Raw genomic sequence first — 124,945 nt, forward strand, 5'->3', positions numbered from 1 at the left:
CTGTAGTCTGGGCACTATGGAGTTAATGCAATGCTTACGTAGGGGCTGGCGGTGATGGAGTGCGGGGCTGTTGGGTACGTGCTGGTAGAAAGAGTGTGTGTGAGCCAAGGAGGTGCTGACAGAGGGTCAGCCAGAGGCTCCGCCATTAGATATTTGCCAAGATGTAATCGCCTGTTTTATTAACAAGAAGATTAATACAAACTGTGTCGAAGTTATATCAGGCCATTCGTATCGATTGCATGGACTGTGGTAAGATATGGAATTTTACCTAACAAATTAATAACCAGTCGATAACAAGAGATATGCCAATATGTTTATTGCACCTTCAAATATAGAAGACTAACTATCAAATGTCGAGGAGGATCTTTGTTATTATTTGTTCGAGTCATTACGCTTATCGCTAATTGATAGACGGGAAGCTGGCCGCCACACCTTGTATCCAGAGATGCTGCCTCTCCCACTGAGTTACTCCAGCATTTTGTGTCTATCTTCTGAAACATGTTTTCTATTTTCACTGAATAAGAAGCAAGTTATAAAATAAGAACACGTAGGGCTCTCTGCTGCTCTAAAGGAGAGAACTTCATGCATTGATCAAAGTCTTCTCAATCCCTTTGAAGAACGGGTTGTCCAAGTTACCTGTGCCCACTACAACCGGGAGAAACCTTTCTCAACAGCAGCAGATCCAGGCAATCTGATATACCCCAAAAATTGGTCTGATTATCGTTTGCAACTGCACTTCCTGCTTCACTTGGACTTCTTCAAGAAAAATCTTTCAACACCAACACCAAAAGTGTTGGCATTTTCGAAGGATTATTGTTCCCTTGAATGAGGGTATGAAGGCGATAGGCAAGAAACATTGGATGCCCTTGGACATTGGACCATATTGTCAGCACTTGGGAAGCTTTATGGGAATGCTCTGGCCAAGAATATTGCCTGCAATTAAATTTTCAACAAAACCGGTGGAAATGAACCTGAAATTGTTTTTAGCCTTTATCGATAATTTTTCTTTTTCTTTTTCAAATCTTCCTACAAAACCAAACATATAAAATTCTTAAGGGGTTGGAGAGGCTAGATGCGGGAAGATTGTTCCCGATGTTGGAGAAGTCCAGAACCAGGGGTCACAGCTTAAGGATAAGGGGGAAGTCTTTTAGGACCGAGATGAGAAAACATTTCTTCACACAGAGAGTGGTGAGTCTGTGGAATTCTCTGCCACAGAAGGTAGTTGAGGCCAGTTCATTGGCTATATTTAAGAGGGAATTAGATGTGGCCCTTGTGGCTAAAGGGATCAGGGGGTATGGAGAGAAGGCAGGTACAGGTTACTGAGCTGGATGATCAGCCGTGATCATATTGAATGGCGGTGCAGGCTCGAAGGGCCAAATGGCCTACTCCTGCACCTATTTTCTATGTTTCTATGTTTCTGAAAATGGACAATGACAAATGTGCAGATTTTCCATTCCATTCTTTCTTCCCATTCCTTTAATTGCCAAAGGTGCTTTGTGGACTACGCTACGAAATGCCTAAATATATCCCTTTCCTGCTATGATCTCTGTATCAAACATTTAGTGTAAGAAAATAACTGCAGATGCTGGTACAAATCGAAGGTATTTATTCACAAAATGCTGGCGTAACTCAGCAGGTCAGGCAGCATCTCAGGAGAGAAGGAATGGGTGACGTTTTGGGTCGAGACCCTTCTTCAGTGCTCTCCATTAGTGCTCTCCATTGTTACAGAACCCAATGAAATGCCACAAGTGTAAATTCCAGTGACAATATGAATGGTGTGGAGAACAAAGATAGACTGAGGCCCAACGCAAATTGGAGGAACAGCACCTCGTATTTCGCTTGGGCAGTTTACAACCCAGCGATATGAATGTTGACTTCACTAACTTCAAGTAACCCTTGCCTTTCCTCTCTCTCCATCCCTCCCCCATCCGAGTTTTCCGACCAGCCTGATTGTTCCCTGGATTAATTTTTTCTTTGCATGCTTTATTGTCTCCTTCCCCTAGCGAACAATGACCTATTCTACATTTTCCTTGAACTTCGTCTCCTTTGATGTATCGTTTTCACACCTTACCCATCCATATCTATGTGTCTCCCCCTCCACTGACTCTCATTCTGAAGGAAGTTCTCGATCCAAAACGTCACCCATTCCTTCGATCCAGAGATGCTGCCTGTCCCGCTGAGCTACCCCCGCGTTTTGTGTCTACCTACAGTGTAAACCAGCATCTGCAGTTCCTTCCTACATGTACTGAATTTGTATTAACATGGTTTATGCACATTGAATAAATTTGTGGAAAACCGTAAATGAACCGTAAATGAAGCTGCCGCATCTCATTAATGATGTGAGTAGGAATACTACCTACTGTAGTACAGAGCTGTAGCAAGTGCTCCAGGGTTTCAGCCTGCAGTGGCTGCAGTTCACAAGTTCAGAAGTTATAGGAGTAGAATTGGGCCATTCGGCCCATGAAGTCCACTCCGCCATTCAATCGTGGCTGATCTTTGCCTCCTCATCCCATTCTCCTGCCTTCTCCCCATAACCCTTGACACCCGTTCTAATTAAGAATCTGCCTATCTCTGCATTCAAAATATCCACTGACTTGGCCTCCACAGCCCTCTGTGGCAATGAGTTCCACAGATTAACTACCCGCTGACTAAACAAGTTCCTCCTCACCTCCTTACTAAAAGAGCGCCCTTTAATTCTGAGGCTATGACCTCTGGTTCGAGGCTCTCCCAGTCTTTGACAAATTGCTTCCCTCAGCAAGATGCAGCCTTGACTTGCTGAGTGTTTCCAGCAGTGTTTTAAATGTTTCATTTCAGATTTCACTGTCCCAACTTTTAAGGAACAGTTGGACAGGTACATGGATAGGACAGATTTGGAGGGATATGAACCGTACGTGGGCAGGTGGGACTGGTGTAGCCTGAGGGGCCTGCTTCCACATTGTATCGCACTATGACTCTTTTTCCACCAACTGCAATTTGTTTGATTTTGTACAGTAGGCTTGTCGGGTTGAGGGAGGAGGAAAGACAGGAGCTGAGAGTCGACAGTTTAAATGTAGTTTCAATGCTTGAAAGTGAATTCATCGGACACCTGCTGGTGAGACACCTTCGTTAGGAAGAGATTTCCCAATGGATAAGCATAATAAAATAATGGTTGGCAATTGATAGTAATAGACAGAAAGATAAACTGCTCATTAACAGACTTGCACACAAGTGGCTGTGGCAACAGCAACTGAGCGGAATTAATTGAAGCTAAGCAAAAATGCAGATGATTAAAATTTCATTAGCACGATGAAGCAGACATGAGAGCTTTCTACCAGTGCCTGCACTCATTCTAAAATTCAAAGCAGCACATGAATAGACAAAGAGCACGGATTCACAAACTTTGCCGAATACCTTAACAGACAAGGAGTCTTTGAGGGAATCCACCCTTTGTGAAAATGATTTGCATGATTCCTTGTGTTAGTCACATCTGTGGTTGGAACATAAGAAGGAGATAGGGCATGCTGGCTGGTTCAGCTGAAGTGAGAGGGAAAAAATCCAATACACTCGCAGTCTGCGTTTAAATCCACTCTCTTTAAAATCTCCTAAGTAATCAACATTGCTCTGGAGTTGTATTTGATTCAGTATTTGAAGTTTAAGAATTATTTCATATATTTTATTTCATATTCCAGATACAGTGCGGAAACAGGCCTTTTCGGCCCTCCAAGTCCGCATCGCCCAGCGATCCCCGCACACTAACACTATCCTACACCCACTAGGGACATTTTTTTACATTTACCCAGTCAATTAACCTACATACCTGTACGTCTTTGGAGTGTGGGAGGAAACCGAAGATCTCGGAGAAAACCCACGCAGGTCACGGGGAGAACGTACAAACTCCTTACAGTACAGCACCCGTAGTCAGGATCGAACCTGAGTCTCCGGTGCTGCATTCGCTGTAAGGCACATAGTCATACAGCAGGAAACAGGCCCTTTGGTCCAACTATGCAGACCAAGTTGCCCGATCCAGGCTGGTCCACTTCCCTACTCCAGGCCCATACCCCTCTAATTATTTGCTATCCATACATACATTACATAACATGCAAGGACAAGATGAGGAAGAAACTGCAAATGCTGGTTTAGAGCAAAGAGCTGGAGCAACTCGGTGAGTTTCTTCCTCTCAGGTTAGCTCAACCAGCTTGTGGGCACCATCTCCCTCCGCTAATATTCCAACCATGTGAACAACACAGGGAATTACGCAAATTGTTTTTCATTAAGGATGAATTCCCTCAAAGATCGTGAGTCCAGCTGGTCAGGCAGCATCTCTGGAGAAGAGGGATGGGTGACGTTTCGGATCAAAACCATTCTTTAAACTGCTGAAGAAGGGTTTTGATCCAAAATGTCACCTGTTCCTTTTCTCCAGAGATGCTGCCTGACCCGCTGAGTTACTCCTGCATTTTGTGTCTATCTCTCACATGCAAGGACACACGGGCCTAGTGGCAAGAATGAATATGTGAAAGAGTACTGCCGGGGATGGTGGGTGCTCCACACCAGGCATACTCGGCAGTCTATGGAAGACGCATTTCAAGAGCAGAGAAAGTGGATCGGGTTCACTGTAGCCTCTTGGAGCACGGAGCTGGAAGGAAGCAGCGATGGAAGGTGTGGCGTACACTGGTGCAGTCTGCCTTTTGCGGAAGTGCCTGTGTTAGGTTGGTGGGCGTGCATTTACCTTGGGCAGGTGTCTCCTGTGTCTGCTAAGAACAATCCTTGTTCCTTAACCTTTTCCAAAATGGGCAGGCAGTGCATACAACAGTTTGAAAGCACGTACCCCCAAATTCAAGAACAACTTCTTCCCCGCTGCCGTAAGACTCTTGAACGGATCTCTCGAATGTTAAGGATGAATTTCCAATCTTCCAATCTACCTTGTTGTGGCCCTTGCAAACCTTTTTTTTGAAATCTGTTCTTTCTGTGTAGCTGTATCACTATATTCTACATGTTTTGTTTCTCTTTTGGACTACCTGATATTCCAAAGTGGCATGATTGGCTCGGATAGCACGCAAATCAAATGTTTTCATTGTATCTTTGTACACTTTACAATAGTAAACAAATACTAAACTAAACTGACCTTTACAATGGTTTAAGAAAAAATAGAAACTGCAGGAAATGCTCAGCAGGTCGGGCAGCATCTGTGAAGAGGGAAACAAGAGTTACCATTTCATCTCAATGACTTCTCGTCAGCTAATTCGTGGGCTGAAGGTCCTATTCCTCTGCTGTACTGATCAAGAACTGTCACTCCCTCAACCTCTAATGATCCATAGTAACATAGTAACCGCGGGGCCTAACATCGCCCGGTGCGCTTGGCCGCGGGACTTAGCTGCGCACGGCTCGGTCGCGGGGCCTTCCACCGCCCGGTTCGGCCGCGAGACGTCTCAGCGCCCGGTGCGACTCGGCCGCGGGGACTTCCATCCCTTTGCGAGGACTGTGCGGGTCGGTCGGGGACGAGCTGTCTGTCCGTGGGCGTGGGGAAGAGAGTGGAAGTTTTGTTGCCTCCATCACAGTGAGGGGGTGTTTGGAGTCACTGTGATGGACGTTTGTGTTGGGGTCATGTGTCTTGTGTTCTTTTTTGTGTGTGACTGCTATGTAGTTTCGTTCGGTACCTTGGTACCGAATGACAAATAAAGCTCTGTTGAACTGTTGAGAAACATAGAAAATAGGTGAGGAGTCGGCCATTCCAGCACTGCCATTCACTATGACCATGGCTGATCATCCAAAATCAGTACCCCGTCCCTGCTTTTTCCCCATATCCCTTGATTCCGTTAGCCCTAAGAGCTAACTCTAACTCTCTCTTGAAAACATCCAGTGAATTGGCCTCCACTGCCTTCTGTGGCACAGAATTCCACAGATTCAAAACTCTCTGGGTGCCCTGGTTTTGGACTCCCCCAACATCGGGAACATTTTTCCTGCATCTAGCCTGTCCAATCCCTTAAGAATTTTATATGTTTCTGTATATCCCCTCTCATCCGTCTAAATTCCAGTGAATATAACCTGGTGAACCTACGCTGCACTCCCTCAATATCAATAATGTCCTTCTTCAAATTAGGAGACTAAAATTGCACACAATACTCCAGGTGTGGTCTCACCAGGGTCCCTGTACAACTTCAGTAGGACCTCCTTGCTCTTAAACTCAAATCCTCCCACAATGAAGGCCAACTTGCCTTTGACTTTCTTCACTGCCTGCTGTACCTGCATGCTTACTTTCAGTGACTACACTGGGAATAAACCCAGTCTACCCCGTCTCTCCTTATAACTACAGCCCACCATTCCAGGAATCATCCCGGTGAATCTCGACTTCACCCTTTCTAATGTTACCAGTGTGGCAAACTGAGCTGTACACAATGCTCTAAGTGCAGCTTAACTAATGTTTTGTATAGCTGCAACATGACGTCCCCAATTTTATACTCTATGCCTTACCCTGTCAGGGCAATACCTTCTCGTTTACCGATCCACATGTGTTGCTGTTTTTTGGGGGGGTGCGGAACTTACACTCCAAGGACCCTCTGTACATTAATACTCCCAAGGCCCTTGTAAATGTATATGCCCTGTTAATATTTGACATTCAAAGATGCTTTACATCACACTTATCGAGATTACAGTCCATCAGTCATGGCTCCACCCAGCTTTCCAACTGATTTATGTCCTGTTGCTTCCTTGGACAGCTGTCTTTGGTATCTGCCTACTCCAAAAAATTTGTGGTCGTCAGCAAACTTAATAATCAGTCCGCCTACATGCTCATCAAAGTCATTTATATACATGACAAACAGCAAATGTCCCAGCATTGATCACTACAGTACACCGGTGGCTACAGATTTGCTTCATAGAAATATTTTATTGACCGCTACCCTCTGCCTACTTATTGCGAAACCAAATTTTTGGGCTTAGTTCACCAACATGTCCTGCTTCTCAGATGTCGTTACTTTCTGGACCAGCCTACTGTGTGGAGCCAAGTCAGAAACCTCACTGAAGACCATGTAAAAAGCTTCTGTGGTCCAGACTGCATCAATTTTCTTTGTTACCTTCTCAAAAAACAATCAGATTTGTGAAACAGGATTTCTCGTATTGACTCCTCCGAATCAGTGAAGATAGACACAAAGTGATGGAGTAACTCAGTGGGACAGGCAGCATCTCTGGAGAGGAATGAGTGACGTTTCGGTCAAGATCCTTCCTCAGACAACGAAGTGAGTCTGATGAAGGCTCTCAATCCTCTAACACTCAGTGCTATTCATTAACCTTTGCACACATCGGACACACTGGATGGGCATTCCTTCCCAAATAGTTTTCTGCACTTTTAAGCCGGGAGCGAAGAGCTTTTTATCAGCACGTGTTGTATGGCCCTTTGGGAGAAGTGTATCTGGTTGAAAGCTGGGTTGTTTATGACGAAGCCTGTGGACTTGTAGGGGAGGCATGGTCTGGAAAGTGCCGTGCCAAAGCGAGGTGCAGCCACGTCGTAAATCAGTGGTGGTGAGGGTGCAACACTGACAGAGTGATTTATGGCACGGTATTATGTACTCTTTCAAGGTTGAAGACATCATTTGGCAGCTAGTCCTTGGAGCCACAAAGTGTCTGCAGGATTTTTTTTATTAAGAGGGCTTTATATCTAAAGTGACAAGTGCTGCAAGGCAGGTCTGCAACTCTCGGCTCTGCTGTCATCTCACCAAACGCTTAAGTGTAAAAGTAGCTGACCGACCATTAATATGTTGATCGATTGTGTCAAATATAGTGCCAAGTACTGACCTGTCCCTCAGGACAGATATAAGTGGTCCGCCTATTAGTATGGTTCAAAGGGAAATATTAACTGCTGCTGCTAATGTTAGCTGTGAGCTGCAATGTTGTCAATCATGGCAGTGGGTCGTTTGCCTTTAGATGCAAAGTACCATAAACAAAAAGAAAAACTTTCCCTGTCTAAATTTGATCTGTGATCAACATAAATATCATGTGTGTTTATTTTTAACCGCGGGTGATCTGATCTTTTCCACTTGTTTTCCAATGCGATCAATAATTCTGCAACCTACCCAGATACAGGAGAAATCCCCGCAGTCAATTGACCCGAACTGCATTCCTAGCTACCCTCAGACACCATTTAGTTTATGTCTAAAAATAAAAAATTAAATTAAAAACCACACCTAGTGTATCTCGCCCGTCTCCTCACACTTTTATCCAAAGCAGAATCTAACTTCCTGCCATTGTCATTCTACAATATTACCTTCACAGAGTCTCACCGCTGATCAGAAATCTGTCTGGATAAGTCACATAAACCTGAACTCTATATCAAAGACTCCTATACGTTAGATGTGAGTTAATCCTTAAACTGCTGCCTATAATCCACTTTCTCCACTCTTGCCAAATACCTTTGTTTGTTATTAGCCTTTCCCCAATTTAGCACTTTCACCCAAGGATCCGTCTCCATAACTATCTTAAAACTTATGGAATTATGGTCATTGTTCCCAAACTTTGCCCCACTGAAACTTTGATTATCTGGCAGGCTCGTCCCCCAGGGCAATGTGTGGTAAGGCCCCACTTCTAGTGGGACTATCGACATATTGTTTCAAGAGATCCCCCTGCATACACATAATAGTTTTTGCCCCATCTCAGCCCCTGGAACTAAGGAGGACCCAATCAGAAATGGGGAAGTTAACATCATCTACTGTGACAATCGTGTTTTTGCATCTTTTCATGATCTGCCTACATATCTGCCTCTCATTGCCATCAGGAGGCCGATATAAGGATATTAATGTAACCCGATTATAGTGATTTCATCTTTCTTATTCCCGAGTTCTACCAGAATGGCTTTGCTGGATGAGCCTTTCAGGTTGTCCACTCCTAGTGAAGCCAAGACATTCACCTTCAGCAGTTGTGCAACATCCCACCCCTTTCCCACCCCCCACTATCACATCTGAAAGATCTGGGTCCTGGATTGCAACTCTATTTTTACGTATAGTTTCCTTCTTCGGCAGTCCCTTGGAATGGAGGGTGACTTGCATCTACTGTGGTCTGGTAGGTTCTGAGATGACCAATGTGGGACGTGTGGACTACCTCACAGGTGGACTGGAGGAGTCAGATCGGGTGGGTGTTTTGATGTTCTTGGCTTTTTTCCAGGAGTCTTGTGAGGATGTCGTCTATTTTCAAGGTGGCTTTCAGCTTATCTTTGAATCCTCTCTCCTGTCCTCCTGCCAATCTATTCCTGTCATTTTTGCACTTGATACCAGACTTCCAAAGCTGACACTCTCATCTGATCTTTATATACACTGTGCTCCACCAACACCTTGCTCCTCCTTGGGTTTGAACAGTTCTCACCATTCCCTTTCCTGTTTAATGTATCACTGCTGTGTGTTGACAGTTCAGCATCCTGTTGCCTTCTCATGTTATCTTCACAGCATTTACACCGCAGCTTTGTGTGTTTGTGTGTGTGTGGAGTTACGATACGATACGATACGATGGAACTTTATTGATCCCAGGAAGGAAATTGATTTGTCTACAGTCATAAAACACGAGATACATGAAACATGAAATTAAAGTGACGAGTGGAAAGAGTTGGCAAGTGCAAAGATTGGGGTGGGGGGGGGGGGGTGGAGAGGGGGGGAGAAGGGGGGGGAGTCAGTCTACCCCATGACCAGAGGTGGAGTAGACTGAGTGCAGATGATTTTTCTAAAGATAACTTGGTTTTAAATGAAGGAACTGCAGATGCTGGTTCATACAGAAGATAGACACAAAGTGCAGGAGCAACTCAGCAGGTCAGGCAGCATCTCTGGATATAAAGAATGGGTGACGTTTCGGGTCGACATCCTTTTTCTGAAGATGGGTCCTGACCCGAAACGTCAGCCAAACATTCTGTGTTCATGTATTTTGAATAACATTGCGGGTTGGAGCAGGATTATTGATTGACACCTGACTCGATTTTGGCACAGGCATTCTGGGCCGAAGGGCCTGTTCGATATGTGACAGTGTTACTAAAGTTGAGTCATTGATTGTCCAAGGAAGTGATGAAGAAGCTTGTAGAATTACTGCTTTGTCTAAAGATTAGGAATGAGAGTTTGATTGATGAAAACTGTCCTCTTTTCAAACACTAATCATCCCGTGCCCACAAATGCCTGTACACATTTCAGTCTGTTAAACGTCACTCACTGCTTTTGACAGTTGAAGTTGCTGTCAGAAAGATATATCCTGAACTGATAATTAAAGTGATATCACACGTCCACACATATTTCCAGCGCTGCCTGCCCCAGATCACGTTTAAATGGACATTCTTCCATTGGTTCCCTTTAAAGACTCGTAGCGCTGGAAGGAGATACAAAGCTACGTGCGAGTCCTCTTCCCGCCCATCGTACCCAGTCCTGAGTCCCCAGTCAGTTCAGGCACTAGACTGCCAAAACATTGTCTACTCAGAGCTACGTTCACAGGAGGAGGTAAGCAGGCAGGCGGAGGAGAAGAGTGATGTGTTCAACGGTCCCTCGGGACAAAATGCATCATCCTCACTGACTCACACGAATCACTGACCCACAAATGTCCAAAGTGAAGGAGGTGTGAATTGCTGGAGTATCTCAGCAGTTCAGGCAATGCTTGAACGATCTCATACTCTACAAACTGTGCCAGATTTTCTCACTTAATGGAGCCCACCCTCAACGGGTTCTCTCCATCGTTCCAGATTCCCGGAATGGCGGGACTGTCGTGTGTTGAAAGACTGCAGCGGCTAGGCTGGTATACGCCGGAATTTAGAAGGATGAGAGGGGATCTTATCGAAACATATAAGATTATTAAGGGGTTGGACACGTTAGAGGCAGGAAACATGTTCCGAATGCTGGGGCAGTCCAGAACCAGGGGCCACAGTTTAAGAATAAGGGGTAGGCCATTTAGAACGGAGATGAGGAAAAACTTTTTCAGTCAGAGAGTTGTGAATCTGTGGAATTCACTGCCTCAGAAGGCAGTGGAGGCCAAGTCTCTGAATGCATTCAAGAGAGAGCTAGATAGAGCTCTTAAGGATAGCGGAGTCAGGGGGTATGGGGAGAAGGCAGGAACGGGGTACTGATTGAGAATGATCAGCCATGATCACATTGAATGGTGGTGCTGGCTCGAAGGGCCAAATGGCCTACTCCTGCACCTATTGTCTATTGTCCATTGTTGGAGAAACCATTTTGCAGATCGCCCGCCCCTATTGCATCTGCACGGATGAACCTGAGCTTCATGTTGGGAGACATTCTGAATGCTGCTGATGTGGAAAACTAGCTTTTATCCCCACACAGAGCCCGCGCCAGGCAGAACATCATGTCCGTGTCCTTTATTTACCCATTTCTCGGGGTGTAGATTGCATGAGGATGGTCACGGTGCCAAGGCTACAGTACCGGACATAATCCAGAAAACTGATACTAGACAGTTCACCGTGGCAACTGTGGAGTTCATGTCAGAGAATTCCAGATTTTAAAATATATAATTACGGCTGCAAATCCCTCAGATTGCCGCAAAGCCCCATCTGGTTTACTAATGCCCCCCATAGAATCATAGATGGGTTACAGCATTGGAGGTGACCACTCGTTCTCTAATATCTCTGCTGGCTCCCTACCAAAGCAACTCCCCTGTTCCCAACCAGCCCTTTATCTGTAGTCTTACAAACATATCCCCACCATCTACATCCTTTTTCCTCTTCAGGGCCACAGTGAAATCAGCCTCTACCACATCTACAGGCTGTGGGCTCAAAATTATAACCAGACATTGTGTAAAAAGTTTTCCTCATTCTGAATCCTCTCTGCCTATTTGGGCCAGAAGACATTCAATTGTAACCAGTTCTCTGGTCCAGGAACGCTGAGGCCCTGTGCAAGAAGGGACAGAGCCGGCTGTACTTTTTGAAAAGGCTCCGCTCCTTCAACGTCTGCAGTAAAGATGCTGCAGATGAGCTACCAATCGGTGCCATCTTCTTTGCTGTCATTTGCTGGGGCAGCAGGGCGAAGGCCGCGGACGCCACCAGGCTGGCTCCGTTCTGGGGGTGGAGTTGGATTCACGGGAGGTGGTCTTGGAGGGCGGGATGCTCCTCAAACTGCGGAGCATCTTGGACAATACAGCTCACCCCCTCCATGACACACTGGTCAACCTGACGGGTACCTTCAGCAACAGACTGGTTCCACCAAGATGCAGCACAGAACGCCACAGGAGATCCTTCTTCCCTGTGGCTATTAATCTGTGTAACTCCTTCCCCTTCTGTCATGTGGTAGACTGACTTCCCCCCTCCCACCCAATCTTTGCACATCCCCAATCCTTTCCACTCGTCACTTTGATTTCATGTATCTCATGTTTTATGACTGTTGACAGATCAATTTCCCCCCCTGGGATAAATAAAGTTCTATCGTATTGTGATCACAGGGAGATTCTTTGTGCTGCTTTGGAAAATCGTTCCTGGGAAAGAAAATTAAACGGCGTGCAATGACTGGTGATGTTTCTGCCGGGGTCTTCATATTTATCTACATAAAATCCGTTTGAGAACAATAAGCTTTTTCTGTCGCATTTAAGTAAGTACCCTGACAGGGGCAGAATTTGTGGAAATACACGCGAGCTGATTTATTTGGTACAATAAAGCTACCAATCAAGTTAAATTGCAGACATACCTCAATACGCTATTCCCTAATTAAACTGTGTAAAACGACGTCTAAGATTCAATATTAATCACTGTGCAGTAATTTCCAGTGCCACTGAAGTGTGTACATCGACAGCACTGCTGTTACAATGAGTGCATGATGCTCTCCAGAATTGGTTCCACTCCCTGAGACACCAGGGGCAGGAAGAAGAGTGGGTGGTCAGCACAAAGCCCCGAGATTCTGCTTAATACGGGCACTGATGAGAATCGACTCTGGGCTGTAATTAAATGTCACTTTACTCATTCCTTTGTAGCAATGTAATTACAAGAATGTGATTACCACAGAGACTTGTACATACATAAATCTGTTTGCACTCGGCATGACAGGTGTTCTTGTGTCTGTTTCATGCCATCTACAGTTTGCACCGAGAATATAAGAAGAATTCATTTTGCGGAAGGTCAGTTCTTCAAGCGTTGTAAAAGACTTGCACAATTCACCCAGCGGAGTCGGTGTGTTATGTTATTAGAGTGGGAGTTCGGGCATTTAATGGACTGTGATACTGAGCCGAGTGAGTTGACTTGACTTTAGCTTATATAAGAAAATAACTGCAGATGCTGGTACAAATCGAAGGTATTTATTCACAAAATGCTGGAGTAACTCAGCAGGTCAGGCAGCATCTCGGGAGAGAAGGAATGGGTGACGTTTCACCCATTCCTTCTCTCCCGAGATGCTGCCTGACCTGCTGAGTTACTCCAGCATTTTGTGAATAAATGACTTTCGTTTATTGTCGTCACGTGTACTGAGGTACAGTGAAAGCGTTTGATGGGTGTTAACCAGTCAGTGGGATGACCATCCATGATTACAATCGAGCATGCTTGGCATGGAAAGCTATTTACATTTTTCATGTGCAGGGTTTTCAAATCAGACACAATGCGAGGAAATAAGGTTGTGGTTGAAGTACAGCTGTGGTGAATGTGATGTGCTGGGATGGTAAACTAAATGGCACATATCCTGGTGGTCCAGGTAAGTTTCTGGACCGGGAATATCTAATGGCAGAATACCGTCCTTACTGAGTTGACCATATGAGTTGACTTCGGCTTTCCTGACAGCAGTTTACATCCCACACCCATGTGCATGTGAAGCTTCCACTGGATGAGCCATGCATCATAGACTCAGAGCACAGAAATAGGTTCTTTGGTCCAACTCGACCACGCTGGTCCAGGTGCCCCATCTAAGCTAGTCCCATTTGCCCATATTTGGCCTATTTTCCTCTCTCTAAACCTTTTCTATCCATGTATCTATCCAAAGTCTTTTCAATGCCGTCATAGTACCTACCTCAACTATTTTCACTGGCAACTCGTTCCGCGTGCCTATTACTCTGAACGGCTTGTGGACCAAGTATTCATTAAATCTTTTCCCCTCTCATCTTAATCGTGTGTCCTCTGGTTCTTGATGAGGGATGAAAGGTGTCCTCTGGGATGAGAGGTGATCTCATTGAAACCCGTAAACATCTCAGAGCTTGCCAGAGTAGATACAGGGATGATGTTTCTCTTGGCTTGGATTTTGTCTAAAAATGGCTCAACATAAGAGCCATACCATTCAGATCACCGTTGCAGAAAAACCTTGTTAGCCAGATGAGCTTTGAGGCTCAGTTACGAAGCAGATTCAAAGCACAGATTGATAGATTTGTAGAAAAACAGAGTTATAGGTTAGTGGAGCTGAGTGCCTCTGTGGTTAAAGATCAGCTATGATCTTATTAAATAGTTTGGCAGACCCAAGGAGACTAATAAGATTTTGTTACTCTGACTTGCATTTGTATGTCCTTATAAGACACCAGATTTTAGAATTTAAAATAATACAGCTGTTCGAAATGTGAAATAAAACAGAACATGATGGAGCCTGCATCATGTCAGGCAGTGTCTGTGGTCTGAGAGGCTAGGATAGCATTTCAGGTTAAAGACCAGCATGATCTGTAGGCTGGTGTCACGAGGGTCAGAAGCTGCTGTAATCTGAAGCAGCAATCCATCTGCTGGAGGACCTCAACTAAAAAGACGTGGATGGATATAGGTGGGTGATGGGAGGGTGAAAGGTCTAAACAGGGGCCAAAAAGAACCGGTAGCCTTTGTGTCTCTGTATTGTTACCCAGCCCCCCTTTACTCTCCCCTCCTTCCACCTGGATCCATCTGCCTCTACTTTTTTTATCGTCTGCCTCCATCTATCAACCACCTGCAACTCTCACATCTCCACTCCTCTCCCTCCTCCTCCCTACCTGCCTCAAGCTGACAATTATCCTTCACCCCTCTGACCACCCACCACCTTGGACTCCTGTCTCACCCCTCCCTCCTCTCCTCTTTGTACAGGTTACCCCCCCCCCCCCCCTTACACCCCTAGTCCCGTTGCAGGGTTCTGACTGGAATCATCGCGGGTTCCACTCCCACCCCCCCCCCCCACCCCCCCAGAAGCTGCCCGACCCCCTTGTTCCTCCAGCATTATAAAAAAATATGGAGGGGAAAAAAATGAAATAAAAAAATATAACATAATAATATAATAATATATCATTTGTTGCACCATCTGCAGGTTCCCCTCTAGTTCTGAAGAAGGGTCAGTGATCTGAAACATTAACTCTGTCTTCCGCAGACACTGCTTAACCTGCTGAGTGTTTCTAGCATTTACTGTACACATTTCAGATTTTAGTTGTGTCTTATTCAATTGTAAAATCTGCCTTTATCCTCACTGCTGTAAATTGTAGAATGAGCCACTTTATTTTGGTTACAGCAGTTTTGTGGAAAATTCCACTCAGATTTGTTACTGCTTTACATTGTGAAATGAATCACTAATTAATTATTGCTCTATATGGTGGTATATACAATTAGTTTAGTGCCTGTTACATATTGCGGACAGGGCCGCACCAGTTAATTACTGATATGCAAGGGAGTTTATTTCAGTCCACCCTGCGGCCATTTAAAACAGATTGGTGGATTCTGGTAATCACTTCTTGCTCATTTATCGACAAGAGAGCTGCCATGCCTAATGCATCTCAGTTGTCCTACAAGATGAGATGGTACATCGTTCCCTTGCATCCCATGAGGGATCATTATCTCATGCGGCCCACCCTGACTATATTTTCAGCAGGGCATTCCCTGCAACAATGAGAGGATTCTTTTGGGAGAGGGGTGGCACAGCGGTAGAGCTGCTGCCTTACAGCGCCAGAGAGCCGGGTTTGATCCTGACCGTATGGAGCTTGTACATTCTCCCTGTGCTCAAGTGGGTTTTCTCCGGGTGCTCTGGTTCCTCCCATATTCCAAAGACGTGCAAATTTGTAGGTGCATTGGCTTTTGTAATTTTCCCGTGTGTAGGATAGAACTAATGTGTGGGTGATCAGCTGGGCAGCACGGACTCGACGGGCTGAAAGGCCGAGTTCCACACTGTATCTCTAAAACTAAACCCCATTGAGAGCCTCAGTTCTAATAATGTCCTGCATTTGATTCCAAGGTGCCACTTCAGCTTTTTTGCAGATTGGATATTCCGTGTCTTCGAAAATGCCAGTGTGGATTTTTTATTGCTAAGTATATATTAGCACAGTGAACCAATGGAGGTAGTTACTTTGGTGGTAATATGTACAGATTTGCGCCATTTCAGTTTACTTAACACAGGATATTCTAGAGTGTGTCTGTGTGGTTCGGTGACTCTGGTGTAGAATACGTGACTGCTCACCCTCACTCGAGGGTGGTGGGTGTATGGAACAAGCTGCCAGAGGAGGCAGGGACTATCCCAACATTTGAGAAGCAGTTAGACAGGTACATGGACGGGGCAAGTTTGTTTCTGTTTCTGTTTTCTACTGCACAACCGCCAAAAGCTGGGCTATCTCGTGCAGATGGGAGGGATTGGAGGGATGTGGACCAAATGCTGGCAGGTAGGACGAGTGTAGCTGGGACATGTTGGCCAGTGTGGGCAAGTTGGGCCGAAGGGCCTGTTTCCACACTGTATCCCTCTATGACTCTATGCTGTTTAGCTGTTGGTAGGTCATGGAGTCACAGAGTCACATAACATGGAAACAGGCCCTTCAGCCCAACTTGCCCACGCCGACCAAAATGCCCTATGTCCACTAGTCCACGTTTTGGTCCATAGCCCTCAAAACCTTTCCTATTCATGTAGCAGGAATTGAACAATGAGGCATTATATTGCTGTGTATTGTGGAACATCATTGCAGTTTAGCTACCGATTTAGATTACCTCACAGGATATTTAGATATAACCTAAATATGCCACAACAGTTAGCTAGCTTTGTGTTGTAGAATGTCACAGCGTAGATTATGTACAGCAGTATATTGGGAACAAGCTGCTGAAGTATAATTTACGACTGTGTTATAGAATAAGCCTTTATAGTCCAGGTGCAGTTACTTACTGTGGAATGAGCCATTATTTTTTTATACTAAATATCGGTAATTAAGCTACAGAGGCTAATTCGACAATTTATGGCAATAACTAAAGTAGTCCAACTATATGTTGCAGAACAAGACATTGTATTTATTTCTGTATGTTGTGACGACCACTACATTTTAATTACATATATTCTCAAACATGTCCCTGCAATTTGATTACCTCTACAAAATCTAATGTGGTTCCAATGTACTTTAGGTGGAGCCATGGTTTCGTTATTTTTATAAATTGCAGAATGCTCCACTGGCTCTTAGCTATTGGCACAAATTATAGAATGAGTTATTGTGACTTAGCCACTACAATTGTAGATTTCTACATCTCTATATTCCACTGCTAAACCATAAGAAGTTAAGTGTGCAAGATACATCTTCTGGATGCGCTGGGACGCATCCTCAGTGATGTGGCCTGGGGTCATTGGGTGTTTCGGGTCTCACAACATCAGACACCCTCGCCCAGGCGACCCAGCCGGGGTTGATCAGGCCCCGACTTGCGTCCCAGCAGCAACTGCCCACGGATCAGCCCTCTTAATCCAAAGCCACCTAGTGGCATTCTCTGCGGCTTCGCTTGCGGATTGAATGGCCCTCTTCTTTGCCAGCCCCGTAATGCCCAATTGGTTGAGGACTTGGCAGAGTGAGTGACCTGCAAAGCCTCTGCAGCCCACCTCTATGGGTTCATAGCCTGTCTTCCAGCCTCCGTCCTGGCACATCTCCACCAGCTCCTGGTACTTTGCGCGTTTCCTCTCATTTGCTTCTTCATTTCGCTCTTCCCAGGGCACTGTCAGCTCCAGAATGATCAGCTATTTTGTCACGTCGGAGGTGATGATCACGTCTGGCCAGAGTGATGTTGCTGTGATGTGCTGTGGAAATTTCAGCTGTAATTTTAAGCAATAAAAGCAAACGGGACAAGTGGCCCTTTGGGCTTGCCCTGCCCTTCATAAAGATCATGTCTGACCTTCCACCTCAGCACCATTTTCCAATACCATCCCCTTGTCCATTGATTTCCTTAATGTCCAGAAATTGGTCAATCTCTGTTTTGAATGAACACAATGATTGAGTCTCCACAGCCTCCAGAATAGACAATTCCAAAAGTTCACTACCCACCGAGTGAAGACATTTTCCTACCTCTGGTCTAAATGGCATATCAGTTTAGTTTAGAAATACAGCACGTAAACAGGCCCTTTGGCCCACCGAGCCCATGCTGACTGGCAATCCCGATACACTAATACTATCCTGCACACACTGGGGACAATTAACAATGATACCAAACCAATGAACCAATATACCAGTACGTTTTTGGAGAGTGGGAGAAAACCGGAGCTCCCGGAGAAAACTCACGCAGGTCACTGGGAGAACGTACAAACTTCGCACAGACAGCACCCGTGGTCAGGATCGAACCTGGGTCTGTGGCATTGTAAGGCAGCAACTCTATCGCTGCGTCGCCGTGCCACCACTGTTTGAAGATTCTTCAGCCAGGGCAAGCCACTCCCCTTGAAGAATTTTGTAAATGTTGATGAGATATTTTTCATTCGTCTAAACTTCAAAATATAGTCCCTGCTAACTCAATCACTTTTCTTTTGTTAAACCTGGCATCCCAGGAATCTTACTGATGGTAAATTAGAGGCAAATGGAAGAGGTGTGACATCTGTGAAAGGGAGGAGACCAGGAGACAGTGAATGCGCAAATGGTATTGGTCACAAAAATTGTCTCAATTCATTCCCTTATTCTGTAGTTTAATTTATTTTCTTATTTTCCATCTTTTTGCGGCAGTTTATTGACTCGAAACATCTATATACTAAAACTCTCGTTTGTTTGTTTGTTTGTACCTGAAGTACAGCCTAAATGGTACACGATAGCACAACAATTTTAGGTCCACCTTACTCACCATCATCCCTTTGGTGCTAATGGAAGAAGATTCATTGAAATCGGTGTCATATTTTTAAAGTTATTCACATTTTAAAGTTTAAATCTATCTCCTAGGGAGGGAGGGGGGAGGAGGGAGGATAAGGGGGGTATGAGGGGGATGGAGTGGGGGGGAAGGGGAGGGGAAGGGGAGTGGGGTTGGAGGGAGGGGGAGGGCAGAGTGGGGGAGGAGAGGGGGAGGAGAGGGTGCTGCTCCAATGCAGGAGAGGTTTTGGCCCAATGGGTCCACTTGGTCTAGTTAACTCTATTTCTCTCTTCACTGATGCTGCCTGGCCTATGAAGTATTTCCAGCAATTTTGTTTTTACCTCAGATTTACAGCGCTTACAATGTTTTGAAGTTTCCTTGTGATGTAGCAGAGGCCCACGTTGGCTCATCGCACCCACAATGGTTCTGAACATCCTATTCCTTCACTAATTTGTAACCTAATCTCCCCCCCCCCCCCCCCCCCCCGATTCTCATCAACTCCCCCAAATTCCTCCATACCCGCACATTCTGGGGAGCAAATTACCGTGGACAATTAATCTACTGCCCTCATAGCCTTTAGAGATGTAGAGGAAACGGGAACATCAGGGGATAACCCACGTGGTCCCAGAACGAACGTGCAAACTCCACACAGACAGCATCCGAGATCAAGGTTGAACCTGGATCGCTGGGACTATGAGGATACTGTGCCAATGTGCTGCCCATTTTGCTTTCAGGTGACACTTAGTTCACTGCACCTCTCCTTGGAAGGATATTCTTGCTATTGAGGGCATGCACCGTAGGTTTACTAGGTTAATTCCCGGAATGGTGGGACTGTCGTATGTTGAAAGACTGGATCGACTAGGCTTGTATACACTGGAATTTAGAAGGATGAGAGGAGATTTTATTGAAACGTATAAGATTATTAAGGGGTTGGACACGTTAGAGGCAGGAAACATTTTCCCAATGTTGGGGGAGTCCAGAACAAGGGGTCACAGTTTAAGAATAAGGGGTAGGCCATTTAGAACTGAGATGAGAAAAAACTTTTTCAGTCAGAGAGTTGTAAATCTGTGGAATTCTCTGCCTCAGAAGGCAGTGGAGGCCAATTCTCTGAATGCATTCAAGAGGGAGCTAGATAGAGCTCTTAAGGATAGCGGAGTCAGGGGGTATGGGGAGAAGGCAGGAACGGGATACTGATTGAGAATGATCAGCCATGATCACATTGAATGGCGGTGCTGGCTCAAAGGGCCGAATGGCCTCCTCCTGCACTTATTGTCTATTGTCTATTGTGTATTGACAATGCCTGTCTTAGAGATGCTCTGTTCCAGAGGGTTCTCTCGTTGTCTCTAACCTTGCTCCTCCTCAGCTGCCTCAATATACTTCCAGGATTAAATAAGACATTAATAAGACATTTGGAGCGGCACAGTGGCGCAGCAGTAGAGTTGCTGCCTGACAGCGCCATAGACCCGTGTTCGATCCTGATTATGGGTGCTGCCTGTACAAAGTTTGTACATTCTACCTGTGACCTGCATGGGTTTTCTCCAGGTGCTCTGGTTTTCTCCCACACTCCAAAGATGTACGGGTTTGGAAGTTAATTGGCTTCGGTAAAAATTGTAAAATATCCCTACTGTGCAGGATAGTGCTAGTGTACGGGGATCGCTGGTCGGCGCGGATCCAGTGGGCCGAAGGGCCTGTTGCTGCACTGTATCTCTGAACAAACCAATAAATTAACCAAAACTCACTTCAGAACGGCAACGGCAGCAGCCGTGTATTTAGGGTTCTCTTTGTTTCTCTGTCACATCCTACTAAACCTCCCTGCAGCTTAAACGTGTGTCTTTCACACTTTGCCCAGTTCTGATGGACCACAGACCCGAAATATTAGTTTCTACGTTTCCAGAATCTTCTATTTTATTTCAGATAAAATAGCATCGCTTTTTTTTTGCATTTAGATTGTAATTCTGGCAGATAAATGTTATGAAGCATAATTACATTTAAAATATGTTAAAAAAAAAAATATCTGTGCAGTCAAATTTTTATTTGGCTGGATATAAAAAGTTTATGGATTTGGCTATAATGTACTGGCACGCATCAGGAATATGTTATCAGACGGAAAGCAGAGCACGAGCAAAAATAGGGTGAGGTAGATATTTAATAGGGTTGAAGAAGGGTTTCGACCTGAAATGTCACCTGTCCGTGTTCTTCAGAGATGCTGCCTGATCCGCTGAGTTACTCCAGCACTTTGCGTCTTTCTTTCATAATTAGGCCCTTGGTGGGTTGGCAGGCCGTGACCTGTGAGGTAACACAGGCAGCGATGCTTGGAGCTCTGCGTCATATTTTGACGTTTGGTAATTGTACTAAAGTAGGTGGGATCGTGAGTATGAAGAAGGATGATAAAGCACTTCAAGAGAACGTGAACAAGGTGGACAAATGGGTAACGTCAGAAGGAACGGAAAATGTGAGGCGACTCACTTTGGTAAAAGTAACAGAAAAGCAGAGTATTTGTTAAGTGGCACTGTTGGTATTCAAGGAGAGATGGGCGTGCTGGTACACCAGTCACTGAAGGCCAACTAATAGGTGCAGCCAGTGATTTGGGAGAGTAAGTGCTGTGTAGCCTTTATAACAAGAGGGTTTGACAAAGCCCATAGACGTACAGGTTTGTAGGTTAATTGGCGTGGCATAATTGTAAATTGTCCATAGTGCGTGTAGGATAGCGTTAGTGTGCGGGGATCGCTGGTCGGCGAGAACTCGGTGGTCCGAAGGGCCTGATTCCATGGTGTATCTCTAAACGTAAACCAAACTTAAACTAAGTGGGTAATGGAGTCTTATCACAGTTGTCTCGGGAATCTTTGAGACCATGCGCGGAGCATTGTGTAGGGTTTTGCTCTCCTTATCTAAGAAAGAATGTACTTGAATGAAGAGGGAGTGTGGTAAAGACTCACTGGCCCGGTGTCAGGGAGGCCAGCTGGATGTGTGAGGAGGGAATGTGTAAACTGGGACTGCAACCTTTACAATTGACGAGAACATCTGCTGAAAAGGAGAAGAGCAGATGTGTGGGGAGACTGCAGAGGGCCGTAACAATAATAGGCTAATATTCGTGGGAGATTTCAACTTCCCTGATATTGGCTGGGTGTCTCAGTTTGTAAAGGGCTTGGACAGGGTGGAAGTTTTAAAATATGTCCAAGCAAGCTTCCTTGATCAATATATAGAGGGCCGTACTCGAAAAGATGCAACACTGGACCTCCTCTTAAGGAACACGCTAGGGCAAGTGACTGAACTGTTAGTAGGGGAACACTTTGGGACCAATGGCCATAATGCTATTCGTTTAAAAGTAGTCATGAAGAATGATAGGGCTATTAAGTCCTAAGATAGGGTTTGAAAAATGGCCCCAACCTGAAATGTCACCCACCTTTTTTCTCCCAAGATGCTGCTTGCCCCACTGAGTTACTCCAGTACATTGTGGCTATCTTTGGTTATATACCAGCATCTGCAGTTCTTTTCTACACTGTTATGTCCTAAATTGGGGCAAGACCGATTTTGGAGGCATTAGATTTAGATTTAGATTTAGAGATACAGCGCGGAAACAGGCCCTTCTGCCCGCCGAGTCCGCGCCGCCCAGCGATCCCCGCACATTAACATTATCCTACACACACTAGGGACAATTTTTACATATTACCCAGTCAATTAACCTACATACCTGTACGTCTTTGGAGTGTGGGAGGAAACTGAAGATCTCGGAGAAAACCCACGCAGGTCACGGGGAGAACGTACAAACTCCGTACAGACGGCGCCCGTAGTCAGGATCGAACCAGAGTCTCCGGCGCTGCATTCGCTGTAAGGCAGCAACTCTACCGCTGCGCCACCGTGCGGCCTTAGGCGGGAACATACACAAACCGTTGGGAGAGTCTGTTTGCAGGTTGCAAGGGATGTCTGGCATGTGGGAGACTTTCAGAAGTGAGAAAGTAAGAGTACAGGGGCAGCATGTTCCTGTCAGAGTGAAGAGAAGAGCTGGCAGGATCAGGGAACCCTGGTTGATGCAATTGAGGCTCCAGAGGAAAAAGGAGAAATTGGTCAGATTTAAGCAGTAAGTCTAAGAGTAACACTTAAAAAGACCATCAGGAGGGTAAACAGATGGCAGGAAATGGAGCTGGCAGGTAAGGTAAAGGGAAATCTGAAGAGATTCTACCTCCATATTAGGAGGAAGAGAGTGGCTAGGAGAAGAATAGGTCCACAAGAGATGGAGGGGATATTAAAAGAATACTTCTCAGATGTTTTTACTGAGATCATGGAAGTTAAGGAATTGAGGCATAGGAGTTGTGACGCCTTTGATCAGATACAGATTATTAAAGAGGAGGCATCGGTGGTTTTGAAGTGCATTTAAGTGGATACATCATCAGGGCCTGAAAAAGTACTCTTCTGCGATGCTTGAGAGAAAATTGTGGAGGTGCTTGCGAAGATATTTGAATCATTTTTAGCCAGAAGATTAGACTAATGTTATACCGTAATTTAAGATGGGCAGCATGGACAAGCTAGGGAACTACAGGTCGGTGAGCCTGACGTCGGCGATGTGAATGTTGTTGGAAGGAATTCTAAGGGATAGGATTTACTAGCACTTGGATGGGCATGGACTGATAGATAGGGATAGTCAGCATGACTTTGTGTGTGTCTCACAAATCAGAGAGCTTTTTGAAGAGGCCACCAAGAACCGTTGCTGAGGGAAGGACAGTAGATGTTGTCTATATGGACTTTGACAAGACCTTTGACAACATCCCACATGGTGGACTTGCCTATAAGGGTCAATCACCAATTAGCTAGGAAGAAGGACTCGAAGGGGAGTTGTGGAGGGCTGTTTGTATGATTGGAGGCCTGTGACCAGTAAAATACCAAATGGGGTCAGTGCTGGGTCCACTGCTGTTTGTTACATACATTAATGATAATGGCGGCACGGTGGCGCAGCGGTAGAGTTGCTGCCTTACAGCGAATGCAGCGCCGGAGACTCAGGTTCGATCCTGACTACGGGCGCCGTCAGTACGGAGTTTGTACGTTCTCCCCGTGACCTGCGTGGGTTTTCTCCGAGATCTTCGGTTTCCTCCCACACTCCAAAGACGTGCAGGTTTGTAGGTTAATTGACTGGGTAAATGTAAAAATTGTCCCTGGTGTGTAGGATAGTGTTAATGTGCGGGGATCACTGGGCGGCGCGGAGTTGGTGGGCCGGAAGGGCCTGTTTCCGCGCTGTAGAATCTAAATCTAAAAAATATATAACATTTGGATGACATTATAGTTAACATTGTTAGTAAAGATTGAGATAATGGAAAGGGCTTGAAAGAGAAGATAGACATAACATGCTGGAGTGTCTCAGGGGGTGAGGCAGCATCTCTGGAGAATGGGAATAGGTGACGTTTTGGGTCAGAACCCTTCTTCAGACTGGTCTTTATAGTGATGGACTGGGATGATGGGAAATTTATTTATTCAGTACTGTGGAGATTCTGTCCCCATTGAGTTTATTTGAAACATCAGTGGAATGAATTTTGAACATAAGAAGAGTCTAGAGATAAATATTTTAAACATTCGGTATGCTGCTGTTGGATTCTGCAGTGTGAATGTCTGTTATAAGAGTCCTACAGTGTGGAAACAGGTCCTTCGGTCCAACTTGCCCACACTGACCACCTGCCTGCGTTTGGCCAATATCGCTTTAAAGATATCCTGTTCTAACTGTTCGGTTAGCACAATGACAGCACACTGGCTAGAGAAGGTCAGCATCCAGATGAACTCTTGCACTTGAGAAGGGAAGTACATTCTATAGAGATTGCCCTGCTTGTGTTCAGCTGGAAGCGCCATCTCTTCACCACTGACCACAATGCTCAGGCAGCTGTCTTATCTTTGTGACCTGGGAACTCAACGTGAACACTGGCAGGGACAGTTGACGGCTAATTAACAGTTTCCAAGTGACATTAGCTCAACAGATTTCCTTTTTTGCACAGAAACCTTGATGGATTCTACGACAGCAACAGCGGAGCTGGGGTGGACAGCCTTTCCTACCAGTGGAGTAAGTACCTTCTCTGCACACAATATTTATTTAGCATTGGAGCACAAGAGTATCGAGATAACAAAGGAGAGCCATGGAAAACCTCTCGCGATGTTGTATATTGGATCAATGGGTTAAGTGGAGAGAGACTGTACAATAGTGAAAAACCCAGCAATATTTAGCAGAGTAACTCCAGGCCATGTTTGCAAGGGGCTAATATACCATTCAGTTTCTCGGATTCAATAGATAATAGACAATAGGTGCAGGAGGAGGCCATTCGGCCCTTCGAGCCACCACCGCCATTCAATGTGATCATGGCTGATCATTCTCAAACAGTACCCCGTTCCTGCCTTCTCCCCATACCCCCTGACTCCGCTATCCTTAAGAGCTCTATCTAGCTCTGTCTTGAATGCATTCAGAGAATTGGCGTCCACTGCCTTCAGAGGCAGAGAATTCCACAGATTCACAACTCTCTGACTGAAAAAGTTTTTCCTCATCTCAGTTCTAAATGGCCTACCCCTTATTCTTAAACTGTGGCCCCTTGTTCTGGACTCCCCCAACATTGGGAACATGTTTCCTGCCTCTAACCTGTCCAGCCCCTTAATAATCTTATACGTTTCGATAAGATCTCCTCTTGCTATCATCATTGGCCTTCAAGTTTCTCAGTTGTCTTCATTGTTGATTTGGAGGTGAGGGATGGGGAGAGTCAGGGGACAAGGTAGAAGTGCGAGTGAGGAGGTGATATGATTCAGGGTTTAAGCCTGCAGTTTAGAATGTTCATTCCTATTCGGCAATACTGAAGATGAAAGCCCTCATCCCAGGTTGTATCTCAGATAGGTTTACTGCAGCAATACCAAGATAGACAAAAATACCAAGTGCTTTTATCTTACTTGTAATGTTGTTTTCCCATCTATATGCTAAAACTCTCGTTTATTTGTTTGTTCCTGAACTACAGCCAAAACGGTACATGATAGCGTGACAATTTTAGGCCCACCTTACTCACCATCATCCCTTTGGTGCTAATGGAAGAAGTTTCTTTGAAATCGGTGTTATTCACATTTTAAAGTTTAAATCTATCTCCTAGGGAGAGAGGGGGGAGGGAGGGAGGGGGGTGGAGGGAGGGGAGGAGGGAGGATAAGGGGGATGGAGTGGGGAAGGAGGGGAAGGGAGGAAGGGAGGGGGGAGGATAAAGGGGGTTGAGGGGGATGGAGTGGGGAATGAGGGGAAGGGGGAGGGGAGGGGAGGGGAGGGGAGGGGGGGAGAGTGGAGGGGGAAGGGGGTGTTGGTGTGGGCTGTATAATAACGGGAGCCGTACACCTAGATAATAAACCTTAGACTTTATTAACTACATAGCAGGTATGACCTTATGCCTGCACGTTGCACTTACACTAACCCGAATCACGCAAACAGCAGTCACTCAAAAGCCAAAGGGGCGTAACTACAAAAGCATGACACATAACATGAGTGACACCATTACACTAATCTACATCCCCCCTCTTAAAGAATCAACAACGATACAGACACATAAACTGAGCACGTCATGTATAACAATCGGTGACAAACTGGAGGAAAGTTAAACATAGTCCGGATACTTCACAACCGGCCTGCAAACACGACCAGCACGTGTACGATAGAGACCATCTCCATTCCTCTTATCTGGGGAGAGAGCAGGTGATTCCACAGGCGAGGGAGACTGAATCAATGTCCCTGGAGACGAAGCAGCAAACTGTGGAACAGGCGATGAATATGGAGGCGAAGATGGAACAGGCAAAGGAGCTGTTACAGGCATGGATTGCCGTGCTGGCAAAAACATGCGAGTGCCAGTAGGCGCAAACGGAAGCGAACTTGTACCATCTGGATTATATTGAGGAGGAACTGGCTCGTTCACAGGCAGGATGTGTCTCCTGTTACGTCGGTAGGTACCGCCATCGGCACTAACGATATATGAGCGTGGCTCTGAAGCAATTCCAGAAATGACTCCGATACGGTCATGGCCTCTGTCAGTCTGTAAGCGGACTACCTGCCCTTTGGTCAGCGGTGGCAGTGGCCTACTTGTCTTGTCAAACCATCGTTTCTGAATGTCACGCTTCTGTTGCAACCTGGATTGAACCTCCTCCGGTGGAAACACTTGTGGGACTAAAGCTTGATTGGCTACAGGCACTGTGGCACGGGTTTGCCTTGACAATAAACGTTGAGCCGGTGAACCCAAGATGGGGTCACGGGAGATGTTGCGTAAGTTAAGCAGATCCAGGAATATGTCCGATTTTGCTCTGTACGAACGTTCCATGAGCTGTTTAGCACTTTTAACAGCCCGTTCAGCCAGCCTGTTAGACTGGGGATATTCGGGGCTGCTGGTGATATGGTGAAAATTCCAGTGTCCAGCGAACTCCCTGAATTGTTGGCTGGTGAATTGACTGCCGTTGTCAGTTAGCAGTTTGACCGGGGATCCGTGGACTGAAAAGTGGCGAGATAGCTTTGAAATCACTCCGCTGGAAGTGGGGCTGCTGAGAAAATCAATGTCGAACCATCCTGAATAAGAATCCACGAGCACCAGGTATTGTTTGCCCTGCCAATCAAATATGTCAGCTGCGACTGTAGACCACGGGAGCTCAGGTACCGGATGTGGAAGAAGTGGTTGCTTTTGTTGGTGAGGGGCCAAACTGTTACACACTGCGCAGGATGCCACATTCTCGGTGATGTATTCAGCCATGCCAGGCCAGTGAAACATGCTTTTCGCCCGTGAGACAGTGGCTTCAGCACCCGGGTGTCCCGCATGGACAGCGTTAAAATACCGGTGGTACAGCGAGGCAGGAACCACGGCCTTGTGTCCTTTTAAAATAATGCCATCTTGCAGCACGAGCTCATCTCGGACAGCAAAGAAGGGCCGGACTGGCAGCGGAACATTGTAGTGCTTGTCTGGCCAGCCGCGCTTAATGACGGAGGTTAGGGACCGTAGTGTACTGTCAACAGCAGTGTGGGCAACCAGGTCCTCCATGCAGGACGAAGGGATAAAAGACACACTCATCACCACGAAGTCGTCATCCGGTGAGGGCGGACCCTCGCAGGTCTTCCGGGGTGCACGCGAAAGAGTATCGGCCAGGTGCATATCCTTACCGCGTTTGTGGATCAGCACCATGTCATATTTCTGAAGTTGCAGTAACATCTGTTGTAGGCGCGCTGGAGAGGTGTGGATAGGTTTTTTGACAATGCTGATTAGAGGTTGGTGGTCAGTTTCAATTGTGACAGTGTGGCCAAAGACAAAATCGTTAAATTTCTTGCAGGCAAAAACAACCGCTAACAGCTCTTTTTCAATTTGGGCATATCGTTGTTCTGTGTCAGTCATGGTGCGTGAAGCATAGGCAACAGGCTTATTGCCATTGCCATCATTCTGAAGGCATGCAGCGCCCAGCCCGTGTTGTGAGGCATCACAAGTAAGAGTAATCGGTAGTTTAGGGTCAAAGTAAGCCAGAGTCGGAGCATTAGACATCCGCCTTTTAAGAGTGTCAAATGCTGTCTGTTGTTGCTCGTGCCAAGTCCAAGCAGTGTCTTTGTGTGTAAGCTGGCGTAATGGGGCCGAAATTTCACTGAAGTCCTGAATGAATTTGCTCAAATAGTTGGCCATGCCAAGGAATCTCTGCAAACTGAGCACGTCTGTGGGTGCTGGAAGCTCGTTGATAGCACTAGTTTTCGCTGGATCAGTTTTGAGGCCGTCTTTAGTAAATATATGACCTAAGTATTTTACCTCATTCACTCTGAACTTGCATTTCAGAGGATTTAGCTTGAGATGGATGGCCTGGGCACGCTTCAACACTAGCGACAGATTGGCATCGTGCTCGCTGACCGTTTTTCCAGCAATGAGGATATCGTCCACTACAATGGAGCACGGGTAGCCCGCAAACAATTGCTCCATGGCTTGTTGAAATACTTCACTGGCAGAACATATACCAAAAGGCATCCTAAGAAATTTATAACGTCCGAATGGAGTGCTGAAAGTCGTCAGCTTAGAGGAGTTAAGTTCCAGTGGGATCTGCCAAAATGAGCTCTTGGCATCTAGCACCGTGAATACAGTTGCTTCAGCCATCTGCGCAGCAATCTCATCCACAGTGCGCATGGGATAATGTGGTCGTTTGATCGCTGCGTTTAAGTCCTTGGGGTTGATACAAATCCGTATCTCGTCTTTGTTCTTCTTAGCAGCGACAACCATTGTGGAGACCCAGTCTGAGGGGTCAGATACGGGAGTAAGGGAGGGGGGAGATGAGAGGGTGCTGCACCAATGCAGGAGAGGTTTGGGCCCAATGGGTCCACTTGGTCTAGTTTGTTCTAAAACTTGATTATGGTAAAATTATAATGTAAATAAGTAAAATATGAAGATTTATTTTTCTTTGTGACTTCTGGTTTGTGATAATTCCCCTTCTTGGCTGAAGTTGAAGTTCTTTTCTTCTTTATTCTTTCTTTGGTTTCATTCAAGGCAGAGCAAACCCCATTGCATCCTGGTCACTGGGTTTGCACCAAGTTGTTTTAAACCTTTGGAGTGAAAGGTAGCCTGAACGTTTATGATATTTTGTCACCATTTCCAACACATCACTGCAGTGAGATAGATGTGCCCTCTGAGAGTGGAAGTTAGGTTGGGGAGAGAGGAACAGATTTCTAACCCAAGAGAGGCACAAAATGCTGGGGTAGCTCAGCGGGAGTCCGACAGCATCTCTGGAGAAAAGGAATAGATGATGTTTTGGCCGACACTTATTCAGGCTGAGAGGCAGGGGAGAGGGAAACTAAAGGTATGAAAAGGTACAGAACAAATCGGAGCTGGCACTGATGACCCAGGAGCCCACAATGGTCCATTGTTGGCTGTGGAGGAGATGATAACGAAGGGATATATGAACAGTGAAACTAGCAGGATGATTAGGGTTGGGTTGGGACAGTGAAAGAGAGGATGCAAGGCTTACTTGAAATTAGAGAAATCAATATTCATACCGCTGGGTTTCAAGCTGTCCAAGTGAAATATGAGGCGCTGTTTCTCCAATTTGCCTGTGGCCTCACTGTGACGGTGGAGAAGGCCCAAGCGAAAGGTCAGTGTGGGAATGGGAAGGGGAGGTGAAATGTTTCCCAAGGTGGATGTGCGACTGGGGGTTTGTAAACTCGTCCTCTGCTTTAGCAATGAGGCTTAAGCTATTTTACATCATTGCCTCATTTCATTTGCTCTGTTCATGATCCCCTCTTGAAGGATCCACTGGTGAATCAGGAGTTAACACCTGCCCCTCCAAGGAAGTCGGATCTTTCCCGCTTGGACTACTCCAAGAACTTTGGAAGAGGACTTTGGCTCCTCTTCCTGCACCAATAGGCCAAACAATACTGGAAACGTTCAGCAGTTCAGGCAGCATCAGCGGAAAGAGAAGGAGATTTCGGGTCCTGGACCTTCTGACAGAACTAGGGAAGAGAGAAAACTAACTTGTTTTCAGTAGCAGAAAATCTAGGGGAAAGAATGAAGAGGACAATGGGAATAGCGCTGCTAAATGTGGCAACAAGTGGGTTAATGTAGCAATCTGATTTTGTTCTGCTTTTTATTTTGTTGTGTGCTGCTATTAGCAGGGGAGTGGTACATGCCCAGCACTGTTCTATGCAATTGGATTCAAAATTGGCTTGGAGGAAGTAGTCAACGGGTAGTTGTGGAGGGTTATTTTTCTGACCGGAAGCCATTTGCACATGACACCAAAGATAGTGATATAATGGAGAGTGAGGAATGATATCTAAGTTTACAGCAGCTGGATCTGTCGGGGGTGGAAGGGGGGGTGGGTGGGCCAAGGAACGGCGAAACCAAACGCCGGCTCGGCGATCGTTTCGCTCAACACCTTCGCTCAGTCCCCCTTAACCAACCTGATCTCCCGGTGGCTGAGCATTTCAACTCCCCCTCCCACTCCCTGTCTGACCTTTCTGTAATGGGCCTTCTCCAGTGCCCTTAGTGAGGCCCACCGAAAATTGGAGGAACAGCACCTCATATTTCGCTTGGGCAGCTTGCAGCCCAGTGGTATGAACATTGACTTCGCCAATTTTAGATAGTTCCTCTGTCCCTCTCTTCCCCCCCCCCCCCCCCTTCCCAGTTCTCCCTCTAACTTCCTGTCTCCACCTATATCCGTCCTTTGTCCCGCCCCCCTGACATCGGTCTGAAGAAGGGTCTTGACCCGAAATGTCACCCATTCCTTCTCTGCTGAGATGCTGCCTGACCTGCTGAGTTACTCCAACATTTTGTGAATAAATACCTTTGATTTGTACCAGCATCTGCAGTTATTTTCTTACACTGTTGTTGCACTTTAGTATGCCAAACCAGGGCAGGACTTGCACAGTAAATGGTGGAGCCCCGGAACGTGTTGCGGAACAGAGTTCTGGGAAGACAGATGTGTGGTTCCCTGAAAGTGGCAAGTTAGATGGACAGGATGGTGAAGAAACCTTTTGCAAGCTTGCCTTCTTTGGGAAGGGTATTGGGTACAAAAATTGGGACGTCATGATGCAACTGTACAAGTCGTCGTTGAGACCACATTTGGTGCACTGTGTGCATTTCTGGTCGCCTAGCTATAGGAAATATGTCAATAAGCTGGAAAGGGTGCAGAAGACTTTCACTAGGATGATGTAGAAGAAGTCGGGTAGGCTGAGACTTCTTTCTTTGGAGCATCGGAGGCTGAGGGATGACCTTACCGAGATCATGGGGAGCATGGATAAAGTGAATGCCACATTTTGTTTCCAAGGATAAAAGATTTTAAAAGTAGGAGGCATAGGCTTTAGTAAGAGGGAAGATATTTAAGAGGAACCTCAGGGGCATCTTTTTCTATTGTGGGTAATCTGTATTTGGCATGAGGAGAAGTTGGAGATGCAAATACAATTATGACTTTTAAAAGACATTTGGACAGATATGAATCAGAATGGTTCAGAGAGCTATGGGCCAAATGCAGGCAAATGTGACTAACCCATTACGCCAACTTAGTTCGCATGGACAATGTGGGTGAAGGGCTTGTTTCCATGCTGTGTATCATATCATATCATATCATATACATACAGCCGGAAACAGGCCTTTTCGGCCCTCCAAGTCCGTGCCGCCCAGTGATCCCCGTACATTAACACTATCCTACACCCACTAGGGACAATTTTTACATTTACCCAGCCAATTAGCTCTGTGATTCTGTCCAAATGAAAGTGGTGAAGCAACTGGCTGTCTTATCCATTTGTATTGTATGTGAGATGCAGGAAATGCTGAATGACCAGCCATCTGCATGTAAGAAGTGATTGGTCATGTGTTTTTCACCAGTGGCTGGTTTAGTAGAAAGGCCGATGTCCAAAATCTCGATTCTACCCTCTCTCTCTGAATCTGATTCGCCTGCGAGATGCATCAGTAATTTTCTGTTTCTCTTTTAATTTGTGCTCTTGTGACTAGATTAATCCTTGCTCAGTAAGAGAGCCATAAACCCACCTCCGTCCCCCGCTATTGTTAGAATTTTGCTTTAAACATCTTGCATGCCCGTGAGCACTGATATGTCTCATTTCATTAATGTATGAATGCCGGGCCTCAGGGAGAACAGAAATGCTGACAGCTAGTCCCTCTTTACAAGTCAAATACTGTCTGCAAGAGACTCCTTCGACTCTCCACTCTAAATTTCTTGCCAATTACAGAGCCTTGCTGAATATTTTACATACAGATAATGCTAATCTGCTGTGACATGTACAGTTCTTTAAATGGAACACAGATTAAGAATCGTAAAGCAGGCAATGCATGATTTCCCCAGCAACGCAAATTCAATTCTCACCGTTAATGTTTCAGACCTCAAAGTATAGAATGCCTTTTCATTAATAATTCATGTCTCTGGTTAGTATTAATCCCAGTTTGTTTGCTTGCTCGCTGCTGATCGGAATTTGATCAAAAAAGGCAAAGTGCTTGAGAAACTCAGTGGGTCAGGCAGCATCCGTGGAGGGAGTGGGACGGGCAACATTTAGGATCGGGACCCTTCTTCGGACTGATTGGAGTAGGGAGGGAAAACTAAAAAGGAATTGCGAGGGTGGGACTAAGCTTGGCAAACGATAGGTGTGGACGGCCACAAAATGCTGCAGTAACTCAGCGGGACAGGCAGCATCTCTGGAGAAAAGGAATGGGTGGCGTTTCGGGCCGAGATCCTTCTTCAGACTGAGAGTCGGGGGAGAGGGAGACATAGTGATATGGAAGGGTTAATGGGTATATGGACATATGGGTAGCATTTAAGAGCACGAGGTGGACGATCACTTTGCTGGATTAAACTGTAGGCCTCCCAATAGTCAGCGAGAATTAGAGCAATGGTTCCATGAGCAAATAAGAGCAATAGAGTTATAGCAGTGGGGATTTTTAATACTGAGATTGCCCGAGTGCAAGGGGCTTGAGTGGGACGGAACTTGATAACTGCATCCAAGAGAGTTCTTTGAGGTAATATGTAATGTTGCTGGAACAACACTTTGGGAATAGTCTCCACAGTTCTGTAAGTTTCAAAGTAGTTATGGAATCTGCTAAGGATAATCCTCAAGGTATGGTCCTAAACTGGGGAAGGCCGAATTCACAAGCATAAGAGACTGGAAAAGTAGATTGGGAGCAGATGCTTCAGATTAAAATGACATCCGACAAACGGGAGTCCTTTGAGGATGAGTACAGGGACAGAATGTCCCAATAAGGTGAAAGGAAAAGGTGTCAAGATTGAGGAACCTTGGATGGCAAAGGACATTTTAGGTTTGATTGGGTAATAAAGGGAATAATATAACAGGTATTGGCAACTGGAATCGATTTGAGCCTGTTGACGAATGTAGAGGGTTTGAAGAGGAAGAAATTAGGATGGCAAGAAATGGTCTTGGCGCGTAAGATTAAAGAGATTCCCAAGACATTCTATAAGTATATCAGGAGGAAGAGAGTTATTCACAAAATGCTGGAGTAACTCAGCAGGTCAGGCAGCATCTCGGGAGAGAAGGAATGGGTGACGTTTCGGGTCGAGACCCTTCTTCAGGAGGAAGAGAGTAGTCGGGGACTGAGTGGGTTTCTTCTGTGGCAAAAGAAGTAATCGATAGGTGGAGTAAGGGGATGTGGGCAAGGTCCTAAATGAATATTTCTCGCCTGTATTCACCAAGGAGAAGGATCTGGAAGATCATGAGTTCAGGAAGAGGAATGTGGATAACCTGGAGCAGGTCAGTATTCAGGAGGACGAGGTGTTGGATATTGTGGGATGCATAAGGTTGACGCATTATCCGTAGGGTCAAATGAGATCTATTGCAGAATGCTGTGGGAAACAAGAGAAAAGATTGCTGGGTGCCCGTGGAGATCGCTGGGTGTTCATTAATTATCGGGAGCACTCAGAACACTGGAAGATAGCTGATGGTTTTCCTTTACTTAAGAAGGAGGGCAGGGATAAGCCAGTTAACTGCAGACTGGTGAGCATTATGTCAGTGATAGAATAATTATGAGAAGATTTTGCAGATGACATGTAAATTGGTGGTGGGGGTTGCAAGGAAGGTTGCCTAAGGCTGTAGCAGTATGTATATCAGATGGAAAGTTGGGCGGAATGTCGACAGATGGAATTTAATCCTGACCAGTGCAAGATGATGGCTTTTGGGAGGTCAAATACGGGTGGGGTATGTACAGTGAATGGCACTAAGGAATACTGAGGAACAGAGGAACTTAACGATGGTTCCTTAACTTAAGGCTATCTGAAAGTGGGAATATATAGGTAGAACATCGAAAAGGCATATGACACGCTTGCTTTCATTGGTCAGGGCGTAGTAGAATATAAAATGTAGGACGTTATGCTACAAGTTTGCAAATCACTGGATTGGTCGTTCTTGCAATATTGTGTCCAGTTCAGGTCGTCACACATTAGGAAGATGTGAATGTGCTGGAGAGAGTGCAGAAGAGATTCACCAGGATATTGCCTGGATTGGAGGACTTTAGTTGTAGGGAGATATTGGAGGGCTGGGTTTGCTTCCCCATGGAGCAAAGGAAGCTGAAGTGTGAGCTGATAGAAGCATGGATAGAGTAGATCGTCAGACCCTTCCTAAGTTCGAGGTATCAAAAACAAGCGGGGATAGACCTCAGGTGAGAGGAAGGAGTTTTAAAGGGGATCTAAACATAGAAAAAAGGGTAAGCTTCTTACACAGAGTGGTTGATGTCTGGAACTCGCTGCCAGAGGAGGTGGTGGTGGGTTCCAATCACGGTCCTATCACGACATTTAAGCGACATATAGACTTGTACGAGCAAATTACAAAAGGATATGGAGCCAAATCAGGCAAATGGGATCAATGTGGATGAGCAAAAGGGTCGGCAGACATTCTAAGGGACCCTTTCAGTGCTGTGTGACACTGCGACAAACAGGTTTGAGAGGCTGAAGGGGCTACTCCTGCTCCTATGATCCCGTGTCAACCCTTAATGTAACACCATGTAACTCAGCGACAAGTTAACATACGTGCACAACTGCACAGGGCAGCACCACCAGACACCTGGGTTCAATCCAGACCTCGGGTGCTGTCTGTGCAGAGTTTGCGACTTCTCCGTGTCTGGGTGGGTTTCCTCTGGGTGCTTCAGTATCCTCCCAACCCACATCCCAAAGATGTGTGTGTTTGTGGGTTAATTGGCCTCTGTAAATTGCCACTATTGTGTAAGGAGTAGATGTGAAAGTGAGATAATATAGAACTAGTGTTCTAGTGTGGGTGATCAATGGTCGGTGTGGGCTGGTGGCTTGTTTCCAAGCTGAATCAATAAATCAATCCATCCATCCATCCATCCATCCATCCATCCATCCATCCATCCATCCATCCATCCATCCATCCATCCATCCATCCATCCATCCATCCATCCATCCATCCATCCATCCATCCATCCATCCATCCATCCATCCATCCATCCATCCATCCATCCATCCATCCATCCATCCATCCATCCATCCATCCATCCATCCATCCATCCATCCATCCATCCACCCATCCACCCACCCATCCATCCATCCATCCATCCATCCATCCATCCATCCATCCATCCATCCATCCATCCATCCACCCACCCATCCATCTCTTAGAGATTGTCCACTCAGGAAAAGTTGTAGAGCAGGAGGGGGCCTCTGCTGTTAATTGATTCGAGTTACCAAGGATGGGACTGAAGTTAGGGTCCGGCACCATGGGATCTGGGGAATGGAGGGGTGGGGGCAAGGGATCGGGACAGAGCCTGACATCAGGGAAGTGGAATGAAACATAGCCCACATGGCTCCCTTCTCCATGCCATCTAATGCTTATTTCAGGTGTTTACGAGAATGATCCCAGGAATGATTGGGTTAACATATGATGACCATCTGAAGGCACTGAGCCTGTACTCACTGGAGTTTAGAAGGGTAAGGGATGGGAACCTCATTGAAACTTATGGAACAGTGAAAGGCCTGGAAAGAGTGAATGTGGAGAGGACGTTTCCATTTGTGGGACAGTCTACGACCAGAGGCCAAAGTCTCAGAATAAAAGGGACGTACCTTTAAAAAGATGAGGAGGAATTTCTTTAGTCAGAGGGTGGTAAATCTGCAAAATTCATTGTCACAGATGGCTGTGGAGGCCAAGTAAATGGATATTTTTTAAATGGAGATTGACAGATTGTTGATTAGTCACGGGTTATGGAGAAAAAGCAGGAGAATGGGGTTGTGAGGGAAAGATAGGTCATCCATGATTGAATGGCGGAGTAGACTTGATGGGCTGAATGGCCTGGTCCTAGAACATGAACTTATGACACATTGCCACATTTAATGACATAACTAATAGAGCTCCCAACTGCTGATTGTCCAGTGGATTGTGGTGTCCTGGGATGGCAGGACTTTCATATGAAGAAAGACTGGATAGACTCGGCTTGTACTCGCTGGAATTTAGAAGATTGAGGGGGGATCTTATAGAAACGTACAAAATTCTTAAGGGGTTGGACAGGCTCGATGCAGGAAGATTGTTCCCGATGTTGGGGAAGTCCAGAACAAGGGGTCACAGTTTAAGGATAAGGGGGAAGTCTTTTAGGACCGAGATGAGAAAGTATTTTTTCACACAGAGAGTGGTGAATCTGTGGAATTCTCTGCCACAGAAGGTAGTTGAGGCCAGTTCATTGGCTATATTTAAGAGGGAGTTAGATGTGGCCCTTGTGGCTAAAGGGATCAGGGGATATGGAGAGAAGGCAGGTACAGGATACTGAGTTGGATGATCAGCCATGATCATATTGAATGGTGGTGCAGACTCGAAGGGCCAAATGGCCTACTCCTGCACCTATTTTCTATGTTTCGATGTCGAGGGATAGCCTGGAGCAGCACATGGAGCAGCTATCAATTCTGTCCTTTTTTTAATGTGACATTAATCTTATATTATGAAATCAAATTAAATATTAAAAACATGCTGATTTGGGAAACTCAGAAGTAAAATTTAGCTCAGGCCAAGGGAAAGCCGTGCAGGAGAAACCCATTGGATTCTGGACAGAGAGGGTTGTCATGGGATGGGTGCGGTGTGTCCTTCATCGGGTTGACATTTAATCCACAAATAGGGTCTTGAGATTGATTTGGATGTAAAAGAAATGGCAAGCCGTGGCCTGCCTCTCCACGGCTTCCCCTAGTGTAGGCGTGAGCTGGCAGACAGCCAGTCTGTCCCCATCCATTACCAGACGTGGCTGGGAGTCTTGCATTAACTCGCTGTTTCTAGTTTAACTCTGATTGTCTGGGGTGGAACTATAAATGTGCATATTAATATTTATAATAAATAATAGGGAGGTTGTCTTTCTGAGCAATGACCAGACCTGCCCCGAGGTATGCTTTCTTTAATTCAAGGCTGCCAGAAGGTGAAATTTAACAGCTACATCGGTCAGATGCTGGAGAAGGAATGTTTGGTGGGAACATTCCACCAATGTTTCTTTCCACCCAGCCACACGCCACTACAAAAGCCAGTAAGATAGGACAACACACGCTAACTCATACCCGACATCAGATGTACCAAACTGTGAGGATCTGTGAATAGCAAAGGCTAATATAAATTGAATCAAGAAAAAAAAGCTTACATTGCGGGGGAAGAATTAGCTAGCCATAAAAATGGGATATGGAAAGGTGGTATGACATGCTTAGTTTCATTGGTCAGGGCATAGTGTATAAAAGGTAGGGCATTATGCTACAACTTTGCAAAACTTTGGATAGGTCGCCCATGTGATACGTTCAGTTTTGGTCGCCACGCATTCGGAAAACGTGAATGCTGGAGAGAGAGCAGAAGAGATTTGCCAGGATATTGCTTGGATTGGATTTTACTTCTGGGGAGGTATTCTATTGACTGGGTATAAAAAGATGGGATCATCCATAAAAAATTGGATCTGTTATAGACAGCAACAATTACTTGCAAACAAAATGTAAAAGATGCAGATAAATTAGCACTGGTGAAAAATAGGATTGTAGGAGCATTTTTACATTGTCAGACATCCCTCAGTTCGATATTTTGTTGAATGAGACCAACTGCCCTTCACACCAGTGCACAAGATAGAGTGTCTTCATGTCCATGTGGACATCCTCCAGCACTTTGATTTTTTTTCCTCCCAGCATCTGCAGTCTTGTCTCAAACAATGCATTGTTTGCATTTAGTCTTCAATACCCAGTAAAAGATCAGTTGAAGTCCTCAACAAACATGTTGAGTTTTAGATGTGTAGGGAAATAACTGCAGATGCTGGTTCAAATCGAAGGTAGACACAAAATGTTGGAGTAACTCAGCGACCCAGTGTCTCGACCCAAAACGTCACCCATTCCTTCTCTCCTGAGATGCTGCCTGACCCGTTGAGTTGCTCCAGCATTTTGTGTCTACCTGCTGAGTTTTAGATCTTGAAGTTAAAATTAATCTAGACACTGTGTGTAGATTTGAATTATTGTGGAAGTTTGAATTTAGTTTGTTTTTATCAACACCATCTAAATATTCCTAAAGTAGACACAAAAAACTGTAGCAACTCAGCGGGACAGGCAGCATCTCTGGAGAGAAGGAATGGGTGACATTACAGGTTGAGACCCTTCTTCAGACTAGTATGGAGACTGTCCCGCTGAGTTACTCCAGCTTTTTGTGCCTACCTTCTGTTTAAACCAGCAACTGCAGATCCTACCCACACATCTAAATATTCCTGTTCACTAATCCATTCTGTTCATTGATTTTCTTTAGTGGCCCTGAAATTTCAATTATTTAATAAAAATCTTGTGTCTGGCTGATCCTGCCCTAACTAGCTCCTAACTGACGCAACCTTGCATTCCATTCACCTTGGCTAATGGGCAAATGAAAATAAAAGAAAAATCAGATGTTGGAAATCTGGATTTAAAACATAAAAGGCTGGAAACACTCAACAGATCGGGCAGGGGAGAAAAAAAAGAGTTATGTTTATAGATTAAGAAGGTAGACAAAAAATGCTGGAGTAACTCAGCGGGCCAAGAGAAGGAATGGGTGACGTTTCGGGTCGAGACCCTTCTTCAGACTGATTAAGACCTCTGATCAGAACGAGGAAAGATAGAAAACAAATTAGCTTTAAAAAACCCATTGTAGACAATATTGAATTCATAGATACATAGACAATAGGTGTAGGAGTAGGTCATTTGGCCCTTCGAGCCAGCAATGTGATCATGGCTGATCGTCACATTCAATGTGATCATGGCTGATCATCCACAATCAGTACCCCATTCCTGCCTTCTCCCCATACCACTTGATTCCACTAGCCCTAAGAGCTCTATCTAACTCTCTTTTGAATGCATCCAGTGACTCGGCCTCCACTGCCTTCGAAGGCAGAGAATTCCACAAATTCACAACTCTCTGTGTGAAAAAGTTTTTCCTCATCTCAGTTCTAAATGGCCTACCCCTTATTCTTAAACTGTGGCGCCTGGTTCTGGACTCCCCCAACATCGGGGACATGTTTCCTGCATCTAGCGTGTCCAATCCCTTGATAATTTTATATGTTTCTAAAAGATCCCCTCTCATCTAAATTCCAGTGAATACAAGCCCAGTCGCTCCATTCTTTCATCATATGACAGTCCCACCATCCTGGGAATTAATCTTGTGAACTTACACTGCACTCCCTCAATAGCAAAAATATCCTTCCTCAAATTAGGAGACCAAAACTGCGCCCAATACTCCAGGTGTAGTCTCACCAGAGCCCTGTAAAACTGCAGAAGGACCTCTTTGCTCCTGTACTCAATCCTCTCTTTATGAAGGCCAACATTCCATTAGCTTTCTTTACTGACTGTTGTACCTGTATGCTTACTTTCAGTGACTGATGTACTAGGTCACCCAGGTACTTTCCTTTTTCCTACCTGACACCATTCAGATAATAATCTGCCTTCCCGTTCGTGCCTCCAAAGTGGATAACTTCACATTTATCCGCATTATACTGCATCTGCCATGCATCTGTCCGCTCACCCAACCTGTCCAAGTCACTCTGCATCCCCATAGTATCCTCTTCACAGTTCACATTGCCACCCAGCTTTGTATCATCTGCAAATTTGCTAATGTTACTTTAATTTGCTTCATCTAAATCATTAATGTATATAGTAAATAGCTGCGGTACCAGCACCGAGCCTTGCGGCACCCCACTAGTCACTGCCTGTCATTCTGAAAGGGACCCGTTAATCCTTACTCTTTGTTTCCTGCCAACCAATTTTCTATCGACCAAAATTCAACAATTTAATGTAATTAACTTTTACTGTATCAGAACTGGTTACTTTTACTCTAGGTTATTCAGCTGTTCTATGAATTCAGATTTTTTTTCTCCCATTATCATGGTCTAACTTGCGGTCTTATTTCTATGGGTGTGCATTTCACAGTTTTACATGTGTAGGAAGGAACTGCAGATGCTGGTTTAAACCAAAGATAGACAAAAAACACTGGAGTAACTCAGTGGAACAGGCAGCATCTCTGGAGAGAAGGAACGGGTGACGTTTTGGGTCGAGGCACTTCTTCAGACTGAAGAAGGGTCTTGACCCGAAACGTCACCCATTCCTTCTCCCCAGAGATGCTGCCTGAACCGCTGAGTTACTCCACGTTTTGTGTCTATATTCAGTTTTACATGTTCCTTAACTTATGTTCACACTCTCCAACTGGGCTGATTAACATATTAGCCAAATTACTTAATCAGCAGTATTTCACCATAGGAACCCTGAGCCATGCTCTCAGAGATTCACCCTTTGCTTTGTCCATTGCTCTCCCATCTTTCTTCAACTTCAAACTTGCATGTTATTTTTCTCTTTCCTAGTTCTGATCAAAGATCTTTCAACTTGAAATGTAGCTTTCATGAGATGTCCCCTGGTATTTCCAGACCTGCTGAGTGTTTGTAGAAAGTTCTGTTTTAACACCATGGCTCAGGCTGCCTGTGGTCCAAAAGATCTCCATGACATAAAATCTCTGTAGCCTTGCCCTTTCTGTGAATTCCTCCTCGCCCACCTTCTCCACCATCATGTTCCATGTGATCCAAACTCTCTGTAGTATCCTGGGAGCTTTGCTGTTGTGGTATCTATTAACCATTTGGATACGCTTGTAGGAGATATGATTAGGTTTCCAGATGACACGAAAATAGGTGATGCAATGGATAGGCTGTCTAAGGATACAGCCAGGGATAGATGTAACCCCAACAAGTGCATTTCAGAAAGTCTCTAAAAAAAAACCCTCCCCCCCTGCCTCCCTCTCCTCCCTCCTCCCTCTCCCCCTCCCCTCCCTCTCCTCCCTCCTCCCTCTTCTCCCCCTCCCCCCACTCCATCCCCCCCCACTCCATCCCCCTCAACCCCCCTTATCCTCCTTCCCTCCCCCCTCCCTCCCCTTTCCCTCCCCCTCCTCCCCACTCCACCCCCCCCACTCCATCCCCTTCAACCCCCCTTATCCTTCTTCCCCCCTCCCTCCCCCACCCTCCCTCCCTCTCCTCCCTCCTCCCTCTCCCCTCCCCCTCTTCCCCACTCCATCCCCCCCACTCCATCCCCCCCACTCCATCCCCCTCACTCCATCCCCCTCAACCGCCCTTATTCTCCTCCCCTCCCCCCCATCCCTCCCTCCCTCTCCCCTCCCTCCCTAGGAGATAGATTTAAACTTTAAAACGTGAATAACTTTAAAAATATAACACCAGTTTCAATGAAACGTCTTCCATTAGCACCAAAGGGACGACGGTGAGTAAGGTGGGCTTAAAATTGTCGCGCTATCGTGTACCGTTTTGGCTGTAGTTCAGGAACAAAGAAACAAACGAGAGTTTTAGAATAGAATAGAATAGAATAGTTCCTTTATTGTCATTGTAACATGAGCCATGTACAACGAAATTGTAAAATGTCAGCCAGTCAGTGCACCATTCAAACATTTCTAAAAGCTAACGATACATACAAGGTAAAATATTTAAAAAAGATAAACAACTAAAATAAATATCATGAAAATAGCACGCATAAACACCCAACCCTACATCCTTCTGTCGATTTCACAGTCTCTTATTATGTATCGCCCCTGCGTTCCTTGGCGGCTACATTTAGTGCCTTTATAGCAGTGGGGTAAAAACTATTTTTAAGTCTGTTTGTCCTTGTCCTTGTAGATCTGTACCGTCTGCCTGACGGTAACAGTTCAAACAGGGAGTGTCCGGGGTGGGAAATGTCCTTTATAATACTCTGGGATTTTTTGATGCAGCGGGAACTGTGTAAGTCCTCCAAGGTAAGTATTTAGTATATAGATGAGAGATTATGGTAGAATAGCTAATCAGAATTTTTTTTTACCATGATAGGGGTATCAAAAATAAATGGACAGAGGTTTAAAGGAGATTTGAGAGGTAATTTTTACAAGGAAAGTGCCTGATATCTGGAACTCTCTGCCTGAGGAGCTGGTGGAATGAGATGCAATCACTACATTTAAAAGACATTTCGGCAGGCACTTGAATAAGCAAGGCATAAAGGAGACAGTCGCAATGTGGTCAAATGTGTTAGATGGGCAATAACACTGGCATGAACGTGAAGGGCCTATTTCTGTGCTGTACAAGATGCTCCCTGACCCACTGAGTTACTCCAGCACTTTCAATGGCCTCTATACTTACTATCCGCAGTTATCTTCTTGCACTTTTGTACTTTTTTTGATTTTACTTGCCAATATTTTTGCATACCATCTCTTTGCTTTCCAATGTTCCCTGTTAACTTCAGCCCCACACTGTTTCTGCTCTGTCGTAGCAGGCTTTCTCCTGTTTAATCCGAGCAAGTGTGAGGTGTCGTGAGATTGAATGTAAGGGGAAGGTAAACATTGGATGACAAGGCCCTTAACAGCAGCGATATGCAGAGGGATCTTGGAGACCTGGTCCAAATCTCCCTGAAAGTAGTAACACGAGTAGATAGAGAGGCAGGGGGGCATTCTATCAATGGTGTGCTTGCCTTCACTCGACAGGGCATTGAGTATAAGAGTCAGGAAGTCTTGCTGCAGCATTTGGAGGATTCCATGCAGTTCTGGTCACCCCCATTACAGAAAAGATTTGGATGATTTGGAGAGGGTGGAAAAAAAAGTTTATCGGACTGCTGCCAGGATTACGGGGCATTGTCCACAAGGAGATGTTGGACAAATTTGGATTGATTTCTCTAGAACGCTGGAGGTGAAGGGGAGACTTGATAGAAGTGTGTAAAATTATACGAGGCAGAAATAGGGTGGACAGTCAGACCTTATTTCCCAGGATGGAAATGACACCAAGTATAGAGGGCGTAGCTTGTGGTGAGAGGGGAAAGGTTTAAAGGAGATGTGCGGCACTTAATTATCCTTAATTATCTTGGCTGTTCTCTTGAGGTAGTGTGGTGTAGTTGGTGTCAAGAGGGAAGGAGGCTCGCTTATATATAATGAATCGCGTCCAAAAAAAGCAGTGGTCAAACCAAACTATGATGCATCCCAATAAGACACTTCCAATAGCTAAGTACACATCATTTGAAATCCGAGAAGCTTTAGTGACGGTGTGGACCAAGCTCCAGCGATGCAGGTGTGTCATCAGTCTCCAAAAACAGGTCACGCATCTAGGATGAGAAAGAAGGGAAAGGCCTTTAACCGTTGCCTGGTTCGTGTCTGGTCTGAGGTTTGACTTATGTGTCGCCTAACGAGAAAATGTTTGAAATGTCATCATTCCTCACTACCATCCGTGCAGTAGGGCCTACGCTTCCTATTGTTTGCCAAGTCATCACTTTAACCTTTCTGTTCCAGTGGGAAGAAGTCAGCGGGTATGACGAGACCATGAACACAATAAGAACATACCAAGTCTGCAATGTGTTTGAAGCTAGTCAAAATAACTGGCTGCGCACCAAATACATCAAACGCAAAGGGGCCCAGCGCATCCACGTGGAGATGAAGTTTTCCGTGCGAGACTGTAGCAGCATTCCTAATGTTCCTGGCTCTTGTAAGGAGACCTTTAATCTCTACTATTATGAATCTGATTCAGATTCAGCCACAAAGACAACTCCCCACTGGATGGAAAACCCCTGGATGAAAGTTGATACGATTGCCGCGGATGAAAGCTTTTCCCAGGTGGACCTAGGGGGAAGGGTGTTGAAAATCAACACGGAAATCCGAAGTTTTGGCCCGGTGTCAAAGAAGGGCTTTTACCTGGCCTTTCAGGATTATGGGGCATGCATGTCCCTGATAGCGGTCAAGGTCTTCTACCGGAAATGCCCGCGCGTCATCCAGAATGGGGCCGTGTTCCAGCAAACGCTCTCTGGGGCAGAGAGTACGTCCCTGGTTATGGCTCGGGGGACCTGCGTCCCAAACGCGGAGGAGGTGGACGTGCCCATCAAACTATACTGCAATGGAGACGGGGAGTGGATGGTTCCCATAGGACGCTGCATGTGCAAAGCTGGCCACGAGTCAATGGAGAATGGCACCGTCTGTCAAGGTAAGAACACACACTCTCCTCCATAACGTTTGGGACAAAGACCGTTCATTTATTTATTTATTTGCCTCTCTACTCCACAATTTGAGATTTGTATGAGAAAAAATCACGTGTGGTTAATGTGCACATTGTCAGATTTTAATAAAGGCCATTTTTATACATTTTGGTTTCACCATGTAGAACTTACAGCAGTGTTTACACATAGTCCCTCCCATTTCAGGGCACCGTAATGTTTGGGACACAGCAATGTCATGTAAATTAAACCAATACTTTGCATCGGTGTTCACGATGGAACAAGTTCCCAAAGATAGCAATGGCTGAGTTTCAAATAGCATGGAAGATCTTGTAACAAATCCCTGTCATGTGGGACACGATATTGGTCAAATTAACAGGTCTAAAGGCAGACAAGTCACCAGGACCCGGAGACCTGCACCAACGAGTGGCTGCGGAGGTACTGGACCCATTATTGGACATTTTCAGAACAGTAAATGTGACTCCCTAGTTTGAGGAATGATGGAGTCTTCTTCCGTGTCCATCATCCTTGTTTCAAATGTTACATCACTGTTATCGTCCGTCCTGAAAAGGGCGCAAGCTTCCGGCGACAATCAGTGGGAGCTATCACTTGTACAATCATATCATATCATATCATATATATACAGCCGGAAACAGGCCTTTTTGGCCCTCCAAGTCCGTGCCGCCCAGCGATCCCCGTACATTAACACTATCCTACACCCACTAGGGACAATTTTTACATTTACCCAGCCAATTAACCTACATACCTGTTATGATGGTGGTACACACAATAGATGATGGTGGTAGCAGAATTAGCTCAGGACACTTGCAGTTTCCAGCCCAGCGACATGGACGCTTCTGCTATGGGGCCATTGATGGAGTGAAAATTTCCAAAACGATAGGCCTGTTTTGGCATCTGTTGTTGACAAAACGCTGACATCTAGAGTCTAGAAAGGGGTAGCTGGTCACTGAGTAAAGCTTAATGCAATCAAACCAGATTAACATTGTTTTTGGAAAGGTAAATCACATTTGACAAATTTGCTTTAGGTTCTTTGAGGATGTAAGAAGCAGAATCAGACCTGTAGATGTGCTGTAGTAAGATCTCCAGGAGGCATATGACAAGGTGCCACATATGAGCCTGGTGCTTAAAATAAGTGTTCACAGTATTGGGAGATGTGTGTTATCATGTTTTGAAGATTGTCACGGAGTGCTGGAGTAACTCAGCGGGTCAGGAGGCATCTCTGGAGAAAAAGGATGAGTGACATTTTGGGTTGGAACCTGAAATATCACCTCTCCTTTTTCTCCAGAGATGCTGCCTGACCCGCTGGGTTACTCCAGCACTTTGTGTCCATCTTCGGTATATATACGACCAGCTGCATTTCCTTTCTACACATGTACTACAGATTGATTGTCACATGGAAGTCAGAGTTGGAATAAATGGGTGTTTTTTGTGTTGAAAGGATGTAACTACCGAATGCCTCAAGGATCGGGTCTTGGCCCCAAATTATTTCCTATTAATTTTAATGGTCTAGAGGAGGTGGAGAACGTAGAGCGTCCAAGTTTGCCAATGATACTAAAATAGACGAAAGGGCATGTTGCCATGAAGTTTTTTTTGAAATTTGCAACAGGAAATCGTTGGGTATTAATAGTGAGGTTGCAAGATGGATTCAACAATGGCTGAATGGGAGATACCAGAGGGTAATGGTTGACAATTGTATGTCAGGTTGGAGGCCAGTGTCTAGTGGAGTGCCCCAAGGATCTGTGTTGGGTCCACTGTTGTTTGTCATTTACATTAATGATCTGGATGATGGTGTGGCAAATTGGATTAGTAAATATGCAGATGATACTAAGATAGGTGGAGTAGTTGATAGTGAGGTAGATTTTCAAAGTCTACAGAGAGACTTGGGCCTTTTGGAAGGGTGGGCTGAAAGATGGCAGATGGAGTTTAATGCTGATAAGTGTGAGGTGCTGCATTTTGGTAGGACAAATCAAAATAGGACGTACAGGGTAAATGGTAGGGAATTGAGGAATGCAGTGGAACAGAGGGATCTGGGAATAACTGTGCATTGTTCCCTGAAGGTGGAATCTCATGTGGATAGGGTGGTGAAGAAGGCGTTTGGTATGCTTGCCTTTATAAATCAGAGCATCGAGTATAGAAGTTGGGATGTAATGTTGAAATTGTACAGGGCATTGGTGAGGCCGAATCTGGAGTATGGTGTGCAGTTCTGGTCGCCAAATTATAGGAAGGATGTCGACAAAATGGAGAGGGTACAGAGGAGATTTACTAGAATGTTGCCTGGGTTTCAGCACTTAGGCTACAGAGAGAGGTTGAATAGGTTGGGTCTTTATTCTTTGGAGCGTAGAAGGTTGAGGGGGGACTTGATAGAGGTTTTTAAAATTTTGAGAGGGACGGACAGAGTTGACGTGGGTAGGCTTTTCCCTTTGAGAGTGGGGAAGATTCCAACAAGGGGACATAGCTTCAGAATTGAGGGACAAAGGTTTAGGGGTAACATGAGGGGGAACTTCTTTACTCAGAGGGTTGTGGCTGTATGGAATGGGCTTCTGGTGGAAGTGGTGGAGGCTGGCTCGATTTTATTATTTAAGAGTAAATAGGATAGGTATATGGATAGGAGGGGATTGGAGGGTTATGGTCTGAGTGCAGGTAGATGAGACTAGGTCAGGGAGAATGGTCGGCGTGGACTGGTAGGGCCGGACAGGCCTGTTTCCATGCTGTAGTTGTTATATGTTATATGAAATGGATAGATTGAATGAGTAAGCAAAAACTTTGGCAAATGGAACTTTAATGTGAGAAAGTGTGAGGTTCCACACTTTAGAAAGTGGAATCAAATGGCAGATATGGAGAAATTGCAAATGAATGAAGTATTCTTCTGCATGAAGCACAAAAAGTCAGCAGAAGTGTGCAGTAAGTAGTTATGAAACCATTTTGACCTTTATTGCAAAGGAATTGGAGTTTAGTACCAAGAATTGTTACAATTGCATTGAATCTCAGTGAGGCCATACCTGGAGAATTGTACAGAATTTTGGCCTCCCTAAATAGGAGTGGATATGCTGGAATTGAAGGCAACCCAGACAGGCTGGTTTCTGGAATGATATTGAATGGTGATGGGCCACATCTACTTATTTTTCCCCTCTCCTTCCCTTTCCACCTACATTCCTGCCTCTAGCTTCACAATTCGCAACTCTTCAATCCTTTTGTCTCACACCTTCTGTCTTTTCATCTCTGGCCTTTGTCCAAACATCGGCATATCAAATAACGGTCCTCACCTGTGTCGGCCTATTACCTGCCAGGCTTTGTCCTGCCCCTCATCTCTTCCAGCTTTCTTCTCCCAAGGGTCTTGACATGAAATGTAGCCTATCCATGTTCTCCTGAGATACTGCTTGACCCGCTGAGTTACTTCAGCACTGTCTTCTTTTGCAATCCAGCATCTGCAATTCCTTGTTTCTGTTTTGAATGGTGTGGCAGGTTTCAGGGTCCATTGTGCCTACTCCTGTCCCTATTTTCTAACGTCCTTAAGCCCTTTTGTAGAACTTTTTTAAATGATCATTTTTTCTAGTTTTGATGGAACATCATGCACAGTTTATGGTTATCAAAAATTACGGGAAAACCTTGAGCAGTTGGGCAAGTGAGCTGAGAAATGGTTCATAGAGTTTAATGGAGATAAGTGCGAGGCATTGCATTTCAGGAAGTCAAACTAGGACAGGATCTTCACAGTGAAGAGCAGGGTGCTGGGAGTGGATGATGATCAGAGGGATCTAGGAGTGCAGGTACATAGTCCCACGCAAGTGCGTCGCAAGTAAATAGGGTGGTTAAGAGGCTTTGGGTACATTGGCCTTCATCATTCAAAACATTGAGTATAGAAGTTGGAATGTTACATTACAGTTATTCAAGATGTTGGCGAGGTTGCATTTGGAGTATTGTTCAGTTTTGGTCACCTTTTCTCATCTATTCCCTCCTTCTTCCTTCCTTCCTTCCTCCTTCCCCTTCCTTCCTTCCCTCCATTCCCCTTCCTACTCTCAATGTGGGTGGCACGGTAGCGCAGCGGTAGAGTTGCTGCCTCGCAGATCTTGCAGCACCGGAGGCTCGGGTTCAATCCCGACTACGGGTGCAGTCAGTACGGAGTTTGCACGTTCTCTCTGTGACCACGTGGGGTTTTTAAAAAAGGAGATCTTCAGTTTCATCCCGCACTCCAAAAACGTACAGGTTTGCAGGTTAATTGACTTGGGTTTATATACTTGGTATAAGTGTAAATTGTCCCTAGTGTATGCAGGGTTGTGTTGATGTGTGGGGATCGCTGCGGACTCGGTTGGCGGAAGTTCCCACGCTGTATCTCTAAATAAACATTATCCTTCCACTCCACTTTAGTTCTTCTCCACTCTTCTCCCTCACTTAGTTGCTCTTCTTCCCCATCCAGGCACTGTCAGTAGTACCACCATGCCTCCTGGCTGTAGGTTATTTAGCTCAGGGCAGCCTCAGTGTTCACCAAATAAAGGTTTTTCACCCTACCTCGGTACACGTGACACTAAACTAAATTATACGAGTTCTTCTCCTACCTCCCTACTTCCCTCCTCCATTACTGTCCTCTCACACTTCCTGTTCACATCTTATATTTCACCTTGCTTTTCAGCCTGCCCGTCGGGATCATTCAAGCCGCTCCAAGGAGATGACGACTGCTTGAACTGCCCAGTCAACAGCCGGACAAGCAGCAAAGGGGCCACAAACTGTATCTGCCGGAATGGGTACTATCGTTCCGACTCTGATCCACATGACATGCCCTGCACCAGTAAGTTCACTGTAACAAAATGTCATTGTGTAAGTGAGATGCAGACCTGGGAAAACGTACAATGTCGATAAAGAGGTTCTAATGTAGAGGCACAGAGATGGCAATCTACGCAGACCCATCAATGTGGAAGATTTGAACTAAGAAGAGACAATGGTGTAGCTGTGGAGCTGCTGCTTCACAAAGGCAGAGGTCTGGGTTCAGTCCTGACCTTGGCTGCTATTTGTGTGGAGTTTGCACGTTCTCCCTGTGACCAGGGAGTTGGGTATAAGGAACGAGCTGCCAGAGGAGGCAGGTGCAATAACAACATTTAAAAGACACTTGGACAAGATCATGGATAGGAATGTTTGAGCGATATATTGCCCAAATAGGAATAGCTTCGATGGGCATTTGTTCAGCATGGACGAGTTTGGCAGAAGAACCAAGGACCATTCTATATGACTCTAAGACCACTGGGTGCTGTGGTGAGTTGGTGGATTAATAGGCCTCCTAACTTGCCCCATCGTGTGGAGGGAGTGGATGCGAAAGTAGGATAATATAGTATGATTGGTGTGGACCCGGGGGAGCTAAAGATTTGTTTACACACTGATTAGCTCAACTCACCCACACATCCACCCACCCATGCTCCAAACAACTAACCCAGAGGCACTTGGACACTGGATAAAGGCAGTCTGCAATATAACACATCTCTGATCATTGTTCTTTCACAACCCAAGGTCACAGAAGCCAGAGATTAATAGACAAACTGATTAGCTGTCAGAAACACTTGATTTCAACAGTAAAACATATCTGTATTCTAAACTGGAACACAAACATCGTGGTCCACCGGTCAACATGCAGAGAACATACAAAATAAAACCAGGAGTGTTGGTTATGGCCCTTGTGAGTCTGCCCTGCATCCGGTGAGACAGTGTTTCGGGTTGAGACCCTTCTTCGGACTGGGTCTGATGAAAGGTCTCGAACCGAAATGTCACCTATTCCTTTTCTCCAAAGATGCTGCCAGAAATGCTGAGTTACTCCAGCATTTTGTGTCTACATAGAAATCCTGATGATTCTGCACCTGGCCACTGCAGCCAAGGTTCCAACGTTCATGTCTACTCACCACGGCTCCATTTCCCACTCTCCCTTCACTCAATAGGGCTCCAGTTCCCATACTCCCTTCACTCAATGGGGCTCCAGTTCCCACTCTTCCTTCACTCAATGGGGCTCCAGTTCCCGCTCTTCCTTCACTCAATGGGGCTCCATATCCCACTCTCCCTTCACTCAATGGGGCTCCATGTCCCACTCTACCTTCCACTCAACAACTCCCAATTCCCACTCTCTTTTCCACCTACAGTGTTCCAGTACCCACTCTCTCTTCACTCAATGGTGTTGTGGCTCCCACTCTCCCTTCCACTCCACGGGTTCCTGGTCCCACTCCCTCTTTCACTCGCCAAGGCTCGCTTACTCACACTCCCGTTCACCAAGGCCCTGGCACCTGCATTTCCCTTGAAACTTGACCTGGTTCTCTTCCCACCTCCTTTGAATCTCACCAGGACCTTATTTCTCCTGCAGTTCTCCCTTAAACTGCACCTGCGGTACCAGTTAAAGGTTCTTCCATCAGTGGAAATTTGATGACATTTACAATCTCATACCTTCTTAGGGTCTTATATCTTTCAATGAGTTCACTCCTCATTCTTCTACACGAGAAGGTGGGTTTAAAATCATTAGCCACACATAAGACATCGGAACAGAACTAGTTTATTCGGCTCATCAAATGTACTCCACAATTCAATCATGGCTGATCTATCTTTCCTTCCCAGGCCCATTTCCCTGTAACCTTTGATGCCCGTACTAATCAAGAACCTATCAATCTTCGCTTAAGAATACCTAATAACTTGACCTCCACAGCTGTCGATGGCAATGACTTCCATAGATTCACCATCCTCTGGCTAAAGAATTTCCTCAACTCCATTCTAAAAGTACATCCTTTTATTTTGACGCTGTGCCCTCTGGTCCAAGATTCTCACACTACTGGAAACATCCTTTCAACATCCAATCTAACTAGGCGTGACATGAAGGGGCAATCTGTTCATTCCAGCAACCAGCCCGGTGAATCTGTTCAGGGCTGTCTCCAATGCCAGTACATCCTTAAATATTGCTTCAATAAGAGGAACATTGGCATTCCCACGGGATTGGTGTTAGGATCGTTGCTTTTTTCTCACAGATATGACCTACGTCACTGACCTGGATTTTGGGTGCAAGCCAGTTTTAAAATTTGCAGATAACACTAAATTTGTCAGTATTGCGAGATGCCAAGAGGATAACAATGAAGGAGAGCAGTTTATAAACAGGTTAGCAGAATGGGCATACTCATTGCAGATAAACTTTATTGCAAAGAAATGTGCGGTGGGAATGCTGACCATGGCAATGTAAGATACTTGTGTCTAGCCTACAATCGGCTATCGGGACGTCCCTAGCCAACAGTCAGTCTACCAGGGAACCATCTTCCTGAGGTCATCTGTTGCTGGACCAGATTTGTCCTGTTTCTTTTCTAACTTCCAGTACAGAGATAAAGTGCAGAAACGGGCTATTCGGCCTGCTGAGTCCAAGTCGACCAGTGATCCTTGTACACTAGCACTATCCTACACACTAGGGCCAATTTACAATCTTCACCAAAGCCAATTAACCTACAAATCTGTTGGTCTTTGGAGGAAACCGGAGCACCCGATGAAAGCCCACGGGGTCACGGAGAGAACGTACAAACTCCACACAGAGAGCACGTGTAGTCAGGATGGAACCAGGGTCTCTGGCACTGCAAGGCGGCAACTCTACTGCTGCCCAACCCTGCCACCCTATTAACCAAAGATACTAGAGGAGCAAGATAGACCACTCGACCCTAAAGACAGTAGCATGTCATGGCGCCATTTTAGTAGGCAGAAACTTGCAGAAACATTTTAAAAGAAAAATAATAAAAATCTGTGAATTGATAGATGGGATATATTCTGCATTTTTATGGTATCATCACACATACTGTTCCTCCAAAACACTGATTACACTGCGAGAGGCATAACGGACGGTGGATTTTGCCTACTAAAATGGCGGACGTTACGCTCCTTTGCGTATTTCAACAGAGTGGTCCATCTTGTTCCTCTAGTATCTTTGCTATTAACACACATCTCTGTAAAAAGGCACGTAATTAATACTATTAACACGTCTCAGATTATACAGTGACTGCATCCTTAGAGGAATAATATGTTAAATGCCATTGAATTGGTAACTTATTTCAGTAATTTGTCTTATAAGTCTTATGAGCCTTATGTGTTGCATTTATTTGTTCCTAGCCACACCCTCAGCACCTCAGACTGTTATTTCCAGTGTCAACGAAACGTCCCTGAACTTGGAATGGACGCCTCCTCGGGAGGCAGGAGGCAGGGAAGATGTGGTTTACAATGTGATCTGCAAGAGCTGCAGTTCCGGGCATGCATCCTGCATGCGATGTGGGGGTAACGTGCAGTTCGTCCCGCGTCAGCTCGGCCTGGCCGAGCCTCGTGTTTACATCAGCGACCTGCTGGCCCACACACAGTACACCTTTGAGATCCAGGCTGTGAATGGAGTGTCCGATCAAAGTCCTTACCCCCCCAGCTTTGCGTCTGTCAATATCACCACCAATCAGGCTGGTAAGAAATTTGCTATTTTCGGGACTTTTTAGCCAGCAGTATGAATGTGCACCAGTGAATGACTCCTGCCTCTGTGATTGTAGAAATTGGAAATAATCAGTGGTGCAGCGGTGGAGTTGCTGCCTTACAGCGCCCGAGACCCGGGTTTGATCCTGACTGTGGGTGCTGGCTGTGTGAAGTTTGTTCTTCTCCCTGTGACCACGTTGGTCTGCTCCGGGTGCTTACGGTTTCAATAGACAATAGACAATAGACAATAGGTGCAGGAGTAGGCCATTCGGCCCTTTGAGCCAGCACCGCCATTCAATGTGATCATGGCTGAACATTCTCAATCAGTACCCCGTTCCTGCTTTCTCCCCATACCCCCCGACTCCGCTATCCTTAAGAGCTCTATCTAGCTCTCTCTTGAATGTATTCAGAGAATTGGCCTCCACTGCCCACATTCCTCCCACATTCCCTAAAACATGCAGGTTCACAGGTTAATTAGCTTTTGTAAATTGCCCCTGGTGTGTCGGATGCGAAGCTGGGATAACATAGAACTAGTATATGGGTGGTCATTGGTCGGTGCGGACTCGGTAGGCCGAAGGGCCTGTTTCCACGCTGTATCTTTGAACTAACTAAAAACTACACACACACACACACACATCTAGAACAGCAGCATTCTAAACAATGTTTTGTTGCCTGTTAAATGGCCGCAACAATTTCTCATTGTTGCATTGTGCAGCACGATCTTCCTAGAATGATTGCCACAATGGGGCAGAGTTCGCTGGGAGCGTTTCCATGACTCTGCTCTGCCACATGACTTCACCAATAGAGTGTGTGTGCAGTTGTGGTTGGGAACGTGCAACAATAATCAGTTCAGATCTGACATAGGGTGCCTCTCCTCTGATTTCATTGAAAAACAGTGTGGAATTGCAGGCAATCTTTGCATACTTATTCATTATTTATTGAAAACTTCATTTTTAAATGCTGCATTTTAAATGTTTTTTAGTTTTATGTTAATTTTAATCGTTTTCTTCAGTTTAGTTTAGTTTAGAGATACAGCGCGGAAACAGGCTCTTCGGCCCACCAAGTCCGCGCTGACCAGCGATCCCCGCACATGGACACTACCCCACACACACTAGGGACAACTTTTACATTTACACCAAGCCAATTCGCCTACAAACCTGTACGTCTTTGGAGTGTGGGAGGAAACTGAAGATCTCGGAGAAAACCCACGCAGGTCACGGGCAGAACGTACAAACTCCATACAGACAAGCACCTGTAGTCAGGATCGAACCCGAGTCCCTGGCGCTATAAGGTAGTAGCTATACCACGACTCCACCGTGCTGTTCTAATAGGTTTTATAAGGTCTATGAGTATTTATTGCCTGTCAGAAACATTCTGCATGGTAAAATAAACCTGACAGACAACTGAGACAGGGATCTTTGCTTCATCTTTGCATCCGCACCACATTGAGTTCTGAGCTTCCCATCATGTTGAGCTCTTCTGTCACCTCTCTGCTTCCATGCCCGACTGATGACCTTTTCTCCCATCTCCAACACGCCAACGGGCAACAGAGTGGCGTGGCGGTAGAACTACTGCTTTACAGCGCAAGAGACCCGGGTTTGATCCTGACCACGGGTGCTTGTCTGTATAGAGTTTGTACGTTCTCCCCGTGTCCTGCGTGGGTTTTCTCTGAGATCGGTTTCCTCCAACACTCCAAAGACGTACAGGTTTGTAGGTTAATTGGCTTGGTATAAATGTAAACTTGTCCCTAGTGTGTTTCGGGCATGTGAACTTTCCGCGGATTTCCACGTTTTAAAAATCCATTTTCCGTGCTTTTTGCATGATTTTTCACTTTGCCAAAATCGTGTTTACCAACAGAGAAATCGGATCGAAAAAAAGAAAGACAAAAAAAAAAGAGAAAATAAACGATGTATAGCAGCATTTCTCAGCCGGGGTTCCCCGGAACACTAGGGTTTCGCTAGGGGTTCCGTGAGAAATAGCCGCTAATCATTAAAATCCGGACAAAATTATGAGATATTTGAAATCCCTCCACCCTGGAAGTCTCCCCGAAAATGTGGCACCTAGGCTGGGCAAGGCAGCCAATCTCGACTTCATCGGGACTTCCACGGCCGGCAGGTGGGTTGAATTTGCAACCTGCGGCCGGGGCTCTGGAACTCCAGCCCTGCTGACTTCCTTGGCCGGCTGGATAAACTAGCAAAGCTCTGGAACCAAGAGTGCCAGAAAATCAGTGGTGGAACTGTAATGAGTAAATATTAAATTTAAGTGCAAGATTATATAACTAAATTAATTAAAATAATGAAAATGTTATTGGTGAACAGTGACATATTCACATTATTTTGTAATGTCCGTTTTTACTTTGAAATGCACTAAATGAGGATTTTCAAAAATTTCCCAATTTTTTTACCCCCGCTCGGCTCTTTTCCTCTTTTTTTAAAACCTGGTGTGTAGGGTAGTGTTAAAAGAAAATAACTGCAGATGCTGGTACAAATCGAAGGTATTTATTCACAAAATGCTGGAGTAACTCAGCGGGTCAGGCAGCATCTCGGGAGAGAAGGAATGGGCGACGTTTCGGGTCGAGACCCTTCTTCAGACTGATCAGACTGTAGGGTAGTGTTAATGTGCGGGGATAGTTAGGGCCTGTTTCCGCGCTGTATCTCTAAACTAAAACTAAACTCCTCCTCGCCTTCGATACCGCCTATCGTTCTTCAACCCTCTATCAACCTTTTAATTTCTAACTGCTGTTGCCATATCGACCGTCTGTTTTGCTCAAGATTCCAGCCTCTGCCGTCTCTAATATCACCAACAGTAGGGCTCCTTATATCCAGGGGTCCAATCATGTTCCATTGAAGACTATTTACCCACTGATCACACATTGCTCACTATTCAGTGATCTTTATACATATTTATGGTTTTGACTTGTGTATACAGTACCCAGTTTCAGAATCAGCAGGAGACTGAGCGGGGGCGGAAGAACTGTGAGGAGAATATTTAGAAATCTGGGTGAATCAGGGTGATGAAATTTGTGGCAGATGAAACTTGACTGCTGAGGAATACAAGGCAAGTCATGTTTATTATCATATGTAAAATGTATGGTGAGGTACAGAATGAAAATCTTGCTTGCTGCAGTATGACAAGCACATAGACACACAAAAATATAAATTATCCATTCATTCTACATTTCTATGGGGAAAAAAAGGCATTGTTGCTATTCTCCAATTTACAGAAACCAAATAACCAACAAACCTGCACGTCTTTGGAATGTGGGAGGGGACCACTATCTCTCCCTCCTAACCCCATGCTCCTGCCTCCTCCCTATAACTTCTGACACCCATACTAATCGAGAATTTATCAATCTCTGCTGTAAAAATATCCATTGACGGCCTCCACATCCTTCTGTGACACTGAATTCCATGGATTTATCGCCACTTCACTATGGATGTGAGTACTACCAGATGGTAGCCATTGAAAGAGAACACTGTGCTCCTCTTGGGCACTGAAATGGTAGATGTCCTTTGTGAAGCCGATGGGAGCTTCATATCTCAGAAACAAGATGTCCATCACTACTCTGCACAGGTCTTTCGCACTTGGCCAGGTATGCAGTATGGGCCTGATGCATTCACCCTCTGAAGGATGCTTTGATATCGGTCTCAGAGACTGGGGTCAGTGGCTGTGGGGGCTTGTGTAAGTGTGTTGCTGAAGTCTTTGGAGTGAAGAATGGGAACTAGCAGTGTAAACTAGGGAGAATGATTCTGAAAGGGATGCACAACGGGATATCGGGACATGTGTGAACGGCTCATTGAATGTGGCAGAACATGTTGAGAAAGTGTTTAAGAAAACATCCGGACACCTGGGCTTCAGAGTACATGTCAGATAGTATAAGTGTGAGGAAGTTATAATAAATCTTATAAAAACTCCTGGTACCTCACACCTGGAGTCTTGTGTCCAGATCTGGGCATCACATGTTTAGGATATGGCACTAGGAAATGAAATGTAGGTGCCAACATTTGAGGAGATGTGTAATTTACCACTGCCGGTGTGACCAATGTTGATCAAAAGTTAATGAAAACTTTATTTATCATGCCACGAGAACAAAGGGACTTTTCTTTCAAACCAATGTTAAGAAAAACAGAATATGAAAAAAATCTGCGAGGAAGTGTTTTGCCTTTCACAAACACATTTAACCGAGAGACACAACTTAATTTCCCCAGGCTATCTGTGGACTTTCAGGGTAGGAAGTTCTAGTGATGCTGATTCTACTCCAGTCTATCAAAGCAATCTTTCTGTGAAAGTTAATAACCGAGGTCTAATTGTGGAGGGGGCATGGTGTTAGAAAGAATAAATGAAGTGCAGAGGGAACCATGCCAAAGGCACGATTGTGCAGCAGTCAAGTGCCATTGGGATAAATCTTTCCTACTGTGAGGAGTCTGGTGTTGGGGATAAACCTGGAACAAGTCCATTGCAAATGATGCCCGACATCAAGGTGAGCTGTGTGCAGCATCAGACTTGGATTCCCGATGTTGGGGAAAGTCCAGAACCAGGGATCACAGTTTAAGAATAAGGGGTAGGCTATTTAGGACTGAGATGAGGAAAAACTTTTTCAGCCAGAGAGTTGTGAATCTGTGGAACTCTCTGCCACAGAAGGCAGTGGAGGCCAATTCACTGGATGTTTTCAAGAGAGAGTTAGATTTAGCTCTTAGGGCAAATGGAATCAAGGGATATGGGGAAAAAGCAGGAACGGGATACTGATTTTGGATGATCAGCCATGATCATATTGAATGGCAGTGCTGGCTCGAAGGCCCGAGTGGCCTACTCCACACACCTATTTTCTGTTTCTATGGAGATAGTTGTATGAGATCTCAGGATATAGTTATTTAACAGGTAGAACCTCTAAGATATCTAGGGCCATGCAACGTACATTTATTTGTAATCTGTAACATTTAGACATTATAATACTATAAGTAATTCTTTTGCAGCTTCTTGTCTTGTCATGTTATATTATTGTTAACATATGTTCAGGGTAGACACAAAATGCTGGAGTAACTCAGCGGGTCAGGCAGCATCTCGGGAGAGAAGGAATGGGTGATGTTTGATTTAAACCAGCATCTGCAGCTTTCTTTCTGAAACATATGTTCAGTGTACCAATAAAGAGCAAAATCTAATTTCTAGGTGCTTAATGCCTCTGGGGAATATCTGCAGTGTGTACGTGAGTGTAATTGATGAAATGTTACTTTAGTTAGCTATGCATCATCATCATCATCATTGAGTGGATGTCGCTGTGTGTGAATGTGCTCGTGTGCAGGAAGGTGATCCATGAGTGTTCAGACCGTACATTCTTCAGCTGGTTGGACGAACTCTTCGTTTTCTGTTACAGCGCCATCTCCGATTTCATTCATGCACCAAGTGAGCCGCACGGTGGATGGTGTGACGTTGTCCTGGGCCCAACCTGACCAGCCCAATGGAATCATCCTGGACTACGAGCTCCAGTACTATGAGAAGGTATGGAATCTCAGAGTTGTGGAAATACTTCAAATGGGCAATCTTCAAAGGTATTTTAGATTTAGAATTAGATTTTTTACATTTAGAGATACAGCGCAGAAACAGGCCCTTCGGCCCACCGGGTCTGCGCCGCCCAGCGATCCCCGCACACTAACACTATCCTACACCCACTAGGGACAATTTTTACATATTACCCAGTCAATTAACCTAATAACCTGTACGTCTTGGAGTGTGGGAGGAAACCGAAGATCTAGGAGAAAACCCACGCAGGTCACGGGGAGAACGTACAAACTCCGTACAGACGGCGCCCGTAGTCAGGATCGAACCTGAGTCTCCGGCGCTGCATTCGCTGTAAGGCAGCAACTCTACCGCTGCGCCACCGTGGCGCCCGCACACATTTTATTGTCACGTGTACCATTTAAGGTACAGTGAAACTCGATTTACCAGACTGTCATACCTGAAAAAGCAACAAGACACACAACTACATAAAAGTCAACATAAACACCAACCACAGCTGCTCCCCCACATTCCTCACTGTGATGGAAGGCAATAAAGTCTAATCTACTTCACTATCTCTTTATTCTCCTGCGGTCGGGGCAGTCGAACCATCTACAGTCCGCAATCTTCTGCCCTCAAATGAGGAAGGGAATTCAGTGAAAGAATGAAAAAGGGAGGGAAACGGGAGCAAGATAGGGGGGTTCTCTGTTTGCTATGGAGCAGAGTTACAGAGCCAATGGATCTGACCCCTGCTGTACCACACAGCAATGAATGGGACCATGGCTGGCATCATCTAGTCAAGAGGTGCTTTGGTTTTAGATTTTAGAGATACAACGCGGAAACAGGCCCTTCGGCTCATTTAAGGTACAACCGAGTCCGCACTGACCAGCGATCCCCACACACTAACACTACCCTACACTCACTGGGGACTATTTACACATACACCAAGCCAATTAACCTACATACCTGTACGTCTTTGGAGTGTGGGAGGTAAATGAAGATCTTGGAGAAAACCCATGTGGTCACGGGGAGAACGTACAAACTCAGTACAGACAACACCCAAAGTCGGGATCGAACCTGGGTCTCTGGCGCTGTAAGGCAGCAGCTCTACCGCTGCGCCACCGTGGCCGCCCTAAGATGCTGCGATAACTATCAGTGCTTCCTGTCTGCTGGAGGGCAGCGTCTCTACATAATATATACAGGGGTTAGTAAAGGTAACAAATGATGCTGTGATATGGCTCCTTTGAGTCAGGTACAGTCCTTCACTTGCCGTGCTGTTCACTCTGTTGTTTTACTGTGAATGAGCAGTAAAACCTAACAGCCCGTTTTTTTTGCCAGTGAACGCTCTTTTATCGTTATCTCACACCTTTTGTCAGTGAGCCCTGGCTCATACTTGTTGGAGACAGTGTCAAGCATGTGAAAGATGATGGGCAATTGACAACCACGTTAGGATGAATTGCGACAGACGATGTCACGGATCAGTTCCCGAAGGGCTGTTCTTGTGCAGGAAATTGAGTCAAACCCTTCAAAAGTCGCAGCTCTGCATAACTTGTACATTCGGGGCAATTTGCTTTTAATAAAGAGGAGACTTCAATTTCTGATCGAATGTGGTAAATGAACATTTATATGGAATAGAGTACTTGATGTGAGGTGCCAGCATATTAGAGTTCTCAGTTAATCAGTGTTAATAACAATAACACGGTGGCGCAGCGGTAAAGTTGCTGCCTTACAGCGAATGCAGCGCCAGAGACTCAGGTTCGATCCTGACTACGGGCGCCGTCTGTACGGAGTTTGTACGTTCTCCCCGTGACCTGCGTGGGCTTTCTCCGAGATCTTCGGTTTCCTCCCACACTCCAAAGACGTACAGGTATGTAGCTTAATTGACTGGGTAAATGTAAAAATTGTCCCTAGTGTGTGTAGGATAGTGTTAATATGCAGGGATCGCTGGGCGGTGCGGACTCGGTGGGCCGAAGGGCCTGTTTCCGTGCTGTATCTCTAAATCTAAAATCTAAATCTAAACAAGTGGTGGTAGAAATGGTTTTGGAAAAATTATGTCAAAGTTTAAAAAAATGTAAGTACTGTTAGGGATCTTCTGTATTTTGCATCCATCCTGTCATGTAGCCCCAGGCATTGAAGATCTCACTCAATGCTGTTTGGCAAGTCCCACTGCCCCTCCCTCCCCACCCTACATCCCTCCACTTCCCACCGCATTGCTTCTGTCAGACGTCCTCCACCCTTATCAACAGCCCACATTATTAAAAGTTGCGAGGATGAAGTTAGCACCTACCTGACACGATGACTTTGGGAATACCGTGTTGTCGTGCCATGTCCAACTCTTGTGGCCATGAAACTGCTGGGAAATGTTCACTAGACTTGGAGTAGTGGGAGGCAGGAGAAGGGAGAGAAAGAGAAGGGGAGAGGGAGGGAGAGTAGGGGAGAGGGAGGAAGAGAGAGGGGGAGAAGGGGAGAGGGAGGAAGAGAGAGGGAGAGAAGGGGAGAGGGAGGAAGAGAGAGGGAGAGAAGGGGAGAGGGAGGAAGAGAGAGGGGGAGAAGGGGAGAGGGAGGAAGAGAGAGGGAGAGAAGGGGAGAGGGAGGAAGAGAGAGGGAGAGAAGGGGAGAGGGAGGAAGAGAGAGGGAGAGAAGGGGAGAGGGAGGAAGAGAGAGAGGGAGAGAAGGGGAGAGGGAGGAAGAGAGAGAGGGAGAGAAGAAGAGAAGAACATTGAAAGCTATGTAATGGAGAGCGGGGACTTTGATTGGTTCTGTTCTTATTCTTTACCTCCCTCTAGTGGTTGCAGAACGACACAAAAATAAAACAGCTTTGCAATTTCCGAGGCTCCTGTTGATAAAAAGAACTGTGAATGTTGTTTCCTCAGTGTGTGCAGATCCTGAATGGTGCTGTTATAATAGCTGGTGATGAGGGTGAAAACAGATTGCTGAATACTCCAAGTGTGGTTCATGTTTGGAGATGGTACAAGCTCGATGAGTTTTTGGAATCACAGGTGTGTCTACCCAAACAAGATTACTCAGTGAGAGCAGGCTGGATTTCAAAACAAGCATTGACTTTAATCCAGGCAGTGGCGATACAGTCAAACGAGCACAGGATCTGCCCCCAGAGAAGGCTGAATATTAACGAGTTGGGGTTCGAGCTTCGAGGCATCTTCAGTGAATGGGAAAGGCCACCGAAGAGGATACCTACCTCGTGCAGTATCAACATCGAGCTGATGAGTGCTGTCATACGGAACCTGATGGCACAACGATGGCTTCAAGGATATCTTTCAAATGTATGCTTCAAACTAAAACTGGAACACAGCAGTGTGAAGCTTTTTGGGAAGAATGAAGAATGATGTGAAGAAGATGGAGGGATGGACTGTATGAACTGTTCACAAAGCCTACTGAACCGGTCCATAAATCTGTAAACAGCAAAGAGATTGTCCATGGTAATTGAGTGTGGTTTGCAGAATGTGTGGTGTGATCAGGAGTTTGTGACACTGGCCAGATTGTGCGGCACGGTGGCACATCGGTAGAGTCGCTGCCTTACAGCTTTTGCAGCGCCAGAAACCCAGGTTCGATCCCGACTACGGGCGCTGTCTGTACGGAGTTTGCACGTCCTCCCCGTGACCTGGGTGGGATTTATCCGAGATCTTCAGTTTCCTCCCACACTCCAAAGACACACAGGTTTGTAGGTTAATTGGTTTGGCACAAGTGTAAATTGTCCCTAGTGTGTGTAGGATAGCATGAATGTGCGGGGATCGTTGGTCGGCACGGACCCGGTGGGCCGAAGGGCCTGTTTCCGCGCTGTATCTCAAAACTAAACTAAACTAAAGATGACTCGCCTTCCTTCATACCTACACTGGGGAAAGAATGAAGGTAACAAGGTGTGTGAAATTGTGAAAGTGAAGCAGAGCTCCCCCTTCTCATTATTTACGCAGTTCAAGATCCTATTTGAAAGGCCAGCCATCAAAGGTAGGGGTGGATTGAAGCAAAAACAGCTATCATTCAGCCAATCATTCCTGCAGTGAAGGCAGATGGCACCATTGGGATCTCTGGAGATAATAAGATGGCAATTAGCAAAGAACCAAAGATAGCCAGATACGTCATAAATCGGATCATTTATTTGTTAATTTATGCGGAAGGCAGGTCTATGCCAATTTTGACTTCTCAGATACCTGCGGAGAGAGTTGGATTAAAGTTCAAACGGGTCTCAAGAATAAACATTCACCGTGAACTATTACAATGCAACAGACTTTTATTTGGTCTGAAGAAGGGTCTCGACCCGAAACGTTACCCATTCCTTCTCTCCAGAGATGCTGCTTGTCCCACTGAGTTACTCCAGCTTTTTGTGGTCTATCTTAGGCTTTTATTTGGGACACCATCAGCTCTGTAAATCTTCTGGTGGACAATAAATAGTTTGATCTTTTCTGGTGTCTGAAAGATAGAGCAAGACACAAGGAGAATTTAGAGGATGTCAATTCCAGAAGCAGAGATTTGGTTGAGGAAATACAAGAATGACTTTGTGGCCTCGGACTTGATCTCGCTTGATTATAGACAATAGACAATAGGTGCAGGAGGAGGCCATTCGGCCCTTCGAGCCAGCACCGCCATTCAATGTGATCATGGCTGATCATTCTCAATCAGTACCCAGTTCCTGCCTTCTCCCCATACCCCCTGACTCCGCTATCCTTAAGAACTCTATCTAGCTCTCTCTTGAATGCATTCAGAGAATTGGCCTCCACTGCCTTCTGAGGCAGAGAATTCCACAGATTCACAACTCTCTGACTGAAAAAGTTTTTCCTCATCTCAGTTCTAAATGGCCTACCCCTTATTCTTAAACTGTGGCCCCTTGTTCTGGACTCCCCCAACATTGGGAACATGTTTCCTGCCTCTAATGTGTCCAACCCTTTAATAATCTTATACGTTTCGATAAGATCTCCTCTCATCCTTCTAAATTCCAGTGTATACAAGCCTAGTCGCTCCAGTCTTTCAACATATGACAGTCCCGCCATTCTGGGAATTAACCTAGTAAACCTACGCTGCACTCCCTCAATAGCAAGAATATCCTTCGTCAAATTTGGAGACCAAAACTGCACACAGTACTCCAGGTGTGGTCTCACTAGGGCCCTATTATGACAGATATACTCCACTAAAAGGCAAGTTCAGAGCACTGTTTCATGCGCTCAATCCTAAACAGTTGAACAAAATGAGGCCCCTACTCAAACCCCTCAACTGCGTGGATATTTCCTGTCTTCTTTCAGCAGTGTTAGCAACTTTACATGAGCTCCCCGGTCATAAGACGAAAAGAAAATGAGCAAATTAAGAAGAAAATGCTTTGGAAGTGACCAAAGAGTTGCTGAATTCACAGACTTTCGTGTTCATTATGAATGAGGGAAACCATTACTGATGTCCTAGGAGGCATCCAGCAGTGTTGAAGCTTTGTCAAGCCGAATGAAAATCAATGATAAGCATATGGATTTGCATCAGGGTTTCCTTCTAAAGCAGAGCAACCATGGTAACTGTGAGGCAAAAAGGATATTGCAATCATCTTCAGAGAGAGGAAGGTCAGGAGGTATTTGTATATCTAGAGCTATAAGCTGCTAATGGAGCTCAGGTTTCTACATGATGTTTCTTCGTGAATCCGGGAGATGTATTTGGTGGGCTCGGCTACTATGCAGAGATTGGCATTAATATCGTATTTACAGGACCATATTCAGGTCATCTAACTGCATTCCTGAAATATCTGTGTTAGATATGGCCACATCTCTAACCACATCCCTGGTTTCTGACCACCGCCGGCCACACAACACGCCACATTTCCCATCCCTTCTCTGATCACACACATGATCACATTCCTGATTCCCAACATGTCCTCCTCAAATTCAGCAGCCCACAGAAATTAATTTCTAATTTATATTTGGTCCATGACAACACATAAGTCAATGGAGTTTATAACAGACCTAATCCTCATCTCGGCTTTAAATGGTTTATCCCTTAGACTGAGACATAGTGCTGGTCTCCCCAGGCATTAGGAACCTCCATCCTACATTGAACGTGTTCAGTTCTGTTAGAGTTCTACCTGCTGAATTACTCCAACAGGTTGTGTCTATGGTACAAACCAGCTTGTGCAGTTCATGGTTTGCACTTGGAGCTTCTCTGCATCACCCTCCTCCCCAGCTTTGTATCATTCACTACGAACAAAACCAGTCTATTCTTTGTCTTCATTTTCTGTCAGCCAACCTCAGTACTTTGTGCCCAATCCCATGTGCTTTAATCTAATCTCATGTGGGATTTTATTGAAAGATTTCTGGAAGTTGAAATGCACCACATCCACCGCTTCCCTCTCACCCCACTCTAGTGGATTTGTCCTGAATGATTTCTCCACAAGGCTGCTCGCACACTATCTTCCACTCCCCAGCCAAACCATTTGTCCTCCTTTGCTGAACTACTTCCAATCCTCAGTTTGCCACTTTTTTTTTTCTGTCTTCTATTGTTTCTCCTCGCTGGATAAAATACTGTCCCCCATCTCCAAAGCCCATGGTTAAGAGCTATTTCTGTGTCAGACAGGAATGAATGATTGATGCATTTCTCCTAGCCACCAAGAACACAAACACTGCAAGGTCATCGGTTGCAGAACTCCCCTGGTGTAGTCCCTCCTGCGTGTCCCACCTTTTCAGCCATGCATTCATCTGATCAATGCTCCTGTTCCTGTACACACCAGTGCATGACGCAAGAAGTACTGAGATCACTACCACTGTTGAAGGTTTGCTTTTTAATTCAGCTCCTAACTCTTTAAATGTTGCAGGACTTCACTCAATTTTCTACCCGTGTCATTGGTACAAGCATGTACCATGATCATTGTTTTTCACCCTTCCCTCAAGACTATCCTCTGCGATATAGGGAGACAATACATGCGTCTGGATTCTCATTGCAGCCACAGCTATACCTATCTGCTCCCCTTCCAACTGGATCACTGCAGCACTCCCAGTATTTTCCTCCCCTTTGGTACAATAGACCCATCTATTGGAGTAATTCTAATTCTAGTCATTGAAGTTTGTGAAGAAAGAGAAGCAATCTTACTGAAACACAAGAAATTCCAGGGGGTCTAGATCAAAGATACTAGAGGAGCAAGATGAACCACTCCGTCAAAATCCCCTATATAGGGCGGCACGGTAGCGCAGCGGTAGAGTTGCTGCTTTACAGCGAATGCAGCGCCGGAGACTCAGGTTCGATCCTGACTACGGGTGCTGCACTGTAAGGAGTTTGTACGTTCTCCCCGTGACCTGCGTGGGTTTTCTCCGAGATCTTCGGTTTCCTCCCACACTCCAAAGACGTACAGGTATGTAGGTTAATTGGCTGGGTAAATGTTTAAAAAATTGTCCCTAGTGGGTGTAGGATAGTGTTAATGTACGGGGATCACTGGGCGGCACGGACTTGGAGGGCCGAAAAGGCCTGTTTCCGGCTGTATATATATGATATGATATGATATGATGATATGATATTGAAGTGTAGGAAAATAACTGCAGATGCTGGTACAAATCGAAGGTATCACAAAATGCTGGAGTAACTCAGCGGGTCAGGCAGCATCTCAGGAGAGAAGGAATGGGTGACGTTTCGGGTCGAGACCCTTCTTCAGACTCTTCGTACTTTTGAAGTGTAATATGCAAAGGAGTATAACGTCCGCCATTTTAGTAGGCAAAACCTGCCGTTCGCTAGGCCTCTCGCAGTGTAATCAGTGTCGTGGGGGAACAGTATGTGTGATGATACCATAAAAATGCAGAATATATCTCATCTATCAATTCATGGATTTTTGTTATTTTTCTTTTAAAATGTTTCTGCAGGTTTATGCCTACTAAAATGGCGCCATGACATACTACGGTTTTTAGGGTCGAGTGGTCTATCTTGCTCTGCTCTATTATCTTTGTTCTAGATCTGGTAAATGCTGACAGGATGTTTAATATCATGGGAGGGATCGGACTTAGACGGCACAGTCTCGGAAGAAGGAGGTGCCCCCTTCAGACTGAGATGAGGAGGTCCTTGTCAAGGAATTAAGAGTGACCAGAGTAAAGGTTTTTTTACACAGCGTGTGGTTGGAAACTGAAATGCACAGCCTGCAGCTGTGATGGAGGCCGGTTCCACAGTGGCCTTGAGAGAACCGGATAAATAAATGGTTCAGTTTCGTACAGTTTAATTTACTGTCACATGTACCCAAGGTACATTGAAAAGCTTTTGTTGCGTGTGCGCCAGTCAGGGGAAAGACAGTACATGATTACAATCGAGCCATTCACAGTGTACAGACACATGATGGTGAAATAACGTTTAGTGCAAGATAAAGTCAGATCAAAGATAGTCTGAGGGTCACCAATGAGGTAGATAGTAGTTTAGGGTTGCTCTATAGTTGTGGTAGGATGGTTCAGTTGCCTCCTTCGGTGGAGAAAGATTTGCAAGACAACAGAGAAGGGGCCAGGGGATAGAACTAGTGAGTTACATTGAGGGTAGCCAGCGTGGACGCAATGGGCTGATAACCACCTTCTGTACTCTAACTGTTCCATGCTCCTCTGAATTCATGTACATCGAGCTGAAAGAGCTTTCTTCTTTGCGTAGGATGAGTCGGATTACAACTCCACAATGGTGAAGAGCCAGACCAACACTGCCACCATCAACGACCTTCTTGCTGGCACCATCTACGTCTTCCAAGTGCGAGCACGGACGGTGGCCGGCTTCGGGCAGTACAGCAGAAAGATGTATTTTCAGACAATGACAGAAGGTAAACAGGCACCTGCTACACCTCAGATGGGAAAAGTGATGCCGAGGGGCTGTGTTCATGATGCTACCTGACTGATTCCAAACATTCAAAACTCAACAACACCCTACAAAAGAAGCTAAATACAGAAAATGCTAAAAAAAAAAAAAAAAAATACACAGCAGGTCAGGCTGCATCTGTGGGAAAAGAAACAAAATTAACACTTCATGTCAAGTATTCCAAAATCATTGTGGTGCGGCATATTGCCTATTAGTTTTTCTTTCTCTTTGAAATAGTAATTTACTGTAACTTACATTTACGTGTGTGTTTGATGTCTATCTTTGGAGATAGACGGTAGCGCAGCGGTAGAGTTGCTGCTTTACAGCGAAATGCAGTGCCGGAGACTCAGGTTCGATCCTGACTACGGGTGCTGCACTGTAAGGAGTTTGTACGTTCTCCCCGTGACCTGCGTGGGTTTTCTCCGAGATCTTCGGTTTCCTCCCACACTCCAAAGACGTACAGGTATGTAGGTTAATTGGCTGGGTAAATGTAAAAATTGTCCCTAGTGGGTGTAGGATAGTGTTAATGTACGGGGATCGCTGGGCGGCACGGACTTGGAGGGCCGAAAAGGCCTGTTTCCGGCTGTATATATATGATATGATATGATATGATACTGCAGTGGGCAGTGAAAGAGCGATGTAGCTCATCTGAACAGGATCAATGTCAATTAATGCCATGTTTGGGGGACAGAATCAGGCTGATGATGGAGGGTGGCATTACCAGCTTATTGCCCCCGGTATTTCCGCTCACCTGCAGCAGTGATGCATTTCACTGGGCATCAGAGATGTAGATTGAGCCTGGTCAGCATTTGGATCCATCATGTGCAGACGGACACCATCCATTGTGAAATGACTGTCATTCCGAAATCATCGTTGTCTCTACAGCTTTGTTGAATAATTTCCAACTCTATTTCAGAAAAATCGGAATCAATTGGTTTGAGTTAAGGAATAAGAGGATACAGTTAGGGACAGAACACTGTTTAAAAAAGCAGGCACAAATGAAGAAATCAGACAATATTTGAGAAAAAATGTCAGCCCCGCAGATGCATAAGAATTGGATACTTGAAAAGATAAAATGGGGTGTAATTCATGGAAAGCTTTACAGAGTATATATTTTTTGTTAAAGAAAGACTGAATATTGCTGATTTCCTTAAGAATAAAAGAGTTAGAAAACATTGGTCTGAATCCATACAGCCTCATGGCATCAGATCAAACAAGCTAAGAAAATCTCTTGCTGATCAACATTGATCAATGATGTTCTGCAGATGAATCAGTGCTTCTTCATGTTGAAGACAATTTAAAGGAGCCACTGAGAGCATCGAGGGCACAGAGTGTACTCTTAGTGGGGAATGTTGAAAAAGGGTAAAATATTTAACTTCTTCCTTGCTGATTAATCAGTCACTGATGCATCTGTCTTTGATAATTTTAGTAGGATTGACCACAGAAGAGTCATTATGGAGATGGTTTCACTCAGTGCAGGAGAGAGAATCATGCAAAATTGCATGGGTTCAGAATAGCCTAACAGCTCAAAGAAGGGCCTCGATCCAAAATGTCACCCATTCCTTCTCTCTAGAGATGCTGCCAGTCCCGCTGAGTTACTCCAGCATTTTGAGCCCATCTATCTTCAGCTCAATGGACAGATCCATAATGTGTCTCGACTCCATGTTGCAGAAAAACTGATATGAAGAAATCCTCATCCAATCGGTGACCAACCCTGTATTAATTAATTGAAGCATCACAGAAATGCAAGCACATTTGACCCACCCTATCCATGCTGGTCAGATTTGGGCCATAAATTGATCTGACTATCCAGTTTGTATGGTTGTTAAAGATATGTTTTTATACATCATGAGATTTCTGCCTCGGCTATCCTTTCAGACTGTGAGTTCCGGAAAATATTATTTTCTCCTCTTCACTAATCCTGCTACCAATTAATATAAAGCTAAACACTCTATTTACGAACCCCTCTGCCAGAGTAAATAAATCCCATCTGCTTAACCTAACAGAGCCTCCAGTAATTGCAAGACTCAATTTCCCCTCTGTCTGAAGAAGGCCCCTGATCCAAATCGTCGCCAATCCATTTTCTCTCAGATGCTGCTTGACCCGTTGAGTTACCCCAGCACTTTATTTTGTTCGAGTTTCCAACATCTGTTTCCTTTGTGTCTTCCCCTTTGACTCCTTCGTAACAATTCAAAAAGCCCCATCCTCACCATTTTCTCCTCGTAACTACATGTCTCCAGTTTTGACAACATTCTCTGAAATCCCCTCTCAAGTGCTATCACATCGTTCCTGTAATGTGGCGACCAGAGATGTCCACTGTATTCTTACTGTAATCTGGATGTTATGCTCTGCCGTAGTACCTGTAATCCATTTGGTGTTCCATAGAGTTCTGGCTGTGGTATAGATGGTGTTCTATTGAGTTTCTGGCCCTAGTCTAGAGGGTGTCCCATACAGTTCTAGCTGTAGTCCAGAGTATGTTCTGTACAATTCTGGGTGGTATCTAGATGATGTTCTATACAGTTCTGGCTGTTGTCCACAGGGTTTTCAATAGAGTTCTAACATGATTCGTCCTGCTCTTACATTTAGTGGCGCTCCTAATGAAGTATCCAATAATCATCATAATCACCTTATCTACCTGTTCCCCAACCTTCAGGAAAGTGTGACTACGCACTCCAACATCACTCTATCCCCCTGCGACATCCTTTTGTTTATGGTACATTCCCTGCCTTATTTGCACTTCATGTTAGCCTCTCCAGAGACGCTGCCTGACCCATTGATTTACTCTCGCACTTTATGTCTTGTTGCACCTTTGGGTGCTATGGAGATATGGAGATATGGGATTGATTCACATTTTCTCGGGCAACATCACAAGCATGTTGTGTTGGACGGCAGTGCAGAACAGCGGGGGCAGATTGACTGCGGAACTTTGGCCTTGCAAAGGTTAGGTGTAAAGGTTATCCTCTTCTGTACTTCATTGAATGAGTCCACAAGGTTCGGTCCTCTGCTCCTGTACTCATGCAGGCGCAAGAACGGTCTCAGCTCCATTGCGATACGATACGATACGATACGATATGATAGAACTTTATTTATCCCAGGAGGGAAATTGATCTGCCAACAGTCATAAAACACAAGATACAAGAAACATGAACAAGATACAAGAGACATGGGTTTTTATCCGGTTTTTCGCCTCTCCCAGGAGATCACACGGTTCTTTTGGGTGGGAAGAAGGGCCATAGTGGGAAGGGGGTTGGGGTAGGATCAGCCATGATCGTATTGAATGGCGGAGCGGGCTCGAGGGGCCGGTTGGCCTACTCCTGCTCCTATTTTCTTGTGTTCTTGTGTTCTTGTGAAATTAAAGTGACGGGTGGGAAGATTGGAGATGTGCAAAGATCGGGAGGGGGGGAAGGAAGGGGAGTTAGTCTACCCCACGACAGAAGGGGAAGGAGATGTACAGTTTGATAGCCACAGGGAAAAAGGATCTCCTGCAGCGTTCTGCACTGCATCTTGGTGGAACCAGTCTGTTGCTGATAGTACTCCTCAGGTTGACCAGTGTGTCATGGAGGGGGTGAGATGTATTGTCCAGGATGCTCTGCAGTTTGAGGAGCATCCTCTCCTCCAAGACCACCTCCCATGAATCCAACTCCGTCCCTAGGACGGAGCCAGCCTTCCTGATGAGCTTGTTAATCCTATTGGTGTCCGCGGCCTTCGCCCTGTTGCCCCAGCAGGCAACAGCGAAGAAGATGGCACTGGCTACCACTGATTGGTAGAACATCTGCAGCATCTTTACTGTAGGCGTTAAAGGAGCGGAGCCTTCTCACAAAGTACAGCCAGCTCTAAAAGTATTACCATGCTTCAACTGACCCTGGATCAGGAGTGTAGTCACTGTAGGTAACATTTTACCATATGTTGTCAAAATAAGCTCTAGTCTGCCTTCCCAGAACTATCTTATCAACAATTTGTTGAAGTTTCTGCCCCCCTATCCGCTCACCATTCACTGTTTAGGTCAAGTGTTTTCATCTGGTCCTCCTCCTTCAGGTGCATAGAGTCATAGAGTGACACAGTGTGGAAACAGGCCCTTCGGCCCAACTTGCCCACACCGGCCAACATGTTCTAGCTCCACTGTGGACTGTTTTTTTTTCTATTGAGAAATTCTGCAGCTCACATCTCAGGAATGTATTGCATTTATGGTTAATTGGCTTCTTGATTTCCTCCTGTTCATTCTTATCAAACTTATAATTCTTAGCAAACTTATCATTCTTACTTGTTTTTCTTGCTGGAGAAACCAGATAATACCTATGGTTGACATTGGGGCAGTTCAAAAACTATGGTCTCTGTGTAGTTCCTGTTGGCTGGGAGAGGACGTTGTATGTGAGGCGCTGCCTGAGAGGGGTCCTTGAGAATTCTGCTATGGAACTTGTGGCAGTATTTCTATTGATGCTACAAGACACAGAGTGCTAGAGTAACTCAATGGGTCAGGCAGCATCTCTGGAGAGTATGAATAAGTAACATTCCAGGTCAGGACCCTTCAGAATTCCCAATCAGTTTCTCTCTATTAACACTCTCCTCTGCCTTGCCGACTTTGCCCTGACTTTTCATTTGAAGAAAATGACTTTTCTTTTGAATTCTCTTACTTCAAAGCTGTAGCCAAGGGCACTCGCATGGGCCACTGCTATGCTTGCCTTTTTGTTGGTTAAGTTGAACAATCCATGTTCCAAACGTACATAAGCACCATACACCAATCTTGCTATATGAACTAATGCATCAGGGTTGCCCCCCTGCACCCATGCAGAACTCATTGATTTCATTAACTTTACCACTAACCTCCACAGTGCCCTCAAATTGACTTGGACCATCTCCGATACTGCTCCCCTTTCTTGATGTCTCTCTCCGTCGCAGGGGACAGACTATCAAATGATGTCTACTACAAACCCATTGACTCGCGCAGTTATCTGGACCACACCTCCTCCTACACCACCTGTTGCCATGTCGATAACCCCAACTCTCAAATTCTCCAACTTCCCCGTAACTGCCTCCAGGATAAGCTTTCCATTCTAGAGCATGAGATGTCCTCTTTCTTTAGTAAACGTGTTTCTCACACTGCTGTCACAGGTGGATCCCTCACCCATGTCTCCTCTGAGTTTCGTAGCTCTGTTCTTGTTCCCCCTCCCCCCAGACGGAACAAGGATAGAGTTCCCGTCTAAGCCGAGTAACACATCATCCTCCAACATTTCCACCACCTCCAACATGATACCACCTCCAGTCACATCTTCCCATCCGCTTCCACAGAGACCGTTTCCGAAGCTGTCACGAAGGATCCCATTTGAAGAAGGATCCAGACCTGGATGGTCGCCTGTCCATGTTCTCCAGACCTGGATGGTCGCCTGTCCATGTTCTCCAGACCTGGATGGTCGCCTGTCCATGTTCTCCAGACCTGGATGGTCGCCTGTCCATGTTGTCCAGACCTGGATGGTCACCTGTCCATGTTCTCCAGACCCGGATGGTCGCCTGTCCATGTTCTCCAGCCTGACCCACCGAGTTACTCCAGCCTCTTTTTGTCTCTTTTTTGTTGTTGTTGTAAACCAGCATCCGCAGTTGCTTATAATAATAATAATAATATATTTATTTTATATAGCGCCTTAACACATGCACAAAGCGCTTTACAAATACAATTAACATAGAAACAAACAGGCAAACAGACAAACTATCCTGACGGAAAAGCGGCGAATAATCAACGCCAGCGTCCTCTCACGTCAGGGTCCGGCAGTAGACATTAAAGAACACAAGACACACAGATACAATTTTTTACACAAAACAGCCATCACAGTGATTGCTCTAGGCACACCCTCACTGTGATGGAAGGCAAAGTCTTATCTCCTCCTCGTTCTTCTCCCGTGGCGCCACGAGGTGATCGAGGCTCCCAACCCCTTGAAGCCCCCACCGGGCGATGGAAAGTCCCAGGGCCGAGCCGAGCAGGGCGATGAGAGTCCTGAGCCCCCACCGGGCGATGTAAAGTGCTGCGGCCGAGCCACGCAGGGCGATGAAGGGCCTGCGAGCGGGTCGATCATACCTCGTGCTTCGGGGCGGTCGAAGCTGCTGCGGCTGGAGCTCCCAAAAGCCGGTCGCCAGCCAGGGACCTGCGAACTCCCGATGTTGCGGTCTGCAGGGCCCAACGGCCGAAGCCTCCGAGATGGTAAGTCCAGGCCCTGCGACCGGAGTCTTCGAGGTCGATCCCAGCTGGAGGCCGCCGACTCCACGATGTTAGGCCGTAGCGCGAACGGAGATACGACACGGTAAAGGTCGCATCTCCGTTGAGGAGGAGATTTAAAAAAAGGTTTCCCCCAACCCCCCCACCACCCCCCTACATACACAGAATTAAAAATAAAACAAAACGTACATTTAACATCAACATTGACTAAAAAACACCAAAAAAAACCGGAGAGACTGCCGGTGAGCCGCAGCTGCAGAACACAGCCACGCCCCTGTTGTCTCCTTTCTATTGATACTGATGCTTAGGGGGCAGTTTGATGGAAATAACGGGATGGATTTGCAAAGATCAGTGCAGCAGTCAATGGTATCTGTCGTAGCATGGGTGATGCAGACATCTTTATGGTTCCTTGGATGACGTTGTAATGTTTTCAGGGCTAGGTCACCATCTTATGTTTTTCCCTCTGTTTGACCAGGCATTGAATATGATGGGATGGTCTTCCAAACAATTTGTCAGAGAAGTATTGAGATTGAGTTAGTTATCTTTCTCCCTCCTTGCTGATCCGGGGTTTGTCATTTCCCACATTGGCATTGGATATAATGAACCACAGCAGCCTTCATTTGGATAAACTCCAAACATTCCACAACCTCCGGGCGAAGACATTTCTCCTCGTCTCTGGCCAGCCTCTGATTCATGAACACTGATCCCAGGTTCGAAACACTTAAACAGGGGAATCGTCAGGTCATAACCCCATAAGAAGCTTGTTATGTTTCAATGACAGCCCACGAAGCCTCACCTTTGAGAAGGAAGGAACTGCAGATGCTGGTTTAATCCGAAGATAGACCCACAAAACTGGAGTTGTGGAGCTCCAGCTTTTTGTGTCTCTCTTACTTTTGAGACAGTTGATATGTGAGCTCTTTACCCTGTGCATTGCCATGGACATTTGAGCCTCCACCTGCAGACCCTACCCCTGAACCACCTGGTGCTATGAGGTGATCTGGCAACTTGAGATGTCAAATCTATTGATGTCATTTCTTCTCGGTATTTGGATCTGGACAACTGGGAATCTGTTGATTGAAGCAACAAGGTTGTAATCCTTATTCACAAAATGCTGGAGTAACTCAGCAGGTCAGGCAGCATCTCTCAGGAGAGAAGGAATGGGCGACGTTTCGGGTCTCTCAGGAGAGAAGGAATGGGCGACGTCTCGACCCGAAACGTCGCCCATTCCTTCTCTCCTGAGAGATGCTGCCTGACCTGCTGAGTTACTCCAGCATTTTGTGAATAAATACCTTCGATTTGTACCAGCATCTGCAGTTATTTTCTTACAAGGTTGTAGTCCTGGTGAGGGGAGGAGACAAATTATGGTGATGCTTAAAAACATTCACACAAGAAGAGATTGTGGAATGTGGCGGAAGTTGGACCTCGTAGGAAGATTTGTTGTAAATAAACCGTCATTGGCAATGTTCTCTTCGATATTGTTAACCGGAGACTTTGTGGCAATCTCCCCAAAATGCCTAGCACTGCCAAAGCAATGATCAGATGGAAAGTGCTGAGGTTGGAGTCTCTGGCAATGATTGTGTACCCAAAGTGAGAAGGAAAACACATGTGAATGTATTGCAAAGCAAAGATGTGCTTATTTTAGCTGAGTATCTTGAAGTATAAGCTGTGATGTATGTGCATGAGTGTTAGAGTAAGACCGTATGTGAGCATGTGACGGAGCATTTATAGAATCGTAGAACTGTACAGCACCGAAACAGCCCTAACAGCCCACCTCATCCATGCCAACCGTATTGCCCATCGATACTAATCCTATTTGCCCTCTTTAGACCCATATCCCTCTGCTCCATTCCCATTTAAGCATCTGTCCACCTATTAACCATTATAACTGTATCTGCGTCCACTACCTCCTCTGCAGCTAATTCCCGATAAACACTCCTCGCTTTGTGTAAAATCAACCTCTCTGATATCCCTTAAATTTCTTCCCTCTCACCCTAAACCTGTGCCAAACAGTTCTAGACTCTTCGAGTTTTAGTTTAGGGATACAGAGCGGAAGAAGGCCCTTCGGCCCACCGCATCCACACTGACCAGCAATTCCCACTCATTTACATGATCCTACACAATAGACAATAGACAATAGACAATAGGTGCAGGAGTAGGCCATTCAGCCCTTCGAGCCAGCACCGCCATTCAATGCGATCATGGCTGATCACTCTCAATCAGTACCCCGTTCCTGCCTTCTCCCCATACCCGGGACACTCGGGACAATTTACATTTATACCAAGCCAATTAACCTGTACGTTTTTGGAGTGTGGGAGGAAACCGAAGATCTCAGAGAAAAGCCATACGTTCATGGGGAGAACGTACAATCTCCGTACAGACAACACCCATAGTCAGGATCAAACCCGAGTCTCTGGCGCTGTAAGGCAGTGGGCTCTACCTCTGTGCTGCCCTGGGGAAAATGATTCTGATTATCTATCTTATCAATGCTCCCTATAATTTCAGAAGCTTCATCCACTCAGCCTCCTGAGTAGCAATGAGAATAAATCCAACCTATCCAATATCCCCTTACTATGCGGCCGAATGATATCCCTGTTCCTTATGACCTTAAGTGATCGGCCAGGGGTGCAATTGTGTTGAGGCCCAGAGAATGTGCACAGGAAGGACAAGTAACTGAAGACAAGGGTCAGGGACAGGTATTAAAAGGACCCAACTCCATAGCCGTGCTTTGGATCAGAATGACCACTGTGGCAGTGATCGGAAGCGGCCTGGTATGCCCTTGCGGTGACTTCCTTTGTAGACAATTGGTCCCAGCAATTGACCCAGGCTGCAAGTGACCTTCTCACAGTTGAAAGCAAACTTTCTCGTCTAGCACCACCGGATGTCTCTGTGCAAACGTATAATGCGACTGCAGTTGCCAACATCTACCTTGACTTTAATAGGATGATAGACGCCTTAGCTTTGATGGCCATCGATACTTTGCAGGTGGGAAGCCTGAGAGACCAAGTGCCCAAGTCAAGGTTAGCCTTACCCACCCACCACCGGCCTGCGTGAAGCAGTGGTGGGCTGCATGCTGGGAGGTGCTCGATGTGGAGATGAACTGTACATGGGAATCAGACAGAAAGAGAAGGCCAGTGCCTTCAGCCGTGGTCTTTCAACGTGGCGTAGCCGGGGCCTCGCGGCCTCGCGGCCTCCTGCTGCTCCTGGTCCTCATGTTATGTTCTTGTATGTCTCCAGCAGAGCCCTGGAAGGATCTGGAGGCAAGGAAGTGGTGGCATTGAGAGACGGGTGGACACGAGGTCCAGCAAGCAGCAAGTCTTTCCCCAGGAGGCTGCAGATGTCTGCCGGCACCTGATGTGAATCCTGTGCCACCCCCAGTCACTGCTGCTGTGACACGGTCAAGGAAAATCAGCCTCTGCCTGTCCACCCGGTGTCACGGGCAGCGACTCTGATAAAGCTGCTCTCCTCTGCTCTCCCTGCCTCTGCTGCTCCCCTGCCACAACTGTTGCTTCAGCTGCCCCCTTTGCAGTGGCCTGCCTGCTCTCCGCTGCTGCCCCCTCTGCTCTCTCTCTCTGCCGCTGCCCTCTCTGCTACTGCTACTCCCGCAGGTCCCCTCCCCTCTACGCTGGCCCCTTTACTGCCGCCTGGCTACCAGCCATTGTACTGGCTGCCGCGCTGTGTTTAGACCAGGTCCAAACAAAGGCAGCTGACATTCCACCCTCCCTCCCCGCTGTGATTGAGGAGACCAAAGTGTGGAAAACAACCTCTTAGCCAGACAAGTGAATAAAACCTTTCCTACTTGTAGGTAAGAAGCCAGTTATGAGTATTGAGCAGATCTTGCAATATTTTCAATGATTTTGCCCTTCTGTCGTCAGTCACCCCGTCTCACTGGTCAGTTTTAAGCAGCATGGGAACTCTGTGGATTCAAATGAAATTGGACAATCAGCTGAAGTGTTGTTCTAACTGTGCACTTGTATCTCCAGAGCGGGTTCTCCAAGTAGATAATGGAAGTCAGGCAACTGCAGCTCACCACCCAAGACACTAACATCCTTAACAATCCTAGCCCCTCTTAACTACAGCCAAGCCCACCGGGTTCAAGTTGTCCTTGTTATTTCATTATTCGAGATGTTGTCACGTGCAGAGTTATTTAAGGATTTATATTTTTCTGGCAGATTATTAGTATTGACTTTATTTTGCTATTGGCCCCACTGAATCGTGTGTCATTTATTTCTGCTGTTGCTGGGATAATGCGGGGCGTGAAATAGTTACCAGGTTTAATATCAAGTGGTTGCATCTGAGGTGTACTTGGCCCAGACACTAGCACTGGTGAATCAGTGCCAAAAGGAATGGTTGGCAGCAGTGGAGGGATGTGCAACCAGCACCAGCATGCTGTGCTAGGAATCTGGTTCAGCTCAAGCAATGATGGCTTCTTTATTTCCATGTGTACCCAGTTACAGTGCATCTTTACGGTAAAATTTGACCAGAACTGCATGCAATGCTCAAGGTGATTACAACTTGTGTGTAGACACCATTTTAGCACGACCAACATGAGCATCTGGTCTGTGGCTGTGCTCATAGTCAAAGCATCCCACATGTCTTATAACACCTTTATTTATTCACAAAATGCTGGAGTAACTCAGCAGGTCGGGCAGCATCTCGGGAGAGAAGGAATGGGTGACGTTTCGGGTCGAGACCCTTCTTCAGACACCTTCTTATAACACCTTGTTCCCTGATTCTGCTACTGTACCTTTAAAAACTAAGGTTTGGTGAAAAGTTACTTGAAAAGCTGATGGTGGACCATTGCTTTTGTGATTGGGAGCCTGTGACCGCAGAGATCCCACTGTTCGCCATATGCAATGATGTGGATGATGTGGGAAATCTTGCAGTGATCTTGCAGATACATGAAAATTGGTGGTAAAATAGATACGAAGAGAATAGTCTCATGCCACAAAAAGATATTAATCAGCTGATAAGATGGGCAACGCAATATCAGATGGAATACAATCTCAATAGGAGCAAAGTGGTGCATTGGTGAGGTTATACAACGTTAGGGCATATATCATGGATAGGATGGTTGTAGGGAATACTGAAGAACAGGGGGACCCTGGTGCAAGGTCCAAACACCCATGAAGGGCATAGCTCAAGTTAAAAGGGGGAAAGGCAAGGCTTTATGGAAAGACAGCCTTCATTAACACGAACACAGAATATAAGAGCAGAGAGTTACGGTGCAGATTTATAGAACATTAGTGGGGAATATTGCTTCACATTTGTTTGCCACAATATTGAAAGGATATCATTTTGTTTTGGAGGGTACAAAAATTATTCCGGAATGTTGCTCAGTTATGAGGAGAGTAACAAGATAGACTGGATTTGAATTCCTTGGAGAGGTGGAGTCTTTTGATCGAGGCATAGAGAATTATGAAGGGCACAGAAAGGATAAAGAGTAGCAAACTTCTTCCCTCACCCATGACTCTCTGAGAGGTTCAAATCCCTGCCAGGGTCGGTGTCTCAGTTCTCTAACTACAAAATTCCAAAGGTTCTTGCCTTCTGAGAGAGAGATTCTTTCCCAAATGTGTGAACCCTTATTTTGTGCCTATGAACCCCAGTTTTAAACATCTTCATTAGGGGGAGCAACCTCACAGCATTCCTCCCATCAGATTCAAATGTATTTCTCCACAAGGTCATATAACCTCATATTTTCCGGCTTTATACTGCATCTATAGACAAGTGAAGTGAAAGGACTGGTTATCCATTCCCTTAACCTACCCATAGCCCTTTTTGTGTCCCCATCATAACGAACACTACTGAACTAAATTCCATTTGCCATTTACCACTTAACTGACCAGATATTTCTCATTTCATGTAGTATATGGTCATTGCCAATGTTGGTATAATTTGCAACATCTTTATCATGTGACCTGCATTTACATCTAAACCATGAAGATATGTACCAAATCGATACCCAATGGTATAAGGAAACACAGTGCTGGAGTAACTCAGCAGATCAGGCAGCATCCCTGGAGAACATGGATAGGTGATGTTTTGAGACCAGTCTTCAGACTGATTGTCGGGGGAGAGCTGTAAAGGGGAGAAGCAGGACCCGCATGGTCTCACTCTTACAATGGAGGAGGCCCAGGACAGAAAGGTTACGTGGGAATGGGAAGGGGAGTTACAATGTTTAGCAACCAGGAAATCCAGTAGGCTTTGGCCGACCGAGCACAATTGTTCAGTGAAACAGTGGCTGAGTTTAGGCTTGGTCTTGCCCACGCACAGGAGGCCACATTGGTAACACTGGATGCAGAAGGTTAGAGGAGGTGCTCATGAACCACTGTCTCAACTGGAAGGACTGCTGGGGTCCCTAGATGGAGGCAAGGGAGGAGGTACAGAGACAGGTGTTACATGTCCTGCAGTTTCAGGGGAATGTACCTGTGGTTGGGGTGGTTTGGGTGGGAAGAGATGTGAACCAAGGAGTTGCAGAGGGAGCGGTCTCTGAAGAAGGTGGAAAGGGGTGGAGATGGAAAGTTGTGACTAATGGATCATATTGAAGGTGAGGGAAATGTGGGATTTTGAGGTGTTGGATGCAGAGGCTGATGGGGTGAAATGTGAGGACCGGGGAACTCTGTCCTTGTTCCGACTGTGGGGAGGGAGAACAAGAACGGGACACAGAGGAGATGTGCGTGTGGGACCCGCCTATGACAGAAGGGGGAAATCCGCATTTACTGGAGAAAGAGGACATCTCGGATGTCCTACAATGGAAAGCCCCATCTTCGGAGCAGACACGGTGGAGACAATAGACAATAGGTGCAGGAGTAGGTCATTCGGCCCTTCGAGCCAGCACCGCCATTCAATGTGATCATGGCTGATCATTCTCAATCAGTATCCCGTTCCTGCTTTCTCCCCATACCCCCTGACTCCGCTATCCTTAAGAGCTCTATCTAGCTCTCTCTTGAATGTATTCAGAGAATTGGCCTCCACTGCCCTCTGAGGCAGAGAATTCCACAGATTCACAACTCTCTGACTAAAAAAGTTTTTCCTCACCTCTGTTCTAAATGGCCTACCCCTTATTCTTAAACTGTGGCCCCTGGTTCTGGACTCCCCCAACATTGGGAACATGTTTCCTGCCTCTAACATGTCCAACCCCTTAATAATCTTATACGTTTCGATAAGATCCCCTCTCATCCTTCTAAATTCCAGTGTATACAAACCTAGTCGCTCCAGTCTTTCAACATAGGACAGTCCCGCCATTCCGGGAATTAACCTAGTAAACCTACGCTGCACGCCCTCAATAGCAAGAATATCCTTCCTCAAATTTGGAGACCAAAACTGCACACAGTACTCCAGGTGCGGTCTCACTAGGGCCCTGTACAACTGCAGAAGGACCTTTTTGCTCCTATATTCAACTCCTCTTGTTATGAATGCCAACATTCCATTGGCTGGAATTGAGTAGGGAATAGCATCTTTGCAAGAGGTAGGATGAGAGGAAGTGTGGTCTAGATAACTGTGGGAGCCGGTAGATTTATAACAGTTGCCTCCTGTGATGGAGACAGAGAGATCAAGAAAGGGGAGCGAGGTGTCAGAAATAGTCGACTAAACCCTATGGAACCACGGCAGTAATATGCCCCCAGTCACACAAAGATCTGTCACTATTAACTTTTGCATTCTGCAACTGAGCAGCCTATTGGCAGGGACTCCTGGTAGCACTGGCCCTGCCATTGGAATGAAAGTGGACTCCAGTGTTTCATTTGAGTGCCAGATCTGGTTGACAGATGAGGTGCCAAAGCTATCCCACAGTGAGCTTTGGCAATTCAGAACTCATAGAGTCATACAGCGTGGAAACAGGCCCTTCGGCCCAACTTGCCAATGCCAGCCAACATGCCGCATCTACACCAGTCCCAACTGCCAGCATTTGGCCCATATCCCTTTAAACCTATCCTATTCATGTACCTGTCTAAATGTTTCTTAAACGTTGCGATGGTACCTGCAACTCACTGGAGTTCCAATGGTTGAAAGCCATTGATACCAATGTTCCAATGGTTGAAAGCCATTGATACCAATTGGAAGTGCCAACTCCAACAGCTAGATTCAACTCCTGTGCTAAACTCTGGTAAAATATATAAAGGCTTGTTAAGGAAATACGGTTCACTAACTCTGAACTAAATCTGCATGGATACCCCATTTAATGTCTGCTTTTTGTTGTCAACAGCTGAATACCAGACTAGTCTACAGGAGAAACTTCCCCTCATCATTGGATCTGCAGCTGCTGGCCTTGTCATCATCATTGCGGTTGTAGTCATTCTCGTTGTTTGCAGCAGGTAACTCCAAAAAAATCCTAAACTCTTTTTGCTGCACGACCCCTTGTTTGATTTATTCCTCTGGCAGGTATGATATACTTTCCAGTATGAAACAATGAGTAAAATGGGGGGGGGTTATTGGGCATGTGTGAGAGAGCAAATCGCAGGGTTACAGTGACATAAGAGGAGGGTGAATCGGATTAAAGGGATTGTTCTGTGGGAATTGTAAGGATCCAAAGGGGTGAATGCTCTCCTACAATCCTATAATAACTTCATTTCTGATATGCAGAGACATGATAAGATGCAGTAAATGGTAAAATGGCAATGCGCAGTTTGCAAAACCAATTGGTTGATAGATTAATGTGAGGAGGTAAAGAGAGAGAAGGATTGGGAAATCAAGGACAAGAGGGCCTAGGTTTAAAGTAAGAGGGGAAATATTTAACAGGAACCTAAGGAGCCATTTTTTCACACAGCGGGTGGTGCCTATGTGGAAAAGGCTGCCAGAGCAAGTAGTCGAGGCAGATGCTATAACAACATTTAAAATACATTTGGACAGGTATATCGATCGGACCGGTTTAGAAGGATGTGTCGACAATTGGCAAATGGGGCGAATGTAGATGAGCACCTTGATCAGCATGGACAAATTAGATGAATGACCTGTTTCTGTGCTGTATGTCCATAGAAGTGAGAAATGTAGGTCAAGAAATATTGGATAGAACTAGTACAGACTGCAAATGTCTTCAGTTCCCGCTCAAAATATGCAGTCGACACAGAATACAACTGTTCTTTTGAAGATCCAACACCACACAATTGTCCACTACTGCCCCCTACTGTAATTTCATCTTAATTCTGTAATTGAATGAATTAGAAATCATGTTGGTAAACCAATAGTCAAACTACGGGTCTGTTAGCCCACTGTGTGCACTGATTGAGTTCTCCTCTGCTTCATCTTTTGCAGGAGACAAGGATTTGATCGGGCAGACTTGGAATATACGGACAAACTGCAGCATTATACAAGTGGCCATGGTTAGTGGCAATACCATCTTTTAATTTATTGATTCACCATGACCTAAAATAAACAGAAAATTGGTGACTAATTATAATACAATACAATTAGGGTGCAATTCAAGATTTGATCAGCGGATTCTGCCAGGATGCAGAGGGCAAACTGTGTGTAAAAAACACACCCTGATGCTGTAAAGTTGAAATATAAGCAGAGACTTTGGAAGCACCCAGTGGAAACGCCCAACAGGTCAGGCGGTGTCTGTGGAGAGAGAAACAGTTAACTTTTCAGGACCTGCAACATTAACTCTGTTTCTGTATCCAGAGAGAGAATCATAACCTCAGAATTTCATTGAAAACTTTGGTTACCTCATCTTACCCAATTCGACCGAGTATGATAAATCCTGTGTGATTATTCTACCTCCATCTTCCATTGAAACTTTAGTGTATTGGTACTGTACATTTATATTACGATACGTATTGAGCTTTCTAAAAATTTTAGATATGATTTCACTGCAACAGCGTGAAGAATATTTTGTGTCCACGTTTTTTTTTCATTTGTTCCGACTTACAAAGTATTTTATTTGAGCTGCTGTTAATTCTCAACCCGTAGAAGTCCCCGAATAGTCTCACAGTAGATTTCTTGGAAACTGTAGTCTCTTGCTGAACATGAAGGAATATTCTCACAGGTAATTTTTCTCCTCGCAGTGACACCTGGCATGAAGATTTATATTGATCCTTTCACTTATGAAGATCCCAATGAGGCTGTGAAGGAATTTGCCAAAGAGATTGACATGTCCTGTGTGAAGATTGAACAGGTTATTGGTGCAGGTATGCATTCATTCTAACAGTCATGTTAAATAGTAGTAGGATAACGATTCCTGTATTTTATCAGACTGCAGTAATCTTCTGGTGTCACTAACCTTTACTTCCAATCAATATTTTGGAACTCAAAAGTATAATATGCTGCCTTTGTACGAGTCAGAGCCTCCTGAAGACAGGGAAGCAGAATCAAAAATTCAGGCCAATGATTTTTTTAAATATTAATAAGTTTTCAGATAAGAGGAATTTGCAGGAGATTAATGGAAAGATCTGACACAGGATGCAAGGCATCAGCGGTCAGGTGGCACGAAGGGTGACAACTAAGAAGGATGTCAGTGTAAGAAATTTATTTCACAAAATGCTGGAGTAACTCAGCGGGTCAGGCAGCATCTCAGGAGAGAAGGAATGGGTGAAACCATGAAGGACGAAACTATGGGTGAAACCATGAGAAGGATGTCAGAATGGTAAAGTAAAGAAACGGACTCACTGTTAGAAAGGATGCAACAACAGTCTAACAAAGACCGATTCAAATGTCAGAGGAAAAACAGACAGGACGTGAAGGATCGTCCAATGAACCCCTTTGGGTAGAACTTAGGAATGAGAGAGAGTTGATTACTTTGCTGTGTTAAACTGTGGAAATTCCAGTTGTCAGCAGGAATTAGAGGAGGAGATGTGTAAGCAAATCGCAGAGAGGTTTAACAGCAATAGGGTTATAGCGGAGGGGGATTGTGACCTCCCAGATATGGTCTGGGATTGTCTTAGTACAAGGAACTTAGGTTGACATTTGTTAAGTGCATCCAACATGAGACCGTAAGTGAATAATCCTACCGGAAATGAAACGGCATTCTATCTTATTTTAGGCATTGAAACTGGGCAGATGATAGAAGTGTCGGTGGGGGAACACTTTGAAATCAGAGGCCATAATTTTGTAAATTTCAAGGTGGTTTTGGGCGGCACGGTAGCGCAGCGGTAGAGTTGCTGCTTTACAGCGAATGCAGCGCCGGAGACTCAGGTTCGATCCTGACTACGGGTGCTGCACTGTAAGGAGTTTGTACGTTCTCCCCGTGACCTGCGTGGGTTTTCTCCGAGATCTTCGGTTTCCTCCCACACTCCAAAGACGTACAGGTATGTAGGTTAATTGGCTGGGTAAATGTAAAAATTGTCCCTAGTGGGTGTAGGATAGTGTTAATGTGCGGGGATCGCTGGGCGGCACGGACTTGGAGGGCCGAAAAGGCCTGTTTCCGGCTGTATATATATGATATGATATGATACAATGTCTTCAAATGATCCTATCTTGGGGGGAAGGATATTTTCAATTTGTTTAAAAGTAAACTTGGCAAAAGAATGGAAGAAGATAGATTGGAAGAAGACGATTGGAAGCAGATACTTGCTCGCACCTTAAACTTATGCCCTCTTGATTTTGATACCTCAGCCATGCAAAAAAACACTTTGACTTTCTTACCCTATTTATGTCTCAGAATCCTATATATGTATACGTATGTCATGTGCATGTGCAGGAGTGAGCTTAAAGAAATTAGGAAGGAAAAAAGGGGTCAGGACACGTCCTTGGCTGATAGAATCCAGGAGAATCATGTCATTATGTGTGTATTTGAAGCAAGGGGGTACCTGGGGAAAGAATCGGGCCTCTTGTGTGGAGACATGGAATGTGGGTGAAGTCCTGAATTAATACTTTTCATCTGTATTTATCTTGGAGAAGGATGTGGAAGACAGTGAGTTCAGATAGGGGTGCATTGATTGTCTGGAGCAGGGAGGTGAAGGTGTCAGATGACTTCCAACACAAGTCTGGATAATTTCCCGAGCTAAACGAGATCAATTCCAGGTGGAAGTTAACATGACAAGTGCAAGGTGATGCGTTTTGGGAAGTTAAACTAGGAAAGGACATTAACAGAGAAGAGTCATATTGCTCCAAATATCTAGAGACCAAATCTTGAGCATTGAGAGATCTAATCTCCTTGTTACAGGAAGATGTGATAGAGAGAGCAGCAAATTTTCACCAGCTTGATTCCTTCGATAACAGTTTAGTGTAGTTTAGTTTAGTTTGGAGATTTTGTGCGGAAACAGGCCCTTTGGCCAACCGAGTCCATGCCAGCCAACGATCGCCCGTACACTGGTCCTATGTTAACTCAATTTCACGTTCCACATGCTGGGTGGAATTTACAGAAGCTAATTAATCTACAAACCTACGCATCTTTGCAATGTGGGAGGAAACCGGAGCACTCGGAGAAACCCCATAAGGAAAATAACAAGGAGACCGCTTCAGTCGGTGTTCGGTGAACATCTGAACTCTGTGGAGTCTCATTCACGGAACATGTTCAAGATCAATAGATATGGGGTGCAATGCAGGAAAGCAATTCAGTATGAAGATAATTCTTAATCTTGTTTAATGGTAAAGCACCCACAAAAGGGGTCAAATGGCAGTTGCTTCTTTCATAAGAACCAGGATAGATTGAAAAGTGTGCTTCCTCATTATCAATAAAGTATTTCAGATGAGTGAAGTTGAAAATCATCAATTTAAACTTCTTGAATATTGTTGTCATTTGGGGTCGTTTAATGGCAGGAAATAGGTGCTAGTTTAAAGAAATATCCCAAAAGGGTAAGAGATTGAACTTCTCAGTAAATTGCTCTGTGTTGGGCTGATTGTGAACTGCACAGCACTATTTTAACAGAATTGTGTAAAGGCCCGGAAATTGGTCTGTGCGCATAAACAAGACCGGTGTTGCAAATAGAATTCATGTCAATGCAGCATTTTGCATAATTTCTATCGGAAGCTAATGTCAGGTGTTGAAAAGGATGAACATTTTTAAAAAAATTGCAGATGCTATCATCAAAATGCTGGAAAGACTCGGCAATTGGGCAGCATCTGTGGAGAGAGAAACCGAGTTAATTTTTCAGGTGACAGAGCCACGGTCATAATGTGAAACGTGAGAAAACAATGTTTTAAATTACTGAGAAGGTGAGGGGTTGGATAAAGAGAAAGGGAATATCTCTGAGAGTTCAAGAATGTGATTGTGAGGGTTTAAAAGGATGGTTATTTTTGGTACGCAATTTCTTGTGCTCTATCTGTTTCTGATTTATAGGTTGGGGTACGCCCGCCCAGTGGCATTAATAGTTGTGCCACAGCCAAAATGCTTTTCTGGCAAGAATTTTCACCACGTTGAGATTTGTAAATCTGACTCTGTTCACTCACAAAAAAACAAAAACAGTTTTCCATAATGCTGAAGGAGCAAGTGAATGGTATTTGAAGGGTAAGACACATCACCCGTTGCTGACTTTGAACAGATGAATTTCTAAGCTATAGGATCACCATCACCTGTGAGTCCCACGTCGTCCTGACAGCAAATCCACGTCACCCTGTGATCCTTCACTGTCGCTGGGTCTAAATACTGGTACTCCTGGTGGTACAATGGAAGCTCGACAACAGAATGAGTCGCTACCACTTAAAGGGAATTGGGGAAGGGAAAGTTACGCAGCCTTAAACAACACTCATCCTAGAAAGAACTAAAAAGAAACTTCATCCATTTTCCCATCCCCTTCACATTTCATCTCAATCTTCTTTGTGTATTTGCTCCATTCAAAGATTTCAGATGAATGGGAATTGGTTTCCTCTTCAGCGTCACTGAAACCCTTCTATTGCAGAAGGGAAGGTGTGTAAATTGACCCATGTACTGTTGGTGCCTGCTGAGAGAGGGGAGGGCTGGTGAATCAAGAAAAGGAGTGAATGGGTCAGGTGTAGGTATAAGGACATGTGTGAAATATGGACCCACCAGTGGAGAGAGAATGGAAGCATCTGACTGCTGGTAATGTGGGATGCAAGACTGGAATGGCTGATTATCCTGAATTGCTGATTCAATGTTGGGTCTTGAGGGCTGCTAGTGGATGGTCTTCCTGACCATGCATTTGTCTTCACTGGAACAGCCCAGGAGGCCAAAGACAGAAAGGTCAGGGTGGAAAATTAAAGTGTAAGGCAGCCGATGGCTTGGCTCACCTTTGTGGACTGAGTGGGAGTATTTGCCCGATCTGTCCAGTTTCTCCATTGTAGCAGCGTGTACATTATGAACACCAAATGGAACAAGCAACTAAGATGGGTTTTACTTGTCGTGCAATTGCTTGCGAATGTGCTGTGAGAGAGAAGTGAATGTTGCAGAAGATGGGAGAGTAAACCAAAATGTTCCTTGGGAGACGCTCCATTGCCATGCTGAGAAGGGAGGGGAAGGGGTGGCTAGAAGCTCAAGTTGGAGGTGATGGCAACCACAGTGATGCTCCATTGAATGTGGAGGTCAGCGGACAGGAGCAAGGGACGTCCAATCCTTGTTCACTTCAGGACAAAACTGGGAGCAGAATTGAACAGCTCATGGAATGGTTACAGCAAGAGGAAGCTCGTCCCACTCCCCTGACCTTGAAAATCTTTTCCTTTCAAATACGTATCCAGTCTTTTTTTAAATACAGCAATTGAATCTACTTCCACCACACCCCAGCAAAGAATGTCGGACTTCCAACTACTTGCTGCATCAAAAATATCCTCATGTCACTTTTGGTTAATTTGCCAATCACTCTCACTCAGTGTCCATTACTACTCCCTCCAATGGAAGCAGTTCTTGCTCCATGTGCTCGGTTTACAATGTTTGTGATTTAAAAAAATCTCCTGATCAGCTCCCTCCCAAACCTCTTCCTTGTAAAGAGACCCCCAGCTTATCCCCATCCGCCCATCGTTCCAACACATCCTCTCCCTCTTGCCCGAACTGCAATGTGCTTGCCAATCACTCCTGCAACTCACCCTCTCATTGTCCCTTCCCTGCCCTTGTTGAATGGCGGTGTCCAAGAATATGTAAAATTCATACCGCCATGTCCCTCTCATGACCACAATTGGAATCCCGTGAGGTAATTGCACCTGCAGCTCAGTAATTTTGTTTCATACCCTTTTTTTGAATTTATGTGTATGTACTTGTAAAGCCATCTTGCATCATTTTATATAAACTTACCTTAGACTTTCTTGCACACAGTCGAGGACCCCAACAACTCTGATGGAGGGGAAACCTTGGGTGAGTAAAAAGAGACACTGCAGACGTAGAGGTGTGAAGGGGGTAATGTTCAAAGAGACATGATGGAGGCTTGGAGTTTTGTAGCACGATGTGGAATCCCCCCTCCCCCCAAACCCCCAAACAAAACATAGCGATAGAAGTGTGGTCATGGTAGGAGTGGAAATCCATGAGTTTGCAGTGCACATTAGTTGCTAACTAAACCCCTGAAATACAGGGATGAAACAAGAAAATTGGGAAAGAAAAGAGTCAGTGATAGATGGAGTGAAAGCGAGATCAGGATTAAAAGTGGCAGTAAAGTCAATGAGATGTTTAACACCAAAGAAGGAGATTCAATACTGTTAATAATATATTGTAAAATGAGATGAAGGAGGGGGCCATAGAAGGATATGTCCCACCTAGGGACGGACACAGCTTGAATGCATACAGGTTTCCAGGGCCAAAGAGTAAATAAAAATCGTTAAAATTGCAGATGCTGAAAGTCTGAAATAGATACTGCAAGCACTCAGCAGGTCAGACGTCATCTGTGGCGTGGAAGCAGAAACAGAACTAATTGTTTCATGTCAAAGACTTTGTATGAAAGATTAATTCAGTTTCCATTGATGCTACTTGATCTGCTGGGTGGTGTAATCCCAACGCTAGAAATTTGATATGAAGGAGCTAGGTGGATTTAGGAAAGTTGTTTGGTGTAAGGACAGGCGCACCTGTGAAGGAGGGTGGCGGAGGGAATCGGGGAGGGGGGGGGGGGGGGAAACGGTGGTACTGCTAGAACAGGTGTGATAAGGTTTTACAGCAGGAGTCATGTTCAAGGCAGAAACAAAGGGTTGTCCTCATGCAGAGGCCCGGACTTCCACGGTGAAAATAATCCAGCCGAGGACAGGTAGCTTGAAAAGTTACTTCATTGTGATTGGGAAGAGACTGGACAAAGGGAGAAAGATTGAACCCCAGATGGGAACGTTATTCATCCTTCTGTCATTTCTCCAATACCCCATTTAATTTTGCAATCCTCTTCAATGTTGGCCCCAGACTTGTCATCACATATCCATGATCAAATATTTCTGTGAAAGAGCATAACACAAACTATGTTTTCAATCAAATTATTTTCAGTCCTTTTTCATCAATGATTACTCAAAAGTTGATTTATCCAGCTTGATCTTCCTCCAGATATTCACTGAAAATGACATCTTTCACAGGTCGTATTCCGAGAAGGTTTCCCCCTTGTAGCCCAGTAAACATGATCATTGTGACCGAAAGCAGAGATTGACTCAAAATTGACCTTTTGTATATGGTCACACTTCTGAACTCTTTTTTTCTCCAATGCCCATCACTTACTTTTTACATTTCCCTTATAGCTTCTTGGTAATTCCAACATATCTTCCAGGCATTTCATTAAATCTCAGGCACTGCTATATTTTCTCCTTCTGAACACGATAATACTGTTTCCTTGGAAGATAATGGTCCCATTATCTGGCTCAGTGTAACATTTAGATTGCTGGTACATTCATCGCAGCATAAATCTGTCATGATCTTCATCATATCTTCTTTGTTGCTGGATCTAAGCACTTGATCTTCCTATCTAACAGCACGGTATGACTACCTTCATCACAAGGATTGCTTGAGCGTAGGAAGCACTCAGAAAGCAGGAGCGAAAGGAGACAGACAATAAAAGCCAGTCCTACTCGAGATGTCTACATTCCATGAATACATTTAAAGTATCTACAGAGAGGACTGGGCAGAGCACAGGATTGGAACTGCTGCATGTATAGGGATAATAAATGGGAACATTGAATCAAATCACTGAACACTGGGAGCTGGTGAGTTGGCAGATCCACTGGCATTCTTCCAGAGAAAGAAATGTCCACAAAACAGGATGGGAAAACAGAGTGTAAGTAATGGGACTGCACTGAGTCAAACATGGATTTATGAAAGAGAGACATTTGACATATCTATTAGAGTTTGTGAAGTTGCAACTAGTAGAATTGTAAAGTGAAACCAGTTGATGTGATGTATTTGGACTTCCATACGATGCCATAATGCCAAGAGGTGTATAAAATCATGAGAGGAATAGATCAGGTCGATGCACAGAATCTCTTGCCCAGAGTAGGGGAATCAAGGACCAGAGGGCATAGGTTCAAGGTGAGGGGGAAAAGATTTATGAGGAATCTGAGGGGTAACTGTTTCACAGAAAGGGTGGTAGGTGTATGGAACAAGCTGCCAGATGAGGTATTTGAGGCTGGGACTATCCCAAAGTTTAAGAAACAGTTAGACAGGTACATGGATAGGACACGTTTGGACGGATATGGACCAAGCGCAGGCAGGTGGGGCTACTGTAGTTGGGACAGGTTGGCCGGTGTGGGCAAGTTGGGCCGAAGGGCCTGTTTCCACACTGCATCACCCTATGTTCATAGAGTGATATATATCAGAGATTATGAAGCAAAATTAGAGGACATGATATTGGGGAGTATATGCAGGCATGGATTGAGGATTGATTAAAAGTTAGAGAAGCATGTACCAGAAATGAACAGGTTATTTTCAGTGCATCCAGTGTTTTGGTGACGGCTTCGAGCTTCCATGTTTGGTGATGATACCAAGCTAGGTGACAGAGTGGGCTTTGAGGAAACATGGACCTGTTCAGGACATGGCATGTGTAATTGTGCAAAAATAGATATTATAAATATTCTATAAATAATGAGAAATGGGCAAATGTTGTATTTAGAGATGTCTAGGTTTTCTTGTACTATGTAAGCTATTGTGCAATCAGGTAGGAAGGTAAATAGTGTATTGTTATACTTTATTCCAAAAGTTGAACTTCCCAGCTGTGTCAATTGGTCAAACAGTCTGGCAATGTTATGTGTAGGTTTGTCCTGAGGAAAGATGTATTTCTTACAAAAGGTTCATTAGATTGATTCATGGTATAGTGAGCTTTTTGTATGAGCAGGCTGGTTTATATTTTGTTGTGCCTTGAAGAATCGAAGGTGAAATTTGTAAAGTTCTTACAAGGTTTGACACGATAGACGCAGAGATTATGTTTCTCTCGACTGGGTGCTTGGACCAGGACTCACATTCCCAAAAAGTGAGAGCTCTCAGCTTCCTGAAAGTAGCAGAAAGTAGAGGATAAAATGGTTAAAAAAAGGCTTGTCTTTCATCAGTCGAGGCATTGCATATAAGAGTTAGAAAATTGTTGCATCTTGATAGGACTTTGGTGAGGCCTGTATTTGGAATGTTGTGTGCATTGCTGGTCACCCCATTACTTGTAAGGATGTGGAGGCTTTGAAGAGTGTGCAAAAGACCTTTACCAGAATGCTGCCTGTATTAGAAGGTAATAGCTTTAGGGAGAGGTTGGACAAGCTTGGATTGTTTCTGTGGAGCATTGGAGGCTGAGGGGAGGCCTGATAAAAGTTTATAAATTTAATGAGAGACATTGATAAGACAGTCAGTCAAAACCTCTTTCCCAAGGTGGTAATGTCAAAGACTAGAAGAGCATAGCTTTAAGACGACAGGGGGGAAAGTTGAAAGGAGATGGGTGGGACAGGTTTTTAATTTACATAGAGTGATGAGTATCTGGAACATGTTGCCGGGGTGGTGGTAGAGGCAGATACATTAGGGACAAGAGGCTTCTTGATAGGCACATGGATATGCAGCGAATGGAGGGATATTGATCCACGCAGCGGAGATTAGTTTATGTTCAGTGCGGAGATTGTGGATTGAAGGCCTGTATCTGTGCTGTACTCTTCTGGGTTCTATCAAAGATTCAGGACAAAGATGAGAAAAAATATCTCTGCATCAGATGACAGTGAATCTTTGAAAATCTCTGCACCTAATGACCGTTTTTGCCCGGTAACTGAGATCTTCAAGATACAGATTGATATATATTTTAATATTAAAGGAAGAAAGAAATATGGTGTTAGTGCAGCAAGCGATGGGGAGGTAAGAAATTAGCCAGAATCTTACTCAGTGGAGCAGACAGGAGGTCCCGATAGCCTTTACCTGTTTCAATTTATTTTGCTTTATGAAAAGGAAGTGGGATGATTAGATAAAATCCATGCAGAAAGAGTGGGAGTTGTCCATGGACTGTAAACTCCAATAAGAGTTCATATACAGGCAATTGTTGATTAATTAGGGAAAGATGATAATTTCACTGTTTGTAATCCTTTTATGTTCTCAGTAGGGAAATTGCCCCCCAACAGTAGCTGTGAGACAATTATTCCTTTGGCTTTCTTATCAGGTGAATTTGGAGAGGTGTGCAGTGGGCATCTCAAGTTACCTGGAAAGAGGGAGATATTTGTGGCTATCAAGACCTTAAAATCTGGTTATACAGAGAAGCAGAGACGGGATTTCCTGAGCGAAGCAAGCATCATGGGACAGTTTGATCATCCGAATGTCATACATCTAGAAGGAGTAGTCACCAAAAGCAACCCAGTGATGATCATCACAGAGTTCATGGAGAACGGGTCACTGGACTCCTTCCTCAGGGTAAGATGCTCAGCTACTCTTTTGTTTCAGGAGATCATTCCATTTACTGAAACAGAACTTGAAGACATGGCCAGTTCACCAAGCTGCCTCTATCCATCCAGTGAACACAATTATCTGGCCCTTCCTCACAACTGTGTGGAGTTTGCACGTTCTCCCTGTGACGGCGTGGGTTTCCTCTGGCTGGTCCGGTTTCCTCCTACATTCGAAAGACGAGGGAGTTTGTAGATTACATGGTCTCTGTAATTATCTTTAGTGTGAAGGGAGTAGGAGGGAAAGTGGGATAACATAAAAATAGCGTGAACGGCTCAGCGAGACTCAATGGGCCGAAGGGCATGTTTCCATGCTGTATCTCGAAACTAAACTGCACTTGAATATAATATGGAGGTATGCTATTTAGAAAAGGACAGAACGATAAGCATGAAAAACATTACAGGAGATGAAAATCATTACAGAGAGCATAATCAAAAGGTAGGGACGGTTAAATGCCAGGCACGGTTGTACCCAAAACAATGGAAGATAAGATGAGAAAAATTGCCAGAATTCTCATCGTTCGGTGGGCTGAATGAATGTAGATGAATGGGAGCATGAAAGCTGGGGAAGTGGAGCTGGCAGCAATATTCCAAGAGACAGGTCCACATCTTTGCCTGACACTTCCTCATGAAGAAGGTTCCAACAGAGCACAAACCACCAAAAGACAATCCACCACCCCCCACCCCCCATCTCCTGAAATGTCACAAGATTGCGAATATTTACTGTCGGAAAGAAAATGTGAAATGGGGATCAGTCCAAAAATGTCAAGCCAAGATGGGTTTATTTTCAGATGCACAAGTATATCAAAATGCTCAGGATAATATTATGGACAAAGTACTCAGTGAAACAAATGCTGTTCTGAAGGTGAAAGATGGAGAATAATAAAAGGGATTTTTAAATTCATTTTACTGGATGTAGGCATTGCTGGCAAGACTAACATTTTTTGCTCATCCCTTACATCCCCGAAGAAGGTGGTGTTGAGCCATTTGATCTGCTGCAGTTCGCCTGTTGAAGGTGCTCTTGCAGTGCTGTGCTAAAGGAGTTTCAGGATTTAGACCACTACTGATGGATATTTCCCATTATCATGTATCTGTACACTATGGATGGCTCGATTGTAATCATGTATTGTCTTTCCGCTGACTGGTTAGCACGCAACAAAAGCTTCTCACTGCACTAGTGGCCATAAACGAAAAACTTATTTCCAAATTATGATGTGTGATTTAGTAGGGAAGCCTCAGGTGGTGGTGCTCTACAGCCCTTGTCACTCCTGGTATTGAGGTCACAGATTTGGACGTTGGAGCATAAGATGATGAATGACACACCTCAGGATACCCAGACTATGACATGCTCCCGATGCAACAGTAGTAATCTAATTAGACCCATCCATTCCTTTCTGGGTAGTGGTATCTCACAGGATGTTAATGTTGTGGACTCAACAATGATAATGGTGGGGTAGATGGTTTGACATTCCCTTGCTGGAGATGATCATTGCCTGACCGTTGTGAGAAGCAAGTGAGACATGGCTAGTGATAGCAAATATAGATTTGCACTGAGGGAATCAATGGAGGCATTCAGGCAAGTGAACATCTAATTGGGATTTGAAAGTATAATGGTTAAGAAAGTGGTTAAGGAAGTATTTACGTAAATCTGGAGTAAGTGGGTAGTAAGGTCATTGTGTGATAGATATTGGTATTAGTTTATTATTGTCACGTTTACCAAGATACAGTGAAAAGCCTTTGTTTGCCAGCTACCCAGTCAAATTATACTTCACAATCAAGCCAAACAGGTTATGCAAAGAGAAAAATAGCAGATTGCAGAATGTAACATTGCTACATTATAGCATTACAGTTGCAGAAAAAAGTCCAGCGTTCGCAATGAGGTAGGTTGGAAGATTGGGACTATACCCGAGCTTATGGGCAGACCATTCGGTAGACTGATAACAGTGGGGAAGATGCTGTTCCCCTGAATCTGTGGATGTACTTTCAAGCTCTTGCGTCTTCTGCCTGATGGGAGAGGAGGCAAGATGGGATGGCTGGGGTGAGAAAATCATAGAGTCATACAACACGGAAACAGACCCTTCAGCACAACTCGTTTATGCCAACCAAGATGTCCCAATTTACCCACGTTGGATCCATATCTTTTTAAACCGTTCCTATTTGCATACCTGTCCAAATGTCTTTGATTATCTTTGGTTACTTCACCGAGGCAACATGAAGTGTAGATGGAGTCGATGATGTGGATACTGATCTGTGTGATGGACTGGACTACACCCACAACTCTGCAATTTATTATGACCTTGGGCATAGTTGTTCCCAAACCAAACTGTAATGCTTCACAATAGTATTCTTTCTAAGGTGCATCGACAGAAGTTGGTAAGATTCATTAGTCTTGCGAGGAAGCAGAGGCAATATGTGCCTTTTTGGCCCTAGCTTCAGCGTGGTGAGTCGAGGAAAAATGGTTGATGATATTTAAGCCTGGGATCTTAAAGCTCGCAACCATCTCCACTTTGGCACCATAGACACTGATAGAGGCATATACTCCATTTCACATCCTGAAGTCAAAATCTTGCTGGCATTGAGGGAGAGGTTGTTGTTTTGACATAATGTCACTCAGGACTCCAGCTCCTTCCTATACTCTGCCTCGTCTTTGTTTGAGATTATAAGAGTAGCCCTGTCACAGAATTGACTCACTTTTCCATCTGCTTTAATAATGTGATGACTGGATCTAGATATTTGGATGTTGCATATTTCAATTGACCTTTGAAGGGTTTAAAATGCTAAAAACATTTACAATTAGATTTCAAATAAAATGCTCCTCTGCTTAGCTTCCACCTCTCTCTCCAGCAGTGCATTCTAGATATGTGCCACTCTCTGAATGAAAATGGTCACCTCACGTTCTCTCTGTCTCTAACCCCTAAATCTATATCCTCCAGATTTATCTACCGATGATATGAGGAAATGTTTCTACCTTATCTATACACCTCATAATTTTATGAACCTCAAGCATGTCCGTCCGCTCTTAGTCTACTCTTCTCTTCAGGAAAAAAAAACAAATCCAATATCCCCAGTCTCTTTTCATATCTGAAATACTTCATTCCAGACAAGATCCTAGTGAAGACACAAGAGACTGCAGGTGCTGGTGAGATACTGGTGAACGTCCCCCTTACCCTCAAGGGTAGAAATATCAAGGCTTACGAGGGCTTAGGTTTTAAGGTGAGTGGGGTAAAGGTTAAAGGAGATCTTTAGAGGACATACTTTACACAGAGGGTGAAATGCACTACCAGGGGTAGTGGTAGAGGCAGATACGCGTGATATTTAAGAGGCTTTTAGATAGGTCCAAGGATATGGGAGTGGAGGGTTATGGATCATGACCCCCCCCCCTATATCAAAAATCTTCTAACCCACCACTCTATCTCCAGGTCCCTCAGGTCGGCCGATTTGGGGCTACTCACTATCCCGCGGTCTAGGCTTAAGCTCAGGGGTGACCGCGCTTTTGCGGTTGCAGCTCCGAGACTGTGGAACAGCATCCCTCTCCCCATCAGAACTGCCCCCTCCATCGACTCCTTTAAGTCCAGGCTCAAAACCTATTTCTACTCCCTAGCTTTTGAGGCCCTCTGAGGGGGCGCTGTGAACTGCTTATGTATGTGCTGTTATGTTTGTGTGCCATTGTATGTTCGTTTCTTAGTACCTGAACTGATGTACAGCACTTTGGTCAACGTGCATTGTTTTTAAATGTGCTATACAAATAAAATTGACTTGACTTGACATGAGCAGGCAGAGGAGATTAGTTTAACTTTGCATCATGGTCGGCATAAACATTGGGGGCCAAAGGGACTATTACTGTGCCACACTGTTCTATGTTCTACGAAACGTAGATGAACAGACAACTACAGCACGGGAACAGGCCATTCGACCCACCACTGATCATGATGCAGATCTAAGCTAATTCTACCTGTCTGCATGAGGTCTATATCACCCTATTCCCTGCTTGTTCGTGTGTCTGAGTGACTCTTAAACACCATTATCATACTTCCCCTGACAGCTCATTCCAAGCACCCAGCAGTCTCTGTGCAAAATATTGCTCTGCTCTTCTCCTTTTTACTTTCCCACTCTGACCTTCAAACATCTGACATTTCTACTCAGGGAAAAAGACTCTCTCAGCTCTACCTGCGCTTCTAATAATTTTATATACGTTTATCAGGTCACCCCTTTAGCCTCCAGTTAAAACAGTCCACGTTTCTCCAATCTCTCCTTGTGTATATACCTAAAATTCTCTATACTTTAAATGTGGCCTACATAACACTCGAAATGTGGTCTAGCCAAAGCTTTATACAGTTGGGATAATGTCTTCCCAACGCTTACACTAAATCTCCAACCAGTGATGGCAAAGAGGCCAAACATTTCTTTACCACCCTATCTGCATATGCTGCCACTTTCAGGGGGCTATTGGCTTGCACCCCAATATTCCTTTGTACATCAATGCTTTTAAGAGTCGCCTCATTCACTGAATTTGTTCTTCTTACGTTTGATCTCCTTCAAGTCAACACCTCGCACTTATCCCAATCGCTAAACTCCATCTACCATTTAACCAGCCAAATTTTCAACTGATATATCTCCTTCTCTATCCTTTGACAAGTATCTTCGCTACCCACAACCCCACTAATTTTCGTTGTCTATAAACTTATTAATCAGACGACCATTCATTTTCATCAGATCAAATAGCAGAGGTCTCGGCACTGATTCTTGCAGAACACCTCTGGTCAAAGACCTTCAGTCAGAGTAATGCTCCCCCTCCTCCACTACCCTCAGTCTTCTATGACCAAACCAGTCTTGCATCCAACTCACAGTATGTTTCATTGAGGCTAAATCTTCTAGTCCAGCCACCCATGAGCCCAGATTGGTATGCGAGAAACACCAGTGGAGCCAATGATCATCCATAAAGAGGTGATGTCGTGGTAATAACCTTTATTGTTTATTTTGTTGCAGCAAAATGACGGGCAGTTCACAGTAATACAGCTGGTTGGCATGCTACGTGGAATTGCTGCAGGGATGAAGTATCTCGCAGACATGAGCTATGTGCACAGAGACCTGGCAGCCCGCAATATTCTCGTCAACAGCAACCTCGTATGTAAGGTTTCGGACTTTGGACTGTCCAGGTTCTTAGAGGATGATACGTCAGACCCAACATATACAAGTGCTTTGGTAAATCACCCTATTAGAATAAATATATTCATTTGTCGCAGTGATTCGTACCTCGCAGTGAGCACGTTGTGCATTGAGGCACAATACTTCTGCACTTGTCCCCTTGACATTCTTGGTCATTTTGCACTGTGGCCCTGGTTGCCTTTTGCCACTAGTCTCTTTGCCCTCCACCTTTGCCTTTTAGTTTCTTGTCCCCTTTCTATCTTTATTTCCTCATCTGCAGTCTCTGTTTGGGTTCTCTCCCCCCACATCCATTCTAGTTTAAATCCTTTCTAACAACTACAAATCCACCTGCACTATCTTTTCAGACACTCATTCATCTGACCCGTTCTCCTGTGCATGCACTCAACAGGATGTGGCGAAGGAAATTATCCTTTTAAGTCCCGCTTTTTCAGTGTAGCCACTAACTGCAGATACATGTTGCACGACCTCATCCCTCATTCTACAAATATCGTTGGGACCAATTTATACCTTGACCACGGGTTGTTTATCCTCCCCTCCAGAATGCCCTGCAGTCATGCTAAGATATCCCGTAGGCCCAGCACCATCGAGGGAACATACTGTCCTGCATTCTCATTCACAACCACAGAAATATCTGTCTGTTTCCCTGAATCCTATTTATCAATAATCCTCCAGCCTTTTTGCTTCCTGAATTTCTATTCATTCAGACCCTGGAACTCCACTGATTGTTGTGTTTAATTTTCTCCTTGTGTTTAAGCTCGCCAGTTGGCTGCACAACACACACTACGTTTTGTGCAAAGTTATCAGAGCCGCCACTTACTTTAATTGTTCTACAATAAAGGAAATCTTTAGAGCCCCAGGAATGTGAGAAAGTGCTTCTGATCAATAAACACAAAGTACAGGACTAACACAGCGGGTCAGGTACCATCTCTGGAGGACATCGATAGGTGATGTTTCAAGTCGGGACCCTTCTTCAGTCTTGTCCCGAAACGTCACCAATCCGTGTCCTCCTGAGATGTTACCTGACCCGCTGAGTTGCTCCAGCACTTTGTGTTTTCCGCTTGTGATTCCAGAGCAACAGCAATTCCTTGTGTCTGCTCCAGATCAATGTTCCTTTGTTACGAAGTGAAACCCAAGCTGACTCTTAATGATAGCGGAGTCAGGGGGTTTGGGGAGAGGGCAGGAATGGGGTACTGATTGTGGATGATCTGCAATGATCACATTGAATGGCGGTGCTAGTTCGTAGGGCCGAATGGCCTCCTCCTCCACCAATTGTCTATTGTCTATTGATTCTTTGTTGGCGTGTTGGTTCTAATCAAACTTCAACAAAAGTGAAATCATCTAGGCACGGTGGGTTAAGATGCTTCTTTTTGTTTTCAGGGTGGAAAGATTCCAATACGTTGGACAGCGCCAGAGGCCATTCAATTCAGGAAGTTTACATCAGCCAGTGACGTTTGGAGTTATGGTATAGTCATGTGGGAAGTTATGTCCTATGGAGAGAGACCTTACTGGGATATGACCAATCAAGATGTACGTTAATTTCTCTAATTAATTAAATCTTTAGCTAATTTATCTTGAGATTTTGGCGATGCTCTGAAATGTGCATCTAAGGTCCATTATTTGAATGCAGCAGTCGCTGAATTGTAACTTCTCTCCCACCCCTCTTTTACCCCTCTCTCCCCAGTCCACAAACGATTTACGCATTTGTCCAATGTGTGTATTGCAGTGTATCTATCGTATTTACAAACTGTGAATTGGAATTGGCCTGCAATATTGACTGGGTTGTACATTCACATCCTTCTACAGTAACAGGCTTGACTGTTCTGTATCCAGTAGAGTGCCCGAATTTGCCAGCCCACTGTCCTGCCCGCACTGACCTGTTCCAGATATCAGACAGCTGACTTTCAGTACCTGAGAGGCCTCCCTGTGCAGCAGAGTGGACTCGGTACCTCATGCAGGCCTCAGACCTCCTGAGACTTTGCCCCATGTCCACTGAAAGCCTCGGATAGCTTACAACTATCCAAGACTTTAGACTATAGAGATACAGCACGGAAACAGGCCCTTCGGTCCACTGATTCCGCTCCGACCAGCGATCACCCCATACACTACTAGCACTATCCTACACACTGGGGACAATTTACATTTACAGAAGCCAATTACCCTACAAACCTGTAAGTTTTTGGAATGTGGGAGGAAACCGGAGCATCTGGAGAAAACCCACTTGGTCACAGGGAGAACGTACAAACTCCGTACAAACAGCATCCGTGCCCAGGATCAAACCCGGGTCTCTGGCACTATAAAGCAGCAACTCTATCCCTGCGCCCCAATCCCACCCAAAAGTCTTTGGAATTGATAGAGATTTTACAAACTGCATTCGATTTAATATATAACATTAATAAAGCAATTTTTAAATAACTGTAATAATATTGAATTGAAAATGTGAGCCAAAAACTGAAATGTCAAAATAAAGTAAAAGTAATTAAGCCTGTCCTGCCATTTGTCTTCTACGGTCAGCATTGGGGTCATGTTATTCACTCTAGCTCGACTTGGCATAAATCTAAAGTGCCAGATGCAAATTGTACCAACACACTCTGTTGCTGTTCTCCAGGCTCAATCCGCTTGCAGTTCCTTCTGGGCTACTTATTATAACGGAGCCAGTAATATCTGAATTAATGTTGAAATTGGTCTGTCGTACTTTCCAAGTCATATATGCATTTGAGGTCATAGAGTGTTATATAGTCATTCAGCGTGGAAACAGGGCCTTCGGCCCATCTTGCCCATGTTAACCAATGTGCGCTATTTACACTAGTCCCAACTGCCTACATTTGACTCATATCCCTCCCAACCTATCTTGTCCATGTAACTGTCCAAATGTTTTTTATACATTGTGTCTTAGTGTTGTAAGATAATTACAAAAAGTTGTTTACTTAGACCAAGAGTTCTAACAGTTACTTTGCCCGAGTGACTCCTGTGTTTTTATGGTTTATATTAAAAGGTGATCAATGCCATTGAACAAGATTATCGACTTCCTCCACCTATGGACTGTCCAACAGCTCTCCATCAATTAATGCTCGACTGTTGGCAGAAGGATCGGAACAACAGGCCAAAGTTTGGGCAGATTGTGAATACTTTGGATAAAATGATCAGGAATCCAAACACTTTAAAGGCTCTGACGCCACTATCATCAGGGTAAGAACTGTCTTTTATACTTCTTTTATTGAACTACCCACAGCTGGGTGTGTACACTTCCATCTCATTCCGGGCTCTAACTGCAAGACTCTACGTGGAAATCTGTGCACATGTTGATTGGGCTTAACTTTCACCATCGTAAAGCACAAGTGTTAACTGAACGGTTCAGCAGGAAAGAGGAGGAAATCAGGAGATAATCCAATGGAATTAAATTCAGAATTTATGAATAGCGAAGATATTAATGGAATATTCAAATTTACATGGACATTTGTATGCATGTTGATTGGCTTCACTTGGAATTAAATTCAGAATTTGTGAATGCAGAAAATATTCACTAATGAAAACACTCAACACCTTGTGATCTCTGCCATTCAATATTATTTTGCCAAGCGCCAATTTCCAATATTTGCCATTTTTTCAAATCTCATGAATATCTCAGCAACTGAACTTCAACAGCCCACATGAATAGTCAATTCCAGAGGTTTTCAATGTCATAGATGAATTTCCCCAGTGTGGGACGAATAAAGGAATGTATATATATATATATATATATATATGAAGTGTCAGCAAATAACTGCAGATGCTGGTACAAATCGAAGGTATTTATTTCAAGATCAAGATTCAAGATAGCTTTATTTGTCATCCAATATTGGACGAAATTCAGTCACCTGAAGAAGGGTCTCGACCCGAAACGTCACCCATTCCTTCTCTCCAGAGATGCTGCCTGACCTGCTGAGTTACTCCAGCATTTTGTGATATATATATATGAAGGTATTATTCCCATTTTAGTCCTTGATTGGTTGAAACTTGTACTTTGAGACTGATTCCTGGTTCTGGGTATCCTGGCCATGGTAAACATCATCCAGGTATCTACATTCTCAACCACTTTGTGGATGTTGCCATTTTCAATGATGTCATCTCTGACACTTCTAAATTTATGGTCTAGGCCCAGTCTGCATAATGTTTCCTCTTAGGACAATCCCGCAATCCTAATTCACCACCCGATGAGTACATGTTGCACTCCTTACATTACAAATATACCCTTACTTCAGGAAGGGTACCAGACCGACATACAACATTCTAGGTGCAGTCTCTCCAGACTGTTATATAATTACAGTAAGAGATCAACCATTTACTCTTGTTGTCAAATTCTCTTGCAGTAAAGGCCAAAATCCTAATTGCCTGCTGCACCTGCATGTTAACTTTCAGTGTGTAGAAAGGAACTGCAGATGCTGGTTTAAACCGAAGGTAGACACATAAAGCTGGAGTAACTCAGTGGGACAGGCATGGAATGGGTGACGTTTCGGGTCGAGACCCTTCTTCAGACCTTCAGTGATTAGTGTACAAGGACGCACTGAACATCACTTTTCAATCTCTCACCACGTAGAAACTCTTTCTATTTTTTGTTCCAACTTGGCAATGATATTGTTATAGACTGACCACATAATGTACCTTGTGGATTGAACGTGAATATCTGTTTGTAACCTGTTTGTGGGTAATTCTGAACTTAGATTTTGGCCTAATTCTGATTCCTATGATCAATCTGTGGCGGTTCACTCAATTTCCTGCATTCTGTTTACAGGGTAACTTTACCTTTACTCGATCGTACGGTTCCTGATTTCTCCAGCTTCTCCACAGTAGGTGACTGGTTGGAGGCCATTAAGATGGGCCAGTATAAAGATAACTTTATGAACGAAGGTTTCACATCATTCGACTTTGTCTCACAAATGACTGCGGAGTAAGTTTCAATTTTGTTGTGCATAATTCCACATAGTTGTGGGGTGTGTAGGAAGGAATTGCAGATGCTGTTTAAACCGAAGATAGACACAAAAAAGCTGGAGTAACTCAGCGGGACAGGCAACATCTCTGGAGAGAAGGAATGGATGACGTTTCGGGCCGAGACCCTCCTTCAAACCCGAAACGTCACCCATTCCTTCCCTCCAAAGATGCTGCCTGTCCCGCTGAGTTACTCCAGCTTTCTGTGTCTATCTAGAGTTCTGGAGTGAACCACCACTGAATAAGAGGCATTCCAGACTGTACCCACCCTCTGGGTGAAATGAAAAGGTCCCGCACTGATCCCTGTAATACACTGCACGTAGCAGATTTTTAGTTGAGAAAACAACAAAAACAACTCTCTGCCTCCTGTTACCAAGCCAATTTTAGCTCCAGTTTACCAAAACACCTTGAACTCAAAGGTGCTCTTAACTTTCTGTACATCTACCTTGTCAAATGCAAATATACCAAGTCTACTGCTTTGACTTCATCACTTTTAGTAACCTGCTCAAAAAACTGACCAGATGCCTTTCCAAATGATCACAAATCGTATCCTTAAGATTTTTTTTGATTTTCTTTTCCAACTAATGGCATGAGGCTCAGCAGCCTGTAGATTATTGGCCTATCCCTACCCTCTCAATGAATATGAGAACAACACGAGGTACCCTCCAGTCTTCCTCTGCCTCATATGGGCTTAAAGATAACCTGAAAATCTCCATCAGACTCCCGGTAATCTGCCCCCTCGATTCCCTTAACACCCTGTGATAAATTTCATCAGTCCCTGGAGGTCTGTTTGCCTCAATGAGCACCATTACCTCAAACCCTTCCCCTTTCCCGATAAACACACTTCCCGGACTAACAGCATGCACTTCCCTGTCTTGCCATCCTTCTCCCTGGTAATTATTGACAGAAAGTGTTCATTCAGGGCACCAAACCTCACATAAAGATTTCCTCTTTGGCCCTGAGGGGACCCATTCTTTCCTTATATATTTATTAAAAGTATTGGAATCCTTCAATTCTGTTGGCCAGGGCCATTTCACGTCCCCTTTTTGTCACGCCAAGCCGTGAAACAATATTGGCACAAATGCATTGGAATGTTTATTTGACATAGTTATAAATTGAATCTTATAAATAACTCAGATCTATCTTAAAACCTATAAACAATAATGTGTATTAGATCTTGTTATTTACATTATTGCGATAACTGAAATATTATAGAACATTTGTATATTCTATACATTTGTAATGAGCAGTAAGTACTGAATAAGCAACAATTCAATGAATACTAGACAAAGTGGACCTGTTGGGCCCAAACCTCTCCTGCATTGGTGCAGCACCCTGTCCTCCACCCCTCTCTCCTCAACCCCCCCTCCCCTCTCCCTTCTCCCCCACTCCCCCTTGCCCCCTCCCTCCTCCCCTCCCCCTCCCCTCCTTTTAAACTTAAAAATGTGAATAACTTAAAAAATATAACACCGATTTCAATAAAACTACTTGCATTATCACTAAAATGACAATGGTGAGTAAGGTGGGCCTAACATTGTCGCGCTATCATGTACCGTTTGGCTGAAGTTCAGTCACAAACAAGATAACAATCGAGAGTTTTAGTATATAGATAAACCAATGGGCATAGAGCTACTGCCTTACACCGCCAGAGACCTGGGTTCAATCCTGACTATGAGTGCTGTCTGCATGGAGTTTGTATGTTCTCCCTGGGACCTGTGTGGGTTTTCTCTGAGATCATTGGTTTCCTCCCACATTCCAAAGATGTACAGGTTTGTAGGTTAATTGGCTTTGTATAAAATGTAAGATTGTGCCTAGTGTGGGCAGGGTGGTGTTAATGTGCGGGGATCGCTGGTCGTTGCGGACTCGTTGGGCCAAAGGGCCTGTTTCCGCGCTCTAAACTAAACTAAACAATGGAGCCCAATCTTCTGCAGATTTCCAATCCCTTACAATGTCTTTCTCTTTCCCACTAGGGATATGCTTCGAGTTGGCGTCACTTTGGCAGGACATCAGAAGAAAATTTTGAACAGTATTCAGATGATGCAAAGACAAATGAATCAGATTCAGTCATTGGAAGTCTGAAGACAGGGGTCATTGTGAGACTGACACATTGCAACCTGGACCTTCACTGTCCAAAATCCTTCAACGAAGGCTGGAAAAGCTATGTAAAACTAGCTTAACATTTACATTTAATCCAGGGAAACCCTTTAAAAGGGTTGAATCAACTGTAATATAAAACTAACAGAATATCCAAGGAACCATGCAATTAACCCAGAATCTTTAATTACCACGAACACTGTGTAATAATTCAAATGTGGCTAAGGTGCCAATTACCCGTGCATTACTTTTCCCGAAACAAACTTAAGGGAACGAAACAATGTTTATAATGAACTGTACAAATTTGGAAGTAGACAGTTCAGAATATCTCACAGCCGTTTTGTGCGCAAGAATTTTTTTTTTAAATCAGGAATTGGAGGAAGCACAAGTTTTGAGGCTTGTAAGTGATGCGCATCTCTGCAAGAGAACAAAGACTGAAGAACAGCACAGAAACCTGCAGTAGTTACATTGGCGACTGTTGCACCTTTGGGTCAGACGGGACCTCCGACGTGAAGCTGTTCCCTTGATTCTTTCAGTAGGACTTGTACAGTTGGCAGATTTTCCTACCTTCAACACTTCCACGTTGTTATAGTGGCACTTTGCTCCAATGGTTCTTATCATAGTGAATCTGTTCAGTAGGGACGAGGCATTATTTGCCAAGTTTAGAGAAACATTACACGTCGATTTTTTTGTTTCTGGTCTGACAAAATTCTTTGACATTTTACTAAATCTTTATAATGTACAGCAAATATTTATTGATAGGGGGATTAAAATACAGCTCTGCCACATACGTACTTCAGAGAAAGGTGGTTATTTGAATTTGTATCATAGCTGATGTTGGCATGGTTAAAAACGACATTGTATTTTGTGTAGTGACAGCCAGTGACACATTACATTGTTGTGTTGCATCCGATCCACATGGTGTCGAGGCACTCACCACAGTACCAAGTGGATCAGGATGCAAACCCAGCCGTAATGAACGTCAATGGCTGGCTCACTTTTGTTACCATCCCACTGATCGATGATCTTTGTTGATTCCTTATAACAAAGTTGAAAAAAACACTGCTTGTTTGATGCAAATCTTGGTAAAACAACATGGCGTTTTATGAAAAAAAAACACACACACTGTGGAAACATTTCTTCACTCAAAGTGTGGTGAACCTGTGGAATTCTCCACCAAGGAAGCTATTGAAGGCGAAGGCACTGAATATATTTATGAAGAAGGTACGTAGATTTCTGGACACTGAAAAGCACAGCAGGTATGGAGAAGGAGCAGAAATGTGGTATTGAGGTAGAGGAGCAGTCAAGGGATATGAGAAAAAAGCAGGAACAGGTTACTGATTCTGGATGATCAGCCATGATCATATTGAATGACAGTGCTGGCTCGAAGGGTCAAATGGCCTACTCCTGCACCTACGTTCTATGTTTCTATATTTTATTGAATGATGGGGCGGACTCAAAAGGCTGAATGGGCTCCTCCTACCACTTTGAGTTTCTATGGTTGTTTAGCCATGTTTAATGGAGTCTGATGCGCGGATCTGTAGAAGGAACTGCAGATATTGGTTAACACTGAAGAGAGACACAAAATGGTGGAGGAACAGCGGGTCAGGCAGCATCTCTGGAGAAAATGAATAGGTGGAGTTTCAGGTCGAGATCCTTCTTCACGCGTGATTCATCACATGTTGTGCTCAGGTTTATTCATAACCCTCGTCAATAAATGGACCACCAAGACACAAGAAAGAATTGAATTGATCAAAGTGTGCTAAGTAAATGAAGCAAACATTTATAGAAGGGAGCAAAAAGCATTTACTTTTGTCCAATGGAAAAGTGAACAGCAAAGAATGCTTCTCTAAATTTCCAATGTCAGTCCCAAGACTGCACCTTTAACATTCTTATCAGATGCTACTAATTCAGCAGTTGGCTAACAATATTGTAAATCATGCAGTCTTCAATAATCAGTGTGTTCACGAAGTTTATACGTTAGTAAGATCTCTACCAAAATGCTAAACTTAAGGTACAAAACAAAAAAAACCCAAAATGTTCAATTTACTCTGGAAAACAAGCAAAAGTTATGGACGTAAACATGGAGTTGTGGGTGGAAATTACTGAGGGAGGGTGGGGGATGGAGCCAAAGACATGAAGCTACAGGTGCTACCCAACTAACGATGCTTCGACTTACGATATTCCGACTTTACAATGGTGGAAACGCTGGGCAACGGCAGCGACCCATAAGCTCGCTTCCGGCCACCTGATCAGGTGTATTAAATGCATTGCGACCTACGATATTTTCGGTTTGCGTTGGGTTTATCGAAACGTAACCCCAACCCCAAAGCTGAGGAGCACCTGTCTACAGCGTTGAGGCAGGCCAAACACGTTGGTATTCTGGGAGCTCAGTGCCAGAGGAATGGTCAAAGCTCAGTGCCAGAGGAATGATCTAAGAGGGGTAGTTCGGGAAACTGCAACATTCATTAAGACAGAGGGAAAGTCATCGTGAGTGAGCAAGAGGCAGGGAAGAGTGGAAACGAATGCCAACCTCAGTCAGTGAGAAGCACAGAGCGCTGGAGATTGCGTGAAAGAGCATCTAGTAATTTATAATGACTGGTTAACCTATCCATCTATATATCTTTGAGATATGGAGGAAACCCATAGCCACAGGGAGAACCAGCAAACTCCACACGGACAGCACCCGAGGTCAGGATCAAACCTGGGTCTTGGATACGATGATTTTTTTCCTTCTGGAGTGTAGGAGGCAAAGACGTGACCTTAGAGGTTGATAAAATCTTGAGGGCATAGTTTAGGCGAATGGTCATAGCCTTTTTTTCCCCAAGTGTGGGCACGTCTAAATCTAGAGGGTGGCACAGCAATAGAGTTGCAGCCTTGCAGCACTTGGAGCGCCAAAGACCTGGGTTCGATCCCGACTACGGGTACTTTCTGTACGGAGTTTGTATGTTCTTCCTGTGACCGCGTGGGTTTGCTCCGAGATCTTTGGTTTCCTCCCACACTCCGAAGACGTACAGGTACGTACTGTTGGTAAACTGGCGTGGTAACTGTAAAAAAAGATGTCGGGAGCCCACTGTGCAGAGTGTCCACCTTGCATTCGTGTGAGTTCATGTGATGAACCAAGGTTATCCCGTTCAGGATTCATGATATCTTTATTTGTCATCCAAAAAACAAGTCTTTTGGACGAGATTTCGTCACCCACAGTCCAACAATAAGAGCAATAAAATAAGCAAATTACACAACCCCAACCAACACAAAACACAAAAAAAAAGAAACATCCATCATAGTGAGTCTCCTCCAGTCACCTCCTCACTGTGATGGAAGGCCAGAATGTCTTTCCCCTTCCCCTGCCGTCTTCTCCCGCGGTCAGGCTGTTGTACTTGCCACGTTCCAGGCCGCGCCGGTCGGTGAAAGGTCCGCCACTTGGTATTCTGGAGAGGAGCCTCCACCATGTCTTCTCCTTCTGTCGCCGGCTGTTTAATCCAGCCGCCCCCTAGACACCTGGTCTAAGGGAAGCCCGGCCCCAGAGAGCTCCCCACCCCGAGGTGAAGTAAGGGCTGGCAGATGAGGTTCTGCGTGACATGATTTCAATGAAGATGCTTATCCAAGTTGACAATGGGGTCTTGATGAAACGGGACAAGGTGCCGAGGAATGGCAGATGGAGTTTTAAAAGCATCCAGCATTCCAGACATCCCTTTGCCTGCACACAACCTACTCCAATCAACTTTAGTAAGTCCCTTTCCAAAGCCAAAGTTGGCCTTGCCCCAATTCAGAACTTTAACTTGTTCTTATCCGTAAATATTTTAAAGCTAAAAGAGCTGTTGTCACGAGTCCCAAACAACTCACCCGTCGACACTTCAGTCACATGCCTTTCCCAATTTCTGAAGGGGAGGTCAGGCTTTCCCAGACCCCTTGTCCCCGGGTCCTCCAAGGAAACCTCCTGCCTCACACTTGCCTCACATCCCATCCCACTGCCAATCCAGTTCAAACCCTCTGGTGTATTAAGAGCAGAGCTGCCCACCAGGATATTGGTTCCCCTCCAGTTTAGGTGTCAACTCTTCCTTTTATACAGGTCAAGAAGGGTCTCGATGAAACGGGACAAGGTGCCGAGGAATGGCAGATGGAGTTTTAAATGTCACCCATTCCTTCTCTCCTGAGATGCTGCCTGACCTGCTGAGTTATTCCAGCATTTTGTGAATAAATACCTTCTTTTATACAGGTCATCTCTGCCCCAGTTGCGATCCCAACAGTCCAAAAATCTGAATCCCCGCCCCCTTCGCTAACGTCTCCCCTCACAATTACCTGTCCTTCCCTCCTGTTCTTTCCATTACCAGGACAGGATACACTCTGCAGATTTCTGCCATCAATATCCCGCTGTTGAACCTTTTCGCCCCACTCCCAGTGTTCAAGCCTGAAGAAGCATCCCAGCCCGAAACATCACTTATCCACGTTCTCCAGGGATGCTGCCTGACCTGTTGAGTTACTCCAGCACTTGTGTCCTCCCTACATTGACTGCAAGACTTCATCCCTTTTCCTACTCATGTCAGTTGTGCCAACATGCACAGCGACTTCAAGCTGCTTACACTGGCCCTTGAGAATATTCTGCAGCCACGAATCCTGGACCCTGCACACACATCATCCTGGGGTCTCTCTTGGCGCCACAGAATCTCCTGTCCGACCCCCTCACTAATGAGTCTCCCATCCCCGTTGCCTTGCCTTCCCCACTGTACCTGACTGCGGATGCTGCATCTCTCTCTAGGCCAGCCATCCCCCAACCCCAATACAGTGTCGAAACAGGCTCACCTGTTGTTAAAGAGGAATGACCAAGAGTCAAGGGTGTTTTATTGTTATATGTCCCAGATAGAACAATGAAATGCTTACTTGCAGCAGCACAACAGAAAATGTAAACACAGTACACTGTAAACAATATAATAAACAAGAGAAAGTTCAGTGAGTGTGTGTATGTGTATATATATATATATATGTATGTGTATATATATATATACATTGTGTGTACATTATATATATATATATATAGTGTGTATGTATATATATACATACATTGTGTGTATGTATATATATACGCATAAATACGCATATATAGATCATATATATGTGTGTGTGTGTGTATATATGTATATATATATATATATATATATACACACACATGCGTACACACAAAAGTCAAACAATAATAGTGCAATAATGACAATAATAGTCTATGTAGTTCAGAGCTTATTTGAGGTTGTGGTGTTTAATAGCCTGATGGCTGTAGGGAAGGAGCTGTTTCTGAACCTGGATGTTACAGTTCAGGCTCCTGTACCTTTTTCCCAATGGCAGGGGTGAAATGAGTGTGTGGCCAGGGTGGTGTGGGTCTCTGATGATGCTGGCTGCCTATTTGAGGCAGCGACTCTGGTAAATCCCTTCGATGGTGAGGAGGTCAGAACCCGTGATGGACTGGGCAGTGTTCACGACCTTTTGCAATCATCTTCACTCCTGTGCATTCAAGTTGCCGAACCGTAGGAAATCCCTGCACCCTCTGCCTTTTCCCGATCCTGGTGGTCACCTATCTACTTTCCTTCTTACCCGAGGCAATATTCCCTCACTGTAACTCCTATCTCAGTCTCCCAGATGGTCCAGAGGTCATCCAGCCTCATGTCTAGTTCCCTAACACAGTCTGTAAGGAGTTGCAGTTGGACACACCTCGCACAGGTGTAGTGCAAGGTGTACTGGAAGCCTCCCGGACTTCCCACATTCTGCAGGAGGAGCAGGCCACTGCCCTAGCTGCCATCTGCTGCATCAGACAATCTACAATAGAAAGAACATGCCTTATCCTACCAAACTCCATCAAGACGAAGCCTCAAGATTTACCCTCCATAAAAAAACGTATCTCTACATCACTGGAAGGTTGAGGGAAAAGGAAATGGACCGAATGATGGAGGAGCGAGCTGCTTGCTACTGGGCCGATGGCAGAATCCTCTGGCAGTCCGGTCACAATGGGTATTGAGGGCTTCTGACTGAGGGGCATTCCCAATCGGGCTGAACCCCACCAAGCAACTCATTGTATCCCGATCCCAAATTCCTCCTTGAAGTTGGACGGTCGTTTGACTGGAGTGGAGCACCCAAGAGTCTGCGACCTGGACCTGTGAATGCCACCTTGGCCAGGCTGATCGGGTGGTCCCCAGACTGACTTGTATTCCCTCTGCAAGGCGCACCCTAGAATCATGAAAGTGGCTCATGAGAGTGCAACCAGACCTTGAAGAGCAGCCCCTACAGTTACTCGAAAAGGGGCTACAACCTCTGACACTCAGGGAGATGGTCCTCACAGTGTCCATGAGGTTCCTGGAGGTCCTTTTAGCTGATGTATACTGCAAGGGCTGGAGTGCATTCTGCACAAGCAAGACAATCCTTTAATTTGAAATCTTTATGACTTATGTGATCATTCTGATGATGTAATATAAATACGTTTATTTCTAAAATAAGAGGTTCAAGGTGTGTATCTGAGATCGTTGGTCCAGTCACTATAAGATTTGGATACTGCCTCTCCATTCTTCTACTTGTTGGAGATCTGTAAGCAACAGTGGCCACACAGTGGCGCAGCGGTAGAGTTGCTGCCTTTCAGCGCCAGAGACCCAGGTTCAATCCTGACTACGGGTGCTATCGGTACAGAGTTTGTATGTTCTCCCCGTGACCAAGTGGGGTTTATCCAGTTGCTCTGGTTTCTTCTCACACTCCAAAGACGTATTGGTTTGAAGGTTAATTGGCTTTGGTAGAAATTGTGAATTGTCGCTAGTGTATAGAAAAGCATTTGTGCACGGGATGATCGCTGGTCGGCACGGACTCGGTGGGCCGAAGGGCTTGTTTCTGCGCTGTGTCTCTAAGTAAATATTTTTTAAACTCATGGAGCTGCTAACCAGTGATAGCTCCTCTGTCACAGATCCAGAGAGGAGGGGCAACTCGGTTCATTATTTTAAGGCAAGGAAGGTTTATTTATACAGCACATTTCAGCAACAAGTCAATTCAAAGTGCTTTACATAAACCATTACAGAGCAATTCAAAACAATTAAAAACAGTCATTAAAGAGAATAGAAAATAAAAACAATCTAAAATAGAATAAGGCAGGTATAAAATACACGAATAAAAGTTACAGTGCAGTGTAAAGAGCCTGACCCACTTTAGGCGATTTTAAGACGACTGCCGGCGACTAGGCTGCCGCCGACAGTTCGCCGGGGTGTCGCGGGCATGACCGTGAGGAGTCTTCCAAGAATCGTAGTGGATCTCAGCGCGTCACTGAGAAATCAACCGGAGTGAAATTTCTCAGTAACAGCTGGCTTGTCGCCAGGTATCGTTGCTTATTGCGGGCGCTGTCGCATGCTGTCCCCAGGTTTGCTAGGTTCTCTTAGATGCAATTAGAAGCACATAATATTAAAATAAGTAAAGTCATTTCAAGATACCATATAATACTTGTGTTTAACCAATTTATTTACCGTCAGGACATTTGACAGGTAGATTGGAGGCGACAGTTTGACGGTCAGGTAAGCGTGGGAATTTTCGCGATGGTTATGGCCATCAGCCGTTACATTTAAAGTGGGCTCCCAACCCAGATATGCAACCCAGAAACCAGATATGCATCTCCCGTACATTTTCAAAGAATGCCCACACACTTTTCACAAAAATCCATTTAACCACTTTTAAAATAAAATTTCTTAATACTGCTATTAGTTAACTGGAAGTCAATCCAGTTTATGCCTTGTTACCGTGAAGCTTGGTTTTCAAGTAACCAGGGCAAGATGTTATATTTCAAAACTCTCAAGTACTTACCGACTTGTCAGTGATTTCAGTGAAAATTAGGACGCCGGAGAAGCATTGACAGCGTGGGAATTTCGCGATGTTTCCGAAGACGGTGTAATCTCGACCTGACTCGGCATTGTCGTGGTCATTATCATCGGGTAAAAGAAAATTTTGGCGATCTGCTACGACTTTGACAGTCGCCGGCAGTCGCCTAAAAAATCGCCTAAGTGGGACAGGCCCTTAGAAATGAATAATTATTTGATTTAATAAAAGGCAGTGGTGAACAGAAAAGTCCTCAGCCTCGATTTAAAAGAACTGAGAGTTGCAGGGGACCTGCAGTTTTCTGGGAGTTTGTTCCATGTATGTGGTGCATAAAAACTAAACGCTGCATCTCCATGTTTAGTTCTGACTCTGGGGACAGAAAGCAGACCTGTCCCAGACAACCTGAGAGGTCTGGATGGTTCATAACGTAGCAGAAGATCGGAAATGTATTTTGGCCCTAAACCATCCAGTGCTTTATAAACCAACAGTAGTATTTTGAAATCAATTATTTGACAGACTGGAAGCCAGTGTAAAGACCTCAGAACTGGAGTGATGTGATCCACTTTCTTTGTCTTAGTGAGGACTCGAGCAGCAGTGTTATGAATCAGCTGCCGCTGTCTAATCGATGAAGGGGCTTTGTCCTCTCCGGACGTGTCCACCAGATTGTGGAGATTGATGTTGTAGGGGATTGTATTCAATTGTACTTTGAATCCCAGGTGATCTAACATTCCATCCCAACCTACCACCTGGTAGCTTGTCCTTTTTACTGCCCTCCATTTGCTTTTGAATGACCATAATTAGCCCCTGCCTTTCCAAATGCTGGTAGATCCTGTCCCTCAGAATCATGTCCAGTACCGTTCTCACTGCTGATGCTATGCTCATTGGCCTGTAGTTTCCTGGCTTGTTCTTATATCCATTCTTATATAAAGGCACAACACTAGCCCGCCTGTAGAAGCAAAGCACTGCAGCCCGCCTGTAGAAGCAGATTACCAAAGATACCCAGATTACCAAAGATTACCAAAGAGAGAGAAAGAAAAAGAGTGAATGAGCAAACAACTGACAATGAGAGACTTAGAAAAGAGAGAAAACAAATGCCAAGCCCCAGCCAGAGAGAAGCGCAGAGTGCTGGAGAATAAAGAGAGAGCTGGAGGGAAGCGTACTAGTCGGATAGATACCTGGAGATCAAAGGTTTGAAGAGAGACTGATAGAACCAGACAGAGATGGAGGGAGAATAGAGAGGGATGGAAAGAGCTGGAGAATGAAGTGGATTAGTGTGATTCTTATCACAACTCAATTTAGTTGAGAATCAGCTTTGCAGAAGGCTCTTTAGAAGCCAGTGAATAAGATAGAGTGCTTTATGCTCGAATTACACTTAACTAACCAGAATTACATCCTACATTGTGATAAACTGTTCTAAGTAATTCATTGCTGCTCTCTGCATGATGTGAAGTAGATTAGAAAGCTTCTTATTACAAAGCAAATTGGTTGATAGTAGTTACATGTATTGAGATGGAGCTTTGAAGATATGCTTTAGATTCCTTTTGATACCCTTGAGAAAGGCAGATAGCTGTTGAAGGATAGAGATCCCATTACCACTAATCCAGTATTGTGCTGTACCAGCTACAGAGCTTCTACTCAGTTGATGCAATTTTCTTCATACCTCAAGAATAAATGTAAAGGCAGTATCATCATCTCAGTCAGGTACAATTGAATAAGGCAAAGTGCTGCATTTTGCAACTGCTATTTATTAAACAGGGCAATGGTCTTGCATGGAGATAAACAGTCCAATTGAATTCAGTACAGTGTTGCTCTTTGAATGAGAAGGAATCATTCAAAATGATTCTTTTGATGGAAGTTGCTAAACTAAATCTCCATTCATCTGCAGACTCAAACTTTGGCGGTCAGACTCGCAGGTTTTGTTATTAATACTCCCAACGCATTTTTATTTGGGTTTTTCTTTACACTTCTTCTGGTGAATCCAGCAAGTTTAAAAGCAGTGCGGGAAATAGAACCATTGGTGGCACGGTGGCACTGGCACCATGGGCGGCACCATTGGCACGGAACCATGGCGCAGCGGTAGAGTTGCTGTCTTACCGCACTTGCAGCGGCAGAGACCCGGGTTCGATCCCGACTACGGGTGCTGTCTGTACGGAGTTTGTACGTTCTCCCCGTGACCTGCGTGGGTTTTCTCCGAGATCTTCAGTTTCCTCCCACACTCCAAAGGCGTACAGGTTTATAGGTTCATTTGCTTGTTGTACGGGTAAATAGTCCCTAGTGCATGTTGGGTAATGTTAATGTGCGGGGAGCGTTGGTTGGTGTGGACTCAGTGGGCCGAAGGGCCCGTTTCCGCTCTGTAACCCTAAACTAAACTAAACTAAACCAGGTGAGTTTAAAAGGAGTTTCAGAATCTGAGCTGGTGAGTGGAAGGAAGCGAGGGAACTGTAGACGTGGAGTCGGAGGGGAACATGGGAACTGGAACACCAGTGAATGGGAAGCAAGCCTGGGAACTGTGCTCCCAATGAGTGGGAAAGGAACGGTTCAATGATGCTTTATAGTCATGTGTGCACTGCACTTATGCACATTTTACATACTGTCAGTCACACATACATGAGTCACAATATTTTGGCGCCATTTACGAATATTACAAAGTCCGGTACACTCGCTCCATATGCTATTGGAGCACTTCATTCTCACATTGGTATTTACTAAACAAGCTATATCTTACTTTAAAATGTTATGAATCTAGCACTCTTCTTTAAATAAATAATATTTTATACAATTGAAATCAATTCAATTTAATAGTCACTTCACAGATTGACCTTGGTAGATCCATTACTGCACAGTGTGCTTCATATTACACTGGTTATCAGTCGTAGAGAGAAACAGCCCTTTGGTCCAACTTGCCCAAAAATGGCGAACATGTCCAAGCCACAGTAGTCCCACCTGCCTGCGTTTGGTACATATCCCTGCAAACCTGTCCTATTCATGTACCTGTCTAACTGTTTCTTAAATGTTGGGATAGTCCCTGCCTCAACTACCTCCTCAGGCAGCTTGTTCCATACACCCACCACCCTTTTGTGTGAAAAGGTTACCCCTCAGATTCCTATTAAATCCCTTTCCCCTTCACTTAAACCTATGTCCTCTGGTCTTCGATTCACCTACTCTGGGCAAGAGACTCTGTGCATCTACCCGAACAATTCCTCATAAATAAACAGAACCACATCTTGCATTCAGTGAAACAGTGCTGGCTAAATCAATGTTGTTCTTTACACAAAGCAAATCGACTGACTTGACAGCAAATATATCTAAACAATACTCTTTGCATATGGTGTGATAGTCCTTTTTAATGTTGTAGTGGACAGAGAGCATCAAAGAACGATTATTACTAACCAAATGGAATGATGCCTTGCATTGAGATAATAATTCTAATTAATTCCAAATATCTCTTTGAGGAAGAGACACAAGTGGAATATTTCTCACAATAAATCAATTCAATTGATATGAATTCATTGGAGGAAGTGAAATAGATTTCAACACTTCTAATTAGAAAGCACTAAAGTGGACATGAAACTATGTAAAATGTACTTTTTAGACAGTGGAGTAGTCTCCTTTAGACACCACTAAATAAGAATTAGACTTTGGTTTGGATTGTCGCTATTAACTAAACAGAGTGATGTCTCATATAGAGGTGAACTGAACCAGGTTTACTTTGATATGAAAAGACATGGTTTTGACTGTTCAACTATTCACACAGAGTGTTGGGTATATGGAATGAGTTGCCAGATGAAGTAGCCGAGGCAGGTACATTAACACATTTAAGAGATTTTTTGTCAGGTACATAGGAAAAGTTTAAAGGGATATGGTTTAGCAACAGGCAAATAGGACTGGCTTGGATAGGGCATCTTGGTTGGCATGACAAATTGTGTTAAAGGATCTGTTTCTGTGCTATTTAACTCTCTGACTACATTGTGATATATAAATACAAAATGATTTAGATAGATATGTAGACGGGTTGATTTGATAAGTTTGCTGATGGAAATAGACACAATTGACAGAAAAGAGGTAGGTTTTCAAAAAGAACAGCAGCATCCAGACCAGCTGGAGAAATGGCAGACGGAGTTGAATCTAGACAAGTATGAGATGTTGCAATTTCGGAGGTCAAATGTAAGGAGAAAGTATACAGTAAATACAAGACACGTAGAAGCAATGATATATAGAGGGGCCTTATGTGCATGATCATAGCTCCCTGGAAGTGGCAGCACAAGTAAATAAGGTGCATAGCACAATTTCCTTTATCAGTTGGGGCATTAAGAATGAAAGTTGGGAAATCATGTGGCAATTTTATAGATCTTTGGGTCCCCACATTTGGAGGATTGAGCAGGAAGGAACTGCAGACGCTGGTTTAAACTGAAGATAGACACAAAAAGCTGGAGTAACTCAGCAGGACAGGCAGCATCTCTGGGGAGAATGAATGAGTGACGTTTCGGGTCGAGACTGACTCGGGTTTGAAGAAAGGTCTCGACCCGAAACGTCACCCATTCCTTCTCTCCAAAGATGCTGCCTGTCCTGCTGAGTTATTCCAGCTTTTTGTGTCCACATTTGGAGGATTGCTTGCACTTGTAGCCAGTGTGTTACAGAAAGGAAGTGGAGCCTTTTGAAAGGGTGCAGAAGAGGTGTTCCGGGATGTTGCATGGAATAGAGGAGTATTAGCTACAAGGAGGGGTGGGACAAAGTTGGATTGCTTGCTCTGGAGCGCCAGAGGCTGAAGGGAGACCTGATAGAAATATATAAAGTTATGAGAGGCATCGATAGGCTCTGACTGAGTAGGCTTGTCCGCGGTTTAAGGTGAGAGATGCAAAGTTCAAAGAAGACATGCAAGGCAAGTTTTTTACATCGAGCGGCAAGTGCCTGGAACACACTGCCTGCCAGTGGAGGTGGTGGAAGCAGACACGAAAGCCACATTTAGAGGCTTTGACAGGATCTTGACCAGCCAACTGGTGGAGGGCCAAGGAGCATTACAAGCCTTGTCAGCTGGATAAGCGAGGTCAGGTTCCTGCCTAAAGTTGCGATCTCCCATTGAACAGGAAGTAAACAACTTGGGGCACGTCCTGTCCTTGGCCTATTTGTACCATTCCCCAACTGCAACACAGTAACCATTAAAGGAAAGCTAGTGACGGTCATCTGTGCCCTGATCACAGATCACAATCAAAGATTCTTCACAGATAGTTGACGTTACTCCACCAGTTCATCCGCAGAACCCTGATCGCAGCAGCAGACGATGGCCGAGAGGATATATCTTATCGTTATTCTGCTCACTGCCCGCCTACTGTGCTCCGTCAGTTCAGTTAATGTTCAGGTAAGATGAAGGACTAGTGTTTTGGACTTCTCACTGTACCACAGTCTTGATGGTGTATTGTACTAGATATTGACAGCGGGCACGGGTGGATTGGGACTCGCGAATCTGGCTGTAGATTACTCAGATGTGTGCATCAGGCAGGATTGTGCCGGGCATCACTCTCTCCTGTGTGTTGCTCGTGGGTGGAGGCACCCCCTTCCATCCCTCGGTTCAATCCTGACTCTTAGTGCTGCCTGTGTGGAGTTTGCACGTTCTCACTCTGACACAGCCGAAGAAGACGGCAAAAAGTTGTGAACACTGCCCAGTCCATCACCGGCTCTGCCCTCCCCCCCCCCACCATCGAAGGGGATTTACCGGAGTCGCTGCCTCAAAAAGGCAGCCAGCATCATCAGAGACCCACACCACCCTGGCCACACACTCATTTCACCCCTGCCATCGGGATGGAGGCACAGGAGCCTGAAAACAGTTTCTCCCCTACAGCCATTTGGTTATTAAACGCTGCAACCTCAAATAAGCTCTGAACTACACAGACTATCATTGTTATTATTGCACCATTATTGTTTGTTTTTTATGTGTACGCATGTGAGTACAGAGAAGGTTCACCAGATTAATCCCTGGGATGGCGGGACTTGCATATGAGGAAAGACTGGATAGACTGGGCTTGTACTTGCTGGAATTTAGAAGACTGAGGGGGGATCTTATAGAAACATATAAAATTCTTAAGGGGTTGGAGAGGCTAGATGCGGGAAGATTGTTCCCGATGTTGGGGGAGTCCAGAACCAGGGGTCACAGCTTAAGGATAAGGGGGAAATCTTTTAGGACCGAGATGAGAAAACATTTCTTCACATAGAGAGTGGTGAGTCTGTGGAATTCTCTGCCACAGAAAGTAGTTGAGGCCAGTTCATTGGCTATATTTAAGAGGGAGTTAGATGTGGCCCTTTTTGCTAAAGGGATCAGGGGGTATGGAGAGAAGGCAGGTACAGGCTACTGAGCTGAATGATCAGCCATGATCATATTGAATGGCGGTGCAGGCTCGAAGGGCCGAATGGCCTACTCCTGCACCTATTTTCTATGTTTCTATGTTTCTATGTGTGCGTGCGTGTGTGTGTGTATATATATATATGTATACATATATATATATATATATATATATACGCACGCTGAACTTTTTTTTCCTCTCACGTTTATTATATTTACAGTGTACTATGTTTCATATTCTGTTGTGCTGCTGCAAGTAAGAATTTCATTGTTCTATTTGGGACAAGTGACAATAAGACACTCTTGACTCTTGACACTAGACTGTGTTGGTTTCCTCTGGGTGCTTCAGTTTCTTCTCACATCCCACATTTGTGCAGGTCAGTGGGTCAATTGGCCACTGAAAATGACACCAGGTGATTGGTAGAATCCAGGAAAAAAAACGACGGGAATGTGGGAGAATGCCTGATCGTCAGCTTGGATTTGATGGGATAAAACTGCAGATGCTAGTTTAAATCGAAGGTTGACACAAAATGCTGGTGTAACTCGGCGGGCCAGGCAGCATCTCGGGAGAGAAGGAATGGGTTAACGTTTCTTGTCGAGACCCTCCTTCAGACTGAAGAAGGGTCTCGACCCGAAACGTCACCCATTCCTTCTCTCCCGAGATGTTGCCTGGCCCGCTGAGTTACTCCAGCATTTTGTGTCTACCGCCAGCTTGGATTTGATGGGCTGAAGAGTCTGTCTGACTCAATCTCACGAATAAATGTTGAATAGCGATATTTAGTTTTAATACCACAGGAGAGAAGAATGTCGGGAACTTGGAGTGGATCAAGGGAAAAAATGTGATGCATATGATGTGCTGAATGGCAAACGTTTCAATCAATCTCTGCTGAGATAGAAATGAAGGAAGTTGATTTTTCAAGTGAATCAAAGCTGAGAAATTAAAATAATTTTGAAAAGCACATGTGATCTTTCATTTCTTGTTAAAAGATGAATGGATTCGAGCTCCCACTGGAAGATGTCATGAAACTGAAGGACCTGATTTTTGAAGAGTCGAAAAGTAAACGGATCTTCAGTTTTTCCGGGATGTGCAAGTTTCAAAATGTTCCAGTATCCCTGCTGCAAATCTGTACTTCTGAGAATCACTCTTATATGTTTTATGTATTGAGTAAGTATCTCAATGCTGAGCACTATATTTTGCACTCTTTATTTTCCCCCATTGTACTTGAGTTTGATTTAGTGTATTAATTTATAGTATCCGATCTGTTTGGACAGCAAGCAGAAGAAAGCTTTTCACTTTACCTTTGTACGCATGACAGTAACAAACCTGAATCTATCGGCATGAGTCTGTGAAATGTGGCTCGTCGTGGCTGTAGAGGTTCGGGTGCTGAATAGTGTCAACATTGTGAGCAGAACAAAGATACGGCGATCAGTCTGAAGAAGGGTCTCGACCCGAAACGTCACCTATTCCTTCTCTCCAGAGATGCTGTCTGTCCTGCTGAGTTACTCCAGGATTTTGTGTCTATCTTCAATTTAAACCAGCATCTGCAGTTCCTTCCTGCACAAAGATAAGGAGGCATGGACTCGGTGGGCCGAAGGACCTGCTTGCGCACTGTATCTCTGAACTAAACTAAACTAAGCTCTGAAACTGTTTCAAAGCTGCTGCGTGGCAGGCCGCAGGTAGCCATGAGGTGGACTCAAAGATGGTTAAGGGTGGGTTTTATGTGCAGTTTTGGTCGCCCCATTGCAAGAAGGATGTGGAGACTTTGGGGAGGGTGCAGAAGAAGTTCATCAGGATGCTGCCTGGATTGGTGCGTATTACCTCTGAGATTGGACAAACTTGGATTATTTTCTCTGGCCTGTCAGAGGTTGAGGGGAGACAAGATGGAAGTACGTATAAAATTATGAAAGGCATAGATAGGGTGGATAGTGAAAGTCTTTTTTTATATAGTGTGGAAATGCCGAATACCAGAGGGTATCAGGTTGGAAATGGACCCCAGGAAAGAGAGTTTGTAGAGTGCCTTCGAGATGGATTCTTAGAACAGCTTGTACTGGAGCCTACCAGGGAGAAGGCAATTCTGGATTTAGTGTTGTGTAATGATCCTGATCTGATAAGGGGACTAGAGGTAAAAGAGCCATTAGGAGGCAGTGATCACAACATGATAAGTTTTACTCTGCAAATGGAAAGGCAGAAGGGAAAATCGGAAGTGTCGGTATTACAGTATAGCAAAGGGGATTACAGAGGCATGAGGCAGGAGCTGGCCAAAATTGATTGGAAGGAGGCCCTAGCAGGGAAGACGGTAGAACAACAATGGCAGGTATTCCTGGGAATAATGCAGAGGTTGCAGGATCAATTTATTCCAAAGAGGTGGAAAGACTCTAAGGGGAGTAAGAGACACCTGTGGCTGACAAGGGAAGTCAGGGACAGCATAAAAATTAAGGAGAGGAAGTATAACATAGCAAAGAAGAGTGGGAAGACAGAGGATTGGGACTCTTTTAAAGAGCAACAAAAGTTAACTAAAAAGGCAATACGGGGAGAAAAGATGAGGTACGAGGGTAAACTAGCCAATAATATAAAGGAGGATAGCAAAAGTTTTTTTAGGTACGTGAAGAGGAAAAAAATAGTCAAGGCAAATGTGGGTCCCTTGAAGACAGAAGGAGGGGAATTTATTATGGGGAACAAAGAAATGGCAGACGAGTTAAACCGTTACTTTGGATCTGTCTTCACTGAGGAAGATACACACAATCTTCCAAATGTTCTAGGGGCCGGAGAACCTAGGGTGATGGAGGAACTGAAGGAAATCCACATTAGGCAGGAAATGGTTTTGGGTAGACTGATGGGACTGAAGGCTGATAAATCCCCAGGGCCTGATGGTCTGCATCCCAGAGTACTTAAGGAGGTGGCTCTAGAAATAGTGGAAGCATTGGAGATCATTTTTCAATGTTCTATAGATTCAGGATCAGTTCCTGTGGATTGGAGGATAGCAAATGTTATCCCACTTTTTAAGAAAGGAGGGAGAGAGAAAACGGGTAATTATAGACCAGTTAGTCTGACATCAGTGGTGGGGAAGATGCTGGAGTCAATTATAAAAGACGAAATTGCTGAGCATTTGGATAGCAGTAACGGGATCATTCCGAGTCAGCATGGATTTACGAAGGGGAAATCATGCTTGACAAATCTACTGGAATTTTTTGAGGATGTAACTAGGAAAATTGACAAGGGAGAGTCAGTGGATGTGGTGTACCTCGACTTTCAGAAAGCCTTCGACAAGGTCCCACATAGGAGATTAGTGGGCAAAATTAGGGCACATGGTATTGGGGGTAGGGTACTGACATGGATAGAAAATTGGTTGACAGACAGAAAGCAAAGAGTGGGGATAAATGGGTCCCTTTCGGAATGGCAGGCAGTGACCAGTGGGGTACCGCAGGGTTCGGTGCTGGGACCCCAGCTATTTACGATATACATTAATGACTTAGACGAAGGGATTAAAAGTACCATTAGCAAATTTGCAGATGATACTAAGTTGGGGAGTAGTGTGAATTGTGAGGAAGATGCAATAAGGCTGCAGGGTGACTTGGACAGGTTGTGTGAGTGGGCGGATACATGGCAGATGCAGTTTAATATAGATAAGTGTGAGGTTATTCACTTTGGAAGTAAGAATAGAAAGGCAGATTACTATCTGAATGGTACCAAGTTAGGAGGAGGGGGAGTTCAACGAGATCTGGGTGTCCTAGTGCATCAGTCAATGAAAGGAAGCATGCAGGTACAGCAGGCAGTGAAGAAAGCCAATGGAATGTTGGCCTTCGTAACAAGAGGAGTTGAGTATAGGAGCAAAGAGGTCCTTCTACAGTTGTACCGGGCCCTGGTGAGACCGCACCTGGAGTACTGTGTGCAGTTTTGGTCTCCAAATTTGAGGAAGGATATTCTTGCTATGGAGGGCGTGCAGCGTAGGTTCACTAGGTTAATTCCCGGAATGGCGGGACTGTCGTATGTTGAAAGGCTGGAACGATTGGGCTTGTATACACTGGAATTTAGAAGGATGAGGGGGGATCTTATTGAAACATATAAGATAATTAGGGGATTGGACACATTAGAGGCAGATAACATGTTCCCAATGTTGGGGGAGTCCAGAACAAGGGGCCACAGTTTAAGAATAAGGGGCAGGCCATTTAGAACGGAGATGAGGAAGAACTTTTTCAGTCAGAGGGTGGTGAAGGTGTGGAATTCTCTGCCTCAGAAGGCAGTGGAGGCCAGTTCGTTGGATGCTTTCAAGAGAGAGCTGGATAGAGCTCTTAAGGATAGCGGAGTGAGGGGGTATGGGGAGAAGGCAGGAACGGGGTACTGATTGAGAGTGATCAGCCATGATCGCATTGAATGGCGGTGCTGGCTCGAAGGGCTGAATGGCCTACTCCTGCACCTATTGTCTATTGTCTATTGTCTATTGGTATAATTTTAATGTGAGAGAGGGAAGTTTAAAGGAAATTCACAAGGCAGGTTTTCTACACACAGAGTTGTAGGTACCTGGAACACGCTGCCATGTGAGATGTTGGAAACAATTACAATAACAATGTTTAAGAGGCATTATAGCAGACATATACACAGGCAGGGAATAAAGTGACATAGACCACATGCAGGCAGATGTGGTTTAAATTGGCATCATGGTCAGTGCAGACAACATGGGCCAAGAGACCTGTTCTTCTGGTGCGTTGTTTTTTGTTCTAACCTAGATCTAAACATAGGAGCAATGACGTTGGGACTCAGATATGGGAGATGATCTCCTACCCTCAAGCACCACACTTACATGGATAGGACAGGTTTGGAGGGATATGAACCAAATGCGGGTAGGTGGGATTAGTATAGCTGGGACATGTTGGCTGGTGTGGGCAAGTTGGACTGAAAGGCTTGTTTCCACACTGTATCATTCTATGCCTCTCTGAATTCCTCTTTATCCCCCCTCTTTTTCCTCCCCCATCCACTTGCACCATTATCGCTACAATCAAGCCGTCCACACTGTACTGACAGGAGATAAAGGGGATAACATTTAGTAAGTCCGATTTGGGTGGCACGGTGGTGCAGCGGTAGAGTTGCTGCCTTACAGCGAATGCA

General features: G+C 44.8%; 1 protein-coding gene across 3 annotated transcripts; it reads left to right on the forward strand.

Moving 5' to 3' along the window:
* Nucleotides 1–24,895: 24,895 nt before the first annotated feature.
* LOC144608065 (ephrin type-B receptor 2) lies at nucleotides 24,896–106,454 on the forward strand. 3 transcript variants are annotated; one of them, XM_078425341.1, is made up of 16 exons: nucleotides 24,896–24,956; nucleotides 44,133–44,817; nucleotides 49,473–49,628; nucleotides 52,949–53,284; nucleotides 58,662–58,786; nucleotides 67,379–67,541; nucleotides 81,982–82,090; nucleotides 83,028–83,095; nucleotides 83,780–83,902; nucleotides 88,915–88,953; nucleotides 93,176–93,423; nucleotides 98,439–98,654; nucleotides 99,996–100,145; nucleotides 101,611–101,804; nucleotides 103,387–103,542; nucleotides 105,551–106,454. In XM_078425341.1, the coding sequence occupies exons 1-16, from the start codon at nucleotides 24,900–24,902 to the stop codon at nucleotides 105,657–105,659; spliced, it is 2,934 nt and encodes a 977-aa protein (XP_078281467.1). In that variant the 5' UTR covers nucleotides 24,896–24,899; the 3' UTR covers nucleotides 105,660–106,454. The 3 variants fall into 3 exon arrangements, with proteins under 3 accessions (XP_078281467.1, XP_078281468.1, XP_078281469.1); XM_078425342.1 differs by lacking the exon at nucleotides 88,915–88,953; XM_078425343.1 differs by lacking the exons at nucleotides 81,982–82,090; nucleotides 83,028–83,095; nucleotides 83,780–83,902; ... (5 more) ...; nucleotides 103,387–103,542; nucleotides 105,551–106,454 and adding an exon at nucleotides 77,016–77,101.
* The last annotated feature ends 18,491 nt before the right edge of the window (nucleotides 106,455–124,945 follow it).

The sequence above is a fragment of the Rhinoraja longicauda genome, chromosome 30, assembly GCF_053455715.1.
Source record: "Rhinoraja longicauda isolate Sanriku21f chromosome 30, sRhiLon1.1, whole genome shotgun sequence".
Lineage (NCBI taxonomy): Eukaryota > Metazoa > Chordata > Chondrichthyes > Rajiformes > Arhynchobatidae > Rhinoraja > Rhinoraja longicauda.

What these genes read in the sequence shown, in the direction of transcription:
- LOC144608065 (XM_078425341.1), top strand. Translation starts at nt 24,900, where the DNA reads ATGGATTCTACGACAGCAACAGCGGAGCTGGGGTGGACAGCCTTTCCT. An exon ending in AGCTCCAGTACTATGAGAAG is followed by an intron (nt 58,787 to 67,378) that starts GTATGGAATCTC and finishes TTCTTTGCGTAG; the next exon opens with GATGAGTCGGATTACAACTC. An exon ending in GTCTCACAAATGACTGCGGA is followed by an intron (nt 103,543 to 105,550) that starts GTAAGTTTCAAT and finishes CTTTCCCACTAG; the next exon opens with GGATATGCTTCGAGTTGGCG.